This window comes from Phragmites australis, chromosome 23, assembly GCF_958298935.1.
Source record: "Phragmites australis chromosome 23, lpPhrAust1.1, whole genome shotgun sequence".
Lineage (NCBI taxonomy): Eukaryota > Viridiplantae > Streptophyta > Magnoliopsida > Poales > Poaceae > Phragmites > Phragmites australis.
The window spans coordinates 3,296,820-3,439,623 of NC_084943.1; the positions used below are offsets into that span (position 1 = coordinate 3,296,820).

A 142,804-nucleotide genomic window follows, 5' to 3' on the forward strand; every position below is an offset into this window, starting at 1 on the left:
CCGGAGAAGTGTGCCCGGGGCCGCGAGCGGTGGCTCCATAGGCGCCCAAGTACCCCGAGGACCCACGAAGGAAGTTCCGGGAGAGAGTGCTCGGGGCTGTGTGCAGCAGCCCCCGAGCACTCGGCCCCCCGAGGATCCGTACAAGTGTGCCCGGGAGAGAGTGCTCGGGGAGGTGAACAATACCCCCGAGCACTCGGTTCCCCGAGGATCAAGAAAGGGCATTCTCGAGAGAGAGTGCTCGGGGAGGTGTACAAGTGACCCCCGAGCACTCGGTTCCCCGACGACCCAGAAAGCCCCCTGATAGTGCCCCTCGAGGGGCCCACCGATGAGATGTCAGCTAGTCAAAGGCCCAAGACCGCATTTAAAGAGCGTGCGTGGCCTGTCACCTCCAACTGCTCCCGCTGCACTCGGTGTCAGTTCCTGCCACGTTCTGGTAGAAGGGCGTGGGGTCATTGAATGCACGGGTTCCATCCCGTGCCGTCCGGCCCATCTCGGGATAACGTCGTAAGGGCCGAGGTGTTCCGTCTGCCGCGCTGCTGTGGCAGAGGAACAAGACAGGGCGCGCACGCCAGGCCGCTCTGCGGCTGCCCAGTGGGCCCTCTCCACGGCGCCCGTTGCCAGTGCATTTATGGTGACGGGCGACCGGGCATGGGACGCATTTTCCACCCCCGGTCACTTCGCCCAGAGGAAATGATGACGCCCTTTCCATTTATGGTGTCTCGAAACTCATGCTCCCCCTCCCGTTCGGGGCACGCAGCTGCCGGTGGGTATTTAAGGCAACCGGCGGCACAGAAGAAAGAAGAAGAGGTGGAGAGGAAAAAGAGACAAGCCTCGGAAGAGGAAACAATTGCTCATAGACAGAGAAGAGAAGGTCACAAGCCGAAGAACAGAGAGCCCTAGGCTCTAAGATAGATAAACATTCTTGTAACCAGCAACATCCTTGAGGGACTTTCTCAGGGCATTTATAGTATTCATACAGGAGTAGGGTGTTACGCCCCCGTGCGGCCCGAACCTGTCTAAACACCAGCGTATTTACTCCTTTCCGCATTAGATCATTCCACCCCGTCGGCCATCACATTCATACCCATTTATTTCTCCGGCGAACATATTCAGGATCATCCCCCCGGCTGAATCTCGAAAAAGGGGTCCCCCAGGATCCCTGCGACAGGAGTTCACCCTCCGACAGCTGGCGCTAGGTAGGGGGGAAGCATCCCTAAATTTGTTCGTTTGTTTCCTTCTGCAGAAAAAATGGCCGGTGGTCATCGCCTCCAGCGTTCCGGCTACAGCTCCAGCGGGGAAATGCAGCCCCTCGCACAGGAGGCCCCAGTCGGTGCTGCGTCCCAGCAGCAGCCGCGATCTGCACGCGCGGCGTTCCCCTCCCAAGGGGACCAGGGCGCTGGGCCCAGTAGGGCCGCCGCTGCCGTCGCCGGTGCATCATCCGACCCCCAGCAGGTGGCCGAAACTCCTGCCGCCAGGTCCGCGTCTGGACAACGCCGGGCCCCTCTCCGGCGTAGACTCGCCTTGGCGAGGCCAGCCCTGGGAGCGCGCTGCTTGCGGTGCACGCTCTCCTCAGGCATCCGCCAGTCCAGGCGGCGGGGGAAACCCCGGAGGGCCGCTGGCTCCAGGAAGTCGTCGCCTTGGTCGGCACTGCCCACCGCCAAGTGCTGGCCGAGAGTTCCCACGCCACCACCCAGCGTGGCGCCGCTAAGACCGGCCCATCGTCAGGTGGCGTTCGCACTACCAGGGGGTCCTCCAGGCGGAGCACTGCCCCCCTGGCCGCTTCCGGAACTCCGGACCTCCGCTTACACCTTAATGAGCGGAGGGGCATCGAAGACGCGCGCGTCACTCTCGAGCGCCAGCGGGAGACCCGGCAGGAGGCTGAAGCTGAGGACCAGGCTTCCTCTTTGCTGGCCCATGATTGCCGGGTCTCCCCGGCTCACCGGTGTTCACCGCCAAAGGGCGCTGCCCGCGCCGCAGGGTACGGCACCGGCTGCCGTGCCTTTACCAGTGAGCTTCGTCGGGTCAAATGGCCCACCAAGTTCCGCCCTGAGCTGCCTGAGAAGTACGATGGGTCCATCGACCCCGTCGAGTTCCTCCAGATATACACCACCGCTGTCCAGACGGCTGGTGGCAGCGAAAAGGTGATGGCAAACTACTTTCACGTTGCCTTGAGGGGCTATGCCCGCTCTTGGCTTATGAACTTACCCCCAGGATCTATCAGCTCCTGGGATGATCTTTGCCACCAGTTCGTGGCTAATTTTCAGGGCACATTCACGTGCCCCGGCCTGGAGTGCGACCTCCATGCCGTCAAGCAGCAGGAGGGGGAGACTCTGCGGCGCTTTATTCAGCGCTTCAGCCAGGTCCGCAACACCATCCCGCGGATAACCCCCCACGCCATCATTGTCGCTTTCCGGCAGGGCGTCCGCGACGAGCGGATGCTCGAGAAGCTAGGAACGCACGAGGTCGAGACCACCGCGAAACTTTTCGCGTTGGCCGACAAGTGTGCTAATGCGGCGGAAGCTCGGGCTTGGCACATTTCGCGCCCTGAGCACCCCGCCGCCGATCAACCAGGTCCTTCCCACTCCGACAGGCGGGAAAAGAAAAAGAGAAGGAGGCGCGAGGCTGTCCCCATCGAGCCAGCCCAGGGCCCCGCCCGTGGGCCGGCCCAGGAGACCGACCGCCGGCAAGCACGCCGGGCGGCCGCCGACAGACGGCCTGCGCCCGCGAGAGCCCCGGCCCGAGCCCCTCCTAGGGCTCCGGCCCCCGCAAGGGTTCCGGTTCCCGCAAGGGCTCCGGCTCCCGCCAGGGCTCCCGCTCCGGCAAGGTCCCCCGCTCCTGCGGGGCCCGAGCCGGGGAAGTGGTGCCCGATCCACCAGACCAGATGGCATGACCTCACGGAGTGCCGCACGGTCAAGGGCCTCGTTGAGCAGTGCCAAAGGGACCGCGACGAGCTCCGTGGGGGTGGCGACGATGAAGCCGCCCCCAACAACACAGAACTCGGCTTCCAAGAGCCTGAGCACACCGTCGCCTTCATCGACGGAGGCGTGTACATGCCCTCCTCCCGCCGCAGTGTCAAAACCATGCGGCGTGAGGTGTGCTCGGCGACCTCGAGTGAAGAGGCCGCAAGGCCTCTGAAGTGGTCGGACGCACCGATCACGTTCAGCTTGGCTGACCACCCCGCCAGTACTGCAGGCGTGGGGCGACTACCCCTGGTAGTGTCCCCCACCATCTGCAACGTGAAGGTCAGCAGGGTGCTGATCGACGGGGGTGCAGGCCTTAACGTCCTCTCCAAGGAGGCTTTCGAGAAGCTGCAGGTGCCCTCAGGGCGCCTAAAGCCATCGCTCTCGTTTTACGGGGTGATGCCCGGGCACTCCCTGCCCCTCGGGCAGGTCGAGTTGCCCGTGACATTCGGGAGCCGGGACAACTTCCGAACAGAGAACGTCATCTTCGATGTCGTGGAGCTCCCCCTCCCCTACAACGCCATCCTCGGGCGCCCGGCGCTCACCCGATTTATGGTGGTTACGCACTACGCGTACCTCACGGTCAAGATGCTGGGTCCAGCGGGCCCCATATTCGTGTTCGCCGAGACCAGCAGCGCCGTCTCCTGCGCCTAGCAGTTATACTCGACCTTGGTCTTAGCCCGAGCCGAGGTCGAAGGTCGTCCAGGGGGCCCGAGACCCTCTTCATCCAAACCTCGACTCGCTGCCGACGCCTCCGTTCCTACGAAGGAGGTCGTGGTGGGCGAAGGCGCCTCCCAGGTCGTCCGAATCGGCGGTGACTTGGGCAGCAAATAGGAAAGCGCGCTCGTCGCCTTCCTCCGGGCTAACGTCGACGTGTTTGCGTGGCAGCCATCCGATATGCCCGGGATCCCTAGGGAGGTGATCGAGCACCACCTGGCTGTGCGCTCGAACGCACGCCCGGTGAAGCAGAAGGTCCGGCGGCAGGCGCCCGAGCGCCAGGAGTTCATCCGGGAGAAAGTCAGCAAGCTCCTTGACGTCGGATTTATCCAAGAGGTCCTCCACCCCGAGTGGCTGGCAAACCCAGTTATCGTCCCGAAGGCCAACGGCAAGCTCCGCATGTGCGTGGACTACACCGATCTAAACAAGGCTTGCCCCAAAGATCCTTTTCCTTTGCCCCCGCATAGATCAAATTGTAGATGCCACCGTGGGATGTGATCTTTTGTGTTTTTTAGATGCAAACTCTGGTTATCACCAGATTCGCATGGCCATAGAGGATGAAGAAAAAACTGCTTTTACCACTTCGGTGGTGACTTATTGCTATATGTCGATACCTTTTGGTTTGCGCAATGCTGGGTCTTCTTTCCAGCGCGCTATCCACATCACCCTTAATTCGCAGGTTGGCCGCAATGTTGAGGCCTACATCGACGATCTCGTGGTCAAATCCCGAGACCGCGCCACCCTGCTCGAAGATCTTGTCGAGACTTTCAATAGTCTCCGCACTACCCGCCTAAAGCTCAACCCCGAGAAATGCGTCTTTGGGGTGCCTGCGGGCAAGCTTCTCGGTTTCTTGGTTTCTAGCCGAGGGATCGAGGCTAATCCAGAGAAGATCCGGGCCATCGAGCAGATGCGACCCCCGACTCGACTCAAAGAGGTTCAGCGTCTCACCGGCTGCATGGCGGCCCTCGGGCGCTTCATCTCCAAACTCAGGGAGCGAGGACTCCCCCTTTTCAAGCTTCTGAAGAAGACCGGTCGTTTCGACTGGACGCCGGAGGCCGAGCAGGCCTTCCGTGATCTAAAGAAGTATCTCACCTCACCACCAGTGATAGTGGCCCCGTCTGAAGGCGAGCCACTACTGCTCTACGTGTCGCCACTCCTCAGGTCGTGAGCATGGTGCTGGTGGTAGAGCGCGATGAGTGCACGGGGTCAGGTGCTGGGTCCCAGCTCCCGGCCGCCCCCGAGCACTCCCCCGTCCACTTGGCTCCCCCCGAGCAGGGGGTCGAGCCCGAGCACTTGGCTCCTCCCGACTAGGGAATAGAGCCCAAGCACCCGGCCAGCCCCGACCATGTCGCCGAGCCTGGGGGCTATAGCGAGCCCTCGGGTGAAGCCGCAATCCGGGCCCGCCGGGTACAGCGACCGGTGTACTTCATCAGTGAAGTCCTCCGGGAGGCCAAGACAAGGTACCCCCAGGCTCAGAAGCTGCTCTACGCTGTGCTCATCGCTTCCCGGAAGCTGCGCCACTACTTTCAGGCGCACAAGGTCTCGGTGGTTACCACGTACCCACTGGGGCCCATCCTCCGGAACCGAGAAGGCACCGGGCGTGTAGTCAAGTGGGTGGTGGAACTGGCGGAGTTCGACCTGCACTTTGTCAGCCGCCAGGCGATCAAAAGCCAGGCGCTCTCTGACTTCGTGGCAGAGTGGACGCCCGTCCCTGAGGTTGTCCAAGAAGAAATCTCCACATATTCCGGGCACGATGCGCCCGGGTACTAGATTATTGTCGGAGGATTAACTCCAGTCGCAGGGATCTCGAGAGACCCCTTTTTAGAGATTCGGCCGGGGGGATGATCGTGAGTATGTTCGTCGGAGAAATAAATGGGAATGAATGCAACTACCGGTGGTGGTGGAACGACCTAGTGCAAAAAGAAGTAAATGCACCGAAATTTAGACAGGTTCGGGCCACACGGGGGCGTAACACCCTACTCCTGTATGGATACTATAAATGCCATGAGAAAGTCCCTCAAGGATGTTGCTGGTTACAAGAATGTTGGTCTATCTTAGAGCTTGGGGCTCTTTGTTCTTCAGCCTGTCTCGTGCTGCTCACTTCTCAGCCGTTGTTTCTCTTGTGCTGTGTTCTTGTCTGTGCTTGTGTGTCCTCTCTTTTTTCCATACATGCTTCCTTCTGTGCCGCCGACTGCTTTAAATACCCGCCGGCAGCAACGTGCCCCGAACGGGAGGGGGGCACGAGTTCCGAGACACCATAAATGGAAAGGGCGTCATCATTTCCTCTGGGCGAAGTGACCGGGGGTGGAAAATACGGCACACGCCCGGTCATCCGTCACCATAAATGCCTTGGCAACGGGCGCCGTGGAGAGGGACCACCGGGCAGCCGCAGAGCGACCCGGCGTGCCCGCCCTGTCTTGTTCCCCTACCACAGCAGCGCGACAGACGGAACACCTCGGCCCTTACGACGTTATCCTGAGACTGGCCGGATGGCACGGGACGGGACCCGTGCAATTAATAACCCCACGCCTCTCTGCCAGAACGTGGCAGGAACTGACGCTGAGCGCGGCGGGAGCAGTTGGAGGTGACAGGCCACGCACGCTCTTTAAATGCGACCTCGGGCCTTTGACTGGCTGACACCTCATCGGTGGGCCCCTCGGGGGCCTCTGCCAGGGGGCTTTCTGTGCCGTCGGGGAACCGAGTGCTCGGGGGTCACTGCTCACCTCCCCGAGCACTCTCTCCCGAGAATGCCCTTTCTTGTCCTCGAGGAACCGAGTGCTCGGGGGTACTGTTCACCTCCCCGAGCACTCTCTCCCGGGCACACTTGTACGGATCCTCGGGGAACCGAGTGCTCGGGGGCTGCTGCACGCAGCCCCGAGCACTCTCTCCTGGAACTTCCTTCGGTGGGTCCTCGGGATACTCGGGTGCCCAAGGGCCACCACCGGCGGCCCCGGGCACGTTTCTCCCGGTACTTAGCTCTCCTGGTCGTCGGGGGACTAGGGTGCTCGGGGGTCACCGTACACCCTCCCGAGCACTTTCTTCCCGGTACTTAGATTTCGTAGATCATCGGGGAACTGGGATACTCGGGGGCCACCGACTGTGGCCCCGAGCGCCCTCTCCCGGGACTCGATCTTTCTCACCTTGAGGGAGAGACTCCGCGGGATGGCGCCATGTGGCAGATGGCTGGCCTGGCCTCGGGATTCGGGGACCCCTGGTTCCTGATACACCGACAGCAGCCCCCAGGCCCATTGGCAGGCAATGGCCCAGAGACTGCGGATGGGCCCTTCGTCGCCAACGTGGCCGAAGCCGGCACTGACGCCACGTGGCGGGCTTTCAGATGGTGGTTCCTCCGGTCCGAGCCTTTGGTACGGCCCAACGGGGAGCCGAACGGACGCGCGTCCAAACGACTCCCGAGGCGTGTGACAACGGGACGGGCGGCGCGTGATAACGGGGCAGGCGGCACGCGTGGCAGCCGCGCAAATCGACCCGTGGGAGATTCGCCTGGCGGTTGCATTGATCGAGGAAACCGTCCCGCCGAGTGCGCCGTGGCAGGTGATGTTTGAATTCCCCTGGGGTATAAAAGGAGGAGGGGAGCGAACCGTCCCCCTCTTTACGCCATCTTGCGATCAAGCTCTTGCCCTCTTTGCGCTCCTGAGCCCTGGACTTTCCTTAGGCGATTAGAACACCTTCCTTTCCCCCACCGTCCAGATCATCCCCCACCCCGACGAGATGTCAAGAGCAGGAGGAAGCCGCCGCGACAGGACTCCCGACGGCGTGCTGCCGGAGTCCCACCTGGTGAATGAGGAGGCGGCGGACAGGGTTCGGAAGCTGATGGTCCCCGAGGGCCAGCGGGGGGCCTCGGTGGTGACGCCGGCGAGCTTCCCGCCGGTGACAAACCGTCCGGGGCGCATCGTCCTCTTCACTTCCTTCGTGGCGGTCGGGCTGGTGCCGCCATTCTCAGCGTTCTTTCTTCAGGTCCTGGAGACGTTCGGGCTCCAGTTGGTGCATCTCAGCCCCAACTCTGTCGTCATCCTGGCGGTCTTCGCCCACCTCTGTGAGATGTTCGTGGGGGTGCCACCGTCGGTGACGCTCTTCCGGCACTTCTTCATGCTGCGGTCGGCCGGGAAGAAGAGGGGCCTCTCCACCGCGGACGTCGCCGGCTGTTGCAACTTCCGGCTGCGGGACGGCCTGGGGGAGCAATACATTCCCCAGGTGCTGCGGAGCAAGTGGGAGGACTGGCGGCGTGACTGGTTCTATGTCGACGTCAGCCCCCACGACTGTCTGACTCTGCCGGAGATGGCGGCGGAACCCCAGAAGGCGACCTGGGAGGTGCCGCCGCAGATGGACGCGCGGATGGCGCCGGTCCTGGAGCGCATCGACTTCCTGCGCCAGGCCGGGCTTACTTCGGTGATGGTGGTGGCGGACTACCTGCGTCGCCGCCTGGCGCCCCTGCGGGAATGGGCCCGGCCCTGCTGGTTTTACACCGGCCCCCAGGACATCACCCGGACCTAGATCGGCGAGGAGTGGGACCTGGGTAGGCCGGCGCTGAGGGGCCTGCTCTGGGTGGTGATCGGGGTGGACGACCTGAGCATGGCGGAGCTCCCGTGGAAGGAGATGGCGCTCTGCGCCAATCCTGACCGCGTGGCGCTACAGGTGAAGCTGCCGGAGTTCGACGCCCAGGGGCTGGTCGACAGGCCAGGGCGCCGAAACCCCAGGACCATTCAGATCCCCGGGGCGGACGAGGCGGCCGGCGAGGAGGCTGCAAGCGATCCGGTGCAGACCGGTGGCCCGGGCGCCGCAAGCGACGAGCCGCAGGCCAGCGGTGGGGCTGCTGCGGGCAGCAGCCGCCAAGCCGGAGAAGGAGGCGCCACCGACAGCGGGGCGGCGATAGCGCCAGGGGACAGAGGGAAGCGCCCCCAGACTTTCGTTCCTGCGCCGGCGACCCCGCCGACGTCCCCGCCGTCGCCGTCGCCTGGCGAGGAGGGAGGCCGGGGCGGTCAGTCGTCCAGCGTGGGGCCGTCGGTGGGGGCGGCATCTGCGGTTTTGGAACCAGACTTTGATCTACTTGGGCCTGGTCTGGAGCCCAGAGACCGCACGGCGGCCCCGCAGAGCCCCCCACTGAAGAGGAGGAGGGAGGACTCCGGGCCCACGTCATCGGGCCCGGGGTACATGATCCCGGCATCGAGATGGCAATACAGAGGACCCAAATATGCGTAAGTTTTCCCCCCTTTCTTCGTGAGCATACTTCGCCCAGAGCGACTTTGGAGACTAACCTTCGTTTTTCTTCTGCAGGCCGCCAGCGGAGGCGCCGAGGCCGGCTCCAGCCCCTGAGCCGAGCGCGCCTAAGCCAAGCGCGCCAGCGGAGCCGGAGCCACCGAGTGCGCTGGCCGAGACGGAAACACAGGAGCCGCCCAGCCCCGAGCGGGCGGCAGCGGCCGTGCCCGAGCAGCCGGCGCCGGCCGAGTCTGCCCCAAACGCGTCGAGCGTGGGGCGGTCAACCTCATCGTGGGCGGTGCCTGCATGGCAATTTTCGGGGACCCCGAGCCCCTCGGAGGAGGCTCGCAGGGGACCCAGCGCCCAGCCGTCGCCCAGCCAGCCCGCCGATCCCCTCCCAGTCGTGCTGGGAAGCGCCCGGGAGGTGATCGGGTGGCTGGAGGCGGCCGTGGCGGGGGAGATGACGCAGCTTGAGGCGGACCGCGTCGCTCTTAATGCGGAGAGGGCGCGGCTTGTCACGGGCTGGCACCTTTTGGCGGCCCGCGTTGCCGCGGCGCGCGCCGCCAACGAGGGCGAGCGGTGCGCCCTGGAGGAGGAGTCGGTGATGATCCGGTTCGGGACACCGAATCGACTGGTGATGCCGCGGATAAACTGGAGCGCCGTGTTCTTGGTCACCTCGACGACTGGGACCGCCTCCGGCCATTTGGTGAACTTGTCGATGACGACGTAGAGGTACTCATAGCCCCCGACTGCTCGGGGGAATGGACCCAGAATGTCCAGCCCCCAGACCGCGAAAGGCCATGACAGGGGGATGGTGTGAAGAGCCTGAGCTGGCTGGTGAATCTGCTTTGCGTGGAACTGGCACGCCCTGCAGCGCCGAACCAGCTCGGAAGCATCCTGGAGAGCTGTAGGCCAGTAGAAACCTTGCCGGAAGGCCTTACCGACCAACGTGCGGAACGATGCATGGCCACCGCACTCGCCCTCATGGATCTCAGCGAGAAGCTCGCCGCCTTCTGCCCGGGTGATGCATTTCAGGAGGACGCCGCCTGCGCCGCGCCGGTAGAGATCCCCATCTACTATAGCGTAGCGTTTGGACTGCCGAGCAACCCTTTCGGCAGAGGCATCATCCCCGGGAAGAAACTTTTCCTTCAAGTACCCTTGGATCTCATCCATCCACAAGGCATCTTGAGAACTGTCAGCAAGTGCAGCGCACTCGCCGGATGACGGCACCCTGACGGGGCTTCCCACTGAGGGCGCCGCCGGGGTCCCCTGAATTGAGTTCGAGGTTTCCCCTTCGCCCTGTACTTAGCTCTCCTGGTCGTCGGGGGACTAGGGTGCTCGGGGGTCACCGTACACACTCCCGAGCACTTTCTTCCCGGTACTTAGATTTCGTGGATCATCGGGGAACTGGGGTACTCAGGGGCCACCGACTGTGGCCCCGAGCGCCCTCTCCCTGGACTCGATCTTTCTCACCTTGCGGGAGAGACTCCGCGGGATGGCACCATGTGGCGGATGGCTGGCATGGCCTCGGGATTCGGGGACCGTCGGTTCCTGATACACCGATAATTATGCATTTTGACGGTTCCCTCACGCTGAAAGGCGCGGGGGCCGGAGTGGTTCTCACCTCCCCAACGGGTGAAGAACTCCGGTACATCGTGCAGCTGCAGTTCCGCGCATCCAACAACATGACGGAATATGAGGGCCACATCGCCGGCCTCCGAGCCGCGGTGGGCCTCGGGATTCGTCGCCTCCAGGTTAAAGGAGACTCCCAACTGGTGGTCAACCAGGTATCAAAAGAGTACCAATGCACGGATCCCCAAATGGCGGCGTACGTGGCGGCAGTCAGGAAGCTGGAGAAGCGCTTCGATGGCCTGGAGCTGCGGTACATCCCTCGCCGCGACAACGCTCTGGCCGACGACCTCTCCCGCCTGATCTCCTCCCGTGCGCGCGTCCCTGCCGGAGTCTTTGAAGAAAGACTCACACGGCCTTTCGTCCTGCCTGCCGAACAGGACGAAGGGGAAACCTCGAGCTCAATCCAGGGGACCCCGGTGGTGCCCTCAGTAGGAAGCCCCGACATGGTGCCGCCATCCGGTGAGTGCACTGCGCTTGCTGATTGTTCTCAAGATGCCTCGTGGATGGACGAGATCCGGGGGTACTTGCAGGAAAAGTTCCTTCCCGGGGATGAGGCTTCTGCCGAAAGAGTTGCTCGGCAGTCCAAACGCTATGCCATAGTAGATGGGGATCTCTACCGGCGTAGCGCAGGCGGCATCCTCCTGAAATGCATCACCGGGGCAGAAGGCGGCGAGCTTCTCGCTGAGGTCCACGAGGGCGAGTGCGGTGGCCATGCATCGTTCCGCACGTTGGTCGGAAAGGCCTTCCGGCAAGGTTTCTACTGGCCTACAGCCCTTCAAGATGCTTCCGAGCTGGTTCGGCGCTGCAGGGCGTGCCAGTTCCATGCAAAGCAGATTCACCAGCCAACTCAGGCTCTTCAAACCATCCCCCTATCATGGCCTTTCGCGGTCTGGGGGCTGGACATTCTGGGTCCATTCCCCCGAGCAATCGGGGGCTATGAGTACCTCTACGTCGCCATCGATAAATTCACCAAGTGGCCGGAGGCGGTTCCAGTCGTCAAGGTGACTAAGAACATGGCACTCCAGTTTATCCGCGGTATCACCAGTCGCTTTGGTGTCCCGAACCGGATCATCACCGACAATAGCACTCAGTTCACAAGTGCCCTGTTCGGGGACTACTGCGAAGACCTCGGCATCAAGCTCTGCTTCGCCTCTGTCGCTCATCCTCGGAGCAATGGGCAAGTCGAGCGCGCCAACGCGGAGATACTGAAGGGGCTCAAAACCCGGACCTACAACGTGCTCGCAAAGCACAGGAAAGGGTGGATCAACGAGCTGCCTGCCGTGCTATGGGCCAACCGGACCACGCCAAGTCGCGCTACTGGGGAGACTCCTTTCTTCCTTGTGTATGGCGCTGAGGCGGTCCTCCCCTCTGAGCTCACTCTAGGCTCCTCTCGGGTGCATGCGTACTCTGAAGGTGAACAGGAGCAGCAAAGGCGCGACGACGTCGACTATTTGGAAGAGCGCTGGCGCCGTGCCGCCATCCGGGCAGCCCGCTACCAGCAAAGCTTGCGGCGCTACCATCAGCGCTACGTCTGGGCCCGGTCCTTCGAGGTGGGGGATCTAGTTCTCTGACACATCCAATCACACGAAGGAAGGAGTAAACTGTCCCCTATGTGGGAAGGCCCCTTTACCGTGATCGGTGTCCCGCGAGAAGGCTCCTTCCGGTTGGCTGCAGAAGATGGGCAACCGCTCCCCAAACTGTGGAACATCGAGCACCTGTGCAAGTTCTTCCCGTAGATGGCCATGTTGCAGGCTCAGGTCAACCAGGCCGGGGGCTTCCCCCCGCCCAAGTTGACCGGGGGCTACCACTAACTGGGTAAGTCACCCAACCTTGTAAAAAAAATTGTCAATACAATATGTATATCAATGTGCAATCCTTATGTCAAATTTCATTTTTTTTTCTGGATTCCATATGTTTAATCTGTCTGGTGAGATGCTCGATCGTGCGAGAAAAATTCGCTCTCTCTTTTTCCCCGTTGATAAAAGAATCCCGATCGGTATGTGCGCGGGCAGTTGCCGCTGACTTACGTCTATTGTGGTAGGCTATAGTGTTCGGTGTCGTGGCAGTCTCCCGGGTACTACCGAGCCCCTGGGGTTCCCGGGTAATCCTATCACTCGAGCCGCTCGAGTAGTCCGGAGCCTAGGCCCTAGGGGCGGGCTGTCGATGCTCGGTCTGGTCTGTCATACCCGGGCGCCACCGAACCATAGGACCTCTGGGTTATGCCTCTGCCTGCTCTTGTCCACCGGTCTGGGTATTCGAGAGGTCTCAGGTCGAAAACGAGAGCAGTCTATAATGAGTACCGCACTAACAGAGCGCACCAAGCAAAGAATTTCTCTATTTTTCTCAAGTAACAGATCAACAATCAAAAGTAAAAGCAGCTCGACCACGAGGGCCTCGGTGCCCAGGTCGCTGCTCGGCCATAAGGGTCCTCGGGTGGTCCTACTGCTCAAGTGTGAGTGGTCGGGATCACCTGATCCGGGCCCCCCTGCGCCCCCCACTGCTCGGGCGCCCCAGCCGTGGGAATCAAGCTTCTCGGGTGCCCCGAGCTCGGAGCGCATGCCTCTCCTGGATCGGTTGGCCGGAAAGCTGACAGCTGTCCGGTGAGTGGTTGAATTCAGATGAATTTACATTCAGTAATATATTGTTCCCGAGTCGTCCTCGGGGGCCCTCGTATTCTAATCTGTTCGGTGAGATGGTCTCCTCGCGCACAAAACCCTGCCTCGTGTCCACTTTTTCCTAGAACGACAGAATGGACAGTAGAAAGGTGTACCGTACGTACGGCAATGTCTGACCGAAGTCTTTCATGGTGGTCATGGTGTTCGGTCCGCTTAAAAGGCCCTGGGCACTACCGAGCCTCTGGGGTTCTCGGGTTTTCTCACGACTCGAGCTGCCCGAGCGGTCGGGAGCCTAGACCCTGGGGGCGGGCTGTTGGTGCTCGGTCCGGTCTGTCCTAGCCCGGGCACCCCCAAACCGTGGGGACTCTTGGTCGCATTCCCTCCCGTACGTGTCTCCAGCCTACTTGTTTGAGTGGTCGCAGTGTGGGAAAGTGTTCACTGGTCATGGCGTGCTCCGTGCTGGATCGATCTATCTCCCGAGCAAGGAAGTTCGTGCCTTTATTTTTTGACTTAGCCGTTGCGGACTCGCGAGGGCTCGGGGGCTGAACGCGCCAAGAAGGCATCACTGCTGGGGCGACGAGTGGTCGGGGCGACTTCGTTCTCGAGGAGGGAAAGGTTGGGCTCGGTCCGACTGAGTACTCCTCGGGGCATCAAGTGAAAACAGCAGAAACTTCATCAAGCACTCAGAAGAATACTGGAGCTGCGACCCCAAAGAAAGGCTTCCATTATATTCACAAAAAAGGACAGCTATTCTGAGGGATCACTCCCATATTTACATGAAGACAAAGAAAAAGAAAAACTACAAAAGTCTACTCTAAGTCGGAGCCCTCGCCGCTGCTCCCCGGGTCTGGAGTCGGCGGTGCCTCTCGCGCAAAGCAGGCCGCCACCTCGGTGGCGGCGCCACGAACCGCCTCCCAGGCCTCCTCCTCCCGCGCCTGCGCCTGCCTCTCCCTGGCGAGTGCCTCGGCAGCCCGCTGCTGCGATGCCTCGGCCAGGCGGGCGGCTTCTTCCCGTTCCCGCGCGGCCTCCGCGCGGGTGCCCTCTAGGGCCTTCCGCTCCTCTTCCAGAGCGCACCGCTCGCTCTCGTTGGCGGCGCGAGCCGCGGTGACGCGGGCCTCAAAAAGGCGCCAGCCCGCGACAAGCCGCTCCCTCTCCTCAGCAAGGGCGGCGCGGTTCGCCACAAGCTGCGTCATCTCCCCCGCCACGGCCGCCTCCAGCCGCCCGATTACCTCCCGGGCGCTTCCTAGCACGACTGGGAGGGGGTCGGCGGGCTGGCTGGGCGACGGCTGGGCGCTGGGTCCCCTACGAGCCTCCTCCGAGGGGCTCGGGGTCCCCGAAAATTGCCATGCAGGCACCACCCACGACGAGGTAGACCGCCCCACGCTCGACGCGCTTGGGGCGGACTCAGCCAGCGCCGGCTGCTCGGGCACGGCCGCTGCCACCCGCTCGGGGCTGGGCGGCGCCTGTGTTTCCATCTCGGCTGGCGCGCTCGGTGGCTCCAGCTCCACCGATGCGCTTGGCTCAGGCGTGCTCGGCTCGGGGGCTGGAGCCGGCCTCGGCGCCTCCGACCTTCCTTGGTCTCCGGCGGCGCCCGCCGGCGGCCTGCAGAAGAAAAAATGAGGGTCAGTCTCCAAAGCCGCTCCGGGCGAGGTATGCTCAGGAAGAGGGGGGGGGGAAACTTACGCAGATTTGGGTCCTCAGTATTGCCACCGCGATGCCGAAATCCTGTACCCCGGGCCCGATGGCGTTGGCCCGGAGTCCTCCCTCCTCCTCTTCCGCGGGGGGCTCTGCGGGGCCGCCGTGCGGTCTCCGGGCTCCAGACTAGGCCCAAGCAGATCAATGTCTGGTTCCAGAACCGCAGATGCTGCCCCCGCCACCGGCCCAGCGCTGGACGACTGACTGCCCGGGCCTCCCTCCTCGCCAGGCGACGGTGACGGCGGGGACACCGAAGCAGGAACGAAAGTCCGGGGGCGCTTCCCTCTGTCCCCCGGCGCTGTCGCCGCCCCGCTGTCGGTGGCGCCTCCTTCTCCGGCCTGGAGGCTGCTGCCCGCAGCAGCCCCACCGCTGGCCTGCGGCTCGCCGCCTGCGGCGCCCGGGCCACCGGTCTGCACCGGATCGCTTGCGGCCTCCTCGCCGGCCGCCTCGTCCACCCGGGGGATCTGGATGGTCCCGGGGTTTCGGCACCCTGGCCGGTCGACCAGCCCCTGGGCGTCAAACTCCGGCAGCTTCGCCTGCAGCGCCACCCGGTCAGGATCGGCGCAGAGCGCTAGCTCCTTCCACGGGAGCTCCGCCCGGCTCAGGTCGTCCACCCCGATCACCACCCGGAGCAGGCCCCTCAGCGCCGGCCTGCCCAGGTCCCACTCCTCGCCGATCTGGGTCCGGGTGATGTCCTGGGGGCCGGTGTAAAACTAGCAGGGCCGAGCCCGTAAGCTATCTATCTCTTTTGACATACGTTCAAGGGGAGTAAGTAGTGAGGATATCACTATTAGGGTCTGTGGCTGTCGGTGAATCAGGAACCGGGGGTCCCCGAATCCCGAGGTCAGGCCAGCAATCCATCAGATGGCGTCATCCTGCGGAGTCTCCACCGTAAGGTGAAAAAGATCGAGTCTCGGGAGAGGGCGCTCGGGGTCACAGTCGGTGGTCCCCGAGTACCCCAGTTCCCCGATGATCCACGAAGTCTAAGTGCTGGGAAGAAAGTGCTCGGGAAGGTGTATGGTGACCTCCGAGCACCCGAGTCCCCCGACGACCAGGAAGGCTAAGTGCCGGGAGAAGTGTGACTGGGGCCGCGAGCGGTGGCTCCATGGGCGCCCAAGTACCCCCGAGGACCCACGAAGGAAGTTCCGAGAGAGAGTGCTCGGGGCTGTGTGCAGCAGCCCCCGAGCACTCGGCCCCCCGAGGATCCGTACAAGTGTGCCTGGGAGAGAGTGCTCGGGGAGGTGAACAATACCCCCGAGCACTCGGTTCCCCAAGGATCAAGAAAGGGCATTCCCGGGAGAGAGTGCTCGGGGAGGTGTACAAGTGACCCCCGAGCACTCGGTTCCCCGACGACCCAGAAAGCCCCCTGATAGTGCCCCTCGAGGGGCCCACCGATGAGATGTCAGCCAGTCAAAGGCCCAAGGCCGCATTTAAAGAGCATGCGTGGCCTGTCACCTCCAACTGCTCCCGCTGTACTCGGTGTCAGTTCCTGCCACGTTCTGGCAGAAGGGCGTGGGGTCATTGAATGCACGGGTTCCATCCCGTGCCGTCCGGCCGATCTCAGGATAACGCCGTAAGGGCCGAGGCGTTCCGTCTGCCGCGCTGCTGTGGCAGAGGAACAAGACAGGGCGCGCACGCCGGGCCGCTCTGCGGCTGCCCGGTGGGCCCTCTCCACGGCGCCCGTTGCCAGTGCATTTATGGTGACGGGCGACCGGGCATGGGACGCATTTTCCACCCCCGGTCACTTCGCCCAGAGGAAATGATGACGCCCTTTCTATTTATGGTGTCTCGGAACTCGTGCTCCCCCTCCCGTTCGGGGCACGCAGCTGCCGGCGGGTATTTAAGGCAGCTGGCGGCACAGAAGAAAGAAGAAGAGGTGGAGAGGAAAAAGAGACAAGCCTCGGAAGAGGAAACAATTGCTCATAGACAGAGAAGAGAAGGTCACAGGCCGAAGAACAGAGAGCCCCAGGCTCTAAGATAGATAAACATTCTTGTAACCAACAACATCCTTGAGGGACTTTCTCAGGGCATTTATAGTGTCCAAACCGGAGTAGGGTGTTACGCCCCCGTGCGGCCCGAACCTGTCTAAACACCAGCGCATTTACTCCTTTCCGCATTAGATCATTCCACCCCACCGGCCATCGCATTCATACCCATTTATTTCTCCGACGAACATATTCAGGATCATCCCCCCGGCCGAATCTCTAAAAAGGGGTCCCCCAGGATCCCTGCGATAGGAGTTCACCCTCCGACAGCTGGCGCGCCAGGTAGGGGGGAAGCATCCCTAAATTTGTTCGTTTGTTTCCTTCTGCAGAAAAAATGGCCGGTGGTCATCGCCTCCAGCGTTCCGGCTCCAGCTCCAGCGGGGAAATGCAGCCCCTCGCACAGGAGGCCCCAGTCGCTGCTGCGTCCCAGCAGCAGCCGCGATCTGCACGCGCGGTGTTCCCCTCCTAAGGGGACCAGGGCGTTGGGCCCAGCAGGGCCGCCGCCGCTGTCGCCGGTGCAGCACGACCAGATAGTGTCTATCCGTCGCGGCTGCTCGGCAAAGGGGTGATTTTTTTTTGGTGATTCTGTTGAGGCCAAATCAAATCTCGGTGATTTGAAGTGGTGTTTGTCCATGGCCTTTGAAGGTTTGCCTCATCCCTCTCCTCCTCCTCTTGCTCATATATGCATGGTGGATTCTAGGGTTTGAGTTGGAATCAACAATTTTGCTCCTTCTCCCAGATCTTGATATATGTGGATTGTCCCCCTTAGTGTACATGCATGCGTAACCTACGTCTCCCATTCGGGAGTGTTTGATTATAAATATGACTTGGTAACTCGTCATATTTATAAGAAGATGCTCTTGAATTGTCCATGTACTTTGGACAGTTCGAGGATATGTGGCCTAAGTAGTATGTTTCTGTGCTCTTGTATGGTTCTAGAGAGAATTTCGGTGGCGTCTCCCTGTTATTCTTCGGATACACACCCTCTCGACTCATTGTCGAGACGTGTATTTGGAGAACAGCGGGGAGGTGCTGCCAAAATTTTCTCCAGAACCGTACAAGAGCCTGGAAACCTACTCGGGCCACATATCTTCGAATGGGATTAGGATCTATCTTTGCCCATTAGAAATTAGTTAGGATCCTTCGCTATAGGTAACATGTATCATACTTGGATGTTAATTGTTAGCTTGAATATCACTAGAACACACGTACATACTTAATTTAGTTAAATTGAGTTAGAATTTTTATATTTATTCTACCTTCTCTGTTGTTTCTATTTATAATTAATATTTTTTCAATTTATAGATGGTGGACCGAAGTTGGATGTACCGTGATCCCGTACTTGTAATGAGTACATAAGCGGGGTGAAGTCTTTCTTGATTGTCGCGGTGGCGGAATGGAAGGTCGGGGTAAAACAGCAATATGGTGTCCATGCTGTGATTGCAAGAATGAGAAGAAGTTCCCAAAACCTGACAATATGTACGATCACTTATTAAGGCATGGATTCAAAGAGAGATATCACGTTTGGAACAAATATGGCGAGGAAGGTCTTAACGAAGGGGAAATGGATCAGGTCCTCCCAGACGGTAGTACGGATAAAGAATACCGCCAGACGGTGATATGGATGATTATCTCAAGGACTCAGACATATTAGGATTCAATGATGACTACGTGGATTTCTTGGAGAATGTGGACCAAATGGTGCGTGATGCTAAGGGGAACGACGAGTATAGTGATAGTGAGTTTGCCAAATTGAGGGAACTCGTGCGAGACTCGAAGACACCATTTTATCCTAGCTGTAACGAGAAATACACGTTGTTGTTTGTGGTGCTTACGCTTCTGCAATTGAAGACGATCCATCGTTGGTCTGATAGGAGTTTCAAAGCATTGTTGCATCTGCTAAAGGACATGCTACCATAGGGGAACAAGGTGCCCAAGACCATCTACAACGTGAAGAAGATAATCTGTCCTTTGGGATTGGAGGTAGAAAAAATGCATGCATGTAAGGAGGATTGTGTCCTGTTTCGTGGAGAATATGCAGACCTGGATCAATGTCCTATTTGTGAAACCCATCGATACAAGCATAGAAATGACAGTGGCGACGTGGAGGAAGGCAGCAAGAGAAAAGGGTCTCCTAGAAAGGTGATGTGGTATTTCCCTGTAATTCCCCGTTTGAAGCATTTGTTCCAGAACAAAAAGGAGTCTCAATTGTTGCGGTGGCACAAGGAGGGTCGTAAGAACGACGCAATGATACGGCACCCCACTGATTCAGCTCAGTGGCGAACCATTGATTCCACATTTGGGTGGTTCACTGAATAATTAAGAAATATTATGTTTGCTTTGAGCAAAGATGGCATGAATCCATAGGTAACATGAGTACCTCACATAGAACCTGGCCTGTTGTATCGTCTATCTACAACCTTCCACCTTGGCTTTGTAAAAAGCAAAAAATACATTATGTTGTCGACCTTAATTCCTGGTTCGAGGCAGCCTGGCAATGACATCTATGTGTACCTCAAGCCTTTGGTACATGATCTTAAAGCACGCTGGTCTGAAGGTGTTGAGGTTTAGGATCATTACAAGCGAGAATACTTCACCCTACATGCCATGTTGTTCGTTACCATCAATGATCTACCAGCACTTCGTAACTTGTCAGGGCAGAGTAAAAGAAAAGGTGAAGCTTGCCCCCAATGCTTAGATGACACAGAGAGTATGTGGTTGAATGAGTCAAAGAAAAATAGTGTACATGCGGCATGGACGTTTCCTTCTAGGGAACCACCGGTACTGGAAAATAAAGTGTTAGTTTGATGGCACAAGGGAGAAAGCGTCACCTCCAAGGCATTTCAGTGGGCAAGATATCTATGATAAGGTTAAGGATATCAATGTTGTACTTGGCAAGCGAAAACGATCCTCCACAAGTGAAGAAAATGGAATGTGGAATAAGAAATCAATTCTCTAGGAGCTTGATTATTGGAAATACTTAGACGTTCGTCACTGTATTGACCTCATGCACGTAGAGAAGAATATCTGCGATAGTCTCCTCGGTACAATGCTCAACATGAAGGGGAAAACAAAAGATAATGAAAACACACGAGCTGACCTTGAAGAAATGGGCTTAAGGCTGGAGCTTCATGTCAAGGATACGGATAAAGGGAAATTCCTACCCCCATATTGCATCACCCTATCCAAGAAGGAGAAAAAAAGAATTTTGCGAGTTCTTACACGGTATGAAAGTTCCCTCCGATTACTCATCCAACATTAGAAGACTTGTTTCGATGAAAGAGCTAAAAATGGTTGCCAGCATGAAAACTCATGATTGCCATGTGATGTTGATGCAGATGATTGCGGGTGGAATTAGAAACATGTTACCAATTGGTGTTCGAGAGGCTATCATGAGCCTATGCTTTTTTTCAATACAATTGGTCAGAAGGTACTCGATTCGGAAGTGCTAGGCGAGCTAAAAAAAGATACTTTGAGACTCTATGTATTCTCAAGATGTATTTTGTACCATCCTTTTTCGATATTATGGTCCATCTCACAGCTCACCTTGTGAAGGAGATTTATTTTCTTGGCCTTGTGTTCTTACATCAGATGTATCCAAATTTGTAATATGTTAAGTCTCAATTTCAATGTATCTGGATGTCCGTACAATGTGATTATGCAATTTGTGGTTGCATATCTTCAAATGAATGGTGATTGTGGCATGAATGTATCTGAATGTGTCTTATTTGCAGGAGAAGACGGCTGCCAAATCCTGACTTTGCTTCACGATGCAGCCAGTATACAGGTAAAACCCTTAGAGTGATGAGCACATTAGTGACGGATGATAAGATCACGCGTCAGTAAAGATGTCATTAGTGACGGGTGAATTTACCACCCGTCACTAATTAACAAGTCCCAGTGATAGGGTGGAAAATCCACCCGTCACTGTGACCCGATCGTTAGTGATGGGTAGTAAGTTCACCCGTCACTATGATCCGAACATTAGTGACGGGTGGTAAGTTCACCCGTCACTGTAATCCTAACATTAGTGATGGGTGGTAAATTTACCCGTCACTAATGATATGTTTATAAATAGCGGGCCCGGAAACCCTAGCCTCCAATTTTTCCTAAGTCTCGCCATGCCCGCCGCCCATTCCTCCTCGCCTCCTTCTCCCGGTCATCCCCAAGGTCGCCGTTGTCTCCCTACCATCCCCATCCCTCTCCCCGGCGTCATCTTCCCCTGCAACCTCATCCCCAACTACCCCGGCGCCGAAGAGCCCACACCGCCGTCACCTCCTCCCCGACGAGCACCCCGACGCCGAGGAGCCCGCACCACCATGCTCTGGGCCACCATCATCCTCATCCGTCGAAGTAGGCCTCCCGCCGTCCCCTCCTCACCAACGCCTACCGCCATCGTTCTCATCCGCCATTGTGAGTTACTTCTGTGCATTGCCATACTTTGTGTGCCGGGGGTGAATACAAATGGTACATTGGATTATATTACTCGATCATGACAGTGGCTAAGTGAGGCTGTGTGTGACAGCGTAGTCTATATAGGTGCGATGTTATCTTACCCATTTAACACTCAGCATAGTCTACCTTGGTGAGTGTAAGTCCAAGTCCACCAACTTGTGTGGTTAGCAAAAATATTGGAGCTCCATGACCCTTTGGAAGTCCTGGAGAATGCAAATGCAGGTGGCTATACTTTATCCAAAAGGGTTCCTATTATTGTATAAATCCACTTCAGAAAACTGCTGCAGTCTAAAGACAAAAGGAATAGAAATTGAAATTGATTACTACTACTATTTTCTACTGTTTCAGTTAAGCTTAAGTTTCATTTAAGCTATTGTTTGCTACTATTTTAGTTAAGTTTAAATTTCAGTTAAGCTATTGTTTGCTTGTCCTTCTTTCATCTCTACCTATTTTTTAGCATACTTGAATGTTTTTTGGTCTGAAGTGATGCATATGCTTAAATGTAGTTGTAAGCAGCCAAACCAATATGATCAATTCATATGCTTCCAGTAGTAATCATATGCTACTTCTAGTCCTATTTACCTATATGCAAGTTGTAGTCATTTTATTCTTGTTTATATGTATGCATATTGCTTTGATGATGATATTTAGGAAATGAAAAATAAATTTGTAAGAAAATCCCAAAAATGAATTTAGGTTGCGTAACTTATTACGTCGTCTACCGTTCGGGAGTGTTTGATTATAATATGACTTAGCAAGTCGTCATATTTATAAGAAGATGCACTCGAATTGTCCATGTACTTTGGACAGTTCGAGGATATGTGGCCCGAGTAGTAGGTTTCTGTGCTCTTGTATGGTTCTAGAAAAAATTTCGGTGGTGTCTCCCTGTTTTTCTCCGGATACACACCCTCTCAGCTCGTTGTCGAGACGTGTATTTGGAGAACAGCGGGGAGGTGCTGCCCAAATTTTCTCCAGAATTGTACAAGATCATGGAAACCTACTCGAGCCACATATCCTCGAATAGGATTATGACCTATATTTGCCTATTAGAAATTAGCTAGGATCCTTCGCTTTAGATTAGAAATACATCATATTTTCATAAATTCATATAGAAGTGAATATAGTTACTAAGACTTATACAATTGTATCTACGTATTCATATCTACTAGATGTCTGCCAATGAGTCATCGGGATCCTCTGACGAAGCACAAGCTCCCAGTTAGAAGTCTACGCAACCAGGTCCCAATAGAGCAACAGTATGAAAGCTAAGGGCACAAGCAAAGTGGCCGACTGAAAAGATTACCATCACAGAAATCAATGATGACGGCGTGCCTATAGAGAAGAAGGCATTGCATATGTTGCGGAAGCTCGCAGGCCTTAATGCTCGGGAGAGGGTGCCATTGACCCTTCCAAAGTTCGATGACCTCACTGTGGATCAAAAGAATGCCTTGTTTAATGATGGTGTCAATACGTTTCTGGAGTTCCCGGAGAACATGAAAGCGAAGGCTTGCAGGGCTGCTATGAAAATGATTGCCAAACTTTGGAGAAACCACAAGAGCAAGCTTGTGAACGAGTATATGGCAAAAGAGTTAGAGCCCTTCAACAAGTACCCATATATTAAAAGAGAGGATTGGGAAGCTTTTGTGGCGTTGAAGAGCTCTGAGATGTTACAAAATGAGAGTTCAACAAAGAAGTAGCTTCGGGCAAAGAACAAGTAGAATCACAACCTGGGCACAGGTGGGTATGTGGAGAAAAGGGATAAATGGCAGGCGGAGGATGCAAAGTTAGCCAACGAAGGCTACGATAATCCTTGGTTGCAATTCCCAGGACGATCGCAATTATATTTGCGCGCGAGGGGTACGCTGTCAGATAGTGGAAAAATCACCTTCAAATCCAGCAAAACCAAGTCAGTTGCTCAAAAGGTGAAAGAAATAGCTACCCACTTCTCCGAAGGTTCATTCACTGTGGTAAGGGAACATGACGTGCTCTCCACTGCGCTGGGAAATCCTGAGCACCCATGTTGCGTTCGAGGCATGTCCAGTTCCCAGGGCTGGAAGTTAGGCTTCCCCGAACACGTCAGGATTTATAAGAAGAGGAAGAGGTTGGTCCCAATAGATGTGGAGGCATTGACCCAGTCAATCAGGAATATCGTTTATCAAGACGTCCTGCAAAGGTTTGCGACACAGGGAGTCGTAATTCCTAACGCACCAGCGGGTGGTAGCCCCATTGCTGGACACAAGAGTAGTCAAGCCTCTAGGGAGGTTGAACAACCTGCCTTTTCTCCATCTGTGGAGCCCGATACCATAGACCTTCTCGATGGGCCCACGCCGTGCTCGCTGGTCATAAGACCTAGAGATTATTATATTGAGGTTGCAAAGGGCCAGGTGCATCCAAATGCTCAGGTGTTACATACGGTCCCAATACGTCCTGGCTATGTCATGGTCTTCATGGATTTTGTACATGTCAATGCCGTGGACACAGATTTGCCCGTCCCCCCCCCCCCAATGATGAGATATAAAAGCTGAATCAAGCTCGTCTTCAAAGGATCTAATGGAAAAGGGGGAACATCGTGGTGCACACGGAACCATCTAGCACGCCCTCTTGGAAGTTCTTCTTTTGGGCATGTCTCTTTTATATTTGCTATATCCTTCATTCCTCATGAATTTCTTGAATTTTCTTACAAAGAAAGCTATTTCTTCATCATCGGAGCTTTCATCTTCACTTGAGCAAGATTCTTCAACTTGTTTTCTCTTGCTTGCCTTGAAAGCTATTTCTTTGTTCTTGGAAGAGGAGCTTTGCTTGGACATGTTCTTCACTTCATTTGCTTCTTCTTCCATTAGCTCATGAGCAAGTATTCTCCCAAGAACATTACTTGGGGTGAGCCTTTTGTAATCTCTTCTTTCCCAGATGAGAGTGACCAAGGTTGGATTTCTTGGATCAAAGGCTCTAAGTAACCTTCTCACAACCTTGTGGTCATCGAGTTCTTCACTCCCAAGTCCTCTTATCTTGTTCACAAGCACCATCATCCGATCATACATGACTTGTGGAGTCTCATCATCCTCCATGACAAACCTTCCCAATTTTCCTTCAAGTAATTCAATCTTGGATTCCCTCACACTAGTTGTCCCTTCGTGTGACACTTGAAGTGTGTCCTAAATTGATTTAGCCTCCTTAAGCCCATCCACCTTGTTGAACTCTTTGGGGCTTAAGGCGCTAAGTAGGACACTTGTTGCTTGGGCATTTCTATGTATGGCTTGTTCTTGTTCGGGTGTAAGCTCCATGTCTTCAGCCGGAAAATCAATACCTACACACACAATTCTCCAAATGCTCGGATGGAGCGATATTAAATGCATCTTCATCTTGTGCCTCCAAGAGACGTAGTGAATACCATCAAAAAATGGTGCACGCCCGGACGACACAGAGATGAAGTTGTTAGAAGGGGAATTTAATTTGCTATAATCGAAATTAATTTCAACTCCCTTTCTTTCTTTGGAGCCACCGGCGGTTGACGCATCTCCCGAATCCATTTGTCTTCTAGAACCACCACCCGAGGTTTCACCTTTGTGACTTCTCGGGCTTTTCTCTTCGGATGCCGACATCTCTAATTCCTCCAAGCAGTTAAGCCTTGTAGGAGGTTAGGCTCTGATACCGATTGAAAGTCCTTGATGTCGACTAGAGAGGGGTGAATAGTCGTTACTGAAAATTAAAACTTGGCAGAGGATTAAACAGTGTCCGGAGACTCCGGCCTGATCTGGATACTCTGAGTTCCGGAGTATTCGAGTTCACCTGGATTATCCGGACTATACAGGAACTCGAAAACAAAGTAAGCTTAGGAGAATCTACTAGAGACTATGAGCTATCACAGTATCTCTAAGATGGATATTTTCTACTTAACAATAAAGGTACATTTAAATACTCGCAAGCAATAAAATTGAGACAAATCCTCAAATAGCAATTTGAATGAATAACTTGCAAGAATTTAAATGAAGACAAGATTTAAATCGAAGTTCGGCTACCTCACAAGGAAGTGCCTACATCTCCGTTGAGGAGCTCACACAGAGCCGGGTCTTTTCCAACCATATTCTCACCCCAAGCGACCACAAAGATAGAGCTAGGGTTCTTACTCAAATCGTGGGTAATACAAACTCCCCGTGGCACTTCACAACGATTGGGTGCTCTACGGGTGACCTCTTGCCGTCTAGAAGCACAAAGCTTCAAGAGAAATGATTGCAATTCGCAGCTTGGCAAGAACTCAAAATGCTCAAAGAATTTCTTTTTGCTCTCTTGCTCCAAATCTCACTCCCTAAACCAAACTCTCAAATCTTAGCAAAGATTGGGCACCAGAGGGGTTTAGGAGGGCTATTGAATGCTCTAGAGATAGTAAATGAATTGGTGGTTCAACAAGCCTTGAATGAGAGGGGGTGAAGAGGTATTTATACTCTTTCCCCAAAAATTAGCCGTTATTGTGCTATTCAGATAGACTCTGAGTCTCCAGGTAGCACAGAAAATCACGCACCTAACCTGTCAGAACTAGCCGTTACACTGATCCGGAGTATCCAGGTTCACCCGGAGTCTCCAAGTAACACTTTGAGAAAAAACGGCTAGAATAGTTCGGAGGGTGCCCGAAAGATCCGAAAGCATCAAACCTCGAAGACTCCGGACCAACTCGGAGACTCCGGCTAAAAACCTTAGTTAACCGAGAGTCTTTCTCGGAGTCTCACTCGGAGACTCTGGAACTTTAACAGCATCCGGAGTATCCGAACTAACTCGGAGACTCCGGGCTTAAAAATAAATCGAAACCGAGAGCTCTTCTCGGAGACTCACTTGGAGGCTCTGGAACATTTGCATTGTCCGGAGTATCCGGGCTATCCCGGAGACTCCGAGCACAGAATTAACCTAACCGAGAGCTCTTCACGGAGTCTCACTCGGAGACTCTGGAACACCTACAGAGTCCGGAGTTTCCGGACCAACTCGGAAACTCCAGAACTAGACAAAAACTGCCTTTTGTTCCCGGTGTTCGTGAGTGATGGTGTCTCTCAAAAATTGGTTTTCATAAAATACTTTGAGCACTAAGACACTAACAAAACTACAAAAAGCAACCCTCTTAATAGAACGACATTCCTAAAACTTAAATTCAAATTAAAAACCAATTGGATTCTAAGAGTTTCTTCATGTCACTTCTCCTTTCTTTTTGAGGGTCATGGACTTCTTTTATCCTTTTTCAACGGGACTAAAACCTGTTCATACACTTTATAAAACCATTAGTCCCTTAATCATTTATCATCAATTATCCAAAACCCACAAGGGGCCTAGATGCACTTTCATGCTGCGGCATATCCACTTCGGCGGGCGGAACAACCTTGTGTTGAGTTGCATAATTTCTACCTACAAACTTGTAGAGAGAAGAAGATTTCTATTGTCTTATATTACCAAAATCGTCACTTCTTGACTGGGGACGGCTACTTCCTCGTGGGCTTCAACGACTTATACGACCTCTTCAACCTCGATGGCCTGGACGTGTGGTTATTACAATGCTTTACATTGCAAGCCCTTTCAAACTAGACGTTCATTAATTATTACCACTAAATTCTCCTATCTAACTAATTTTTTATCTGTAAACACTTGATATAAGAAATGAGGAAGAAGGAGCCCTTCGGATTCCTTGACCCTCGAAATATGTCGATTTCTATGATGCAACAACAAAGGCAATTTGTTGTGGAATATGTGGCTAGGGCAATGAGCCACTTTTCAAAGAAGGACTACCTAATGGCCGCCCACAACATGGGTGGCCATTGGATCTTACTGGTCACTGCCCCCAATTGGAACTTGGTCTGGTATCTCGATTCATCAAGAACAGTGGTGGGACCTAACGGCGAACTGGAACAACGTGACTATACTGTCGTCAAACAAATCATCAACGAGTAAGCTCTTTATGACTTAGGTTTCATATTGAACTTTTCAAACTTACACCAAATGTTGACTATTGGATCCCTCTTTGCATGTAGGGCTTTCGACATGTATATGTGTTGTTATCCAAAGTGCGATCCGAAGGAGCCCCGCACACTAACACATAAGACCGTCTTCACGGTAAGTACCAGCAGACATATTTATTTACAAATACTCTACTAATACATTTTTTCCTTTCGAACTGACAGTTTTTCCCTCTCCAGTGCCACCAACAACCATCGGGTAACTCCTGCAGATTCTACGTTACGCGTCACATGCTTCATGGCAGCAAAGGATATGAAATCCCCAGTTGTAAGAAAATTGCATAGTCTTTTCATTGCTTCTTTTTATTCATTACAAATATCCGATGATAAAATGATTTTTCTCAAGCTAATTGCATACTTTTTCCATAACTACTTTCATTAAGTAGTAATTCAGCGTACCAGACGGCAACATTGAGGAGTCTGCACTCTCCAACATTCAAGCACGGATCGCCTCGTTCTTAATGACCAAAGTCATCTCTTCGAAAGGCGAGTTCTATTATAGGGAGACAGGGCTCTGACTTATGTAATTTGTAGTTGCACTTTTGACTTATGTAATTTGTAACTAACTTGATGTGGACTTGCGCCGTTGTACATTTTGAGGACTTTTGATTATGTAATTTGTGGTTGCATATCTCGTGATTTTGTCCCTACAATGCGGGTCGTATCTGGATGTCCCTACAATGTGATTATGTAATTTGTGGTTGCATATCTTCAAATGAATGGTGATTATGGCATGAATGTATCTGGATGTGTCTTATTTGCAGGAGAAGATGGCTGTCAAATCCTGACATTGGTTCAGGATGCAGCCAGGAAACATGTAAATCCCTTCGAGGGATGGGAACATTACTGACGGGTGGTAAATTCACTTTTCACTAATGACTCATAACCAGTGATGGGTGGTAACACCCCGTCGTTGATGACTCAGTCACCAGTGACAGGTTGTAGCTACCCGTCACTGATTCTAGATAATTAGTGACGGGTGGTAAATACACCCGTCACTAATGACTCGGTCACCAGCGACGGGTTGTTGTTACCACCCGTCACTAATGATAGAGTCCCAGAGACGGGTTCGAAACCAAACCGTCACTAATGAATCGGTCACCAGTGACGGGTTATGGTTAGAACTCGTCACTAATTACCGAGTACCAGAGACGGGTTGGAAAGCTACCCGTCACTAGGGATCGATAATGAGTGACGGGTTGTACATACATCCGTCACTAATGATGGTCACAGTGATGGGCAACAGGCCTTCTCAGGCCATAGGAGACGCATTTTAGTGACGAACCTCAATTATGACCAGTCATTAGTGACGGGGCCCAATCCGTCACTAATGTTTTATCATTAGTGACGCAATAAGAGTGACGGGTGTGGTAACCGTCACTAATGACGGTTATCACCCATCACTAATGTGTTGTTCTGGCGTAGTGCACGTGCATTTTAAAGGTGTATAGATTAGTCCATGCTTGCAGACAAGAATCTTTACCTATTATGATTGGAGGAGACTTTAATATGATTAGAAGTCCCAATAAAAAGAGTAATGATAAATATGATAATAGATGGTCTTCCTTATTCAATGCTATTATAAATAGTTACGATTTACAGGAGCTAGAATTGTCAGGTCACAAGTACACATGGGCAAACTCCCTCGAGATACCAACTTATGAGAAGATAGATCTAAAGGAATGGCAAAAAACACATCTCCTTCTCCATTTGAGTGTTAAAGGTTGTGTTTTTTCCGTTCGTTTAGACTTACTATTGTCATTCTTGAGTAATAAATTCAGTTGGAACATCTAAAGAGCGTGCAAGATGTATACGGATGGGGCAGAGCTGTTGTATCAGGAGCTCTTTGATGTGGAACGTCCAAAGAGCTCTTAGTACATCAGCTTCACAATATCTGTTTCTATTTTTAGATTTAGGTATAAAATACTCTACCTCGAATATTTCGGTATGGGGTGTCTGTCTTAAGTTTAACATCAAACTTAAGAAAGATTCTCATGCTAAAGAGTTTACGGTAGAGTATTTTTACACATATGAAAAGATTATCACTATCAATTCATGCCTTGAACCGTTAGTGATAATGTTTATCACAACCGATTCATGTTATGAACCGATAGTGATAGTATGGTTATCACTACCGGTTTATAAGCCAGCAGTGATATCAATTTTGAACCAATAGTAATGACCTTTTCTGTAACAGTGTGGTTACAATAGTCTAAAACAACTAAGCTCTTAGAAGGTGATTGCAATTCTAAATATTTTCAATTAGTAGCAAACAAAAATCATAGGAAAACTAGAATTTTTCAGCTTGAACATGGAGAGCTAATAATTCATGGTGATGAAGCTCTCAAATTGTGCATAACTAAGTATTACAAAGGTTTATTTAGACCCTCAAAGAATAGTTCACCTAGATTATCCGGACTATACAGGAACTCAAAAATAAAGTAAGCTTAAGAGAATCTACTAGAGACTATAAGCTATCACAGTATCTCTAAGATGGATATTTTCTACTTAACAATAAAGGTACACTTAAATACTCGTAAACAATAAAATTGAGGCAAATCCTCAAATAGCAATTTGAATGAATAACTTGCAAGAATTTAAATGGAGACAAGATTTAAATCCGAAGTTCGGCCACCTCACAAAGAAGTGCCTACGTCTCCGTTCAGGAGCTCATAAAGAGTCGGATTTTTTCCAACCCTATCCTCACCCAAGCGACCACAAAGATCGAACTAAGGTTCTTACTTAAATCGTGCTTGGGCTGGCCCAGTAGGCACAGCCTATTTAAACAACATTAGTTTGGAGCTTCAAAAATATATTATGATTGGCGTTGATGCCCTATATTTGGTAATATGGCTTAGTAGGAATGATTAACAGGGATGTTTGGTTGCTGGTCACACTTTGCTACATGTTTGACAGCCAGATTTGACCAAATTTGGCAAGTGTTTATCTTGTTGCCACACATTTGGCATGCCACAAAATCTTATCCTAGTGCCACACCTGCCATAGGCATAATTTCTTAACAACTCTTGCCTAACTTATGGCGAAGAAATTATTTGCCACATAATATGTGGCGCGCCACAGTTTGGTATAGAAAGTTTGGTAATGTGTAGTTTACATCCAAACAAGCCCGTTGTTTTTAATAAAGCAAAAGTTGAATGTTATATGCAGGTAATCTTCAGAGACACGCGATGGATCCGCTTTTGGGCTTCATTCCAAAAGTTGAATAAGGGGATCCTATGTTGAATACATGCACGCTATTGATGACTACAATAATGAAGATCTTCACTAAGCATGAGCGGAGGTTTAGCAATAAATTTGTTCTTAATGTTATTCCTCCTATGTTATATTGGCAAATTTGGGTCATTTGTTGGATCACTTTTGGTTGTTTTTCGGTTTAAACTTTGTAATAAGTACAGTCTTCTGCGTACATCGGATGTAGAACTTCGGATATTTTATTACCTGAATGAAATAAAAATCCTTTTATCTTGCATATAAATAGCATATATATCACTGCTTTTTATCTAGACCACCTTCCAATACTAGCGACCCTTCGTGGCAACGTGTCGTGCAGGCGAGATCACTGGAACCTGAGGTTGAACCTGTCCGGAAAAGTGTGCCCGAGGCACTGGGCGCGTGTCTCGTTTTTGATCGAGCTTAGCTGAACAAATCCTCCACACGTGTCGCACGGCGCGCGCTCCGCTGTCGATACGCACCATCCATCGCAAGTCAGCGTGGGCTCCACAATTGTGCACGTGTGATATTTGCAACAGCACTTGGATTGCATGTGCAGCTAATATATGAGTGGGAAACAATAAACAGCGTTTCATTTTATCAGGGCAAGAATGGGATATCCTAACTCCACCGACTGATGAAGTCGGTGACTTCAAACTATCGTGAATAGTTGGATTTTAGCGAACTGATCAGATCTAATATCACATTAGCGTACAGTACTGTTGCTACAGTACCGCTGCAGTGTTTATATCCTCGTGCCTATTTATCCTCTCGCATTTTACTATTTATCCATGACTCACCGTGCTGAAGTCAGAGGATTTCAATCCAAGCAACATGTGCTATGCCTTGTTCAGTACAGTTTCAGCTCTAAGGTTCATTTTATCACGGCAAGCAACTTGTATTGGGATCTGTTTAGTAGAGTTTTGGCTTCAAAATTTTTAGAGTTAGGTATAGCTAGTACTAAAAATTTATGGAGTTATGACTATAGTTACACTGAGAGTATTTAAGTGAGACTTATTTCTATTTTAAACTAAAAATAATAATTTAATCATTTTATTATAACCTACAACCTCAAAAATAATAATTTAATCATCTGATATAGAGCTGAAAGTTGAAACTCTATCAAACAATGTCTAGGTATTTAATCTGGAAATGTAGCTAATTTTGAAACAATAATTGGGATGGTTTCCAGCTTAAAATATCACTATTTGGTAGATCTCCATACAAGGTGCATAAAATATTTATCATGCGTGAAAGTAAGGATGTTTCAGTTGAGCTATGCATCCTACCATATAATATAGATGGTAACTAAGTTGTTTGCCGACATAAAGAGGACAAGAAGACGCGAGAATGGTGTCCTTTTGTTTTGCTTTTCGAACAAATTTCATGGAATTTGGGGTTCCCATTCTTTTCTAGATGTTGATTTTTTACATACGACAAAAAAAAAAGCTTAACTGTTAAGGAACGGTGATCACTTTGTCGTGGAATAAATAGTCGAGACTTTATACATCTCACTTGGCAATGTTTTCAAGGACGACAGGATAAAGATGTGGTCGCACTCCATCTGGTCAAAGTAATGTTTGATAAGATTAGTATGGATAACAGTTGTTTGATTAGTTGGTGTGCGTGTATGCAAATATATATGTCTAGGTAATTCAATGCGTAATGGTGGTGGGAAAGGAACAAAACTTTCCGTTTTTACTTGTTCGTTTTTAGGGGCAACGAACTTGTATACATGTGTTGTGTCGTGCTGGACAAGTCTTGTGTTCTTATCATCTTATGTAGGTGCAGGCTTTCATCCTTGTGCCTTTCACATCAATTTGAAGGAAATGTGTGTAGATTAATTGTACGTTGAAGATGAGTTTCGGTTTCCAGCTGCCAGCTTGTCGAGATAGATTATGTACTACCTCTGTTCTTTTTTATTTGTCATTTAGGTATCAACACAATCTCCAATACATATATTTTAACATTACTTTTTATAATTTTTGGTGAAATTAATTTGTTAAACATATAAAGCTATGAAAGTATTTTTAATGGCGAATCCACTCATATACATGTGTCAAATCATACCAATTTTGTGTGTATTAATCAAAGTTTTTAAATTTAACTGCACACATCCTAAAACAACTATTTTTTAACAGGGTAATAATTATGCATAGAAATAGAAGTTTCAACCAGTTCTTTTCGGAGTTTGCCGCCACGTCTCTGGTGAATTTCAGAATCTGGACAGAAAGAAACCAGGAGAATTCGACATAAACACAGCTCCTTAATTATTGACCTCACTCTAGAAGAGCAGGGGAAATTTGAAGAAAGAACCTGACTTCTCTTAAAAAAGGGGAAATCATTCACTGCGAGAGGTGAATTCGGAGAGTTAAAGAAGATATATATTTACCATATCAAATAAAATATCGTCATTTTCTCGAGCAGCACACATAACAGAGAAATGGACTTAATAGCCTTTCTAGTTCACACAACAAAGTCTCCCCATCACAAATAATTATGCAGCCGGCAGTCTTACCAAAATGATGCAGCCTTATTTTGAAGAACTTCGACCATCACAATAAAGTACAGTGGAATTAAGGAAGTCAAAGCTCAAAATTAACCACGCAGATCAGCCTATGAGGCTCTGACAGTAACAATCATCAGAGACCAAAAGGAATTAAAACAAGTAGGACGGCAGGTTGAGTAACCCCGGTACTGCAAAGTACGGCAAAACCGCGACCAAAAAGTGCCGCCCAACCAGACCATGGAATGAACGAAAACGAGATGAAACTTGCAGAACAGTTTGGACTTCAGACTGAAAACTGCGAGCCAGAATTAACTCGAAAAGAAATCTCAACATCACGCAGGATTCTGGCACCGGCAGATGATCGAGCGCCTTGCAAGTGACATTCTTGACCGGTCAAATTAAGTTCGAGGCAAAACAAATGACATGAGAAGCTGTCGACTTCACCATGTCAAGGTCTCAGAAAGAAAAAATTTTATGGTGGTCTCCAAGAAACTTGAGCTATTTATTTTTTAATCGGATGGTTTAGATTGGTTAGAATACTACTTATTATTTAGAAGTAGTATGAGTAATATATGAGAGTAGTATATGTAGTATAAGGGTATTTAAAAAAAAAGAAATAGCATGGTAGTTATATCGTGCAAATTTATAGGTTTAATGTTTAGACTGGCCTGAATGCTAATTATTTGGTTGAACGATTATTTAGAGATTAGGTATAAAAAAAGATTACAGTGCCTTCAATGATATGGTGAGTAAATATTAACACTACTGTCACAATTACATAAATATATAATCACGTAGACGATCAGATTAAATTTATACTACCTCCTACCTATAAGTGGTATGAACTACCGTAAAAAGACTCCTCAGAAAGTTGCTCCAGCATGATAATTGACACCTGAAAATTGCATGCAATTCTGACGAATTTAGGTCAGGCACCTCACCAGGAGGCAGGATGCATGTTCTCATCTCTAACTACTACTACAGACAGCAAGCCTCATATTCATTTTTAATGAATCACTCATCTGGCTCGTGACTCAAAATCAAAGGAAATCGGAACCTGGATGCGGCATGAACATAAGATGATGGCTTCAGCGCAAGATCATCATCTGTAGCATCCAAAATCAATCAAGCAGAACAGGTCCCCCACCCCCCCTTAAAACCTCCTCTTAATCTGAGGCATAGATGTCAGCTCCACTGGAGTTGCCGATCGGATCGGTGGGCTTCCAATGGAGGATTCTACGTATTTCAGGGTTGGAAAAGGTCGGAGACTGGGTGAACCACCTCAGTTCCAGATGGCCCAGAAATTGGATCACATTGTACAGGAGAAGCTGCAAGTCTCTGGCCCGACCTTCTGATTGTGATGCTTGTGCCTGTCATCAATGTCTTGCGATTTGGCCTTCTAGTAGTATTTACCCTTCAATGTGACCCCGATGCACGTGCAATTCTCCGTCAGTGCCTAAGCTATTTCCAGTCTATGTTAATGGCAATGTCAGGGTGCAATTATATAATTCATCGTATGATATATATGTTATTAGCAAGTCATGTTAATGTTCAAGAAATTTTATGCTTATTTCTAGAAAGGGCAGTTTGCACAGGCCCTCAAACATATCAGTTTTCGTTCTTTACTTAGGTTCTTAGAACTTCAAATCTAGCTTCGTATTCAAAGCAGCAGCCAAATTCCAGTGGTATATCAGCATTAGACTACCCTATATGGCATACAAGGAATTTTCCCGAAAAGAAAAGTAATCCTTATCAAATGCTATAACATATTCATCTCATCAGCTATAAGTAACAAAAGATGGATGTTACATGAGAAACTGACTATGTCTCTGGTTGATTTCGTTTTAGATTATCACAATCTAGATTCTGTAGAGAAGCTCTTTCCTACTTACATTATGGATTATGAGATTTCGTAGTACAACTTAGCTTGTGGATTGTGAGAATCAGTTTTTAGAATGTGACTGTTTATTTTTGCTTTTGCTTTTGAAACTAGAACCCATAATCAGAATAAAAAACAGACAGAGCCTATATAATTACTAAACGGATAGCCTCAAAACAGATTAAAAAAAAATCAGTTTGATACATGGTGAAACAGAACGGCTTCCCTTAATGCTGTCAGATCACGGCTCGCACCACAAGAGCAAGTTATATGGCGAGGTCGACGTCTTTACTCTTTTGATGTTATGACCAGCAAGCCCAGAGCACCAATCAGCAGATACTGCAGCAAGACACAACATATATAAGCAGTCCTTTCAATAATATTGATCTACAATATTATTGTTCAATTTTAAAGCTCATGAAAGCTCCAGATTATCTAGAAAACAGATAAGCTATATACCTGCCTAATCTACACTAATAAGGAGAATGGGTGAAGAGTTCTGTTGACAATAAAAAAATATAATCTCTAGGGCATTTCAATATATAAAACAGTAGTTATGATCATACCTTAACAAATGGCTTCTCAGTCATGATAATTGTAACCCACCCGACATATGGAAGATAGCTGTTCACAGTAGAAAATATATTGTGATGTTGCTGGAGCCAAAGCTGCCCGTGTGCATATAAAAGTCGGTCATCCCCAAAATTATTGTCACCTGAAAGAAAGGCAGATTAACAGTAAAGAAAACATTGCAGAGACACGCACAGAAGATAATATATTGGTAGTTGTTGGTTATTATTGTCAGGATTACATAATACCATACAGTAGTTGAATCACCAAAAGAGAAAAAACTTTGGTCACCAAAAAAATGGTACCTTTCGTTAGGATGTCAACTTCTGCAGTGTCCTGACGTTCGTGGACCTATACAGAGAGAAGAGCAAACACAAACTGAGCCAGCAAAAAAAGCAGGCATGAAAAACCCAAGGTAAATATCATTGAGTGATGTGAACTGTGAAGACTTCAATATTTATTACCTTAATCACACAGTGAACAATTGGAATTTCACGGCCATGCACAGATAACAGCCAAATGACATTTCAATGACTCAGAGAGTTGTACAAGCACACATTACAGTGAGGTGTAGAGCAAACTGATGAATTCATGATTCAGCTGCTAATCCACGACTACGCAGTAGGACTTACATCGACATTAAAAACAACTATTTCTACTGTGCAAAAACAGAATATTTCTACTGCTCATGTGCAAAAACAGGATATCACCCTGCAAAGCAGATAATTAACCATTCAGGCATGCCAGTGTGAAAGATGCTGGCACTTCGTAAGAATACAGATAATGAACATTGGAGTTAAATCTAAGTAGTACATAGCAGATCATCAACTAGAGATGGCACAAGTCTTGAAAAGAAAAATCTAGGAAATAGTTGAGGCCAGAAGTTCAAAGCTTAAACTCTAAAAGCCAATGCAATCATGCAGCAGCAGCAGCAGCCTCCTCTCGTCCACCCCAGACACCACTAGTTCATGTCCCCTCCACGCCAACTCCCGCCCCCCACAAGTTCAAGTCTCCACAGCAACTGCCTCCTCCTCCTCTCCTCCACCTCTCACGCGTGTGTGGTGCCGCATCATCACCCTTAGCGAGGGCACTGGCAATGATTTGTAACGCGACAGAGGCGGCAATTTGTGATGGTGATAATTTCGATTAGCTCCCTCCTCCACCCTCCCTCTCGCCCTCCTCTCCTCGCACGTCCCAAGGAAGCGACCCTCAGCGTCGAACTTGAGTCCCTAACCCCGGTGACTATGGGTTGGACAAATACCTATGTCTGCATCCATTCATAAATACCATGAAAGCATATAACATCTAAGCTCATTCCCAATTTGCTTACGGAGATAACGAACCCTTTCAAATCCAGGCTCCATGCTACCAGAAAGAACCACTACCACCGGGGACCAAGGTTTACAATATCTTTTGACCCCAAAAACCGGTCCTGACAGTAACCAGAAATTCACGGTTGTTGCGAAAACCGCTCAAAATTCAGTGAAAATTCACTCAAAATTCACTCGATCAAATTTAAAAATCAGATAAAAAAATCGATCGAATCGACATTCGGTAACCCGTCAAATTGCACGAATAACCGAGCGAATTCATCAATTTATCGACCGGTTTTCCGTATTGACTGTATTTCTCGGTAACCATTCGGTTTTCAGTGAAATTCAAAAAAACTAAAAGTAGCTCAACCTTGTAAAATCAATAACTAATTTATCTGAGCTTCAAATCAATGGAACAAATTTTGTTAAATTCCTTGTAACATGATCTACATGATAAAAGCATTTATACTCATAAAAAAGTTGAATATTTTCTGTGAGAAAAACCGTTCGTATTATGAAATCAGTACGGACCGGTAAACTTGGTAACACGATAATCACTCGACGTTGCATTTTCAAACCCTGCCAACGACTCACTCGCCGTTACAACCATAAATCCCTTCTATATGATCAGTGCCGAACAATCATACCTGCCACGAGAAACAATTCAAGGTGAAAACTCCATCATGAGACTCCTGTTACAATCAACAATCAAAATACCTAATTGCAGCGATACCCCAACCACAACCAGCAGCTAACAAAGCCAGATAACGTTGTGAACAGTAGGTCCTCCTTTTCTCCCCTAAGTACAACAAATTCACCGTACAAAAATCTATTTGCAAGCAAGGATTAGTGTCAGGAGGAACAATCTATGGACACTAAATATCAAGAGAGCGTGTATGATTCACAATAACATTTAATGAGAGCAGGGAAGAGAAAAAAAACCAACAACCCCAAGAGTCCCCTCCCCCGATATTGCAGGCCAAAACCCTACCAAAACCTGAAAAGTATCGGTCTTGCCCACCAAAATCCTACTGGAATCAAATCACACGGTAAAGACCAAACCGTGACCCCAAGAACTATACGCCCGGCGCACTGATCTGAAGACCTCCGGAAAACAAAATCAGGGGAGGAGGAGGAGAAGGACCAGAAGAGAGATTGCGGCAGAGGAGCGCGTCACAGACCAAGGCTGATGATATGCACGAGCACGTGGTGGATCTGCATCGAGCGGATCGACTCCACCGTGTCTCCGAGGAACCCCATCTCTCTCTCTCTCGGCTCCCGGCGTAGGAAACAAGCGTGCAGGGAGGGGCTAATTAATTTTAGTTCACTCTAACAATAACACACTCTCAAAAGACATTTTTGTTACGATAACGCTACTATATAGACATCCGAGCAAATGCTTTCTATCAGATGCTATATGTATTATTTTCGTCCACATCTAAGTTGTATTACTATCAACTCCAGTCTCTGTCACCTCTCTGTCCTTCTAAACCTATAAAAAAAACAGACAGAAACAGCAATTGCCAATCTCCTTATAGTAGATCTCTACAGAGGGGTAAATTCTTCACCGCGCAAGTCTTAGCGTCGGTGCACGGTGTGGGAAGCCAGCCCACGGTGGCATGACGAGGTAGGCTAGCGCCCTGCCGTGTGGTCTGGGCGGTGAGGGCCGGCGACGCGGTGGCTCTCAACTACAAAGAGTGCGGTATTATCGTCAGGGAGCTTGTCGGAGGGTTCGTCTCATCTTCATTTAACGAATAATCATAACAAGTAGGGCACTTCCTGGCGTGCTTAAACAAGGACTGATAAGAATGATCGTGTCGAGGGAAACAACTAGCATCTGGGGCCATGATTGGTTTCCTAGACCAGGAAAATATTTTCAGCCGGTGGCAGCAAAAGCATCTGACCCTCCTATGTGGGTTTCAGAGTTTATCGACTCTTCTACTATGAGCTGGAGGGATGACATTCTTCAGACTTTCTTCTTTGATATGGACATTGAGGCTATCAAGAACATTCCCCTCAGTTCGGTCAGGCAACAAGACTTTTGGGCTTGGCATTTTGAGATGAGAGGAATATATTCGGTTCGATCCGCACAGGATGCTAGTGCATCGTAGAAATAGCCATGAAGATTGGTTGGAAAGCAGACCAGGAGTTTCAAACATTCCTGGAGATGGGAGGGAGGGAATGGAAGGCGCTGTGGAAAGCTGAAGTACTGACTAAGGTTCAAATTTTTGCCTGGAGACTTGCTCAAAATTCTCTTCCGGTTGCTGTTACACTTTGCAAAAGGAATAGGGAGAAATCAGCACAACCGATCAGGATACTTGTGACCATGCTCTGCTTGTTACATCTTAGGGCTTAAACTAATAGGATCTTAATTAGCCTAATGAACATGAACACCTAGAGATCATTACTGATCCGATTGGAAGATGCCCCAGTGGACTGCAAAGACCTTGTGCCTACTTAATGCAGGCGCGTGTTGTTGGTGTGGGATCATTTCTGAGCTTCTCCTCCTTGTAGCGCTATGGACAAGGAGGTCGCCAGCACAGACAGCTGGTGATCGGTTTGGCCTTCAAGCCACTGCCTGAGCTAACCTTGATCGGTAGGTTTAGGGCTAATTCTCCTTAATTGCATTACTTCGTTGAGGACGAGGTTGGCCCTTTTCTTATTGCTCGGGGTGGCTTGGGACCAAGCCTACAAGTCAGGGGCATGGCTGACCGATCATAGCCTCTCGGTCAATCGTGGCCCTATTTTTTGGGTGGCAGTTAGCTGAGATCACACCTAATATTCTTCCACTTGATCGAAAAGCTAACAACATAAGTTCCATGCTCAACCGAACAGCACACCAAGATACAGTGTTACAACAGTTAATAAGACACCACTGAAACCTCAGCATCTATAGTGTACTACTATATCTCGATAAGATAGTTACTTATACTTATTTGGAAGATGGCTTATACATTTATGGTTCTTTTGTGCAATTTATTTTCATTTGTCATCATGTGCACATTAACAAGGTGAAAACAAACTTTGCAGTTCTAGAATCGAAGTTTGAGATCTCATTTTATCTAGAAGTATATGATGTGAATAAGTCTTATGCGGTACTAATTTTGAGACAAGCCTTTAACAGGGAATCATCAAGCTAAATATTATGCATAACACTTATATGCTGAACATAATACTTAACTCTTATAGGTTGAACATTAATAATTTGATTCTGGATCCATCTTTCATAACGTCAGGTATTTGGCAGCACCACTTGATATGTTGTTACTCGAAACAAAATTGCACTTTAACATAAGAAGTTTCAGGATAGAACCTTAAGCCAAAAGAAAAAAAATCTTTTTCTTAAACCACAACATCCTAATGTGGATTTCTCATTATCCAATAGCTTTATAGCATGTCACAAAATAGCTTGCATCCTTAATAACGTCTTAAGAGATTGGTTAGAACCATTCCACAATATGACTCCTCCTGTAATGGTGAAGATTTAACTTGATGTGGATTTTTTAGTATTAACACCAATTGCATAATTGGCGTCTGAATAATGCACAACTTTATGGTTATGAGAATTCTCATATGTGAGCATGCAATCATTAGCAGCCTGCATATAACGCAAAGTTATCTTTAGTAATATTCCAGTGGTCCAATCCTAGATCAATATCTGCTAAGCATCCTATTTATAAACATTAAATGAGGGCGCATACAAACTTAAATATACGTAATGTTCATGACAACGGTAGCGTAAGAAAAACTTATATCACCTTTAATGATTGGAGTAAACTCCCTTAAAATTAGACCTATTGTGGTGAATCTTAATGGTCAAAACATAAGATGCATCATTGAGGCAATCTTAGTACCCAGAAGAGAAAAGAGTTCTTTAGGTCTTAAATATTAAGCAAAATTAGGTAGATACTATCGCAAAAATACTCATATAGATACTTAAACATTATGTTATCCTCATAACCGATGGTATTTTTCAATATAAACACTTTTATGATGCTATCTATCTAATTTTGTCTAATGTCTGTGTCTACAGATTTACAATCAATGAAACAACTTTTCCAAGTGAGGAAGGAGGGTCTAGCCCTATTGAAAACCTTTGAATTACGTTGCTTCCAGATTTCCCAAGCAGTGATAGAGAAAACTTCCATGAAAAAATAGTGCTGGAAATTCAGCCTTGCTTCTTGTATAATTTCTGAATATAAATGTTGATGCGGCAGTTTCTCGTTCAGGAAAGGCCAGAGCTGTTGGTGTTGTTTGCCCGGTAATCTCGGGCGTTTCGGATCCACCATCGCTAGAGGCGATTGCTTGTGGTGAAGGACTAACGCTAGCGTTAGACTGCAATATCCACAAGTGTCCTTGTTACCGCCTGCCTGAAAATGGTAAAGAATCTGCAGGAGCAGAATTTGTGCGTGTACAGCACAATCTATGCAGCGAAAAAAGTAATTAGAAAATATTTTCTCTTCGTATAATGCACGAACTTCACAGAAAAATGGATCGGGAGAGGTGTCATAGATTTAAGTGCCAACCCAACACAACCAAGCCAGACTCATGAAATGGAACGTAACGAAACTTGCAGCACAGTTTGGTCTCAAGACTGATTAGCTGTCGACTTCATGTCAAGATTGCAGAAAGGTGCTACAGCAAAACATCTGAAATTACATGCATGTTTTGGCCTGCGTTTGCATTGTTTTCTTTCCAAATTTCTACCTGCAAACTCCAAACAACACACCCATATTCATTTGCATGGACCATTCGTTGCACTCATCACTCAGAATAATAATAATATAACAACAATAATAATAATAGGGAAAAAAAGCACTTGGATGCAGCATGGTGTGATGATGGTGTGATCATCATCTGTACTATCCAGCATCAATCAAGAAACGAGAAGGAACAGCTTTTTTTTTTTTAAGGTTAAGATCCACAATCTCCTTTTGAATGCTGACGTGGAACTGGAGCAACGCTGCAACAAAGTTCCTGCTTCAGTTTCTAGAATGCCGAGTTACCAACCATCCACAAGATGGGATGAACTGAGAACGATTCTGACTCTGTAACACGCACAGGTAACTATACAAGTTAGTAGAACGAAATGCTGTATGCAAGCTTCCGCTTGTGCTGCTTCTCAAATGCAGTAATCAGGTCATCAATGATTTCTTCCCAGTCACCATCAACTCCTAGAAGCTGTGGGGAAAAAAACACATATACAAATTATTCTCTCGCTGCTCACCAATAACATGCATAACTTCATTGGTACATTCAGACTTATAAACAGTAACTCTACAGAAATACAGTAGCAGGATCTTTCGAACAAAAGCTTGATGAAAAAAAGATAGTAATACAGACATCAGATTCTACATTGCAATATTGTCAATAGTAGGTATTTTGATCTCATTCTAATCTACATATGTATATCACATTAGATAGCATATGAGGACAACAAGGCAAAAAGGCATTCTGTAACAACCACTGTTTTGGGGTAGTACATGAGGAATCAAAAGAAATACCTTAATATACATCAGTTTATCAAATAAGTTATGAAAAATGGAAACTTCATAACAATGAGGGTACTAGTTTCATACACGATTTCTCAGTGCAAAAAAGGTGTTTATAGAAGAAAAAAATCACACATTATTTTTCAAGGAACAAGAGTTCCCAATGTATGGTCTACTATATATTTGATTGATCGTCTATGTTTATGAGGAAACAGAGCTATGTCCATTTATTTCCAAATACTGGGTTTGGGGCATAGAACGAAAAAACAGACCGGTGATCGAACTGGTGGGCACACTGGTACAATGGTTCGCTGGTCGGACCACTGGTTTACCGGTTCAACCACTAGGTTCAATTAAAAATAATAAATAAGAGATTTGTTGTAACATAGAGAGAAAATAAGGTGTTAGATAAAATAAGATCCTGTTGAAGTCGCCAACTCCACATAAGCCCAATTGGTTGTTAGGCTGTGGAGTAGCGCATGTTGCTCTTCCTCAGGTCCAGAATTTGATCCCCTTCCATGCATAATTTTTTCTCATTTCCAGTAGAGTGACCGGTCCAACCGGTGCCGGTTTAGTAGTAAAACCGCCAGTTCAACCGGGTTTTGACCGGTTCTCACCAGTTTAATTGCATAGCCGATCTTTTCATTGAATCGAGTCAGTGAGGTCATCGGTTCCAAGTTTTTCAGGTTCAACTGGTGACCCGGGTCAGTTTTTCGTTCTACGGTTTGGAGTTACAGGTCTATGAATGTTGGCAATGAGTCAATGATATCAACATCCAAGCAGAAAATAAAAAAATGTGAATGTCACAAATTTGAGTTTATCAATCCTTGTATACCAATAAACATAACACCCATGAAACACAACTGTATGCACTAATCAGGATAAGTGGATTGCATGAGAATCCACCATTGATGAAAATAGCTTGCTATAAGCATAGCGGTGGTAGAGCCAGAAATGAACACAAGAGTTGGGTAACAAGTTACTTTTCATTACTGCAGTTTATGATCATGCTGGGCGAGGGGGCGAGCGCATCTATAATATTTCTTTTAACCATGGTATACATGTATGATTGGAAGGAAGAATTCGATTCGTGGTATTTGATACCATTCCATATAATTTCAACTTCACTCTCTGATACAAGCTTAAGCACGTGAGGAGGTGGCTAATGGAAGTATGATATGCTAGCGGTTTACAAATTGAGGACCCATTTCAAACATCATGAAAAGTTGTTTTTTCAAAAATATTGTGTTATCTCTTTTTTCATATATGTCAGAGAGAGAGAGGAGTGATGGTGGGCTGTTCCAGGTGTTTTAGACCCTTGCGGAGTTGGCCACATCTGCATGCCCGGGTAAGCTGGTGAGATGCAACAAAATGGAAGAACAAGAACTGCCCATTATTAAATTCCTGTTACAGAAGACCCTAATGTGCTGCCCATTTGGAAATGAAGGGGAGAAATTCGATTGGACAGAATATAAAATAGAGGATTTTTGTCTATTGGAGCGAATGAAATAGAGGAAACCAAATGTGTTCCCTTGTGTGTTTTTTATCTTCATGTTCACAGTAAGGAGTCATTATTGCATTTTCATTGCATATTTGTAGAAATGGATGACTCAATCATATTCATCTTTGCTGTGTCAAGTTCTTTGCCATCCTACCAGTTTGGCAGCCTCTCCTCTCTTCGTATTCCCTTTCTCCCTTCCTTTTCCCACTCTTTACCTCCCACCACCAACAGCAAATCCTTCCTCACCCCCTTCTCTTCACTATCAAGTTGAGGCTTGGCCTCCAATCAGTGTGAATGTGCATTGTGTGTATGGAGTTATTGATGGGCACAATGACTGGGTGCACGCTTGAAGAGATCAGTGGATGACAACAGTGACCCTCTAAGTAGAGTAGGAATGTGATGGATGGTTTTTGACTCATTGAACTAGCATGTATTTCGAGCTTTATCACTATTTCAGGTTTTCTTTACTTGAAGTCTTGAACTAACACGTAATTCTGCTGTTCAACCTAAGAGCACACGTGGCACTAGCGCCCCAAGTAGTTAGGGATGTTACTGATTACTTCATCATTATCATTAATAACAACATAGCCAGATTAATAGCTACCAAGTTAGTAGACGGAATAGATTATTAAGTAAATATGTTATGTTAGCTGTATACCTTCTGGCACAAATCTAAAGCAAGTTTTGCTCCAACACCAGCTTCTTCATGGTTATCTTTGACATCCATATTGACTATAAGCACGCTCTTCATCAGCCTCGGCTCGCGGTTATTCATATCTGGACACAAATGGATTTTGGCATCCGTTAGTGAATGCCCACACAACCATGCAATCTCACAACACAGGGTTCAAATGTAACTGCTAGATGAATCTCCTAGGCCGAAATCACTCTCGAGTTCAAAGGTGAATCAATTACCTTCAACGACCAAGTCGAAGACCCTCTCCTCGAAGGTGAGTATCATATCAAACACCCCATCACCGGCACTGTCCTGCCACCGTTGAGGCGCCAGCTTCACTGAGGTGTTCCTCTTCAGCATCGGCAGCAGACCGTTCCTCTTGTACCTGGATGGTTCACCACAATGAGCACAAGCATGCACCGTGAGCAGCAGGCCGATTCAAGTTTACAGGATGCCAAGAAGGCGAGAACGCGCAAAAACCAAACAGGGGAAAATAATGCTGCAACATTCCTGTCCAATTCGCCAAGGAGCATGTCTTGTTCAATTAATTTTTCGTCAGAATCGCCTAAACAGAGGACATTTTTTAAAAGAAAAAACTGCACAAGATTTAGATGACTGTCATCTGTTCCCATCAAAGCCCAGCCTAATCCTCACCCATCCAAAACACTCGAAATCTCCCACCGATCCCCAACCAAGCAAGAAAAGGAAACAAATCTGTCCAAGTGCAAAATGGCCAAGAACCAGAGACACAGAGAAGTACAAGAGGGAGCGAGTGACACTACGGACAGGTCGGGGTCCTTGCGGCGGAGGTCGTCGTATATGGCGCCGTAGGGGGTGCCGAAGTCGTAGACGTTGGGCTCGTGGAGGGAGGGGCCCGGCAGTTTGACGTGGGTGCCCGTGCCGTAGGAGGCCACGTCCAGCCCCGCGCGACCCAGCTGCGAGTGCGCCTCCATGCTCCGGTTCATGTTCGACGAGCACACCATCGCGAACCGCCACCTCTTGCCCTCCGCCGCCACCATCTCGGGTCTGCCGCCGCACGCCGCCGCCGCCGGCGAGCTAGGAGGGGTCTCTCTCTCTCTCTCTCTCTCCCGATCTCCCGACCTGCGGCTGCTGCTGTGCTGTGCTTTAGGAGTCGGGCGCAGGGTCTTGGACGGCAGGGATGGTTTGGAGTATGGGCATGGGAGTCTCGGGCTGGCGCATACCGACCCGGCCCAGAAATGAACCTATGATGGGCCGGGCCTAATCGGGCTTGTTTGCTCAAACCCCAAGCAAAGAGGTGTGGATTGCCGGGTTTTCATCCTCGTGCCAAGTCTCTTTTGCACCATCACCCTAAATACTGTTGATCTCTATTATATAAAACATGAGTTTTATGGTGTATCATCTCCGCTTCTCCACCTTCATCTAATAAAAAACCAAAAAAACCCATCAAATTAAAAGCCAAAAAAACCGAATTGTTCCGTGCTTCCTTCACTCACCCGCCTCACACCCATCTTTCCCCCACCGCACCCCTCTCCTTTGTCACCTCTCGATCCTTTTCTCCACCCACCCACCCCGTTCGTTCTAGTGCATTGTGCTATATATTTGCCTCCCTATCCGCTCCTTCCCACGCACGCACTTACACACGCACCTCGATGAGACCGGCAGTCATGCATGAAACGATGGTCGATTACCATAACAGTATGCAAACCTGGCAGTCAACCTTTTTTGTTTTGTGATGAACTATTGCATGCAAGCTTTTGCTTCTTTCGAGGATCATAGTCTCAAAATCGTCTTCATCTTTTTAAGCAGGATAATCGTCTCATTGCAAAAGATCTTGCGGAGACAATTGTGCATCATTTACAAGAGCATTGTTTTGCACGGGCATAAGCAGTAGAATTATTACAACAATGTTAAAACTTAAGACATGTCTAAGGAAAATAATTAAACACCTTTCTAATAAGCTTCTTAAATTTCAGAGGTTTCTGGTCAACCTCTGATCTGGAGCACCCACCCCAAATACGAGTGAGGACCCGGCTATCAGCTTCGATCACTAACCATTGCGTTGCGCACCAATTTGTATCCCAAAAAGAACACCATCCTGACACGCGATAGCTTCCACAACGAGCGTGTTCAGAGCATGCTCATACCAGATGGTAGATGCAAGGTCGATCCTGATATATCGGAGGCCCAAAGCGCAAAACAAAAGTGGAGACCCTCATCTAAATATGAATATAAAGTGAATGCCTAGTGTATTTATAGGTACATAGCAAAGACAATTTTCATCGGTGACTACTTCGAGCATCATTTAAAGACTTCAGGTCGGATGTACTTTTGAACAATGACTTCCTTATATCTATTTTCTCCATGTCAAACATAATTATAAGGTAATTAACTTTAAAATCATTCTCATCTAATAGATTTTCTCTGTCACCAGTTCCGTCGAAGTTTTTGGATTTGCTTCTTGGGAAGAATGAGAAGTAGGTGGTAGCATTGTTTCGGGAGGGGAACGATCGAACGAGATAACGATTGTAGGGATGGCTTCAACACTTGAAAGGAGAAAGCAAGTCACTTAGGCCCTGTTTGTTTAGGCTTCTGCTTCTGGAGAAGCCTGCTTCTGACTTCTGGAGAAGAGGGGTTGCTTCTCCAGAAGCTGCTTCTACAGAAGTAGTAACCTGTTTGGCAACCCTGCTTTTAGATGCTATGGATGATGGCTTTTGAGCTGAAATGTATCTTATGCCCCTGGCTATTTGAAATGGATTTGTTTAGGTTGTACAAACTGTTATTAAAAATTGATGGAAAACTCTTGAAATTTTTTCTATTCTTTTTTAGCATCATGTATTCACAGAGGCAACCATTTTCGGATCAAGAATTGTGTATGATATAACCATGGAACACATATATGAATGTCATGTCATCTAGTATATATATTTCAAGAGTGCACGATCCAATTAGCAAAAATACAAATCCAGATCAACAGAGAGTTTGATGTATGGGATGAAGGTAGTCAATAAACACTTGGATAAATGGGATGTTGATCGAAAGGACTGAGTACATGCTCCAGTTCGTACAAAATACAATTTCTGCTCGCTGAACACATGGAATCCATTAGCAAAATAAAGATCTATGCTTGAAGTAGAATTTCGATATGACCACAACCATTTACCACACAAAATGAAGCTTCTACTACTTCTTGACCTGAAAGGCACACGAAACCACATGATCAGTAAAAAGAGATCCATAACAATTCTTCCAAAATAAAATAAATAGACATAGAAGAACTACTAGGAAATAGATCAAGAGTAAGATAAAAAGAAATAAACAAAAGGTTACATGAGCATTATGAAAGTTCAAAAGTACAAAAGGATGACACAGATCATAATTTGTAGCCTATCCTCTCATGCTCATCAAAGCATCAGCAATATTGTCACGAAAGGTGTTCATGTCGCTCTCTTCGTGTCCTAGTGCACTAGTGGTATCATCATGTTGAGATGATGATGCTTGACCAACATTTGGAATGTAATCTTCTTCTTGATCGCATCTCTCAAATAGATTATCTTGCAAATGGCTTTCTCGAATGGAGTTGTGAAGGGCCATGCATGCAATGATAATTTTTTATTGCTTCCATATTGGATAACTTGGCAAGTGAAAAAGTATTCTCCATTTCATCTTGAGAACACCAAATGATCTCTCTATCACGTTGCGAAGGGATGAATGCAAATGGTTGAATACTTCTTTCTTACCCCGAGGGCCCGGGCCCTGTCGAAACTCTGCTAAATGGTACGTCTCGCCTTTGTATGGAGATAGGAAACCCTTCCGATTAGGATAGCCTGAATCAACAAGGTAATACTTACCTAAACATATAACACCTACGTCGGCAATATGAACTAGATGATGAAAATAAAAAATAATTTAGAGGTAATGTTGATACCTTCAGGCGGAAATGGAAACTTATCACCATAGTTGTTTAATGCTTCATTGAACACCCTTGTGTCATGCACAGAACCCGGCCATCCAGAAACAACAAAAGTGAATCTCATATCGAAGTCACATATAGCCAGCACATTCTGAGTAGTATATCGGTATCGTCCAACATGTGCAACCGTCTCAGTACAAGGCACAACAACGGGATATATGAGTACCATCTATTGCTCCAATACAATCATTAAAGTAAGGTGAGAAACAAGGATCTTTGAGCCTAGAATGCACTGCAACAAACTCAGAATCTCTTGGTTTGATAATATCCGCAGCTAGATTGTTCAAACAATTCAGCACATGTGTTAACTTTCTACTGATAGTCTCACTAGACCTCTCACACCGATTCTCAACTTGGCTAAAAGATTGTGGACCACCACAAATCCATAAAAACATGGCCAAACATTCGATAGAGGTCATACCTTTAGTTGACTTCAGTCTATAGTTTGACACCAATGTATCATGCAAACTATCAAACACTGCTCTGGTCATCCTAAACATCTTGTAACAAGCTCTAGGTTGATTCAAAGTTTTGATGACCCAATCATATCCAGTCACATCAGGTTGTCTCCTAGCTGCCTTCTTCAAGAAAGTTTCACCATAGTATAGCGCAAAAACATTTGTTGCATTTACAACCAACTTTCTCCTCTTCAATGCAATATCTAATTTTTTAGCATAGGCATCGTCACTTGAGTTGTCACAGTCACTTGAACTCATCTACAAAGCAATAGGTAGCATCAGATAATGGCCAAATTTTGAAGGAGTAATAAACAGGCAAGTCTCATACCACATTATTACAACTCTCAGGCAACATCACACATAAATATCCAAGTCTAATGCAACATAACACATAAATATCCAAGTATCATGCAACATCACACATAAATAGTCAAGTCTCATGTAACATCACACATACATATCCAAGTCTAATGCAACATAACACATAAATATCCAAGTCTCATGCAACATCACACATAAATAGTCAAGTCTCATGTCACATTATTACACAAAGTTGAAGTTCTAGAAAGAAGACATCAATATAAATAGGATACTTTAATAACAAGATAAACTACTTCTTCCTTTCCTCATAGCATCTCTTGAGCCAATTGAACCTCCCTTCATTTGTCTCAAAAGTGAGGAACATTTCACGATTTTCAGCTTTCACAAATAATTTTGTAGCCATAAAATGTTCATCACTCCCTTCAACTGCTCCAGCTTCTTTTGTCAAATTCATCACCTCTCTAATTGACTGACGAGTGTAGTCACCAATCAATGCTTTCGAGGTTACAGAGTTGGAGCTAATGACATCATCCACCATGCGTGTCATGACCCTAACCATAGGATTCTTCCCCTTCTTTAGACTATTCTTCCTTGGGATACTAGATTTTTCCTTCCGCTTCAACTGCTTTCTAGCAGCCATCATGGGTGTAAGATCTTCCTCCATGCCTTCTGCATCCTTGTCGTCATCATCATCGACATTTATGTGGCTACCAGTATTTCCCTCTATGCCTTCTTCACCAGGGATGCATGCAGACAGACCCGATACATGACTCCTCTCAAACATAAACTCCAATTCTCTGAGGTTATTTGGTGGACCAAAACACAACGCCTTCTTCTCTCTCTGATTTTGTCCCTGGACAATGAAAAATATTAGTACAATGTGATAGTATGATAAATTGAAATGTATACACACAATGTTGTCCAATATCTAACCTTAGTGGTCTCTTCCCAAAACTCTAGACTTGCTGATACTGTCCCTAATTCTGCATTCCACCCAAGCCCAGTCTTGTTCAAGAGTGATTTCCAAAATGTGTACAAGATCTTTAGGTTGTCCCAACGGTTTTTGAGTTGCTTTTGAGTGTAATTCCTCCCTGTTTGAGCCAAAAACTTCTGACCCAAGCTCTGATAACCTCTTGCATTCAACCCACCTAGAGGTCTATTGCCAGCATGGATCTCCTCAACAGCAAGCTTGCAAAAAATTGTGGTAACAAGGGGATCCCAATCTGCTTTTGCTACACCCTTCTCCTTCTTGTCCATCTAAATTTCTCAAATTAAATTAATTGTACCAAATAGAACATGGAACCAACCATCTCACGGAAATAAAAACATAATAGGAATTAAACAATGAGTCAATGCCAAGAATTAAACAATGAGTCAATCCATAGTAAAAAAGTAGGCATTAACTTCATAACGCTGATAAATATGTAGAGAAGAGGACACCCCTGATAAATCAAAAGACATGACAAAAATTGGGCAGGATCAATTTAACTGAAGCAATTATTTGAAAAGTAACAAGTATACCTAAAAGGAGCCTTTGTCATTCAATTAAATTCAGTTTTTTTCATACATCTCACAAATCCAACAAAAAATCAAGCTATTGCTCAAATTAATACACCGAAAATTTGACATGATTTTGCAACAAGACATTTTTCGAATGCAGCATTCACCTCTCACAAATTTTTACAACAGTATATGATCATTTAGCTCACAATGTGTTTGACAAGGAGTTCAGCCTAACCTAAACAGTCACATAGAACACCAATATCTTCTCAATTGCTGCAGGATCCACGTCCTGGAGGCATTACAACAAACACATGATAGGGGAGGTTCGGCTCACCGCTGCGTCAGGCACGTCGGGGTTGTCCTCGGGCTGGTGGAGCTCGACTGTCGTGGGGCGGTAGGTAGCGGAGGGCCTCCGAGGCCAGCGGTGGAGCGAGGGCAGCGAGGGGAACTAGCTTCGAGGGCGGCGGTGGAGACCTCCGAGGGCGGCGGTGGAGACCTCCGAGGCCAGCGGTGGAGAGCTTCGAGGGCGGCGAGGGGAACAAGCTTCGAGGGCGGCGAGAGCAACTAGCTTCGAGGGCGGCGGCGGCGGCGGCGGCGGTGCCGGCGGGTGCAAAACCCTAGTTGCCTGGTCAGTCGCCTGGAAAGCTCGGGATGAATCGATTTGGAGGAGGCGACTCAAATGGCCAGTTTCAGAACTGGCGGATGTATTTATGTGATGGCAAAGGCGGGTAATTTCTTGTGAACTCTTGGGGTACTCTTGTTTCCTCAGCCCGCAGAAGCAAGTTCCACCCGCCAGAAGCATGTTCCACCCCGGCTTGTTGGCTTCTAGCTTCTGTAGTGTTAGCGGGAGGATATGGCTTTTGAGAAGCTCGGTCCAGAAGCGAGATCTTTGTTTGAGCTTCTCGCTTTTGAACGTGAGAAGCTGTTCAGAAGCTCAAACAAACACGGCCTTAGTTTTTTTTACTGTTGTATACTTGTGACTAGGCATTAGGAATTGTCGATTAGCATATGGTTTCAATCCTTAATTGGCAGTTGGCCTATGTATATATACATGCTTCATGTAGATTTTAGCTGGACTACGCCTCCTGACTTTTGGGGGCCTGGGGCAGTCGCCCCTATGTCTCATCCCCAGGATTGGTCCTAGGTGGATGCAACATGAAAATTAGCTTGGTTATCGCACACCACCACACCCGTAGCTCCTTGATATTCAGCGTGATAAAAAAATCTCCTATTAATCAAGAATTTCAAGACGTTTATCGTCTCAAGTACTTGGTGGTAGCAAGTTGTTCATCAATGATTTGCAATGTAAAAAAAAAAAAACTCAGACAGTTATGTACTTCAAACTTGTATTATTATTGATATATGAATCAAAGGGTTTTCTCTTAAAAAGAAAAGGAGGAGAGAATTCAACTCTGCGAAAAAGGAAAATTAAAAAAGATGGCTAGATAAATACCATCAGAAAAGACTAAATGTCCGTATGAAAAGCATCAAAACCAAACTTTGGTTTGGTTGGAGAGCTACAATGCCATCCAGTGGCTACGCCATCGCGTTTGGAGTTAGGATCGGAGTGAGAGCACCTCGTTTGGAGGTGTCGTCATTCGAGAGGCAAGTGCCTTATATGTATCACTGATGAGAGGTGAACTACCGCCACTACCACCACTAGTGTTAGTGTCAGTTTGAAACAGTTTGGAGCGGTGAGTGGATGTGGAGCGAAGGTGTGTAGTGTTTGTTTGATTAAGTTAGGTTATAGAACAGAGTGTATTAATAGAACATAATGAAAACCAATGGTGTATAGGGTATTTTAGTCTTTTTGGTGTTTTTATCTGAGAAATATGAAAAAACGAAACATGAGAAAAATGGCATACCTAATAAAGTATGCAATATTTCAAACAATATTCTAAAATAATTAGTTACAGTTGCGCTATAGCTCAGCTTTTACTACTTTCAAATATTACGGTAAAGTCGTAAAAGCCAAACACACCACACCAAGATTCCAAATAGCTAGATATAGCCGCATTATAGATTTTTTTTAAAATTTTATTATAAGACCACAAAAACCTCGATTAATAACCTTAATTTCAAGTATATCTTGTACATAAGGTTCTCAGGTAGTATTTCGCTAAGTTTTTTCTGTTGTGGTAATTTATGAAAATTTCCGAAATCGAAACCTAAAACCCTTCCCCCAATTCTTTCCTGCGGTTTAACAACCTCCATCAACCTTCTGCACAAAGTAGGGTTCTCCCCCTGTCCCCACCACCCGCCTCCGCCCCCATGGCGCGCGCCGCCGCCTCCAGACTCGCCGCCGCGGCGACCTCCTCCTCAGCGGTGAGCTCCCTCCCCATCCCGCTTCTCCTTCATCCAACCCCGAGCCTGCACGGCTAACCCCTGTACCTCCTTGCCAGCGCGAGCTGTTCGCCCGCCACCTCGCCGCCGCCTCGGCGTGGGCCGGTCCGTCGCGGCTGCCCGGTCCAGGTGAGCCGTTTCGCTCCAAAAATTTGATGCTTTTCGAATGAATTGTTCGAGGGAGGCTGTGCACGTGTGTTGCTGACCCAGTGAATTGGGCAGGGCGGGAGAGGCGGAGCGCGAGCTGGTGGTGCCCGAGCAGATCGTTCCATGGTGCGTGCTCCAGTCAATTCGACATGATCTTTGATGTAATTTCATATTTTTCGCTTTGTCATACACAGCAGTTCATCTTGTGAAATGGTCATGGCGTGATTCACTGTTGTAGCTGATCTCGTAGTGGTTGAAACCTAAAATCTGATGTTATCATAATGACAATTGAAACCAAGGCGTCGTCTTCTGGTTAAGATTAGCTCTGTCTTTCTGCTTTCAGTCCGGGCAGCCAGCACTTTTATTGTTTCTAATTTAGGTTTCTTAGGGATTTAATAGTAAAGGTCCGTGGTTGCGTGGGTGTGGCTAACTAACTTCCCTATGTGTAAATTGGTAGAAAGCACAGTTCTGTAGCAGCTATCTAATCACTCATATCATAGCCATGCTAAGTGCCGCTTTAGCACTCGACCTGAGCCCCTGCTTCTAAAAGACTTTACAATAGTTTTTTGGTGTTGTTTAAAAAGAATACTATACAATAGAGTCGTACAAGGCTATTAATATTGACACCATTGCATGTCTCTTACTTGAAATGGTATGGATAGGTATTATAAATAAAACAACATAGTGATTACACATTAGTGGGAAAAGGAACAGCTGTAATATATTTCCAAGTGCCTGTGATAAAACTTATATATTTCTATGTTGTTAGCCACAAGGAGGGTGAATGCAAGGGATTACTATGATGTGCTTGGAGTGAGCAAGGATGCTTCTGCGCCAGATATAAAGAAGTCATATTATGCGGTATGCATTTTTACTGGTATTAGTTAGGATATGCACCTCCTTTCAGAAAAAAAGCTAGGATATGCTCTATTAATTGGACATTGTTAGACTTCTGGAGGATCATATTCCTTAATTCCTCAATGTTACTGTACTCTGTTGAGCAGGGGGCCAGGGACTGTTACCCTAATGAATTTGGCGTGTTGTTTGACTTACCATCATACGCTTTTGTTAGTTCTACTGTGTGAATAATACATAACAATGCTTGTTTTTAGTTGCTCCATATGATTGGTCTATTCTACACTAAACCTTAAGGTCCATAACATGTTCCATTGCTGGCCATTGTTTGGCATCTTTGGCATTCCTGATTTTCTATTACCTGATAACTGAACAGGGGAAAACTCCATTTGAACCCCAAGGCCTCAACTCTCACATATTTCATCCTCAATGCCTCAACTATGAAACCCATTTGAACTACAGGTTTAATCATCAAAATCAGTACAAATCATCCCCTTATCCTAAAGTAACCATTTGTGTGCATATTTCTTCTTATTTATAATGCCACCTAGTTCCTCCTAGGTTGGTCGAGTATTTTTTTTATCCTAAAGTAACCTGACATTGCGATGGCTTGATATCCTAGTAGGCAAGTATAAGCTGGTGTAGCGTTTCAGTCATCAACATCTATTCCGTCCTTCCTATTTTCCTCCCTTCTATTTCTCCCCTCTCTTCTCTAGTCTGTACTCCACACGACCGGGGGAGGGCTCAGGCTGTCCAGGTGCCAAACTAAGGCTATCCAGGTGCCGAGCTTGGGCTGTCAGCTTCCTCCATCGGATGGCCTGGGCCTCCTCTTTAGCTCTCTACCTCCTTTTTGTCCATCTCAACCTCTTTGCCTTGAGGGCTGGATGTCCCATCATCTCCAGCTGACAGGTGCCCGTAGCTTGCTGTCACTGTCCTCTCTCCAGACTCAGGGCACTTCACCCACTTCTCTTCTCCCCTATTGCTTTTTTTACCTCCTGTGATCTGTTCAGTTTGCTCGTGATTTGCTTGGCTACACTCCTCTCTTCTTCTCTGTGCTGCAATTATGCTACTTTTGATTTTTTTTCTTCGCTGCTATTTCTTGTCTTTTTTTTTCTTCTCTGTTCCGCACCTCTTCTGCTCTCTTACACTCTTTGCTTTGCCTCTGACAGTACCTATTCTACTCTCCCCTCTATGCTTCAGCTGTTTAGTCTCATACTGATTAACCTCTCTGATGTGCAACTATCATAACACCTACCTGATTACCTTTTCAGTCATGCCATTTTTTGCTCACCTTATTGTTACCTGGGCGATGCCTAGGGGCCCACCTAGTTGGTTAAGCGTTTAGGCCGCTGGGATGTGCCTTTGTTGCCTAGTCCGCATGCCAATAATTTTTTGGTTACAAAAACTCATGTAGAAAAACACTAACTAAAAAGCCGTAGAACTTTGTCAAGAGTCAAGACTTAGATAATCTGCTTCCATGTATGGATAAACAGAAACCAAGTTACAATGTAAAATATATGACATTGGGCAGACAATATGAACAGATAACTCTAGAATTGGGTAGAATAAGCCAGAGTAGCCAACTGGGATTCTAATGGATTCTACAATTAGGAACGTGCTTCCACCCAACCCAGATTGGGTCTTGGGATCGATTTCGGTTGCGTGTCCAGTTATGTATTTAACTATTTCTTGCATGCTTACTGCACCATCCTCTCCATAATTGTATATTCTTCTGTTTGTACTCCCATTAATTTGTTTCTTCTCCTTCCTCGTCTAATCTGTTGATTAATCTGGTTTTAACTAAATTTATCATGCTTCTCCAGCTTGCAAAGAAGTTCCATCCGGATACTAATAAAGATGATGTTGATGCAGAGAAAAAATTTCAAGAAGTTAACCGTGCCTACGAGGTATGGGGTTCTTGTAGACAATTTAGTTACCTTTCATGAATTATGGTTCATGTTTATTCTAAATGCTGATGTTATCTATGCATGTCTGTCAGGTTTTGAAGGATGATGATAAGCGTGAAACATATGATCAGGTTATTAATGTTTCTCTTTTTATGAAACAAGAATAATGATGATATAAGAATAGTCACATATAGGCAGATTATTCCTATTGTTAATAATGGAACAAGCTTTTACCATGTTGTGTTTATCTTGGTTTGCTTACCCTGTGGTATCATTAATTTCCATGACTCGCGAAACCTTCTTTAGCTATAATAGTGCAAAATTTATTGCCTATGCCTTGTATTATAATATACGTTGTAATTGGCAGCTTGGACCAGAAGCATATGAGCGTCAAGCGACAGGTGGTGGGCCAGATGGTTTCCCTGGAGGGCAGGGTTTTCCTCACGGTAACCCATTTGGTGATATCTTTACCGATGTAAGAGCCATTGTCCTTGGGGTTATATTTATGTATCAGAAATTTGCTTAAGGCTCATCTGTACTTGTTATTTTGAATTCACCCTTCTTTTGTTTAAGTTACGCGTGAGACCTATGATTTACAACTTAAGTATGTGATATATCTGCTCAGTTGTCTTGTATGCTGGGACTTTAAAAACATGATTGTGGGAAATAAATATAAATTGCAGGATTGTGTCCTTGAAAAATCATTTTACAGGTTGTGAAACTTTATATCTGGTGCTATTATTTTGTTTCTTCAGTGTAAGGCCTTTGTTTATGTTGTAACATGTAATGAACTACACCTTTTCAATATTTAGCAAATTCCGCTGCTCAATTTTCAGCTCACTTATGTGTATATTTTCAATTTTTGTTATCTACATTCGAACTATATATGAACTGTTGTAGGGTACCTGATATATTTTTTATTTTATTTTTTCATGTCAACCAGATCTTTGATAATGCGTTCAAAGGAGGCCAAGATGTCAAGGTTTAATTAGTTTTCATTACAACTGTTTGCTTTAAATCAAGCATGGCGATGCAATGCTTATTTTCTTTATCCCCATGACTGTAGGTTTCTGTTGAACTATCATTCATGGAAGCTGTCCAAGGCTGCAGAAAAACCATTACATATGAAGCTGATACTTTCTGTAGAACTTGCAGTATGTGTTGTTGTTTGTATATTCTTCTGTTGACAATCCTCCCTCTCCCTTCTCTTTTGTTGTTTTTGTGTCCTGAACTTCTATATGTTTGTTGCAGATGGAAGTGGTGTCCCCCCTGGAACTGTACCTAAAACATGTAAAGCATGTTCAGGTGCCGGTGTGGTATGTATCCTTTGACAAAATACTTTTGCATAGCATGTTTCTTACAGATAACTACCTCCAGTAAAAAAATAGATGACGTTTTAGCAAGTTGATTTTATTTGCAAATACATGTTTTGGTTATTCAAAGAAAGATTTTTGACCAAATGCCCGAAGGAGACTCTGACCTTCAAAATGCTGTCTCATGAATGCAGATATACATGCAGAGGGGTATATTTACTCTTGAATCTACTTGCTCCCAGTGCAGTGGGAGCGGAAAAATTGTGAAGGTGCATATTTTTCTGTTTCAATGTCATATTCCTGTCAATTTGTTTTTTCTGATGTTTAGGTTCTACAGTATTTTGAAAATTGTAAGAGGAATCGTTAGTTCTTTAGGGGGGGGGGGGGGTCTGTCTAGCATTTTATAAAATACTTATGCTTTGTGGACTATTTGAGATGGTAATTTCTAAAATTGTTCATGATTGCAATGAAGTCTATGGTGCAAATCGATCAATGTGATTCTACAGTAAATAGTAATTGCTGAATTTCTATGGCTTATCTCTTGTGATGATATTTTTCGTTCTTGGTGGCTTAACTTGTTTTGCTTTTCAAAATCTACTTGAAGAATTTTTGCAAGACTTGCAAAGGCGAACAGGTAGTGAAGGGGAAAATGACATTTAAGCTAGACATAATGGCAGGTAAGGAAGAGTTGCCCTTACCGATATGTTTATATGCTCGACATGTAAATTTTAACTTTCACTATTGAATTTTCCTATTCCATATGCAAAACACTAAGTCATATCTTTCTTGTTTACTACTAGCTTTGCATGCTATGAAGGGTAAAATTATGGTATTACCAGTAAGACGATAACTTGCTAAGTATGGTTCTACTGAATCATTCTGCATTTCTGTCTTTTCTGTCAGTATTGGACTCTTTCCTACAAGTATGCAATTGTGACCATTTATTGTGGAGTGGACATTGCAATATTTGCATTTTGGGTATATTATAACTGAGACACTTTTTCAGGAATTGATGATAATGACACCATGAAGGTTTTTGGTAAGGGTGGTGCTGATGTTGAGCGCAATAAGCCTGGCGACCTTTATGTTACCATCAAGGTTCCATTTCTTTTTTCTGTGAATGCTCCTCAGTTTAATCAGTACTTTGCAAGGTCTCAAAAAAGTAAAAAGTGAACTTAATATTCACTTTCCTATTACAGGTCAGAGATGATCCTATCTTTCGTAGAGAAGGCAACCATGTGCATGTTGATGCTGTTCTAAGCATTGCCCAGGTCACTTTCTTTCTAATAACTCTTTTTGTTGGTTGGTGTTCTTATCAAGGTCCATGTCCACACAATTTTTTTTCTTTCAATAAAATGCAAATTACATCTTACTAGCAGCTTGTAATAAGCAATCCTGCTTTTCTTTTGTGTCATCACTTGATGTATAATGGGAGTATCCTTATTTGAGCTAAGATTTAATTGACTCATGTATGATTTTTGGAGATAAAAAATTGACCAAAGGTATACAGTCAGAAGTAACAACTAACAAGTGCTTGGACACCTCTTGCCCATCTGATCCTACCCATCGAATGCTCAAAATTGCCCCCCTCACACAAGAGATTTCCTTTGACACATCTGTTTGGTTTCGTCCTTCTCCATCCATCCCCTCACTTTCCCTCAATTTCAGTTCTCAGGCCCTAACTGGCGACAGCTGGCTAGATCTGTCATCTGACCTACTGCCCTCTATTATCACTGGTGTGTCCACCTGCTCCTCTCAAGCCTCCTCCAAACACTAGATCACACCATCACCTCTTGATCTGTACTAGTCTCTGTAGATCTTATAGCCAGTAGATGGGGCTTTGCTGGGATCTTGTTGGGGCTAATGGCAGCGAAGGGAGGAGCCAAGCAACTTACAAGTAGGATAATTCGGTGGCAAGTGCAAGCGGGCAAGGTCAGGTCTGCAAGAGCAGGGTGCAGGCAGCTGTCATGGAAACCCGCGAACGCCAGGCATGGTAGTGGCGAATGTGCACAACCCCAAAGCGTGTATGCCTGTTGGGTGCAGGTGTAGATGCATGCAGGGGCAATGTGTGACAGTGGTAGGTGGGGGCGTGGGTGTGAGCCCAGAGTGTAACGATGGTGAGCATACTGATTTTGTGTGGGGAGGCATGCATGATCACAGTCACGAGTGCAGAGTTTGGAGCTCCAGACAGAATACTATTGTCTAATACAGATATTTTTTCCTGGATGAGGAGAAGCTCTAAAAGTGTTTCATCTACAGGCTGTCCTAGGTGGAACTGTCTCGGTACCAACCCTCACTGGAAATGTTTCAGTCAAGGTATGTGCTGATTCTTATTAAAGTTTCACTTTCTTCCTGCATGATGCTTGCCAACCACTGCAGATTAGCTTTACTGGATGTCATAGGGCTTACCTTGGTTGTGGCATTCTGTGTCCAGGTTCGGCAAGGCACCCAACCGGGAGAGAAGGTTGTCCTGCGTGGCAAAGGTTGGTTACTGGAGTTACCATAAAAGTCCTTTTTAATGAATTACCAGATGAGTTCAGGAATCACTTTGACCTTTTGCCCTTTGACAATTGGTGAAAGAGATGTCTGATGATGGATATAGTTTTCAATTCTTTTTGTCAGATTGATAGTGTTGTAATTAACATACTTCTTTCTTCAGGAATAAAAGCGAGAAATTCCTCGACGTTTGGAAATCAGTATATCCACTTCAATATCAGAGTCCCAACGTAGGCATCGCCTCCCAGCAATTTCTCATCTATATTTCAATCAGTTCAATTTAAGCCTTTCCTCCCTCCCTTTCACACGAAGCATAGCAGAAACATAATTGCAAAAACCTTCCTATTTGTTTGCAGGGAGCTGACACAACGGCAACGGGAGTTGATACAGGAGTTCGATAAAGAGGAGTGCAATGACGGGGAGGGAGTTGCAGCTGCCTCCGGTTGAAAGTTTTGGTGGCGCCATTCATTGATGACCACAGCCCCAGTATACGTGCTGTAGGCACCAAAAATTATTTAAACATTTTTGACCCTTATATAGCGGCAATCCAACGTGTAATTTAAATACATTATACGCTACCGGTAACTCTTGAGCTTAAGTTATTGTAACCTTATGCACCTCGTTATATGGCAGCTATCCATTGTAAGATGAACTAGGGACAGAGCAAAGCTAGTGAAGCAGTTTTCCATTTTGGGCTGGCTTTAATCATCTTTTGATGTATGCCGAGTGTTAAGAGTGTATGCTGGATATTATCACCAGAAATGTTAGTATATTCCCATAGAATGCAAGCTTATCACCACGTCATAACGTCATACATCAGCTCCTACATTTTGTTCTATTTATCTACTCTCTTCAGTCACAAATACTTAATGTTTTGATCAAGATTTAGTCAAACTTTTATTAGATCATCAATAACTTTTAAAATATTTAGTTTAAAAATATAAAAATTATATATGTAGATTTATCTTGAAGAATACTTTTATAATCTTATAAATTTATTAGATTTTATAAATATATATTAGTAAAAGATAGTGATCAAAGTTACATATTGGAGATTGTGTTATATTTAAAATGTCAAGTATTTTTTACTGGAGGAAGTATATACTTTTTTAAGATGATATATTATTGGTATTAATCTTTTTTTTAACTGTTGTGTCATTAATCTTAACGACAACTCAACATTGGGAAGAGTGGCAAAAAATTTTGTGCAAATGTTTCATTCGGTGCAACCGTGCAAATGTTTACTGAAGGCCGTCTTATCCACATCCAACGGTAGCTAAGGAGCTCCCCATCCCACCACGCATGTTTCGCACAAAACCCCTTGCGCTATTTTAGTTTCTCTCGATTTGGTCCCTCGTCTTGCCCGCTTGCACGGCCCAAATTCCCCGCATCGATCAGCTAGATTTGGAGCGCCGCCACCCTCCCCTGCACGCCTCTCCTCTACTTTGCCCAAAATCCCCTGGAGCCGATTTGCTTCTCTGTGCCTCTCCTCTACCTCTCTTGTCGTTTCAAGACGGGAAGCGGGAGGAGGATCGGGAACGTGGCGGCGACGTGATCGGGAGAGGTCAACATCGCAGAGCCCGAGCATATTTGAAGCGAGCCCGAGCATATTTGAAGCCGCGAGGCAAAGCAGCATCTCTGAATAAACTACAAGCTAAAGCTATTGATCAGACTGTGCCATCTCTTTGCACTTGGTTTCTGTTTGCTTTTTCGCCGAAGTGCTTGAACCTAGCTAGAAACAAAATTGTAAATAGGAAGTTTGTTTCATCTCTACTAACCAGAAGCTTGTTTCATCTTAAAAGTGCATCTAGGCCTTTTATATAGGTTTTGGATAATTAATGACAAACGATCAAAGGACTAATGAAGTTTAATGAGTTTATAAACATGTATTGGTCCCATGAAGAAGTTAAAAAACGCTAGGATCCTTAAAAAAGGAAAAAAAATCAACATGTGGCTATTCAATATATTTAAATTCATTTTATTTTTGAAGTTCCGGATTGGAAACAACATTGGTGATATGTGGTAACACTTAGATTCAAGTAGTTTTGCATAAGTGTAGTTTAATCCTAGTTTCGAGCTCTGTGACTGGAATATCCAGACTGAGCCCAGAACTTCTGGATAAGGCCAAAAGTTCCTGATTGAATCTGAAGGTTCCGGATTCTGTTTAATCCGTTGCGAAGTTTTAATTTTTTAGGAACGTCTATTCATCCCACCCCCTCTAGGTAACATCTCGATCCTTCACATCTTTTGGTTTCTATTTGCTTGTCAGAGTGTCAGAACAGGAGCAAGAAGAAGCTTTTTTCATCTCATGTAATTTGGCATGGTTAAACTGAGAACCAGTGTTCAACGGAGTGGTTTGGAATTTGCACCTTTGCCATGCATGAGCACTGAATGCACCAATGCTTCGGAGGAGAAAGAGGAGAATTCTGTTGTAAATTCAGAATGCAACAATGCTGTTGTAAATTCAGAATGCACCAATGCTTCAGAGAAGAAAAGGGAGAATTATTTTGTAAAGAGGAGATGCACCAATGCTGTTGTAGATTCAGAATACACAATTTGTAAAGAGGAGAAGCAAGGAGGAGATGTATCAGTGTGTATCATTTTGACAGGAAAGTTGTATCAGTTTGACAGGAAAGCTGTATCAGTTTGTATCAATTTGTATCAGTTCGAATTTTGTAATGAATATAAAATATGCTGTCCATTTGAGTGACTCTGATTTTGTCCATTTGGTAATGAATAAAAAGCTGTTGTCCATCTGTTTATCTGAGATGTCAATACAAATTGTGTTGTCAATATATATTCCAGTTTACAGCAGATTAGTTCAGCTGAGATGTTGAAGTGCATCCTCTTCTAGATTCGTGTAAACAAACTTAGAATTCTGTTGTAAATTCATCCAGATTCATGTAAACATCTTAGCTGATAAAAATCAGAGTCACCAACATGATAACATTCGGTGTAACTTTACATCAACATTTCCAATCAGAATTTCTGCCACAATTTACCATAACTTGCTACACTTTACAACTTGACAATCTTAAACACTAAACCAGCCTGACAGCATTCTGTTTGACCTACAACAACATTCCCAATCAGGATTTCTGCCACAATTTCCCAATCAGGTTTTGGCAGCTTTCTGTTTGACTGTCTCCTCTCCTACTCCTAGCTTTCTATGCTGTTGTTCCCAATCAGGATTTCTATGTTGTTGTATGCACAGAATAAACAATAAAAGGGTTGTGATCAGGAGTGAAGTGGGGAAGAACAACTGACCTGAGAAGCAACCAGTTTGAAATATACTAATGGAAAGGAAATATAATCAGATGTTGATTTCTTGCGATGGACAACAATCAAGTGAGCAGTTCATGTAAAGGAACACCAAGTGAGCAGTTAGCTGTAAATAAAGGCAGTTTGTGTTGACCAAAAAAGCCTTGAACTGATCAAATCCATAACAACATTATTATTAGATCAAATTGTGATCAGTAGTGCCATCCTGCTTTGAAGAAACATTACTAGATGTAGTTCTATGATCCATTTTTTTTTCATAAATGGGAAAAATTGAAAGGATCAGAACAGGGTCTCGCCAGCCAGCTAGGGAATAGAACGCCATCTCTCACGGACTTCTCCGCCCAAAATCCCAACTAATTCGCTGAAGGAGGAGTCGAGTTCCGGGCCGGGAAAGTACGAACCGACCTGGGCGCGGCTCTCGGCGCCCGACGCGCTGGAGACGTGGAGCTGCAGCACGAACCTGCCCGGCGGGGGAGCCACGCAATGGAGAAGGGGATCGACGGGCGAGCCACGCCGCTGAGGCGGAGAAGGATGCCTACTGGGGAGCCAGGCCGCCGCGGAGGAGGCCCACGGCGGAGCTAGGCCGCCGCGGAGGAGGTCGACGACGGAGTTTCAAACCCCAGCGGAATGGGGATCGGAGGATGTGAGATTTTTAATTCTCGCAGGGGGTTATTCTGCGAAATCTCCAAGGTGGGATGGTGGGATGCGTTCGAGTCGTTGGATGCGGATCGGACGACCGACGGTCGTTGTTTGCACCAAAATTTTCGAACATGTCCTTGCCAAAAAAAAAAAGAGAGGAAAAGTGCCAAGAATAATTGCAAGAATAATTTTCGAGCATGTCCTTGCAAAAAAAAAGGAAAAGTGCCAAAAATAATTGCAAGGAAACTACCAAGCCCATCTGCTTGGCCCAAATCAGTGGGCCCAAGGAAGCGAGGAAAGAGATTGGTGGGACCAGGCCGCAGGCGAGAAGAGACGCAAGTGGCGAGAGCCGAAGCGAAACCCCCTCGCTCCACCGCCTGCGCCGCAATCGCGAGGCACCTACGCGCCCCTGCACCGCCGCCGTCGGGAAGGTACGCGCCCTTGCGCCGGTCGGTCAACCCTCCCTGCCTCTCTCTCATTGTTGTAGTCGCCGTTTCAAATGTATTCCCAATGGTGACGCGGGATGGGGTGGGCTGGGGTGGAACCATTTGGGACTCGAGGAAGAGAAGAACTCTCGCGAGACTCCATGGGGTCTAGGAATTGTTCTTGCGCGAGTGTTTGTGGATTATGGTTATGCAATCCTTGCTGAAGCATCTGTCTGCCGGGATGCGACGCGTGCGATGACAGGCAGAAAAAAAAAAGATAGCCGAAGAACGAAGTAGAGAGAAACAATCATGCATGCACCGCTGTCGCGTCAGTAGCCCTTGTAATCCACCGAAAGAAGCTTGTGCCGCTGCAATCGCTGTAGTTTTAGAGTGTTCACCATTTTCCATTACTGCCCGGAAACTTTTCCGAAAGCAAGCAGGAGGCTCGCTTGTATTCTTCAGGTGAGGTGAGGGGAGCATAGAACTATAGAAGCATTGTTCATATAATTAGGATTGGGATATTAGATACATACTGTGCAATCTACGTATGCATACCATACAAGTGCATCTTCCGTGGAAGATTGTGCTGGAGGTTGATAAGTTAACAGATGAAGTTACTTTACCTGGCCGGCTAGATAAGTGGAGTTGTCGCACAATGGTCCAGAACAGATACAAGGATAAACCATTAAGTTAGTTTATTGTATATAATCTCCTTTGGACCTGAATGGTTGGAAAACTTTCGCCTCATGAAACTACTTTTCTGCAGGCTTCTTACTTCAGGGCATTTGTGGATCTATTAGTTCACCTCCTATAAGCTAGTGTAGCTACAAGATTACTCGTACAGAAGTATGAATCCTTATTTTGTTGGCTTTCTTGTCCCTGTCGCTGTCTCCCTGCTGCTCCGCAAAAGGAGAAATGTTGAGAGGAAGAGGGGAGTGCCAGTTGAGGTTGGCGGAGAGCCTGGATATGCAGTCCGTAACTATCGGTTTGAACAGCCTGTCAAAACACACTGGGAAGGGGTCACCACGCTTGCTGAGCTGTTCGAGCAGTCTTGCAAGGAGTATGTATACATGCCCCTCCTTGGCACCAGGAAGCTCATTTCAAGGGAAACCGAACTAGCGCCTAATGGGAGATCATTTGAGAAGCTTCATCTGGGTGAGTATGAGTGGAAATGTTACGCTGAGGCCTTCAAGAGTGTTTGCAACTTTTCATCTGGACTAATACGATTAGGCCACCAGAAGAATGAGCGTGTTGCTATTTTTGCTGAGACACGAGCTGAGTGGCAGATTGCATTGCAGGTAGTCTTTTCTCTTTCAACCTATCGATGAATTAATGTTGTGCATTTTGGTTCTCTTCATGTGCAATTTGCGATACTCTTACTGTTCAACTTCTTAAGTAAACTTAGGGTACTGGCCACTTTATATCTATTATGCATCCAATGAAAGAAGTACATGGTTAGTATCTTACAGCATAGCAGTGTGAGCCATACAAAAACTGTGCAATCAAAATGAGTACCCCAGACAAGTTTACCCCGTAGATCATTCGGTTAGTGCAGGTGATATGCACTGCTAAGACTCGTATTAAAATATTTAACATGTTGGACAATCATTATCCAAGTGGTACAACGATATCCTTTCACCATCTATTCTTTCCTTTAGCATGATCATGTAAAGTCAGGAAGGACATGGTGACATGCAAATGAATGTTTTGCTATTTTTATTCATGACAAACTTATAGTAGGAGCTTTGATGGCAATACAGCCATACAGGAATGGTGTTAGACTGTTAGTGTTAGGCTGTTATCAATCCTGTATATTTGTACCTCTGTCCTGTAATGGTGTGCATGATGTATTTTTTGTTAATTCATTATTGATTTCTTTGAACACACTTCCACTCTTCTTCCTCTTTTTGTAGCTCCGCTTCGTTTTATCTTCTTAAAAATGTGTTACACTGAGCCCTGGCACCCTCAAGTTCTGAGTTATAATTTTTGTATTTGCAAGGCATGCTTCAGACAAAATATTACTGTTGTCACCATCTATGCCTCCCTGGGGGAGGAAGCATTGTGTCACTCGCTAAATGAGGTCAGTACAGTCACTTGTGTCTCATGTTTTCTGTACAGCCAGTACTTATTAAGTTTTTGTGCGGTCTGCTTTTCATGATTTATCAAGAAAAATCAGTATGTACTTTGCAGCAGTTGTATTTAACCATTCCTGATACCATTGCTAAAAGTAATCAATACCTATCTGCTATTAGTGGCTAATTTCCCCTTTTGCTCTCCAGACTGAGGTCACTACTGTAGTTTGTGGTCAGAAAGAACTAAAAAAGTTGATTGACATAAGTGGGCAACTTGACACTGTCAAGCGCGTTGTCTATATCAATGAGGAAGGCATCTCAGCTGAAGTTTCTTTAGCTCGAAACAGCACTAGCTGGATAATTGAGTCAGTCGAGGAAGTGGATAAATTAGGAAATGAAACACCTGTTGATGCAAACATGCCTCTCCCATCTGATGTTGCTGTGATAATGTATACGAGTGGTAGCACTGGATTGCCCAAGGTTTGCCTAACCCATCCTAGTTGTTCTTTTCGCTGCATTTGTCCTTTCTTACTTGCTAGAACTCATCTCAGCAATTACTTAATGATGTGCATGACTCAAAAAGTGATGTTTCTTTAGTTACATCGTCTGCCAATGAACTTACATGTATCTCAAATATTTGTAGGGAGTTATGATGACCCACCGCAACATCCTGGCTACACTCTCAGCAGTTATGACCATCGTGCCTGCACTTGGCAGAAAGGATATATACTTGGCCTTCCTCCCACTTGCGCACATACTTGAGTTGGCAGCTGAGGTAGCTCTCAGGTGGCATCTGCATCTGAATCTAGTCACACTGTTGGTTTATTAATCTTTATTCATTATATGCAAAAATATTGTTTTTAGGCACTTATGGCTGCTGTCGGAGCCTCCATAGGATATGGATCACCTTTGACTCTGACTGATACATCAAACAAAATAAAAAAGGGTACTCTAGGTGATGCTTCTGCATTGAAACCAACACTGATGACTGCTGTACCTGCTATACTTGACCGTGTTCGTGGTGGTGTGAGGAAAAAGGTAAGGCCCTTGATACTGTTTTGGTCCAGAGTTATTTATTGGTTACTGACTGCTACTTTTCACGTTGAGATGGCGCTAGGTGGATACGAAGGGTGGTGCAGAAAAGAAATTATTTGACATTGCCTATAACCGCCGGCTTGCTGCAATAAATGGAAGTTGGCTTGGTGCCTGGGGATTGGAGAAACTCTTGTGGGATACACTTGTGTTTGGAAAGGTGCGTGCAATTTTGGGAGGAAAGATTCGCTTTGTACTTTCAGGTGGAGCACCTCTATCTGGAGATACTCAGAGGTTTATCAATATATGCCTTGGGTAAGATTATGTACATCTTCATTTCGTGTTCTTTGATGGCAATTGCCTAGATCATCCTAATTTACCATTCCATACATTTGATAATAATAAATTATATGTCTGTTTCACTGTGTTTACTGTCCGGAATTGACAGAATTATGCAATTTCAGGGCTCCAATAGGGCAAGGGTATGGTCTGACTGAAACTTGTGCTGGAGGGACATTTTCCGAGTATGATGACACATCTGTTGGGCGTGTTGGTGCTCCACTACCTTGTTCCTATATTAAGGTCAGCTTCATTGTCTTCGCCATTTTCTATTTTGGGGTTGATTCATTTTTTGTAGCAAAGATGTTTTTATCCCATTAATTGTTGGTCGTTCTTATTTTCAAGATTACTTACAATATCATGCTTTGCATTTCTGACTTGTTGATTTTTTTTTTCTCAGTGGGTCAGTGGGGTATCTGATTAGTTCTTGTGATAGTATTGTCAGTATTTCATGCTGACCTCTCGCAATTCCTGACATACTGGCAACTGTATTTTCAGTTGATTGACTGGCCTGAAGGTGGATACTTAACCACTGATTCTCCCATGCCTCGGGGAGAAATAGTCATTGGGGGTCCCAATGTAACTAAAGGCTATTTCAAGAATGAAGCTAAAACAAATGAAGTCTACAAGGTATGCAGTCCTGTTACTAATATGTTCGCAGACTACTTCATTAATTGCATAGTAACTTTTCTTCCACAATTTGTGTAACCATGTGCCTTGTATATCTTGTGAAGGATGATGAAAAAAGTATGCGATGGTTCTATTCTGGTGACATTGGACGTTTCCATCCAGATGGCTGCCTTGAAATCATTGACCGTAAAAAAGATATTGTGAAGCTTCAACATGGCGAATATGTATCTCTTGGGAAGGTAAGCGGTATTATTGTTCTGGTCAGACTGACTGATTGCACTTCTTAGATGTAACTGATTTGACAATCACAGGTGGAGGCTGCTTTGATTGTGAGCCCGTACGTGGAGAACATCATGGTTCATGCTGATCCTTTCCACAATTATTGTGTTGCTCTTGTTATACCTGCGCACAATGAGCTGGAAAACTGGGCTTCACGGCAAGGAGTTACACACAGTGATTTCTCAGATCTGTGCCAGAAGCAAGAGGCTGTTAAAGAAGTGCTTGGATCTTTAGCAAAGGTTTGTGTTCTATCACCTTGGTCACCATCCGGTTGTTTTACTGTGTTGGATCACTACACATACTTCATACTTGATTCAATACTTTTGCAAGTGCATTTATATTATATGGAATACAAAAGGATCTTGCATCCATGGACCATGGTCTCTCATAGAAGAATTGCTTCTAAGTTTAACTCTACAGGTATGGCTATAAGAAAGGATTTGCACGAGTCTTTGAAAGAAAAGAAACAGGAGTATCAATAGACACAGAGCATACAGCACATTCATCATAGTGTGCTTGTTATAATTTCTCAATAAGACCGTGCACGTTACTGAGTGTTTTACCGAATCAGCTTGGTATTTATCTCTTTTAAGCAAAAAGTAGTGAAGGCATATACGATGTCCTTGGGAACACTTGTTACCTGAAGGCAACAATGATATCCTTGAGAAGTTTTCCCTTCTTTTTCCTTGTGTGTGTGATGAGAAGCAAGCCGAATGTTGCAAGCATGTTATGCAAGACAAATCATATGTACTATTAGTCTATTACGACAGCAAATTTTTTGACGCAATTATGACAACAATTTGATTGCACTGACAAGCACTTGCTATTCTTCAGGCTGCAAAGCAAGCACGACTTGAGAAGTTTGAGATCCCAGCCAAAATCAAATTGATATCAGAGCAATGGACCCCCGAATCGGGCCTAGTCACTGCTGCCCTCAAGCTCAAGAGGGAGGTGATCAGGAAGACGTATGAGAATGATCTTGCTCAGTTGTACGCCTGACGATTCAGCTACGCTTCTCGATAGATTCAGCTGTGGAGATGATAATAAGATAGAGCTCGATGTGTCGATGATGACAATAGTGTTGATTTGCTATTGCGGCACTTCGACCTTGAGGGGCCGGTTTCTTTTTTTGTACGTCTGGGCCGGATGTAACCTGGAAATTTGGAGTCGGGCTTCTCTTGATGCTGAGAAGCAATTTTGCTCTTTGGGAACACTTCGATGTAGACTCATTTGATGCTACCTACATGTCTTCAGCATAATCACATCGGGTTCTTATTGCATTGTTCATCTCAATCCGAAGATGATTGTCGGTATCATATCTAATGGTGCCTCTGTTCTTCAGTACTTTTACATTGAGTTGTTAAATACTATTCAACCGAATCTTATGGAAAAATTGTCGGATTCCTCACTATATGATGCTGCTTAGGGTTCGTCCTTTAGAGACCTGTGATCTGGCCCTGTCAAGACTTCGGCTTTGATTAGTGTTCAGTGACTGACTGCTTGAAACGTAAGTTTTTTTTTTTTTTTTTTTGAGGGAAAAAAGAGAGAGGTCCACATGAATTTTGCAGTAAACAGTTCGATCCTTGTGAAATGTAGCAAAATTATCGCTTTCTAGACTTGACCTGATGGGATGTACATGGGTTGCAATTGGTACTCTAATAACTGCATTCTTATTTCCCAATGGGCGATTTGCAAATATGCAATTATTTCAAGAATTCTTTGGCAGCAAGTATCAAACTATCAAATAGCTTAGAACCAAAGCATTGGTTTGGATGGTTAGTGAAGATATACCTCTGTCCATCAAATATCAAACTCTAGATTTGCTTCTTATATATCTCATAAATATATAATTTTCTTTCAATGGTAGTCGATGTATCTGTCGATAAGCGAAACATGTTATGTGACTTCATCAATTTTTAAGTTCTGTATCTTCAGTCTTCAGTAGAGTTTGTATAAGTACGTATGTGGTCTACGAATTATACTGATATTTCTTTTAAAAAATATCAATAGCTTAATTGGTATCGGATGAAACGTGGAAATCGGAAGAAGAATATAAAACTGAAATAAGAATAAGAATTTCATCGTCTACTTTGCATGAAGTTTGGAAAGACATTACATGAACACTGTAGAATTTATGTGCAATTAACATGAAATAAACGAGATGGCAACTTTCTGCCGCCGGCTCACGGCTCAATTGTGCGATAAATTAGATGAAGCATAGACACGCACTTATGCTTTAATAGTTGTCATAATTTCGATAATGATTCTCTACTCCTGTCATGAAAATTGACTTCTTTTTAGTTGGACCTGCGTCTTTACTGTGTACACTTTCACACCCGGAAGCGATCCAAATTAAATTCGAAATCCAGCATATCTTTGCGTCATTAACATTTTCGATTTTGTATTTACGTTAGAAAATATAGGTCAGAGCACAGAAAGATCTCATTTTTTCTCAAGAAATATAAGTTTATAAGGACTGTTGATATATCATATATCTCAGTTATGTATCTATCTTATTTAATATCTATTCATCACTTAAATTTTCTTATCTACTATATAATTTTTTTCATATCTCTCATACGAATATTAATACAAATGAAAAATCTTAATAAGCTACCTGTGCGCATGGCTTAGTGAAAATTTCGCATTCTGTTTCCTCACCCCGACTGAACCAGGGTTCACAAATGCGTCAGTAACCGCCCAAAAATCACGGTTACCGACCTTCTCGATCCGGTCCGGTTTCAGAAACCGAACGGTAAACGAAATTTGAATTCAAAAAATTCGAAAAAATAAAAAAACAAAAACAAATCTTTAAAAAAACTAGACACAATTCTAAAACCTTCTGTGAATTTTTTTTTTCAAAAATAATGTCGTTTGCATCATATTCTATACGGAGAAAGTTTGAAAAAAATGAAAAAAATTGCAGTTATTAACTCACGTTAAGGAAAAGTGTAACATACAAAAACATATTTTTCTTGTGTAAAACGTATTTTAAAAGAATCTTTAAAATTGATTTCACTTTATTTAGAGTTTTATTAAATTCTCTATGATTTTTACAAAGTTCACAAGTATAAAATGAATATGTTACACATATTTTAAAAGAATCTTTAAAATTGATTTCACTTTATTTAGAGTTTTATTAAATTCTCTATGATTTTTACAAAGTTCACAAGTATAAAATGAATATGTTAAGAAACAGCACTGTAATTAACTTTTTCATGTCTACTATTATTTTTCCTACATAAATCATAGTATAAATAAGCTAATGAAAGTGGTTTCATTAATTTTTGAGTGTGATGGGTCAGTTATGAATTAATCTAGTCGCAACACATTTACACAATCATGCATGTTACAATAAGTAATTCATGATTTCATGTATTTTTAAAATACATAGGATCATGTAAGAAGGCTAACAAAATTATTTTTATGATTTTTGGATTAGCAAAGAGTAAACTATGCATTTAACTTGGTTTAACAAATACAATTTCTCAAAAAAAAATTGAACTTTTTTATGAGTATAAATATTTTTATCATGTAGATCATGTTACAAGGAAACCAACAAAATTTGTTTCACTTGATTGATTTGAAGATCAGATGAATTAGCTATTGATTTGCCTTTTTTGGGTTTTTTTTGAACTGCGCTGAAATTCGATAAAACCGCTCGATAAATTGAGAAAACCGAGCGGTTACCGACCCAAACCGCTCGGTAACCGACCAATTCAAAAATACGAGAAAATCGCTCGGTAACCGACCCAAACCGCTCAGTAACCGATCAAAACCGAGCGGTTACCGAACGACTAAAATCGCGATTTTTTTTGCAAAATTCAAATTTTGCCAAATAAATTTTCTCTGAATTTTTTGAATTTTTAACCGATTACCGTGATTATCGTGTATTTTCGATTACCGTCGGAGCTCGGTCGGTAACTTAAACCCTGGGCAGAACACGCTGGAATTCGTGAAAAAAATTGCGGTTTCCGTGACAGTCGAGGCAACCAAAAAAAAAGAGAGGCATGACTCGTCTGATTTCTGAACACATTCTTTCCTTCCTCTGCTGCTGACACGCCCGCCGGCCGCCGCTTGTCCGCTCGGCTCACCCGTCGTCGCCGACGCCGTCTTCCCGTCGCAGATCGCCAGATCGCCGTCCATGGCGACGGCGGAGGCAGGGGACGGACGAGAGGTGCACGTATCCATCCATTAATCTCTCTGTACTTTAGGTGGTTAGGAGGATCGGTTCACATCTCATCTAGCTCGGGAGGCTGCTAAAGATAGCATTTTTATCTCGCTGCGCAGCCGCCTGGATTAGGCCCAAGAATCCGGCGATCTAAGGCGACCCCGCCGACCTGCGACATGACCGGCGGCGGCGGGGAGGACGAGCGGAAGGGCCCCCTCGTCTACGTCCTCTCGCTCACGGCAGCAGCGCTGCCCCTGCCCGTCGCCATCTCCTGCCTGGACGCCGCCGTCCCGCGCAAGGCGCGCAGCCGCCGCTGCCTCCCCCGCACCAAGGCATCCGCCTGGTGCGCCTTCCGGCTCCCCGTCCCCTCGCCGGAGGAGGCGACGTTCCCCGTCCTGCCGCCGTCGGCAGCCGAGAACCCGCCGAAGGAGGCGAAGCCTCCCCGCCCCCATCGTCTGCGCGTGCCTCCGCCCCCCGATCTCGACGCCCCCACGCCGGCTACGAAGAGGCCGGCAAAAAGGGCGAGGAGGTGCCTGCACTGCGGCGCGGCCGAGACGCCGAAGTGGAGGTCGGGACCGATGGGGCAGAGCACGCTCTGCAACGCCTGCGGGGTCCGGCTCAAGGCGGCGGGGGCGTTGCGGGAGCACCGCCCTCCGCCGGCGACGGCGAGGACGGTCGCCGAGCCGCCGCCGCCGGCGGAGAGCCCGGTCTCGGTCTCCCCGCCGAACAGCCCTATTTGGGAGCCCCAGGTGCGGCTCCCGGACGTCTACCTGGTGAGGAGGCAACCCTCGACGCGACACAGGCATCCGCCTCAGAGGAAGGAAGCCGCACCGGCGCCGGCAATCTACCTGGTCAAGAAGAAGAAGCCGTCGAAGAAGCCATGGAGACCTCGGACGACGGGGAAGAGGTGCCTGCACTGCGGCTCGTCGTCGACGCCGCAGTGGAGGGAGGGGCCGATGGGTCGCGGCACGCTGTGCAACGCATGCGGCGTGCGGTACAGGCAGGGGAGGCTGCTGCCGGAATACCGGCCGGTGGGGAGCCCCACCTTCGTGCCGTCGGAGCACGCCAACAGACACTGCGAAGTGCTCCAGCTGCGCCGGCAGCGGCAGGACAAGAACCACCATCCTCCGCCACCGGAGCAGCCACAAACCGTGGACGACAACCTCCCCGACCCCCGCGTCGGCGGTAACGGCGACTCGGCTGACGCGCCAGGGTGCGGCGGCGATGACATGGCGGACGTGCTCCAGCAGCGGCAGGTCATGGACCCGTACCCGCCAACGCCGCTGCATCAACCGCTGTCGGTGGACAGCATCGCCGACCCGGGCGTCGGCAGCAACGACAAACTGATCAACGCGCCGAGCTCGCTGGACTCTCTGCTGCTCGACGGACCGTCGGCGCCGCTCATCGTGGACGGCGACGAGTTCTTGATCAGCTAATAGCTAGCCTAGAATAATCCAGCTGAGATACCATGAGAGTACTAATCTTTTTCTCGACTTCTTTCCGATAATTTTTACACGCTTCCTAATTATCAGGCAACTGAAGACTCAAACATTTCAGTCGACAGTGTTCATGAACACGCACTGAAGAAGAATATGCGATGGTGAGATAAGGGAGGGGGTTAGGGTTCAGGGTGGGTTCACCAGGTGCTAGGTTTAGAGGGATGCTTGGGGAGACGGCCAAATCGGTGGTGGGTGGCAATGTGGTGGTGCGGTGAGGCAGCGGTGGCATCATCGGAGCCGCAGATGGCCCGAGGGTGGTGGGTAGTGCCGGTGGTAGGGGAGTGCGAAAATAGATTGGTTAATGTGGTGGCGTGTGGCAGCGGTGGATCTGGCACCGGGAGAGTAGTAGGGGATAGCAGAAAGGTGGTCATGGCGGGGTGAGCGTTGGGACGAAAGAAGAAACTCGTGCGGAAAGAAAAAATATCAGGAGGAAGAAGAAGATCCCGCGACCGTTGGATTCTGATTCGATGGATGAGATTCGTCAACTGAAAAGATGCAAAAAAGGCACTTAGAAGGATAACAACACCCTAATTTTTATCGACTTTCTTTATGCATATCTGTTTAATGTTTGAAATTTTTCGCTACTTTTACTATTGCAGGATTTGTACTAGTGTTCCAGCCAATTTTAGGAATTATATAGTCATTTAGGTCGTCTGCAAAAGAGGTGATGATGCACGCCGCGATGAGATGCAGTGGTTGCTCCTGCCTATCTGAAATTCTGCATCAGGAGAGTACTAATCTTTTTTCGATTTCATTTTTTGATATTTCAATCGACTTTCTTTGTGAATATCCGTTTCACGTCGAAAATTTTCAGTGTGAAATTAGGCAAATTTTCGCATAGCATGATTTGCAATAGTGGTCTAACAAATCCTAGGGATTAATAGGTGATGAGTGAGCATGACAATACGCAGCAGTTGCTTCTGCTGCAGCTCTGCATCAGAAGTCCTGCACAGATCATACTCCTGTCTTGTCCTTGTAAAGGTGAAGTACCATGCAATCTTCTTGCACTGACCACTGAGCAAGGTACAAATTGGGCAATATTATGTGTAGTTAGATTCCTCTACCTGAGGCTGTGACCTACCTATTCCTTGAGTTCCAGATTGCCCATGGTGATGCTTCCACTGCTCTACACACAAAAGCAAAAGATCTGTCACCCACCTAGAATGAACAATCCTGCCATGTTTCACTGAATCAGGAAACTGCCTCCCTGTTTTCAGCTCCATCTAGTGCCTTTTCCCTCTTGCCATACTTGGCCTGTTGGCCACACTTGCCATGTTATTTCTTGGCATATTTTTGCCAAACTGAACTCATGAAAGTTTGAGTTTCGTGGCATTGAAGTGTGGGTTTTTCAGCACTCGATTGTAGTACTTATCACAGGTACTACTGACTGATTTGGTTGCTACAAAGTGTTGCCATGACATGCTTGGCAGAGTGCTGTATAGCCAAGCAAACTGTATTCAAATCATTAACAGTACGTGTAAGTTTCGAAATCATACAAATTTAATTGTGCAAGAGCAAACTTCTTCAAAACGAGTGCTACGATAGCAAATCTGCCTAGAGTTTCGTTTCGTTTATTTCTTGCATTGAGTTGTGGGCGCTGGGATTTGTACAGTGTTTTCCTTCCGACATTGTTGTGTCTCCAAACTACAATGATAGACTGCATATACTGAAAATCCCCCTTTCTTAAATCAAGAAATTTCAACGCATGCAGTACAAACACTCCAAAATTCCTACCAAAAATCTCCAATACAGGGATTAATGTCGCAAATGCACAAGAAACAAGAATTCACACTACCTCATGAACAATTGAACAATGCATAATTTTCCCACGAGAACGAACAATAACGGAACAAAAGGATGAGCAGAAAGTGTCATGAACATCCATTGCATTGCATGTCCTTGCTTATTCACCAGATACATCACCGTCCAGCCAGACCCCCCCCCCCCCCCCCAAAAAAAACTGTGCACAAATAAGCATCAACCACAGCCCACCGCCACGACGGGAAAAAGAATGGCACGACAAGGGTAAGTCCTCCCTTGGCTACAGTTGTTTTTTCTCGGCCCAACAGAAGAACAAAAACTAGATAGAATAATAATATCTAAAGAGCTCCAGTTTCTTGTCTCAAGAATATAAAACAAGACCCAGCAAGGGCCACGTAACGGTCGACACAGTATCGAAATCTGAGACGTGCCTAATCTGCACGGGATTGGCCGGCACGGGATGACAAGATGATGCCGACGATGAGGCCGTAGAGGGCAAGTGCTTCCGCAAAGATGAGGATGAGGATCATGCCCACGAATAGCTTCGGCTGCTGCGCATTCGCCCTGCAAAAAACGGCAAGGATTAGGAACAGGGTTCTTACATTCTAGGCAACTTTCAGCTGATTTCCGAATTCAAGAAGTACTGTTAGAATGACATGTGTGAAACACTGTAATGACTTCAACATCAAGCCACGCAAAAGTATCAAGTAAATACTTTGTTGATTTACAGAAAACATTTTAGTCGTGAAATAACACTTACCAGTACTCAAACCCAAGAAACAATTACTAGAATGAAAACACCTTTTTGATACAGATAAACATTTAAAGTATTAGTTCTTAAATAAACCTACCTATTCCAATCGATCCTTAAAAGAAAGAATTTTATACTGAATACAAGTATCTATTAGTTACAAAGTTCATACATTCTTTCCATAAACCACACCAGATCTGCTTAAGCTCTTTAGGTGATCAACTACAAACACAGAGAGCAATTAGCCACTGGCCTTCTCTTGGGTTAAACATTCTAAAAAAGAAATTGGCATAGAGTAACTCACAAACATGATATGGTGTCAGAAATGAAGTAATGTACAGATAGGACATCCTACTGATTAGGAAACTACAAGGCCCAAGACAAACATAAAGCATAACATTGAAGGTGTGCCGTAGATTAAAAAATGCAACCCTTTTTCTCCACTAAACTGTGTTTTGTAAGTTGAACAAGATATCAACGTAAAGCCAGGAATAATTGTGTTCGGACTATGAACTGCATTTCTAGAAGAATACAATGATTGGCAAGAAGTGGCCCCATTGACATTTTCCTATAATTAGGGTAACTTCCTAAGATAGTTGCTATAATAGTCATGACATTAGCAGAGAACCATTATGGATATTAAGGAGAGTTGGCATAGGTTCACCTTCAGCACATCAATGAACTAGTTATAAATACCTCATGTAAGTGGATTTGTGACGATGGTGTGACTGTTATTTACTATTTTAAAGATGGCATCCTCCTTTAGAAACCAAAAATATAATTTTGACGTTATCAATGTTAACTGGAAAGTCATCGCTAGGCAAGTCTAAACAGGTCAAGTAATAGATTGAAGCATGCAAAATTGGTCATAACTAGTACAGGAACCAACATACAATTTCAGATGAAATGTAAAATTCACCTCAGGCTTAATTGTAATATTCAAATAGTGGAGAAATTTATCTAGAAACAGGTATTGACAACATGGAATTTTACCAGCGCCTGCCATAACTACTTCATCGACAAGCAAATTAGCTGCCAAACCATCACGCATGCGCAATTGTGCATAGCATAGCAAGCTAAGATGAAGCAAGTGTCTTTACCTGACACCAGCATCACCAACAATGCCGATGGCCATGCCGGCAGCGAGCCCAGCGAGACCACAGGCAAGGCCCGAAGAGAGGTGAGCATAGCCGTCGAAGAGGAAGTATGGCTTGGCCTTGGGGTTGATCCCAGTGCTGATGATGACGGCGATGATGAGGCCGTAGATACCGAGCACACCAGCCATGACGACGGGCACGATGGACTTCATGACGAGCTCGGGGCGCATGACACCCATGGACGCCACGCCGACGCCGCTCTTGGCCGTCCCGTACGCCGCCCCCATGCCTGCGAGGCCAACACACACAGAAAGAGGAAGATCTCGTCAGGTCATCAGAATCGCCTCCACACATGGATCCACCCAAAATCCTCTCCTTTTCTTCCCCCTCTTTCGAAGATCAGATCAAAGCGCCCAAATGCGACAGATCGGAGCAAGTAGGAGCATCAGCAGGTCATGGATCGAACGAACAGCGCACCGGAAGGCAGAACCCCCATCGACCCGAACGGATTGGAGAACGAATGAACGCCGCGCAAGCTTCAAACAAAATCGTAAAAAGTGTGGGCGGAGGTAATAGATGGGAGGACGTTACATGAGAAGACGAGCGCGGCGGCGGCGCCGAGGAAGCCGAAGAAGGGGGCCGTCTCATCGCCGCTGAACACCGACGACATCTTCCTCCTTTCCCTCCTGCCGCGAGCCGGAACCCTGGGGCGCTCTCGTGCCGCGGCCTCCTCCTCCTCGCCGCCGCCGCCGCCGCGAGCGCTCGAGATTTCGCTCCTAAGCTAGGGACGCGGGCTCCGATCTGATCTGGGGAGCTCGCGGGTGGGGTGGGGAAGGGAAGAAGACGAGAGGGCCACGGCGCGGCGATGTGGCATTTTTTTCTCACTGGACGATTTTACCCCTTCGACCGCGGGAGGGACACCATCGTTCGTTAGCACGTGTTGTGGCTGATTTCATTTCATCAGTGATAAAATGGACGAGAATGGTCGGAAAACTCTTAACTATATTTATTTTTATATATTTTTAAAAATAGGAAAGGTAGAAACAGGTATAAACATGAGAATGTCAGGATATAAAAAATGAACCAATTTAAATAGAAACATATCGGTATCGATCGAAAATTGATAATTCAAAATGGGACATCGACAGATAGAACCATGTATAAGAGCATCATGAGATAAATCCGTAGAAAAAGAATGGCTCGACAGCACATTCCAATTTAGAGATTCTATCCAAAATGTCTCTTTTTATCAAAAGCAATATAGACAAATCTGATATTTTGTGAACATATATGAAAAAGCAAACGAGCATAGAGAGTGACGAATTATTACTATAAGCCAATGCTCTCATTGTATTGTACAAATTGCATAGACGTAAAAGGCATTATGCAGATATGTAAGTCCAGCGCTGCGTGACAAATACTAGCCCTTCTCAATCTTCCCATGAACTGTTTACTCCCTTCTCGATCTATTTGTGTTCTGCAAAGAAACATAAGACATGTATTATCATAAACACAAAATTGTTCACATATTTAATAATAAAATGAACAAAACTAATTTAAAACATATCTTGAAACATCTTCTAAGTACTTCTTATGCTCATAATCAGTAAACTAGCTAGATCTAATAGATACAAGTGGCCAATGTTGTGGGATACAAAATTCTTTCATAGCCAACAAATAGATGTTTTAGGCATATCATGGATTGAACAGAGCTAACATTCATCACTTTCCATACCAATAGATTGAGCTAACATTCATCCTTGCACTGACGAGAGATCGGATGCGCCATTATTATGGATAACACAAATGCATTGATAAATAGAAGCATGCAACCAACAAAGATTGATTATGGTAATGAAAGAAGCATATATTTCATACTACACGGCAGAGGCATATGTTCTAGTAAGCATATCTCTCTAATTATGTATTTTGCCTATTGTACTAAATTATAAATAGTAAACACCAATAATGAAAGTGACCACAACAACAAAATTATAATGCAGTGTGCATACATCTCCTATTTAATAATCCATAATTTCACACTTTCTCATAAGTCAAGAAATGGAAGAACAGAGAGAAAGATAAAAAATTCCACCTTAGGCTTCACAATCTTCCACTCAGTCTACAGCTCATCAGCATCATTCATCATGTCTAGATCATTTTTTGTTTCTTCTTTCTCCTTGTGCATAGTTATTACCAAGTAAAATTTCTTTACACTAGCTTCTTGATCATACCTATAAACTTGAAAGTAATGTCATTTCAATGGTCCTTTTCAACTTTGAGCTGTTGTTAATCTTTTACTATCGCTGACTTCAGATTATTCTTAAATTCAGTTGTTCTATGGTTGCTCTCAACTTTATATTTAGTCTTGCAATTTGAGAAATTAAAATATCCCCACAACAGCTCAAACTTCTGCCTGTTCACCTCTCCTATCTCTTTTTTCTTGGTAAAGTACTCCTAATTTCATATGTGCACTTCTTATGCCTCTTTCTAATAAGGTGAGGTTGCTCTTGCTCTTGCTCATCAATATGAGCAACTTCTAGAGTTGCAACTACATCACCAACGCCACTACCAACAGTTATATGCGTATTTTCACTTGACACAAAACCCCTTTCACCCTTAGGTGCTGCAGGAGTTGAGCTAGCAATAACACTTGAACTTACAGTACTCTTAGATCCTACAATTTATCATTGACATCAATTCAACTTTAACACAGCGGATATTAAAAAAGAACATTAAAGAAATATGAGAAGGAACTATTCATGCTTCTAAATTCCTGATTTTAATTTGTAGCAAACAATTTACAGTGCCATGTATGTCTATGGTAGAATTCGAAAGCAAATCATGGCTGTGCATGACCACAACTGCTAATTTCTGTAAGGAGACTATGAGCTTGATATAGTTATTGATAACTTTATAATTTGCGATCCACATTAATAGAAAGACTCAGTCAACCAATTTATAATAAATCCAAACCCCATGCTTTAGTGAATAAGATATAAATCATTCTACAACACTTATAGATAGGTCCAAAAAAAAAAGACCAAACACACACGAGAGGACATGACATCTAAAGACCACACATGTTCTTGCAATGAAATTAGAACCAGATTGACTCCCGGTCCCAGGGGAAGTGGAAAATTCACATCACCTTAGACATCAACTTCCAGATCTATATTTGATATGGCATGACCAATGGCATGATGGAAGAATAGAAAACAAATGCAGGTAGAAACACGTGGTCCTACTCTACACAGATACATTTTCTTTGTCATACAAAACCTTGTCTCAAAAGAAAATATAAATTATCTCAAATAAGAAATAATACACATACAACTAAAGCTAGATATCTAACCCCTAGCAAATCCAAGCTCTAACTTAAATGTTATTCCTTGTGAACTGATCAAGAATGAACAGTAGTGTAGTAAAACTAAGCACTAGTTATCTAAATTCTCAAGGTCAATAGTGAATTCTCGAGCATTTTCCAATACCAGTGATTCTTGATGAAGCAAGTCAAATAAACTAGTTGGCACAACATGAGTAAGAGGGAGTTAGTAGCTTGCAATTGTTACTTGCATCCTACTCATAAGCAACGAAAATGAACTATGACATATGGTTTCATGATCTAAAGAGCACCAAAATCTTTGCATCACTTTGGCATCAACAAAAATTGAACCAAAATTAAGCAAATGAGCAAGCAGGAACCAAGAAGCACATGTGTTGGTATTGATAGCAGCAAATGGCGGCTCAGTAGATAGGGATGCACAGACTTGGATCTAAAAGGTGCATCTCCGGTGGACGACATCATGGATTTGTGGGCGGGCGTATGGCTGGACTAGGCAGACAAGGTGGGGGCGACACGGGCAACAGTGAGAGCACAAGCTTAGGCTCCTCAGTAGCGTCTGACAGGGGTAGCACGCAGGACGGGGGCGACAGTCGGCTCTCAACAGCTAGGGTTGAAGTCGGAATTTGGGTGAAGAGATGGGCATGTGGGTGATCGGGTGGAGAGGTGAAGTAGGCCAGTGGACTTTGCCACTTTGGATTGTGGCTGGTGGGCTCAAATGAAAAATGTGAATCCCACAGGAAATTTTCGATTGAAAACCAGATTTCAAAATACAATCAGAAAAATAGCTAAACTACTTTTATTCCATTTTTGAATTAAAATTTTCGTTTTCTTCCTATTCCCGCGTACACGAAGATAAAAAATGGTCGGGACAAATATAGAAAAAAGGACGGGACTGAATCTTGAATAATATTTTTCTGGGACGAAATGTATTGCACACATAATACTGCTTACAGTCACAGCAATGAGCCAGATCATCTGCAGCCTGCGCCTAATTTTACTGCTACTGCACTCGAGCAATTCTGATCTCTTTCTTTCCTTCTGATCCTGTACGCTACACAAGAACAATTTGCTAAAACTCTTCACTTGGCGCGTAATTCAGCCGACTCATTTCACTACTCTCGCTTTCGAGCTGAAGGCGCAACACCTCGGCGTCCATCTCGACGGCAGACACTCTAGTACAAGGGGCACAAGACCAGAACGGACAGAGCTGAAGATCTCTCTTGCAGACGGCTCCAAGTCACTCTTTCTTGAGGAGATCGTAGAACACCGCCGGCTTCTTGTAGTTCTTGGCGCACGCTTCCTGCAGCCAAGCAATATCGCAATTCGTCAGGTTAGTTTCAGTGGTCAGTGGTGCAGCCACAGCTTCAGATTCCAGCTGAAAGTTTAGACGGATCGGTTTGTCTCCTTTCCACTTGCCTGCATTGCAAATGCTATGTGGAGCAGAGTCGCCTCCGACCACGGCCTGCCGATGAACTGAAGCCCGATGGGAAGCCCGCCCTTGTCATGCCCAACCTGACAAATTCATCACCGGATTTTCCCATCCGTGTTACAGCATTTGTCTGGGTCTTATCTCTGCAGATATGGGGTCAGTTCAGGTGTCCGTTACCATGACGGTGATGGCCGGCAATCCCAGGAAGTTCCCTGCTATGGAGTACCGGACCAGCGCGGCTATCGTTGGAACAAAGAATGAACACCCAGTTAGGATGCATGGTGGTAAAATGTGGAGTGGAGCCAGGTGGAAAAATTCGGCCGAAAACTGATGATAAACCCAGTTTACCGGGTCTATCGGTGAATCCCGATAGAATTTTTTTTTACCATATTTACCGGAATTTTATTTTAATTTCATCTAGTATATCCGATAAATCGTGTTTACCGGTGACCTTCGATAAAGTTTAGTTACCGGTAAAAAAAACCTTAAGTGGAGCCACTGAAAACGTTACTGAATTCTTTCTTGCGCATGATTACCTCCGTTTATGTAGTCGAGTTCCCCGGTGCTCAGCGCATCGTCTTGCAGCGTGTAGGCGGTCACACTGCAAGGAGGAGTTGGCAATGGAGGAGCAGGAAGGATGAACGAGGAGTTGCATGTGAAATGACTGTTCGAAAGCTAATCAGACAAGTGATGAGAACTGAATTTACCCTGTCATCGGTGAGACGATCACGTCTGCTGTCTTGAAGATCTCCTTGTGGAAGTGCATCTGACGGTTCCTGGATACACGTTTTATTTACAGTTTCATATCAGGTTACATGAACCATCAAGGAAAACAAAAACCACAGCACTCAATCTTACTATTTTTAGGATATAAACTGCAGTATCGTTAGCATAAAATTGGTTCATTAGCTTAAATGGCTCGATCAGACAAAGAAAAACTCACCGAAGCCGTTGCGAGTTCAGGTAAGCTCTGCTGCTGAATGAACCGTAGACGCTCAGCGCGACCCTTGCGTCCCAACCAATTTCAGACCTCTTCCTGGCACAACTCACATTACACGGTTTGTCAGTTGAGCCGCCATAAGCTTGCTTGCATCAAATATGCACATGACATCGTTCATTCAAACTGCCTTACAGCTTGTCAAGGTATTTAGCGAGCGAGGTAGTGCATTCTGAACCGATAGTCACGTAGTGCGCAAGCCGCATCTCCTCGATCTCAGGAACCGTCACATCCACAGTCTTGCAGTGTGAAAAAAAAATTTGATGTCACAAGAAGAAATGAGACCTCTTTTCTGCTGGATTCCACGAGTTCTCATGGAGTTCTTGACAGACTTTGCATGAACATTTCTCTCTGGCAAAATCTACTTTAACTACTAAGGCTACTTGTATCCTCGGACACAGGCCGGGATAGTGCTATTCCTTTATCTAAAAAAGGGGTTATTTAGATTCATCATATTATAAATATCGCGGTTTTGAAATATACCATCACAAATCCAGTATTTGAAAACATGCCATTATAAATCTCTTGAAATTAGATCAATGCTATTACAAATCTTCTGAATATTTTCTCCTGAATTTTGAATTCATGTCATTGCAAGAATGGCATGGATCTAATTTTAAGAGATTTATAATAGCATGTTTCCAAATATCGGATTTATAATGATATATTTCAAAACTGCGATATTTATAATGGCATGAATCTAAATAACCCAAAATCTAAAAAATCTCTAACTACTGAATCTTGCTCACCTGCCAGCCATAGTGTGCATGCAGCGTCTGGAGAGCTTTGTCACAGCAGCTTCTGATATCCTCTGCGCTGTCATTGAACCACTGTTTTCACCACAACGTTAGCACAATGTTCAGAGTCCCTTGGCTACTTTGGGTGCTCGATTGCAGTCGTACTGACCTTTGCGTATTTCGCTAGCTTGATGTTGCTGATGGACAGTGTGGACCTGAGCAGAGGCAGGTTCAGCTCAGGCTGCAGATAGAAACTTGTCAGACTAATTCAAGTTCATCGGATAGCAAAAACAGTAGGTAACTTCAGAAATAGCAGGTCTTTTTAAATACCCGCAGGTAGGATGGTTGAGACTGATCAACGATCGCTGAATATCTGAAAGAACCAAAACATAAGAAATTTTTTCACATTTCAGGTCATGCTATGCAGTTAATGGCAATGAGATCCACAAATGTTTCTGAAAGAAATGAAGTGTGGTGACTCACGCGATGGCAGCATCCTCGACCGTCCCTGCCAAGATCCCCGGCATCCCGACCGTCCAATTCAGCGGAAGGACCCTGCAGCACCAGTAGCAGCAGTTGAGACTGACACGAAGGCCAAGCCGGCGGCCGGCGGCCGGCGGATTAGGGGACGACGGCGTAAAGTACGACGGCAGAGGACGACGGCGTAAAGTACGTACCCGGCGTTGGAGAGGCGTCCGGCGGTGGGCTTGAAGCCCACGACGCCGCACAGCGCCGCCGGCATCCGGACGGAGCCTGGAACCACAGCCATCAGCGGCATTCATGCAGCGCTCAGTACAAGCACGCACGTGGAAGTCTGGATGCATGCAACAGGAGGACATGCATGCTTGTGGTGATGGATGTCACGTACGTACCGCCTCCGTCGACGCCGAGGGCGACGGGGCAGAGGCCGGCGCAGACGACGGCGGCGGAGCCGCTGGAGGAGCCCCCGGCGACCTTGCTGACGTTGTACGGGTTCCTCGTGGACCTGCATGCAGACAGCAGTACACAATGAACGCAACGGGCTAGGAGCACTACCTAGACTGTGGTCCAGTCCCGGTCGCAGTACAGTTTCAGTTGATGGCCATTTCTGCATCCAGCTAGGATGCCAATTTTGTTTTACAATTTCTTTTTCACCGACGAAACATGTTATTGCACTTTTGTAACCTTGCCTCGATTGTTCATTCGATTGCAAATTTCAACGGTTGAAGTGGGCTTTCATCGAGCAAGTAAACAAGTGGCACTCCTTGTTTGCTGGAGGGTCGTACTAAGTAATGCGAGTTTGTGATGGATTGGATTAACCGGATCGGGCAGTAAACAAGTGATGCGTGCAAGGAGACAACAGCAACTGGTAGATCGATCAGCTCACTCTCAACTGAGGCCAGGCCAGGCTGGACCTGTACGTTCCTTCTGTCCGAACCTGGTGCTGGGTACCAGGCTAGCTATAGCTAGTGCTAATGACTGACAGCAGATCAGATCACACACTGATCAGTGAACACTGTACAGCGAGTGAATGATCAGTACTAGCTAGTACAGTAGTGGTAGTAACTAACCCTGCGTTGTGGTTAGCTAGGTGGTTGCGCAGGTAATAATACGAGGAAATGCAATTTTTGTGTAGGTATGATTAATCCTCTTCGTCCATTCTTTCATCTAATATCTACCTATTTGTTAATTTTCATGTCACATGATTTTTTTCACTATTTATTTAATATGATTCTTAATACAAATGAATAATTTTGATAGTCCATAGGAACGCAAGAGCTAATAGAATTTTTCACTCGAATGATAAGATAGATGCATGGGTACGTACCCGTGATGCGGGTTGATGCCGCTGGTGCCGGCGCCGAGCTCGTGCATGTTGGTCTTCCCGGCCAGGATGGCGCCGCACGCCCGCAGCTGCGCCACGCACGCCGCGTCCGCCGAGCACCGCCGCGCCGCCCCCAGCCACCGCGTCCCGCCTGCATTGCAACCATCGAACAAACGATCTCATCAACCATGCCACTGGCATGCAGATCGATGGATCCACAGCTCGGCAGAAGCACCATCGACCATTTTGCCAGGCCGGCTACCGGTACCGGACTAGTACGGCGAGCGTACAGCAGTGAGCTGCATGCATGCATGGTCCACAAATTTACCCTGATCGATCACTAACTAACCAATGCCACCACCCTGCAGCTAGCCTTTACTTCATGTTTCGCAGTTTAATGCTATCATGCATAATTGCGGAGCCATGCATGGCTCTGGATCGTCAACTGACGATTACCGAAACCCGATGTATATATGTAACATCTCATACCTGTGGTGGGATAGGGTAGGCAGTCTATCTCGTCTTTCACCGCCACCAGCACGCCATCCATCGCTGACAGAGGCGTCCCTGCAGTCAAATGCGCACAGCGATTCAGATTCAGGTGATTTCCACATGCATGTATGCACGCGTGATCATAGCGTCCACTCTGCTGTCTGTCTGTCTGTCCTCTCCTCTGCTCATCTCAACCGGAGTGCAGCCACTGCTGTACTGAGCATGCAGAACGACCTAAAAAGATGTGTACCATGTTCTACCTCTCCTAGTTACTCACTATGTAAAATAAATAAATTCTTCACCTGAACGTGACAAATCCCAAACTGGCTGTTGCCTCTCCTTTGATCATCTCTCACTCTCGAGTCTTGACGACAACATGTAACCAGCAGGATTCCGTTTTTCCGATTTCATTCTCTTTTTTTTTTTGTCTCCTACCATTTCATTTCTTTTTAGGGAATTGGTGCTTTCAGATGTCAGAGCAAAATATTCAGGAGGTTTCTCTTTTGGACAGCTTGTGGTTGCAAGTTACTACTGGATTGATGGATGCATGTTACTCTTGGTTGGTAGCAAGTGGGTACAAACTACAAAAGTTTGGTGGACTATATGTCAAAACTAAAAGAGGATAAGAGGCAGACAAAAGGCTTGTTGTTGGTTGAGAGGAAAAGAAATGACATTTTCCTCTGTACTACCATCAGTTGTCACTGTTTCTGTTAGTGTGCAGCATCAACCTTGAAGCCAATTAACTATTTCTTCACTTGTTTTTAATAATTTATTTTACCTTTCTGGTATCTGAGTGTGGACTGCTCAGCCTGCTTCATGATGTCCTCAGGGCTGCAGCTGATGAAGAAGGCCATGTTGAGGCCAAGGCCTGAACACTCTTTCACTGCAGCCAGAAACCTCTTTGCAACCTGCATGCAGCAGCAGTGTAACAGTGAGAAATATGTAAAAATATTTCTTGTCACTTACAGTTTACAGTTTCACAACATCATATAATTAATTGTCAGTAAAAATATATAATTTTACCGAGCTTAAACTTTGCTGTGTCAGTAAAAATATGTAACAATTATGAGAGACAGAGCTATACCCAGTACGGTAACAGTGAGAAATTACCGTGCAATCCTTAGAGCTGCTGTCAAGAACAAACGCAAACTGAAACTCACCTGAACAGGTGTGGTCTCTCCCGAGCTGTAAGCGTTGGAGAAGTCCCTGATCGTCCAGCGCTTGAGGCCCAGCGCTGGCGCGGCGAGCGTGGACTCGAGGCGCGCCGGGAGGCAGCTGACGGCCTCCTGAACTCGCTCGGCCGGCGACAGGTCGGGCTTCGTCAGGCTCACATTCTGCTCCGGAATGTCTGCAGCAGCAAGCAACAGTGTGTTTCGTCGGTTGAGCTGAAGTTCAGAGCTTTGCATTGTCAGATGCAGCAGAAAGAGATTCAGAACCTTCCCAGCTGTGGGTTGCGGTGAACAGCGGCGGCTCCGGGATTTCGGCATCGGAGACGAGCTGCAGATAGTGGACTCAGAAGTCAAAGAACTGTGGATTTTTAGGAACTGACTGATCCCAGAAAGTGCATGGGAAACTTCAGTTGTCACTAATCTTTACATGCATGCATGGCAACTTCTCTATATTGGTCTGAAGCATTATCTACCATTGTCAGGAAAGTTTTTTTTCCAGTGAAGATAATTTTGTGTTTGAAGGAGAGATGGAATTTCAGGGGAGTTGAAGCTCTGCTGTACCTTATTGATGAGATTATCCTTCTTCAAGAAGTAGAGCACGATCTGCCCGATGATCGGCATCTCGAGGATCCACACGAAGATCTTCACCAGAAGCCCAGCAACCCGAGGAGCTGATCAAAGACCAAGAAAAAAGTTTCTGAAACAAGAACCAGAAGAATTCTTCTACTCCAAGATCTGAATTCAGAACACCAAATTCCGAACAGAATTGGGAATGAGCAGCAAGGGAGAAGACCTTTGACATTAGGGCTGATGTAGAATTCGTCGCTGCCGGGGCCGAGATCGACGTCGGCGGCCGGCTTGTAGACCTTCGGAGGCGAGCTGAAGAGGCCCATGGACGATGAGAGCAGCAGGCAGGCAGGCAGGCAGTCAGGCACCCTGAAAGCGTGGACAAGGACTGCTTCTAGCTGTGTGATTAAGCCGAGAATTGGTGCTTATATACGCCGATGATGGAGAAGAAGAACGATAAGAACAAGGACAAGAGGTGATTGATTTCTTGGTAAAGAGTTAATTGGAGGGGAGCGGACAAAAGGCTAGTCTCTCTCTCTCTCTCTCTCTCTCTCTCTCCCCCCTAGCATTTCTTGTTGCAAATTTGGCGGGGGGATCAGGGAGACGGTTGCTTAGTTTCCAACGGTATCTTCCAGCTTGGGGTTGTTTTGCCTTGTGTGTTACTAGTTGCTACCACACCGATGCCAATAATCTAATCGACGTCATTTCATCTGTCCTTGAAGCACATCGCTTGAATATATTCTGTTCTTGCGTATACAAGTTGAGTGTTGCAAGATAATGTGGCTGAAAAAACACTAACTGGAAAACTGAACTTGCAGGCAGTAAATATGTTTTCAGAAACTGAGGTGTCAGTAGTAAATTACTAAACTTAATTTAAATAAGTTATAAAATTATAGTTAGCCATTTCAACAAAATAAACCTCTGCTGCAACTGAAATAATCTAGTCAAATCTGACCAAAAAGGTGGAGAAAGAAAATCAATAATTAATGCCATGAGACTACATTGACGAAAACGTCGTGTATGGAAGAAATATGTACTTTAAGGATCTGGTTGCATTAGTGTCGATTTGAAAACGATGTCCAATTTTTATTTGGAGTGCATCTTATTGTCAAATCAAAGATTCGTACCTGACGACATTTCCCTTTCAGTTACATTTGAGATAAGGAGCAAAGACAAAAAAGACAATGAAAACTCTAAAAAAAATTCTCCCGTTCCACTGACAGTTTGACACTAGTACTGAAATAAGAAGCCTGTACTTTTTCTAGAAAAGAAGGATCGAGACAATGGAGGATTCAATCAGCCGGATAAGACGTATTGTTGGGTGTGAGCCAAATTCATTAGCCATCAAAATGACGAGGCTTTTGAATTGTGATCTTGCTCCTACCCGCACCATTCTTGATCTTTCGATTCTGTTATTTTCAGAGTTTATGTGCACTATAGATGTTCAAAGTATATTGCACACCCTTCTTTAACAATTTAAGCTCTACCATGACTTAGTTCGTGCAACCTCAATATAGTATCAGACCCAATGGTCTTGAGTATAAGACCTGACAAAATTAATTAAAAGAACTAATAATTATGAACCACTTTAATTTTTACATATTAGGATTGATGGATCTTTACATGAGGGTGAGCGTTACAGTATATTGTACTCCTTTTCTAAACACGTTAACATTTTGAGTCAACCGATCAATAATGAACCTCAACAATAAGGAAACAAAAAACTTAAATGAGAATCAAACTAATTTGAAGTAAGAAATAAAGTATTTAAAGAAAAATACCATTAAAGAAAACACTAGAAGTCGTTATCCACCCTCAACGTGTGCTTAGAGCAATTTAACAACCTTTCTCCCACCAAACTCATTCCAATTAATCACTTCACCAAAAATGTGTACATTCAAGCCAGGACCTCTCACACTCTACATGAATCAACCGTCACCAATAAATGTCACCAATTTTTCCATACCCAGAAATCCTATCCAAAATCACAAGCATACAAAAAAAAGGCTTCTAGAAGCTAGACCAATTGAAAAAGGAAGAACAAAAGATAAAGGATTAGAGAAGAAATCAGCAACCAACTATTCCAGCAATTGATTGGGCTTGGTTGCATGCATCCCCATTCAATTCTCCCAACCCCATCAACACTTGCAAGATGGGTTAACCCAAAACCACTCCAGTCCTCAACCATTAACTTGCCTCCTATGATTGATTAAACCCTGTGCAATGCTCAACCAAAAGGGAGGCCAATTTACTCTTTGTGATTATGAGCTTCCTCTTTCTCTTGTTTGTGATGTGGTTATGCTGTTGAGTGCTCATTGACCATTGATTGCACACAGATCTAAGGCCTGATGCCACAAGAGTGGCTCTTCAATTGGATGCATCCATGTCTGCATATAGCTCCCACGAGGCATGCACTAACCCATCGTGTGTTATGGTATGGAGTGGCACTGTACAGCCTACATCAGGAGCAGTTTGCATCTTATGGTGTAAGGCCACAGTTGGGGAACATTACACATTCCAGTTGAGAATGTTGTTAGTATGAAATATGCAAAAGTACATGATCGAACCATTGTAGTAATTGTCTTTCTAGATGAACCCACGGTAGAAGTAAATTCCCTATCAAATTATTACAAGGCATATACCATGTCTATGCGGGAAAAAAGAGATGGTCAAATGTAAATAAAGCTTAAAATTAATAGCAGCAAATCATATAGAAAAATCTAAAAGCGATAACGTGCCGCACCGTTGAGTTATGCAACGATGAGTCTTTTTTTAAAAAATAAATGCAACAATGGGTCTAAACTAAGAATGGTTAAAATATGAATTGAAAAATGTGGTAGAACGGCACACCACCACCCCTCAAATGAAATAAGAAATTGCACTGATTCCGTGACAGGGTGGAGACCAACTAGGGCAATATATATATATATATATATATATATATATATATATATATATATATATATATATATATATATATATATATATATATATATATAGACACACACACACGACGAGTCTATTATGCACCTAGACGCACTATAGGTTACCACTTCCCACATCTCAGTTACAACTTAAAAAACTATCAGTTACAATTAATATATATAAAGACCGAAGTTACGTTTTAGATTTACCGTAATTACAATCGTGTTTCTTAGATTGTACATCATTAAACAAAGAATTCGTTAGGAGTTACGTTCATTCATAATGCAATTACAACTCAAATTTGTTTTATTTACGTCTGGTTGTAACTCCCTGTCTCGCAGATTATAACTCTGATATATATACACAAACATGGCGAGTTTATTTTGTGCCTAAACGCATTGTAGTTTACTGTTGCGACAACCCCTAATTACAAATCAGAAAACTGTCAATTACAATCCACTAGGTAGAACAGTTACAACCGCACATACAGAAATACGTAATTGCAGTATGGGTTACATTTATCCATAACGCAATTGCAACTTAATTTTTTTTTATATATGTCTAGTTGTAACTCCTCATCTCACGGATTGTAACTGACAGTTTTTTAAGTTATAATTGGGAGATGATATAACAGTAAACTATAGTGTCACTAGACATATAATTAATTTATATCAATCGTTCAACACCCACCTCATATCTCATTTCTCCGATCGAATACTAAAGTTCTGTGGCTTGTAGTTAACAATTACACAAGTGAATTGTTCCAATCTCTTAATAAATTATCCCATGCGCTGCAATGGAACAAGACGGTAATTGTTGTGTAGTGCCACTTAACCTAAAAAGCACTTTTCAAGACAAATCTATATAGTACAATTGTTTGTCATCCAGCTAGACATCCATGTGGAATGATGACACTGAAAATTCCTTTCTTTAAGCTTGAATTCAGGCCGACATATTTGTTGTTGGTGAGAGCGTATACTATGTTATAGGAATTTTCGTCAGGAAGTCGTGCACCACTACTCCATTTGTTTTTACCCTGTTTATATGGTACAATATTGACTACTCCATCACTTTCACTGACGGTTTTCATATATGTCCTTTCGATGATTCTGAGGCTGCCAAATTGTTAGTTCAGAAAATGTCGCCATACTCCATTTTTCAACTTGTAACCGCATCAGCAGCAGTCATACTCCATATACCCAAACGTTTCCTTCCCAAAGAACCAAGAAAAAAAAAACCAGCATGGAGATGGATTATGGGCTGGAGACCATGCTTCATCATTGTGCTAGTTGCTACAGCCATTCTCATAGCCTCTGAAAGAACACATCAGTTATTGAATCTGCACATGGCACAAATAAGCATTCCTTGTAGCTGGAATCACACATTGACATTGATACTCGGATTACATTTTGCAGCAAACAGTAATCACTGACACAGTGAGACCTCATCAAGCAGGCTATAAAAACTGAGCTTGCTGGACCGGGATTCAGCACACAAATCTAACAATCAGTTTCTGTGAATGTACATGGATCTACCTACATATGAGAGCATCCATGAACTGTTTGTTAGTAAGGCATCTGGGCAATCTTTTCATCACCTTCTACTTCCTCGTCTGCTCCTGTAACTGTTAAGAGTCGAAAGTCCCCCAGCAAACACTGACATCCCTGAGGGCGGGGACGAGGGTGGTTGAATTGATGGGAGCGGTGAAAAGCAACTCCCGTTGCCTTTTGGGAGGTCAAAGTCATATAAATCATCGGCAAAGACCGCGAATTCAGCATCACCATTTCTGAAGTCCAGCGGCAATGGCATACCCCTGGATTCCAGGCTTTCAGGCTCCAAAACCACACTGTCGAGGTCTGTCAGTGATTTCAATTGACGTCCCAGAGAAGCAATGGTCTTTTGGCACTCTGCGAGCTTCCCAGCTGCGTTAGCGAGCTCCTTTTCCTATAACAAACATAACAATTCGAAATTGGATTCAGTATGCTGACTAATTGGTGATTGAGGTATGCTGTCTAAGCAACCTTAAGCTGCAATAACTGTGGTAGTCCTATTTGTCTTCTGATATGATGCTTAAAGTACTACATGTTCATAAGGATGTATTGGATCAGTTCGAAAAATGTAAGGATGTTTTGGGCTCCGGACCTTGGGTGTTAGCCATGAACAAAATGCTATCAGAGTACCTAGAACCTAACAGACCAATGTTATGTTCAGGATCAAGTACCGTCGGCAAAGAGGAAAGGGTGCACAAGGAAAGAAGGAAGCAGCAGAAGATTGAGTTAAGTTTGGTAGGAGATGAGTTAGAGATTGAGTCCAGATTTAGTTGAGATTTGTTAGGGCCGGGCTCTATATATAGCAGTCGGCATCCATTGACAGGCAGGTAATGAATCAATCTATTTCCACACCTCTCTCTGTTCCTCACCCCACTGCTGCGTTCGGCCCTTCCCCGGCGTCACAACGGGCAGGAAACCGGCCAAGGAGCGGCTGGAGACCTCCCACATCTATCCAATCCGATCACTTCCACACAGACATGACAACCAACTAACCAAGTATGAAGAGAAATTTACCTTCTTGACCTTCAGCTCTCCGTTTGAGTTTGCAAGCCGCCAGTGTTTCGCGTCCCGACTATCCCTTGAGAGCTGAGCCTCCAGCTTTCGGCATTTCTGTTCATACTCTTCTGACAGCAATCTCTCCTGCCCAATCTCCCTATGGAGCAAGCTCACCTTGTTTGTCAGTTTGATGAGCTCCCTCTCCGCTGTTTCAAGTTGATGCTCCATAACCATTCTCTCTGACTGCACAGCCTCTGCCTTGGCAGTGAATTCTTCAGCTGACGATACCTGTTCCTCAAGTTTTGCTTCTAGTGACTCCACCTTCTGGTTGAGATTTCTGGCATCCTGATGTGCAGAATGAAGCTCTGACTCCAACACCTTTTTTATGGCCTCTAGAGCTTCTAGCTGCATCTGGAGCTCTGCAGAAAATACCTTCTCCTTTTCCACATCGTGCTCAAGTGCAGTCACCATGACACGCAGTTTTACAGCTTCTGAGTTTGCTAACTGGAGTTGTTCCTCTAATGTTTCTTTATCAGACTCCACAGAAAGAGTTTTCTCTGCTTCAATCTTCATCTCTAATTGTGCTGAGAGTTCTTCATGAAGCGCCTTCTCTTTTTCTACCTCATTCTCTAGTGCTTTGGTGATCTCACGCAGTTTCTGTATTTCAGCGTTTGCTGAACACAGCTGTGCCTCCAAGGATTCTTTAACAGCCTCAACAGAAAGAGTTCTCGCTTCTTCAATTTTCAACTCTACTTGTGCTGCTAGTTTGTAATGCAATGCCTTCTCTTTTTCTACCTCAACCTCTAGAGCTTTGATAATGCCTCGCAGCTTCCCTGCTTCAGTATTTGCTGAGCACAGCTGCACCTCCAATGATTCTTTAACTGCATCAACAGCTTCTTCGATCTTCACCTGTAACTGTGCTGTTAGTTCTTTATGCAGCGCCTTATCCTTTTCAACCTCATTCTCTAGTGCTTTGACAATGTCACGCAGTTTCTCTGTTTCAGTGTTTGCTGAACACAGCTGTGCCTCCATTTCTTCTTTAGCATTCCGCGCAGCCTCTCCATTTGCTTTCTGCTGTTCACAAAGAACCCTCCCGGCCTGAAGCCTCTCTTCCAATGATGCCACAGTTTGGTGAAGCTCTGCGGCTTGTGCTGACATCAGTTCCAACTGCGACTCCAACTCTTTCTGCCCTGCATTTTCCTCCAATGACGTTACAACCATAAGTAGCTCCTCAACTTCTAGAGATTTGGACTCCAACTGCAACTCCAAAGCCTTCCTTTCTGAGTCCAATCGCTCCATGTCTTCCAAAGCAGCAAATTTGGAGTTATTTGCCGAGTCCAACTGCATTTGCATTTCAACCAGCCTGTTCTTCGCCGCCACTAGAGCATCGCAGGAAATGTCAAGCTGATTTCTAACCTCCATCAGGGCCATCTCAAGCTCCCTTTTCTCGCTTGCAATTGCTTCGAACTTCTCTTGCAAATCTGTGACCTGATTGTGCAATTCTTCAGTTTTGACTTTTGAGGAGTTGTTTCTTGCCACAGCCTTGTCAGAATCTGTTTCCATTTCAGAGTTAGAGCTTGTGCGGTCTGATTCAGGCAATGCAGCTAACCTTTCCATTTCAAGGAAATCATCCATTATGTCAATCTCAACAGGATTGTTCACAAGATTTCTTGAACCATCCTTGCCATTCTTAAATTGATCCAGCTCAGCAATCAAAGCTGATGCCCACAAGTCGGAATTTCGCAGCTCATTATCAACAACAACCATATGCTCCCCATTGTCGGACTGGCTGTCAGTCAGTGATTCCTTGCAAACATTGTTTTGTACAGGCCTAGAATCATTGACCAATGTTGTTGTGCGAGTTAGATGCCGTAACCTGCGGCATTCTGCCTCAACCCTTGCAATCTTTTTAACACTTTCCAAGTGCTGCTTACTCGCTGTCTCCGCTGCTTGGTTGCTCAGGTCTCTTTCCAACAGTAGTATCTTCAGATCCTTAGACTGTACAAGAAGCTTGGTCTTAAGGTTCATGTTCTCTTTCTCAATTGCCTGAAGCTTTTCTTGTAGATCATTCTGTAATAACATGGAAGATGCTTCTAATCTGGTCACTTCCAACCGCTTCTTCAGCTCAGCAATATGGTTTTGGAGCTCAGCGTTTTCAGACTCCAGCACTTGAGACTTCTTGGCAACTATGTCACGGATTTTCTCCTCTTGTTCTTGCCGTGCCAGCCGCAGCTGCCTGACACATTCCTTGAGGGCCTCGTCTAGGTGGCTGACTTGATCCTCGAGAGAAGCATTCTTCTGAGAAGAAGCTTCAAGTAGCCCCTTCAAAACTGTAGCTTCAGCTTCAGCTTGTTCCCAACCTACAAAAGAGTTATCAACAAGAAGATTAAGGACACTGTAACATAGAAGGAACAATGCAAACTTCTCACACGTGCAAATTTAAGATTATCATTTAGTACTGGAAGAATAAATGAAATGGATCAATTTGTTCTCTCACTTACAGAACTTTAAAGGTGCAATTCTAAAAACAAAACGATTAAGTAAGTTAATGAACTGAATAACTCAATTCACACATAATGTTCACTATGGAGCAAATTTTACCTGCGACAGCCTCTTCTGCGACTTTAGCATGCTGCTTCACCAAGTCCTCTTTTGCTCTGATAGTCAAAAGTGCAGCAGAAAGTTTGTCATTCAAACCCTTCATGGTCTCCTTGACCTCTTCATCTCTGATATTGGAGAATACATGTGGTTCTACTGATTGGCCATGCTGCGGGGTAGGATCATTTAAATTAACCCCCGCTGCTAGCTTGCTACTCAAGGATTTTGTGACTCCATCTTCTTGGCTGTCATCAAGTTTACTTCTTGAAGAGGCTTTGGGAGATTGGTCATGACATGGCGAAGCATTATTTGAGATAGGCCTCAGAATCTCCTGGTTCAACATGAGTGAAAAAAATATAAATAAACTATTTTCATAGAATGAACAGAGCATTCGCTGCAATTCAAATTGTGTCCAGAGCTGCCACTAGAAGTTATCTATGTCTAGACAACGATAAAAAAATCATTAGTCTCCATTTGAGTAGTCAAATCAGTCACCTTTCTTCCAAGGAATGTGCAAAGATGTTGATTGTTGACAAAAGGTACATTTTTATGTGATTGTTCTTGCGGAACTTAATATCCTCAGAGGATAACACTAATGCATATAAATTCCAAGGGCTAAAATCAATTTGTCTAATAATACATTTTTGCTTTACCAGAGCTAGCAGGTTAAATCATGCGGCTAAAGGAAAATAATAAATATAACAAATTCCATTCAATAAAAAAAGGTAGCGATCTTGTTTGGTGATCGAAGAACTTTTGAAGCTGAAGGGAGGAAATGATCTACTCAAAAACTAGATTGGCTCAAAACTACATCAGTATCTTAATGTCTCCCTTGCCTACAACATTGGAAAAAAAGAGAGTAAAGAGCAATATCTGAGAAGAAGATCCAGATCTATAGCTTCTCATTTCAAGCCGGAGTAGCAAAATATGAATTTGTTATGGTTAGAAAACACAGGACTTGACCGAACAGTGTATCAATCAACCAAACATCAAGGGATAAAACTAGCAGGTGAAGTTTACTTAACTCCCACTTGAGTTATGTTAAGTACCAACCGACCACTAGTAATTTTTTAGCATCAATAGGACTCAAGTTTTGAGTTTGCTTGAAAAAGAATACATGATTCTGGGGGGAAATTCTAAATAGATCACAGGCCGAAGAAATAGCAAACTTCATTCTAAGAAATTTCAGTGTCCTAAAACCTCAAAGAACACTACAATTTTCTAATTTTATGGTAAACTCAGATTGCATCTATCAGAAAGTAAAAACGGTTATGATTAGAACATGTAACTGCAATCAACTCGTGCTGATGAAATGAAAAGATCTACAGGGTACAAAATTAAGGCATGGGGCTAAACCTGATCGTCAGAGCACTGCTCGGAGTGCGATGACACAGACATAGAGCTGTCGCTACCACCGGGGCTCTTATCGGACGACTTGCGCCTCCAGAGCCAACCCGCATGGTCCATAACCATCAACCACTCAAAAGATCAAGAGTGGTTATGCTGCTCTCTGGGCTACCACCATATGCAGGTTTCAGAAATCAACATTGGCACATGAAGCATTGGATTTGAAGAGAAATCTCTGCACCATAAGCAGAGTTGTAGTTTACTAGTCTGAATTAAACAGCATGCAGTAGAGATTATCACTCCAGAATGGTAACAACAGTCGTGAAAAATGCAGTAACATCTAAAGTACAAAGGAGAAGCCTACTTATCATCACAAGAAAGGTGGAGACCAATTTGTCGATATCATTCTCCATCACACTATTACACAACTGAACTAATGTTATTAGCATGTCAGTCCACGGGTAGAGACCAGTTGAGCTTTCTCTGTCACACTATTTCCCATAAAACAAAAGGCATTCACAGGCATAGCACATTAGCATCCAAATCCCTCTGCCCTAATAAAATGAGGTCAAACAAATACTAGCATCCGTGTTCCACACATCTGTTGACAAAGGAAAGGACATCTTGCCCAGGATGATACAACTTGGCAAAAGGAAAAAGGCAAAAAAATTGGTCCCTGCCACAGCTCTAACAGCATGCGCTGCAAAACTACCGTTTCTTTTCTTTAGCACAACTTGGCAACAGTTAAACGATATACTTATCATCAACACCAAATCTGACCACGATAGAGTAGAATCCCAGGAAAAACAGGCAACGCCCTAACAAATGGCAAAGCGCAGAACCCCCCAAGGCCAAAATTTATCAGCATGAAATCCAACCAGGAACTCTTCAGAAATCCAGCAGCCAAGAACACCCAAGAAAACAAGGTGAAGCATTGTTGCAAAAGAAGCACTACAAAGACAATCTTTTTCAAGGAGAAATCCAATCAGGTACCTCCTTCCCGCATCAGAAGAAATGGATGGATAGTTCCAAAAAGAAGTTACGATAAATAGTACTCTAACAGAGATAAACCAGGCATTTTCTTTTTTACTTTTGAAGTCCCAAGAATAAAAATTGTAGCCACCGACTGCTCCCAGCTCCCCAAGAGAAGAGAAACAACCCACACGAGAAATCAAAATCGTTGGGGGGGGGGGGGGGGAAACAAGAGGCACAAAAGCGAAATCCGTGAACATGGAAGCGTGAAGCCCAATCTGGTTTCCTCCTTACTAATTACCTAAATCATTGCGCGAAATCCACCACCAAAATCTCCTCAAAATCCCATCTTGCGCGCCCTCAGATGCAGTCCGAGAGGTTTCAGCAGAAAAGGAAGGAACAAGAAAGAGGGGAAAATAAACACAGAGCGATTGAACAAACTCCATGGTGTAGTAGTACCAAGAAGCACGAGGGGGGAAGAAGCGATTAATGGCGGGCATTGATACCTGGAGTTAAACCTGTGCACGGAGAATGCCGCGCATCGCAAGAACAGAAGGACTCCGTGAACACAGCCAACACTCTCCCTCGTTTCTCTTTCCCCTCCTCTTCTACTACCTCCAGAGGACAGCGAAGTCTAGCTGCGAAAAAGCGAGAAGCGTCACATTGCCCGGCTCACCCGAGCGCAGATGGGAGCAAGGAGACACAGACAACCGCGCAAGAACGCGAGCTGCGAAAAGGCAAGGAAAAGCGAAAGGGGGCTAGCGGGCGCCACCTGCGGCTCTCGCTCGCCATGTGAGGGGGAGGCCACAAGCCACAGGCACAGGCCTGCAAGTACGGGCACTCGGATCTCCTCCCTCGTATGCTTTCGGGTCTCGAGGCGAGGCGAATGGGGATGATAGAAGGGAAGCCGCCCAGGGTGTGCGTGCATCGGAAGAAGCGATATATGCCAGAATCCAAAGCTTCTCTTTTCTCCTTCCGATATTGAAAAAAACAAAAAACGAAACGGAGTAGCAGTATACATATACATACAGTAGAAGCACTAGTCCGCCATTGGCGTCATTCTCCTCGTTCGTCGTCCTCCCTCCGCTCCTTGTTTCTTCTTCCCGCTCAGGGGGCTCAAATCAAGAAACCAGGCTGCAGGCCTTTTCCTCGACTTTTTCCACTCCTCTTGGTCCTGTCCTCTCTCTCTTCTCTCTCCTCTCACTCTCGCTCAACCTCAAGTGCATTAAGCACCGTAGTAGACTAGTGAGTACTAGGATTAGTACAGTGCGGTGTTCGATATGATATTGTACTAACCACCGGATTACTAGCGATTAGTGGACGATGATTCCGGCCTGGACGCTTGATTGCGAGATCCCAGCGACGGACCAGGGAGCCGGGGATTTGTTTAGCCGAGTCCTGGAGTGAAGGTCGGGGGTAGCTGATGGAGCTCTGGCTGTTTCGTGCACCTCACGACGGTTCGCGCCTGTCCGTTTGTCTGACGAGAGACCTCCACCGCTTGGCTGCTTTTTCCTTTCTCCTCCGCCGCATGTGGCGGGTGGGGCCCGCAGGGTGTCAGTCGTCGGTCGGCACGGGCGGGGCGAGGCGGCCGTCCGTCGGCTACTCGGTTCGGGAGCACGCGTACTCATCGGCATGCAGGGGTCTTGATCAGGGTTCAAAAAACCGTCGGTAACCGCTCAAAAATCGCGGTTACCGACCTTCCCGTTCCGGTCCGATTTCAAAAACCGCTCGGTAACCGAAATTTGAATTCAAAAAATTCGAAAAAATAAAAAAATTCAAAAAAAAATCAAACAAAATCTTAAAAAAAAACTAGACACAATTCTAAGAACTTCTGTGAAAAAAAATTTCAAAAATAATGTCGTTTGCATCATATTCTATAGGGAGAAAGTTTGAAAAAAATGAAAAAAATTGAAGCGTGCGGCTCAATTATTAACTCACGTTAAGGAAAAGTGTAACATGCAAACACATATTTTTCTTGTATAAAACGTATTTTAAGAGAACCTTTAAAATTGATTTCACTTTATTTAGAGTTTTATTAAATTCTCTATGATTTTTACAAAGTTCACAAGCATAAAGTGAATATGTTAAGAAAAATCACTGTAATTAATTTTTTCATGTCTACTATTATTTTTTCTACGTAAATCATAATATAAATAAGCTAATGAAAGTGGTTTCACTAATTTTTAAGGTGTGATGGGTCAGTTATGAATTAATCTAGTCGCAACACATTTACACAATCATGCATGTTACAATAACTAATTCATGAGTTCATATATTTTTAAAAGATATAGGATCATGTAAGAAGACTAACAAAATTAGTTTCATGATTTTTGGATTAGCAAAGAGTAAACTATGCATTTACCTTGGTTTAATAAATAAAATTTCTCACAGAAAATTTTGAACTTTTTTATGAGTATAAATACTTTTATCATGTAGATCATGTTACAAGGAATCCAACAAAATTTGTTTCACTTGATTTGAAGCTCGGATGAATTAGTTATTGATTTTACAAGATTGAACCCTTTTTTAGATTTTTTGTTGAACTGCGCTGAAATTCGATAAAACCGCTCGATAAATCGAGAAAACCGAGCGGTTACCGAGCCAAACCGCTCGGTAACCGACCGAATCGAAAATGCGAGAAAATCGCTCGGTAACCGACCCAAACCGCTCGGTTACCGAGAGGGCAAAAACATGATTTTTTCGCAAAAATTTAAAATTTGCCGAATGAATTTTCTCCGAATTTTTTTGAATTTTTGACCGGTAATCGCGGTTACCGCAGTTTTTCGGTTACCACCGGAGGTCGGTAATGCGAACCTTGGTCTTGATGGGATAGGAACGGGATGCTCTTGGTGACCGCCCCCACCGGAAAATAATTCTATAAAACCCATGCTGATGTATATGGAGTCTGATCTAATTCAGACAGCGACCATTTATTTTCTTTATTATTTTATTATATTTATATTTATATTTATATAAAGTGGTAATAAATTAGGCCTAAACACACTCGACCTAATGTCATAAGATTATTTTCCCCTACCACCTGAACTGGTACTAAGATTCCTAAGGGCGGATCCGCAGTCCCTACTGGTTGAAACGCCATTAAAAAAAAGTGGATGAGAAGAAGAAAAAATTCTCTTTACGCTTCCTCTTGTGTTTAAGAACAATTTGATTTGATGGATGTGTATAATCTCAGAAGGAAATGTGTTTGGTTATTCATATGTACTGTTCTAGTTTAACTCGATGAATACAAATATACGTTTGTAGCTCGACGGATGCAGGTTCCTACATCCGTTTATGCAGACGAGTCTATTCATCAGTATCATAATCATCTTCATACGAGAAACTAATTACAATTTCAACTCTTACATCCACTCATACAATACTGCATACACATTCATAGGTGCAACCGATCACTTAAACTGCTTCACTCGAACTGTATACACGATTCATACATGCAACCGATCACATAGCGTTGCAGGAGCGCAACAATGACGACATAGTCGCATGACGTGCCCACCCACAAACGTCGTTATATCGATTTTCCATGGGAATGCATTACTCGGCGAGAGTTCTCGCAGGATGATGTGTTTTGATGCGGGGACTAAAGCAAGCTATCCATCTCAAACTGTGCTGATATATACTACCTTTGTTCTTTTTTATTCTCATTTGCTCTTGGCACATAGAACAGAGTCACAGTTAATTCTTTCACCATGACATATTTAACCCTCTTAATTACTCTCACATTTAATTAATAGCACCTAATTCACCAGGGGCACGAGGCTCCAGTCCCTCTTCAACAATTTTTTGTTTTTTTATGAACGAGGGAGAGGAAGAGAGAGCTTTTACCTGATTCCTCAGCATCCGCCATAATCACACTCATTCAACTCAAACTCATTTTCCAATATTTTTTAATTAGAGCTCTTTAGTAAAAGATCATTAAAAAACCTAAAACGACATCTATTTAAAAATAAAATCAAATTACTAAATTAACATTTATTTTATGAAGTAAAACCTGCAAGGTTTTCAAAGAATCAAAACACCTTTTGGGCTCGTTTCGAACGTAGGAACTTTGGAGAGAGTCCCGCAGAATTAAGCCACTTCAACTATCGCATGAATGAATGGAACCAAAATACATATATAGTTTCATGTGTCACAGCACGTAGATTGCTGTCGATACAAACCCAGTTATTTTCTCCTCTTGAATTGTTCGATAAAATACAAAGTTTATAATTTATAGTCGATCTAGTGACGTAGGAGCACCTCCAGCCTGCTGGCTATAGCCAAATTTGGTGATTTCGTGAAAAAATCGGCTCTAGCCGGCTCGGTATCGAGCTTGCTACTTTTAGGAGCTCGCTATCCAACTGGTGTCGCTCGCCATATCTAAGTGAGCGGAAGAGGCTCGCTATCAAGTAACCACAACATAGAGAAGGCACGCATGTTGGAGATGTGACGATATCCTCCTGATCTGGTCAGCTCATGGCGATGGAGATCTGCGCCTTTTGTGTGCGACACAACGGACGAAGGAAGGAGACGATGAACATTACTCGACGGCCCTAATTTCTCTTCCTATCTTCTCTATTTAAAACAGTAGTTTTCTGTTGTTCTAAAAATTCAAGAACTTTTTTATGTGTTTTATAATCTATGTGCAACCCATTTTAATTGATTCACCAAAAAAAACATGTGTAAAATTTAAACTAAAATTTTGTAAAACTATACATACTTTGACAAAATTATCGCAAAACTACAAAGTTAAGCAATAATTTCACAAAAATACAGATTTAGCGCCGATTTTATCGTAAGAATATAGATATTTTGGTAAAATTATCGCAAAACTACAAATTTAAGCAATAATTTTACAAAACTACATATTCAGCGTGATTTTATCTCAAAACTACAGATTCTAGAGGAGTTATTTTCAGCCCCGTTAACATGATAATCGGGCACTGCTTGCAGTTTCACAATAGCTGTCAGCTCATGAAACGGAATATTCGGGAGTTCATGTGACTGCAAGCGGGGCCCATTTATCAGGTTAACAGACATACGATAAAATCTATAGTTTTACGATAAAATTGGTTCTAAATTTATAGTTTTATGAAACTGTTGGTTAAATATATAATTTTACGATTTACGATAATTTTACCGAAGTATCTATGGTTTCATGAGCTCCCGGATGGTCTGTTTCATGAGCTAACAGCTGTTGTGAGAGTGCAAGCAGGGCTCGGTCGTTATGGTGATAGGATTGGGAATAACTCCTATAGAATCTATAATTTTATGATAAAATCAGTGTAGAATCTGTAATTTTGTAAAATTATTGCTTAAATCTGTAGTTTTGCGATAATTTTATCAAAGATCTGTAGTTTTGTGATAAAATTATCACTAAATCTATAGTTTTGTGAAAATATTGCTTAAATCTGTAGTTTTGCGATAATTTTGTCAAAACATCTGTAGTTTGTGAAATTTACTCAATTAAAATTCTCCGAAAAAGCTACTTAGGGCCTCAAATAAATTCCTAAAAATATGAAAAAATTCACTAATATTCTTCTTATATGATAAAATAAATTTTAAAATTATTTCCAGCCCTAGGTTGTATGGTGAAAAAGTGAGTTCCTTTGTAATGCTCTATTTATATGCATTTTTATCATTTCATGTGATATTCTTCTTTTAATTCAATTTGAATTCAAACATATACAAAATTGCATACATTATCATGGAATATTAAAATGAGATACATCACCATACAATATTAAAATTACATACATTGTCATACAATATTAAAATTGCATGCATTATCATACATTATTAAAACACTAGATCCCTCCATTATGTTGTCATAGGTGTTCGATAAGATCATCTTGAAGCCAGGAGTGAGTTTTCATGTTCCTAATCCCATTATGAGTTTGAATAACTGCCACAATTCAAGCGTATACTCATGGAAAGGTTCCACCTTTTCTCCTACTTGATCGTAATTGATGTCTTCTGGTCCTTCTCTCGCTCATATTCAATTATCATGTTATGCATGATGATACACGCTGTCATGATTTATCGGAGTATGTCTTGATCTTAAAATCGAGCTGGTCCACGAACAATGGCAAAACGTGCTTGTAGAATTCCAAAGGCTCGTTCCATATCCTTCCTACGTGCTTCTTGAGCTTTGGCAAAATGTTTCTTCTTATTGAGTTGTGAAGATTGTATGGTCTTCACAAATGTGGCCCACGAAGGATATATGCCATCTACAAAGTAATACCTTATTGTATAATTATAACCATTGATGGTATAATTCACCTCTGGAGCTTACCCTTCGACTAGCTTTGCAAAGAGAGGTGAACGGTGAAGAACATTAATATCATTGTGAGACCCTGGTAAACCAAAAAACTCATGCCAAATCCAAAGATCTTTTGAAGCAATGGCTTCTAGAATAATTTTTGGCTCTTGCACATGACCGGTATACATACCTTGTCATGCTGTAGGGTAATTTTATCACTTACAATGTATGCAATCTATACTCCCTAGCATTTCTATAAAACATCTTGCCTCTCCAATTGCAAGTAATCTAGTTGTATCATTTTCAATAGGAGATCTCAGATACTCATCTCCAATAACTTTAATAATAACTTTGACAAACCTTTTAAAACTCTCTATAACAATATTTTCTCTAATCCGAATGTAATTATCTATAGCATCTGCGGATACTCTATAAGTTGGCATTCAAAATGCGACGGTAATCTTCTGCAAAGGAGATAACCCAAGACGCCCAGCTCTATCTCTCTTCTGCATAAAATAGTGATCATGGTCTTCTATAGCTCGCGCTATGTAAACAAATAGAGAACTAACCATTCTAAACCTTTACAAAAAGAAGAATGAGCCATAAACAAGAGGATAAACAAAAAAGGAGAACAAAAACATGTGGACTAACTGCAAACCTACGCCTAAAGATAGTTGTGCCGTAGATAGGTGTCCTAAAAAGTAGTCTTAGTATAGCTTACAATGCTGAGCTTCTCTATTGTAATGAATTACCTGATGTTAAGGCACAGAACTGCCATATCGCGGAGTATTTATTAGCTTGTATCGATTGTGTGCTAGGTGTAGTGCTTCTAGAATGAGTTCATCATAATCATCCGAGAATGATGATGACGACGAATCCAAGAGAGATTGAGACTCATTTTGCTATGGTAGAGGAGAAACAACACGATGAATGGCTTGGAGAAACAACCAGGTAAATGACCTTACATTTATAGATTCAAAAAATATAGCTATTGCAAATATTTTTTATTTATACGATATTAATAAAATATAAGTGAGTGAAATATAGGAGCGAGATTTAGAGAATCGGTTGGAGTGCGTAGAGAAATAAAGATATAATTTTTTAGAGAGACTCTCCATATAAAAATATAGGGAGCAAGATTTAAAAAATTGACTGTAGATGCTCTAAGCTAGCTTGTGCCACAAGTCTAGCATATTTGGTACGCTGAAGTTACAAATCATATTGAAGCATAGAGTGCATAAATATATGGGCCTAGCTAGCAATGTGATCTCTCAGCTAAGATGGGCCCCATACATGATAGAATATATAGGGTAAGACGTGCTTGTCACTTTAAGCTAGCTCACTCAATTACACTTGCAGCATCTGGTTTAAGATGGTCCTACCTTGCAAGTGTCAACCTATAATGTAACTAACTCATTCCTTAACCAATATCCGAACTTTAGTGTACCGATGTGATATGCCATCACAATCTAATGTAGCAGCAACTGCATTATTTCTGTAAGTCGTTGTCACACCAACTACAAACATGTTAGTATATAGCCTAGTACGACCTTATTCTTCATCACTAAATGCCTAATATGCCAGTTATGCATGCAAAAAATCACGTGCCATTGCCCCATAAAAGCAGGTATGCATCAATTCAACATTTACACATATATTGCCATTCTATCTATCTAATATAATAGTGAACTTAAAATGATGCTATCCCATCCACTATTAGACCATCTCCAGCAGAATCTGTATTTTTGAAGATCCGGTTGCTACAGTGATTTGCGTGGTACTGTAGCAGCTCCAGCAGAGTCGGTATCCGGTGCTACAGTGTTGCTACAGTACTGCGGAGAGAGGAAGCAGCACAGCAACTCTGCGGACATACTGTACCACCCCGTAACACTGTAGCAGTACTGTAGCGACACTGTAGCAGCAGTGCTAAAAGAGCCTGGCAGTGGGCCCGAAGGGAGAAAACAAATGTTTGTTACTGTTGCCGAACTGTAGCAACACTGTAGTAGTACTGTTCACAGAGGCTGACAGCGGGTCCGAAGAGAGAAAAAGAGGAGTAGAAGGTAGAAAATAAGGTAACTGCTGGAGATGAAAAAATAAGGGATGCTGTAATAGTGATATGGGATGCTGTAATAGTGTTTTAGAGGATAAAAATTTAAAGTAGCTGCTGGAGATGGTCTTAGTATGTATCAGCAGCACTCCTGTCGATTCGTTAAAGACCAACTCCAACGAAGACGTATATTCTCTCCCGCATCACTGTACTTTAAGTTTGCCGTTTCTTGCTGCCGCATAGCTAATCCAACGGAGACCGTATTCAGAGGAATAGTATTGCGAGAGAAAAAACGGTTCAACCTCGGCAGCGGCATATTTGCCGGAGAAAAAGTCTCCCGTATCACTGTAGCAAGAGTATGCTCATGGAGGAGGAGAGTAATGGAACGTAGGAAATAAGGTGGCTGTTGGAGATGAAAAAAATAGAGAATGTTGTAATAATGTTATAGAGGTGAATTTTTAGAGTTTCTATTGGAGGTGGTCTGAGGAGAAAAAAAAGATATTGCGACTCGTAGTAGGTGCAACATATTTATGCAATATGGAAAAGTTTAGCATCATTGCAATATCCAAGAATTGCCTTTCAAGCCACAGAAGTTGATGGTTGGGAGAGAAAAGTAACTGGCTCGGCAAGAGAAGCGCAAGATTCCAATCCAAGTCTGCCAACGAGGAAGTTAAACGAGCTAACCACCCAAAAAAAGCTCACCAAAAGCTCCACTAAGCATGTGACCATAACTTGAACCGCACACTATTTCCTTCTAAGTTATCAATCATGACTTCATTATCAAGCCAACGCACAAGGGATTAGGGCACAATATACTCTACTGGGGAAAGTGATGGACACGCCTCTAAATTTTAGGTGGGACAGACGAAATTAAACTTAAACCTGTTTGCCAAAACTTGTCACACTACACTACATACGCGCCCTTAACCAATAGCAAAAGCAAACCGCATGCATTCAATATTTTTATTGGATAATTAGAATCACACAACTTAGGGTTAGTTGACATGTCGAAGTAATTTTAAACAGAGATATATGAAAAATACAATACCTTCATAAAATACTACAATACTATATATGATGTGTTTGGTTATCGCGGTATTAATACCGTAACAATTACTTCTAAAAAATCTGTGTTGGTTAGAAGCTAAGGTTCACGTAAGAATGTGGAGAGAAGGAGATCAGTAATCACATGGCTGAGAATTATATGTGATGCTCCAACATACCCCTTCGTCTTCCTCAAGGCTGAAGGCCTGAAGGCGCTTGAGCGATGACTCCGACGCAGGCGGTGACGGCAATAATGCCTAGGGTTGTCAGAGATCTTGGAGGGAAAGGGGTGGGGGTTTCACCGGCCGTCGGTAGCCGCCCCACCATGCAAATAGGTACGATCCCCTGACTGAGGGACAATAACAGTTTCGGAAAGAAGAAAATGATGTGCTAGATAAAGGGTCCATTCGAAAAAAATATAATTTTTAGAGGAAATTTATAGGGTTGAAATCCTAAAGGAAAATTCCTATGGTTACCCTTTAAACTGTAAACATGTTGTCAAAGTAAAGATACTCTTTGGGAGAATTTTATATCCTCCATGTCTTCGGAGGATTAGAGACATGAGTCAAGCACCTCATGTTGACATTCATTTTAGAAATTTAAGGCAATTTCATTGCCAGGATTTGATCGATGGGAGTGCCCGTTAGAAATTTTCGAATTCAATATATAAGTATAAAATTTACTAAAAATATAATATAAATATATTAAAAGTTCTCGACCTCGTAAATTCAATAAATAAGTTTGAAATTTGCAAAAACTACAATATAAATAGTTAAAATATGAAATAAAGTCTTACGTAGATTCTCTTGTGATACTTTCACAAGAATACTATCAATTGATTTACCTTGCACAAATGAGTTGTATTTCTTTTGAGCTATATTACGAGCACTACTCATACCCCCGTATGTCTGTCTAGTGTATCACTTTTGTTCCAATTTCTCCAACCAACATTAACAAATTTACCACTTCCAAGTTTAGCATAGTTTACAATGTCAGATTAACATACCCCAGCTATTTAATTAAAATTTCTCTGTAATTGGTTGTGTAGCATTAGAAGATACAACTACAGCACACATGTCATACAGTAAAAGGAGAAGAACACTAAAGCTACCTTTTTTTTTTCTCTATCTCTTTTTCATTTACAGAAAGCGTTGTGAGCTGGTGACATTTGGTCTACAGATCCTAAAATCCTCAAAGAAAAGGTCCCCATGTCTTCAGATCCTAAAATCCTAAGATCCTACTGCTACGTTCGCACATGGAGAGAATTAAACAAATTCGCATTCCAAATCCAATGTGACTCACTTGTGACAGATAAATTAAGCTAACTGAAGTGCGGCGCCATTTGGACCGACAAATGCCAAAAACAAATAAACAACAAAAGAACCATCATTTGGACCGGCGTCTCGGCTACTGCTGCAGTCGTCAACAGGGAACCCCCTCACCTTGGTCACAATGTCGTTCGAGTTCACATTTAGAAGCTAACATGTTTCAATTTTGAAGCCCCTTCCCCTCGCTGGGGTTTCGGTCCGGTCGACAGTCGCCGGTCGATGCCACGCCGTGGCCCGTGGGTGTGATCGTGTGAGGAATATGCAAATTGAATTTTAATTAATCATTAAGTCGATTATTTATATAACTATGACTATAATAATTAATCATAATACAATCTCGGTATGTGTTTTGTGTTCAAGATCGGAACACACGTCTTCGCCACATATGTCATCACAATAAAGAAGAGCGAGTAATGAAATTATATTGCAAGTCTTTAGAAGATTATTATTTACAACAATTTACAACAACACTAAAAGGATAAAAGAACAGTCTCACCTTCTAGCCACCTAGAGATACTATGCAGCGGAAAACAAAATCTATGAACAATAAAAGATGGTGAAGCAATTTGTCCTGAGGCACCACCCCAAAATCTCGCCACTTGAGTAGTTTACACTACTCCTACCCGTCACCTATATCGGCGAGCGTGAAGTAAACAAACACTAGCTCCTCCTTACCTATAGCACCTATAAAAACAGCGTGAGTACAAAGGTACTCGCAAGACTTAATCTATAATAAGTGCATATAATAGCATGACTCTAAGGATTATACATTTGAATGAGTTAGCAAGAAATCGACCACAATGTTAAGTAGATTCATATGCAAAAGTAATTTTTGACACAAAGGTGTGAGCATCTACACTTAATCACATATACCATTCTATCCTGAAATCAACATCATGAACATATCTGGAACAGAACCATCCTATCTCAACAATAGTCATCACCAACTATTTCCCAACATACCATATCATCATCCCACATCGGACTCTATGACTGCTGCAATTGGATAGAAGCATGCTCATGACCGAGAGCTCATCAATTCGAATTATTCTTACACCCTGCAGGGGTACATCTTCACCCACACGACTCGATGACCATTTAGCTTGCGTGATCACAAAGACCCACATAAGGAGGTTCTCGTGTCAACCTTTCTTGAGTAAACCCCAACCGTTTGAACATGCGTCTCTAGGTACAGGAGTCATCTAGAACTACACACAGAGTAAACTAGATACTTATATAAGCCTATTATGCCAATGACACCCGAGACGTGCAAGCCAAAGGATCACAACTGCACGAGATATTCGACTCATCATTCCCATAATCAGATATGTGGTTAGTGCGAAAAGTGCTAGAGCCAACTGCAACCACTCTTGATGCTTAAACAATGGCATCTGGGTTCCTCTCCCGATCTACCCCTAGCACCGCCCATATCTCGGCTCATTCTCACAACTCATACTTCACAATATCATAATTATCTCGGTAAATAATAAAAATAAGTCCTAAGCTTGCGAATAATAGTTGAACCACTGCTCGACTTCTACCTACGTATTGCTAAACATTTCAGTTAACTGAAGGGAATCGAGGACGTCCTAAGAGGGGGGGGGGGATTAGGACACTTAAAACTATTAGCTCCAAAACTTTCACAAGATAAGCCTATCTCAATTTCTATCTAAATGTGTTCTAGGCTTATCTAGTGTGTCTACTTCTACCGCTTATAAGGATTGCAAGGTAAATTGCAAGAATGTAAATGTGGAAACGTAAATGAGGTAGAGAGACAAACTTGGCATGAGGGATTTTTATCCCATGATATCAATGGCACACAAGCCACCCCTAGTCCACTTTAGAGCTCCACAAAGGATATGCTCCCGGTTGCTAAGTCTCTTCCGATCATGGCTCTTGAGATACTAAGTCACCAAGACAAGGCCTCAAGCACGATAAGCCACCAAGCCACCAAGGCGAGGTCTCACCACTAACCTCTCTTCCGGTCACTTGTACGTCGTCTTCACTTCGGAGCTTTAGTCACAAAAACAAGGGCTTCCGCGTCCCCGCACAATTCTCTTGTCACCGCTCCACACCAAGTCAGAGGGTCAACAAGTTACCAATGAGTCATAAAGACTCCAAGACGCCGACGTATCTCTCGGTACACTTTTGGATCACTCCTTGATCCACACTCTAGGTTGCAGCACCTAGCAACTCTTCTCTCTAGGCCTATAAGCACTAATCACCCACTAATGGTGTGCTTAATCACCTTGGATGAACACTTTATGCTCTTAGATGGCTTGAATGTCTTCTTAGGTGTACAAGGGTTTCTCTAGACTCCAGCTACTTCAAATGACTGAGTGGAGGGGTATAAATAGGCTCAACTTTGTGAACTAGTCGTTGCTCCAACGGTCACTGTCGGTGTTTCAGGAACCGGGGGTCCCCGAATCCCGAGGCCAAGCCAATAATCCACCACGTGGCACCATTCCGCGAAGTCTCTCCCCAGGGGTGAAAGAGATTGAGTCCCGGGGAGAGAGTGCTCGGGGAGGTGTACGGCGACCCCCGAGCACCCTAGTCCCCGGCGACCAGGAGAGCTAAGTGCCAGGAGGAGCGAGCCTGGGGTTGCTAGCGGTGACCCCTGGGCACCCAGGAACCCCAAGGACCCGTCGAAGGAAATTCCGGGAGAGAGTGCTCGGGGCTGCGGGCAACGGTCCCCGAGCACTCGGTTTCCAAGGATCCGTTCAGGAGCGCCCGGGAGAGAGTGCTCGGGGAGGTGAACAGTACCTCCGAGCCCTCGGTACCCCGACGACTCAAAAAAGCCCCCGAGAGGCCCACCGATAAGGTGTTAGCCAGTCAAAGGCCCGAGGCCGCATTTAAAGAGCAGGCGTGGCACGTCACCTCCAACTGCTCCCACCGCGCTCAGCGTCAGTTCCTGCCACGTTTTGGCGGGGAAGCGTGGGGTTATTAATTGCACAAGTCCCGTCCTGTGACATCCGGCCCGTCTCAGGATGGCGCCGCAGGGGTCGAGGCTTTCCGTCTGCCGCGCTGCTGTGGCAGGGGAACGTGGCAGGGCAGGCACGCCGAGTTGTTCTGAGGCTGCCCGGCGGGCCCGCTCCACGGTGTCCGTTGCCAGATATTAATGGCGACGGGTGACCGGGCGTGGGACGCATTTTCCACCCCTGGTCACATCGCCCAGAGGAAATGATGACGCCCATTCCATTTGTGGTGCCTTGGAGTTCGCGCCCTCCTGTGCGGGGCGTATCGCCGTTGGCAGGTATTTGAAGGGGCCGGTGGCACAGCAGAAAAAGGGAGGAAAAGAAAGGAAAGAAGAGGCAACGGATAGAAAAAACAAGAGAAGGGAAGACCAGAGAAGGCTGAGCCCAATCCCAGCCGAAGAACAAGGAGCCCCAGGCTTTAGAATAGGAGACCCTCCTTGTAACCAGCAACATCCTTGAGGGACTTCCTTGAGACATTCATAGAGTTCATACAGGAGTAGGGTGTTACGCCCCCGTGCGGCTCGAACCTGTCTAAATTTCGGTGCATTTACTTCTTCTTGCACTAGGTCACTCCACCACCACTAGCAGTCGCATTCATTTTCATTTATTTCTCCGACGAACATATTCAGGATCATCCCCCCGACCGAATCTCTAAAAAGGGGTCTCTCGGGATCCCTGTGACTGGAGTTAATCCTCCGACAGTCACATTCTTTTTTACTCACCGGATGGTCCGGTGTGTGCAACATTACAAGCACCGGACTATCCGGTGTGTATTCTATAAAAACTAGCCGTTGAACTCCACTCATAGTTCTTCTAAACACCGGATTGTCCGGTGTAATCTTCAATCTATCACTGGACTATCCGGTGAGTTTTCCTGAGCCAGACCACGCCAAACTTCTTCTCTGCACAAAATACTCCGGTGTGCACTGTCTTCATCACCGGACCTTCCGGTGTGTAGAACTTCTTCTTTTCTGGGTTTTTCACACACTCTGTTAAATGCTCTGGTGAAGCCTCTGGTGTGCATCACTTCTGGTCACCGGACCATCCGGTGGCTTATAATATGTTTCCTTCGATAATCCCAAGCTTCTGTTAAATAATCCGGTGAGTACAATTTCCTTAACACCGGATCATCTGGTGAGAACAAATCTCCTAGAACTTCTCCAATTCACTCAAACTTTGTCCCGACTGCAGTGACTTCTTCATATATTGCATCCATGAGACATACTAACATATATTCTTGACAAAATATGTTAGTCCCATTGACTATATTGTTATTAATCACCAAAATCACAATCATAGTCTAAAATGGCCATTTTCGCTACATCAACCTTTAAGTTAGACATCAATAATATTCTACCTATGTTATAAGGATAAGGATCATCAACAAGATCAAGATAGAATTAATGCAACAATATAGGTTCTACCCATATAACCCAATATTGGAACGCTAACGTGCATAACTTACATAAGCAATAACTTATCAATTTAGACTCCACATGATCTAAATTATAAGTTAAAATATGCTTAGATGCTTGTCTTGCTGCTCCGACGCATATCTGACATTTCCTGTGCAACACTTACAAACTCTGGTGGTTCGGTATCACCTTCGATCACTTGAACCATTGTATGTCGCTCTCTAAATAAGTTGAGAATGCATCGAATAAGAAAATGATGATGAAAATGTATACTTATGATGCATGAACCGCAATTGGTATTAAAAAGCGTCGTATTTCAAAAGCATTTGCAAAAGTTTGGCAAACGAATGGGGTTACAAAAAGGTTTAAACTTCAAATTGGACAACTAAAGACTACAGTGCACTATGTAGCTGGCAGACAGACCGGAAGAAGTGACGGTCAGACCGTCGACGTGTAGAGAGTTTCATACTCTGACGGTCAGATCAGACCCCTGGACAGCTAGATCGTGTGGTCTGGTGGTCAGACCGGCCCTAGTGGCGGTCCGACTCCTGACTATAGAGTTTGACTGATATTTTGACCTACAACCAGTGGTAAAACCGTGAATCCCTATTGGCAGCACCTTGGTGAGGTCGCTGGCTCGGGGTGAATGAACGCGTGTAGAAACTCCTCCGGTGAAGAGGAGGAAGGGGATGAGCTCGGGGAAGCTCAGAGGAGCCTCTCCCGTCGATCTTCGGTCGTTGGGGCCGTCCTCTCCCTTCTCTCCCTTGATTCGTGTGAATAGAGTGAGTGAGAAGGAAGTGAGAGAGAGATCGATCGATCGATCGATGGCTTAAGTGGAAAGCCGCTGCGCGCTGGCGGTCAGACTGTGGGCTCGGGCGATCAGACTGTACGAACGGTCTTTTTCCTTTTTCTTCCTTCTACTATTCTTCTTCTCCAACGTCCTTAGGGTTTTTTTTAAATAGCTCTAAACCATTTCCACTCAAAAATACTTACATTTAGGGTGAGGAAAACACATAAAAGGTTCCAAACTTAAAACCTTCGAAATCCGATTGAACGTTGTAACACATAATACCATAATGATTATACATACTTAATTGCGTAATTAACGACTTAGGATATGGAAGTGGTTCTCTGAGGGACCGGCGAGCGCCGACCGTCAAGCGCAGGTCGATGGGTGCAGGTCAGTAGGTGGTGAGTCGGCGGGCGGCGGCATCCTGAGAAGCCGGGATGGGGATCGGCCGACTGATTGGAACTGGATCGCTGTGCGTATGAGGTGCAACAATGTGGCATGCAACCAGGCCAGGAGTTAGAGCATCTCTAAGCGACTCCCTAAATTTCGCTCCCTATTTCCCTATATAGAGAGCCTCTCCAAAAGATGCCCTCTCTATTTCTCCACGCGCTCCAACCGACTTCCTAAATCTCGCTCTCTAAATTTTACTCACCTATATTTTATTAGTCCTATAAAAAAATATTTGCAATGGTTATATTTTCAATGGCTGAATTTTGTATATGTTTGAATTCAAATTGAATTAAAAGAAGAATATCACATGAAATGATAAAAATGCATATAAATAGAGTATTACTCCCTCCGTTTCGCAATGTTTGTCCACGCCCACCATTACGTACAAACCAAGGAATACTGAAATCGAGTGAAAAAATACATAGAGATGACCATGCTACCCCTAATCAATGTAAGGATGAGAGCAAATAACTCACCAGCGTTGGAGTAAATGCATGCATGCACTCAAGGGCATAACAGGAAAATGGATCATAAAACACTCTTAGTTACCGCAATGGACAAACAATTTGAGACAGATACTCCCGAGGCCATGGACAAACATTGCGAAACGGAGGGAGTATAAAGGAACTCACTTTTTCACCATATAACCTAGGGCTAGAAATAATTTTAGAAATTAGTCCATCACATAAGAAGAATATTAGTAAATTTTTCCATATTTTTCAGAATTTATTTGAGACACTAACAATTGTTACAAGTTATAAAAGTAGTCTTCTTTGAAGCATTTTAATTTAAATTCTACATAGGCTGTTTAGGTGAATACAATTAAAATGGGTTGCACATGTATTATGCAACACGTATAAAAAATTCATGGATTTTTAGAGCAATAGAAGTCCAATATTTTGAATAGAGCATATGAGAAAGAATAGTAGAGCTGATGAGTACTCTACACACGGGTCCACAGGTCATCCGCTCAGTTCGGGAGATAGCAAGTCTCTCCTGGCTCCCCAACGAAGGTGAGAGAACCGGGCCAGATAGCTAGCATCAAAATAGCTAGGCTCATTTGGAGAGCCAGTTGGAGGTGGATTTTTTTGCCAACTTGTCAATTGTGATGATATCGAGCCGGATAGCGACTCCTTTTAGGCTGTTGGAGGAAAATGTGGGTCTTTTCTTGTCTAATTGGCTGTAGGCTGGGAACTACTTAAAGAAAAAGCAAAATCACTGAACTACTTAAAAAAGGTTAAAATCATAGGATAGTCCTAGTCTCCGGACTACCATGTAGCTTCACCAATGCTGCTCTTTCCATCTTCCTCCATTTAAGGATATTTTGATTCAAAATTCGTACGGAGCATCCAGGCATCACTTTGGTATGACTTTTGTGTTTCCAGATCTTGTGGAGCCTGCACTAGATGTGATTGCGTAACATCCGATTCCTACACCTTATCTTGAATCTCCGTTTTTTGCATTCCAACAAAGAGACCCCAAAAAGGGTAATCATTAATTAAAAATAATAGGTACATATGCATATATAAATATAAACAACGGTGGAGATCGCGGGCATGCACATATAAAAACTACATGGATAATCAAATAGACAATTGATGTGATTAAAAATATAATACCATCGGTGCTTCAAGAGGTAGCTAAAAATTCCCACAATAATTGAAACAATATTAAAATACCTTATAATTTCTCTACTTCTTGTGGCGACAAGTAGGCATCTTGGGGGAACAATTTCACCATATTGTAGTGTGTAAATTGATCGAATTTAAATATCGCAGCTATCACCGTTGTACATCAAATGCAGCTAATGTATGTTTAATCATATAATTAGATCTGTACGTATAGCAAAGTACAGCTGTATTTAGTTCTCGAATATATTCTTAGCACAAGAAAACTATGTAAGATCCGCATGATGCTTAATTACCCTGTAGCTAGCACTGACGCTTAGCACGTGCTTGCACATGTAACTGCCGTGAATTAATAGATCATGCAACCAATTAGAGAGGAGTGCTTTTCTGTGTTTGCTTAACAATGTCGCAACATCCTCTTAAGCACTCATGTGTAAGCACATTGCCTTAGAGATGCCACGTACGAATGAGCAAGTCCGGGAGTTTGTAGAAACATCAATTCAATTTGTCGACGTAGTACACACATCATCATACATACTCACTCACATAATATCTACTAAAGATCCAATATGCGAAACTTGTAGATTAACGAAGAGTTGTCTTTACATTCTCAGGAAAAAGAGTTGTCACATACCAATTCGGAGTCTCAGGAAAAAGAGTTGTCACATACCCTCCAAAAAGATTTCTCATACACCCTTGTATTTATGAAGTGAATGCATGCATGTTTGACATCTTTCAAGATCTCTCTCTTTTTTGTCAAGGTCAACATTGTACAGAACTCGTTCGATCGTGCCATGCCATCGTGGAACCGAACCCACCTTGCATGACAGCAGATGAATGGCGAAGGAAATGGTCCGGCGGCCGGCCGCCACGATCTGCATGCATGAAGCCTGCTACGTCCTCACACGCACGGCATGCATGCCAGGTGTTGGTCCGCCATCGAAGTCCGCATGGAACCCGGACAAATCAGTCGCGGTGACAAGAGCCTTAGAAGCTTGGCTTCGCCGCGGGTGCTCATGAAGCTCGCCACCACGTACGGCCGATGCCCCGCCGTCGCTCATGGAGCCCGGCCAAGCCGTCGTGCTCAGTCAAGCTAGCAACCAACCGCCCGCGCGCGCCGCATGCATCAAAGCCTGAACCTTTGCATCCATGCATGCATCGTCTTCCGCTCCCCAGGCAGGCTATAAATTCGGCGGCTCAGAGACGAAGCAAGGCACCTATACCGCCGCAGGAAGACGAGCGTATGGAGCTCACGTAGCCGGCCCGACCGAGCCTCCGTGCTCGATCGGCCAGGAGCGAGCAAGACGAAGCCGTCCACCGTCCACGGCGAGGACAGCTCAGGAGGACACGGCGCCTCCCTCCTCGGTCCCGGGTGGGAGGCAAGGCCGGGACACCGCTCGTCTCGCGGCTCAACGCCATGGGGTTCCGAGCAATGGAACTCCGTGGCCCTGTCGTCGGCAGGCAACCGACGCTTATCCAAGTCTCTCTCCGCTCGCGGAAGAACGGAAGAGAGCATCCTTCCCCCTGCTTATCCTCCACTGCTTCTTCTTCTGCTTCTCCTAGAAAAAAAATAGATAGATGTCTCGTGTCAGTTATCTGTTTGTGTCATTTTGAATTTTTTCTTTTCCTCTCTAAATTCGATCTGGAACAAAGTGTGTCAGCTCTGCGTGCTTACACTCATCGCCATTCCAGATCACTCCCTAGTACAATATTTCATTTACGATTTTTTGTGCGAATAAAGGGACATTATATTCTGAATTTCTGATACTACTTGCCAGTGCAGTGAGCCAGTGACTAACTGTCTAAGAAGTACTATTGCTCGAACAACTGAACATTATTAGTTTCTCCCAAGTGATCCCCTTGCAAGAACTACCTTAACTGAACCTGATAGGAGAGGAGGGGGAGGATCCACTCATTGTTGTCCTCTGAAAATGAGTTTCAGTTCATGCATCCTCTGTTTGTCTGTAAACAATTACAGAAGTATGAGCTAGGAAAGTATCTGATGTTTGTACTTTATACATCTCAGCATAGTTGTGAAAGTATCGGTGGTTCGAGCAAAATGCAGAGAGGAAACACACAGATGGGCAGCTGCTTGACCTGCCTGGTGTCAAAAATTCAGTTACTGATCATCAGTCTCTCTGGATCTTCAGTTCTTGACATGTGCCCTTGTTTCCCCTCCCTTGTTCCATTTCCTGGCACGCAGTGAGCGAAGGCAAATCCTTCGGATAATGGTCCGTAGGTGCTGGAATATGGTAGTCTGCAAAAGTTATTGATCTCTCGGAAAGTCACACTTACAGTTGGTTTCAGGTAGACCATGACTGCTGGGTTCTCAAGTTATCTAGAGCTGGTTGTCACCGAGTTAGGCTATGCAGATTTACCTAACTCAATATGAATGCCTGATGCGAGAAAGATCGACTCACTCAGTGCTTTCCTCTGAAATGAGTTCACTTCAGCATTTTATCTACAAACAAGTACATAATTACGAACAGTGTGCATATGTAATATTTATACATTTCACTGTAGTCATGAAATTGTTCATGTTCGTGGAGAATGAAGAGAGAAAACAAAGATAGGCAGGCCCTTCTGTGCAGTGTCAGAAATTCACCTATTCAAAAAGCTCCTGTAACCTGTATGAATCTTCAGTTCATCAGGTGTGACCTTGGCTTCTGTCCATTCCTTCGGTTCTTAGAATGCAATGATACCAAGTGAATGCGAAATTCTTCAGCATTTGTTAGCTGCAGGCAATGCTAGTTCGGCGAGCCATCGACCTCACTCTTCAAAATGAAAAAATAAAGAAAGAAAGCCATCGATCCCTCTTGATTTCGGAAATCACAGCTGGGATCGTTTCAAGTAAACCATGACTGCTGCGCCACTGAGCGCAACTACACCAGCCATCAACCCAACATGAACCGGCGACAGCCCACTCCTGCGGGGAGGTGGCGCCAGCTCCTGTGATGGTTTCGATGTCACTTCTGTGTTCAAACCGGGATCTTCGACATGCAACTTCAAAACCTGACAAGTGGAACATTTGCTTCTGTCAGGTGGATCAAGCAAACAACACGTAGCCCTACAACTTGCAATAGAATGAATAATATCTGAAGGCAAGAAAAAGGATTACCTTCAGCCCAGATGATTTGGCATGGAGCACTGCACTAGCAAGATCGGCATCTGTCGTCAGCAGCACTCGGTCACCTTCATCATCTTCATACTACACAGAACAACACAATCGAGTTTAAGTTAGTTACTAGTCTGTGCAGGCAAACACGGACTATCTTGTAGTTGATGGAATGATGACTAAAATCCATATGTAGCATCGCTGGATGAGGTACAGATGATGGTGCAAATAACATGGATAACATTACATACTCTTGAAGTACATAACCCAGTGAACTTTTGCTGTAAGATGTCGGACACCTAATCCACATGCCAAATGCTCTACAAGCCTATTAATCCATAGGAGTACTCTCATGCCAAATTACTCAATCTTACCAAGAGCTGCACGCTGTCCTTCTCATCAGCTATACTTAATCTTTGCCTTACAGAGGATACAAGCTCGTCTAAGCTCTCAGAGCCTGCAGTAAAGAATTATGACAAGTTAAGAACCAATTATGTTTGTGGAATTGCAATGATACGTTACATATTCAGGTAAACTATCAAACAAGTACTTACCACAAGTGAATCTATGCACGGCCCTTTCGGTCTTGAAGCTTAAAGGCAAATGAATTGCCAATCACAGGGGGATAAATACTACTCTTTCCATCTCCAGCCTCTGACGCCATGAGTAAGGATACTTCGCTGAGCAATAAAGGAACATTTGTACTATAGGAAAACAAAAGGAAAACATAATCCGCAAATGAACCACCAACAAACCTATGGCTATCGAATTCCTCATCTGGAGGCTCCGAAGCAAGAGCAGAGTCCCAGAACCTCTGCATTACTGAGTTTGCGACATCATTTACAGTTCCATTCCCCCCTTCAACCAACAAGTAATGAATTAGATCGACAAATTCAGCATAAGAATCAGAAGAGATCAGAAGAAAGGTGTAGGAAGGAGTTAGGGATCACCAATTGAATGGTTGCATGGGTAAGTTGCAGGGCATCCAGGCAAGCGGCAATTTGTCGATCTGTTCAGGAAAAATGAAGACATTTAATAGATAAAAGTACCAGTAAGGTATTCACAGGCTGAGCCAGAAATCAGGTTGCACCTCTGTCAATAACGGGAATATGCAAGAATTTGCCATCATGCATTATATGTAATGCATCGAGAATTGTTGTATCTAAGGTGGCACAATCTGGGTTGGCAGTCATCACCTGAAAAAGTTATAACTAACACATTCAGTTTACAAGCAATCAGACAAAACTTAGATCATGTGAATAAAGAGAAAAGTAAATCTGGTGAAACCTTTTCTACTAGGGTCAACTCAGGGGAAATATTTTGTGCGACAACACGCATAAGTACATCTTTTGAGCTGCATGTCACAATCATATATCCATCAAAAACTAGAAAGAGAAATAAAAATGAAAAGCATAGGCAATACTATTTTATTAATATAGAATGCTTACGTAAAGATCCCCTGCAGTGTTTCCTGTAGCGACAACCACCGAATTAACTCGGAACTCTCTCATTTTCTGTGTTGCTACACACACAGGATCTGTAGGTGAAACAATTGCTACTCTGGAAGTTAACAGCATAGTAAGTCTTGATGTCCAAAGTTTTATTGCTAGCAATTGAAAGGAAATAGTCAGAGAAAATAGATGCTATACTTTGTGTTCTCCGTGACAATGGTTGACAAAGAAGGTTTGAACATCCGCTCTCTCAGAGTTTCTATGAGAACAGAAGGAGCTGTAACCACAGAAAATAAATACCTTTAAATGATTGGTAAGATAATAGAACATAGAAGAATAGTTTTGACAACGTAGCTAGGAAAATCAAGATATATAATATCAGTGCAACGGAGAGAGTACTTGTACAGTACAAGCACTCTCTCCATTCTCCAATAGATGTTTAAACATACGTGCAGTCAAACTTTAGAAACTTTGACCATTAATACGCATGAAATTATTAAGGTTTGTCGCATAAAAAATTGTATTAGACCGTATTGGTGTCACAACAAGTAAAAAAAGAATCGAGCGAGTATATAACAGTACAGCAGAATACGATATACATAATAAGTTGGCATGATACTAATTTTCGTTTCACTTGGTTTAGAGAGATACGATGCAGCATGTTTATTATTCATAAAATATACCATACAGATTACACATCAGTGCACTTGCAGGAACAAAATCGTGAATTAATTGACAATATATGTAGTGCTATGCAACACCTGAAAAGTTGCCTCCCAATTGACGCTCAACCCCTTCTACAGCAGCTGCTATTGCACTCCCTTGTTCTGCTGCTTTTTCCAGTCTCGCTATTGCATCATAAAGGCACTTTGCTATATCCAGCATAGCAATAACCTCACCATTTTCTACAACAGGGAGGTGTCTGAATTTCCCTAAAATATGAAAGAACATATTGGAAAAACGAATGTTAGTGAAGAAGGAAGCAAGTATCTATTTAATGAAGGTCTATATGCAAGGACATGAAAACAAATAGCCTACATATACATGTATATTGTCACTGAAATTATGATGTCAGAAACTTGGCAACATGCCAAAGGAATCCTAGATATCTAACCATATACCAATCCAGAAATATTCATTTGTTACTGAGATATGGAGATACAATACAGCTAAAGACGCCTAACCATCTAACTAAAATGTGTTTTCATTGCACTTACAAATTGAGCTGGTATGATAGCCGATAGTGACTCATGAAAAAGTGTACATCATATGATACAATACAAGGCAGTAAATATTTCAATTAAAGATTGTGTTTGAGACACAGAAAAATCGCATATTGGAATTAGCAAATATGTTGAGTTGCACAAGAACTTCAGGATGTAGCCAATACTGTTGCAAAAATTAAACGCAAATGGATAGTCTATTATAATTACATGTATCAAAGAACAGCCCATAGCACAGTTTACTGAAAATCACAAGTTTGTTCAACTCGATCTACTTTGCTGTCAAATTGTCCGTACAAAAATTTTATCCAGTGAACTACACCAACGTGAATGCTAGAATCACTAGATATACCTTGAACCATCTTGTGCAATGCCTCAGTGGCAAGTGTGTCAGACATAATATAAATAGGGTTCCGTGTCATGATCTTGGACATGATGGTTTGCTCAACCCTAAGTCCCTCAGCAATCACCCTTGTAGCTATATCCTGCACCCCAAATTGAATTCCAAAGTAAATGAACAAAAATTGTGGTCAGCTTGAAAGCAGTAAAATTAGGCCATAAGCTGCTTAGTTAAAAAGCTACCTACAAGGCTGTTTAGTTAAAAGTGCAGAAAAAAGCACAAGAACCCAGGATTTGATGCCTAACAAAAGTCAAATGTAAACCGTACCCATTTTACTTCAAAGTTTGGTCAACAAAATGAGTTGATCAAAAGCTCCAAACAAAAAAAGAACTTTGTTCTAACAGACAAGGCCACTTGCTAAGCTCCAAACCAAGAATCTAATCCAAACAAAGATCTTTTTCCCAAAAGTGAGAAGATATGTAGCATCTCCGACTCATGTTACATCAAATTAAAAAAATCTCACCTTTTTCGCTGCTTCCAATCACTATAGAAGCACGCCGGAACACATTGTAGCCATCAAATTCCACCAGAAAATTAAGAAAAGAAAAGAAATCTCACCTTATCGGTGACAATGCCGGAGAGGAGGCCTTGGACAGCCTCAGCTTCTTCACTGTCCTCTCCCCACTGCCCAAACCCAAACGGCCAAACCCAATGAAAATCCAATCTTTGGCGATCCCGGTCCAAGCCGAGGCAAAGAAAGAAGAATGCCGAGGCTGGACAAGCTCACGTTAGTTGCTTGGGGGAGGCCCTCCCGTTCCCGTTGGCGGCGGCGGCTGAGGGGTCGTCGGACTTGCGGGAGGAGGCCGACGGCGGCCGGCTGCGGGTGCGGCGGCTAGGTGGCGCCGCGGATGTGGCTGCGCTCATGGCGATGGCTGCGGCGAGAGCTCGAGGCAGTTGGGAGGTGGCGGCGGCCAGCAATGCTTAGCATGATAGTTCACAACGAGCTGAAATCACCTGTAAATCCTGCTGTCAAGTCAGAGGATCCCGATTCCCTGACCTTTTACAAAGTTTACTTCATGGCTTTGGATTTTTCAGACGTTGAATTTGCTTTGCTACTTCCATTTGATTTAATTTAGCTTTACTCCACAGAAAAGAACTAGAAAACCTCAGCCGATTAATCAGATTTTCCTGAAGAGGTGGAGGAGCGAGTGGGAAAACGTGGCACTGCCAACGGTCTCATCTCGTTAGCCACGGTTGATTTTCCTGAAGAGGTATTTTCTACGACAATGTTATGATTAATTCTAATTTAATATAGTTAAAAAGCATCTTTACTCCATTCCTCTTAAAAGTTTGTTGTGCAAACTGCAAAGTTAGTTTTTTTTTTTTTTGTTTAGAAAATGTTGGGACTAGTGACAAGCTGAGCTAGTGAGCTATATGTAAGTTTGTATTTTTCATACAAAAGTCCACTCATACTTTGTAAAGAACTAGTAATCTAGATATGTCTAAAGCCACAAATGAACTTGTCGGAGTAGGGTCATCACTCTTCTAAGACTCCAAATGCAGGATATTATAATCTAGTTTAGCACTAACAACGTGACAAATGCAGGGCCTCACCGAAAATCCAGCAATTAGCAAAATACTGTATTGTAAATACACCCATAGCCCATTAACTCAGTCAGCATTGACCCTCCAACGCCTGAACCACGTGCACACGGTCCATGCTCCCGTATCTCACCGTCCCTTGCGGCGGACGCAGCCAAGGGCGGATCAAGGGGCTGTCTACTGCTTCGCAGTTCATGGAAGTTCTCTTGAGCCGTCCTAATAATTTATATGCAGCGTGATAAAATAGATGAAAATAGTAATTTACTTTTTCATTATATAGCTTAGGACTAAAAATAATTTTAAAAAGTAGTACATAGCATAATAAAATATTAGTGAATTTTTTCAGATTTTTGAGATTTTATTTAAGGCACAAACAATTGCTAGAGGTTATAAAGGTAGCATTTTTTGAGAATTTTAATTTAAATTTTACATAGGATTTTTATGTGAATCCAAATAAAATGGGTTGCACATGGATTATACAACACGTACTAAAAGTTATAGGATTTTTTGAAAGATGAAAAACCACTAATTTTTAGAGAAACAGAAGACCGTCGTGCCTATAAACAGTACTATTTGTAAATAGTAAATTTCGAACGGAAGAATAATCGCAGAAATGGTAGTTTTATGAGAAGAAACTCCCAGATAGTGGTAGTTTTGTGAAATAGCCATAAAAAGTGATAGCTTTGTGACTATTAAATTAAGAAAGTGGTGAGTTTGTGAAATTAACTTATTTTTTATGGATGATGGAAAGGGAGAAAAGGAGAACAGAAAGAGAAAGAAGAGGAGATTTGGATGAGCATCTCTGTTGAGCTCTTCTGCATTCACCATTGGACATAGCGAAGTTATGGAGGAAAGATTATCTTCATCCTCCATCTTATCTCTCTTCTCTTTATTCTTAAAAAAATAGAGCTTATGAGGTATAAGGGGAGTGCCAGCCGGTAAGAGGGCTTGAGCTCCTCCTGTCTGCTAGAGTGTGATTGTTTATTCATATGGATCGTATATATGGGTTAAGTGAGTTATATTTGTTGAGAAAAAGAGTATTTAGTTGGTTATATCTGTCTGAAAAGGTTGAGTTAAAATTCTATTTGGTTGATCAAATCTGAGACCACATGAGTGGATATCAGAATTGAGATTGTGATTGATTGTGCGTATATAAATTTATGATACTAACAAGTGAACCTGTCAGTATTAACGGATGCAAGCTCTATATCCACCAAAGCAAACTGATATAGAAACTAGCTACGAACATACATTTGCATCTACTCGAACTAAGTCCCTTCTAAACCAAACTAGAGACGAGCATTTACATCTACTCAACAGATTAAAATTATACAGACAACCAAAATATTTTTTTAAGTTGCGACGCGCGGGACGAGCAACAGGTCCCACACTTTGGAAATATTGCGGCGGTCTCGAACAAGGGCACGTGGTTGTCCAGGCGGAAGGCTGCTGCGGTGCCACGTCATGGGAGGAACACAAACGGACGGACGGAGGAGACGGGCCAGACGAATTTGGCGGTGCTGATGCCTCCGCATGTTATGTCAGTCAGGGAGTGACACAAGTGGATGGACGAATCTTGAGGGCCAAAGCGACGCAACGAGGACGACACGAGGAAATCCACTTGCATGGACGAAGAAAATCTAGAGCAACATCACACTTGTCATATGTACTGTTGTTGTGCTAAATTTAGGATACAAGTTTGTATTTTTTAATTATTAAGTTGATCCAATTTTTTTTAAAAAGTAAAGACTTACTCTGCCTATATATAAGCTAAAGAAAAAATAAACTAAGTAGTGATTAAAACTATTTATTAGGCACTTACATCTCTAACTATTACACAAGCATATGAAAACGCTCAAATTACAATCAATCGTCTAAACCATCCATCCAAAACAAGTAGTTATCGTGCTTCTTCTTCCTCTCACCAAACCTACTACCTACAGATATTGTTTTTCCTCCCATGCTTGCCTCCGCCTTACCGGCCTCCCCGTGTCTTTGGCCATCCACCGGCGCATTAACCTGGCTTTGATATAAGACTTGCTCCCGCCATAATCCTTCCTAACTGGCACAACCTCACCCGGCAGTGTCCCTGTCGTCCTGCCCCAGCGTCTGCCAATAGTGTCGGCCGGCCTACTACCCTGGGCCTTCCTCTAAGCTCAGAACACCTCACAACCCTGAAAAACCCCTCCTACAATTTGAAATCATGCAAGGCCACATAAGAGAAGGAATGAGGCAAACATCAATTGTAAAAAATAAGATAATTAAAGTATTGAAGCCTATTGAAGTTGTCGAGGGTTAGTCCCCGACAATGATTCTAGGGTATACCGGTCGATGAACGCGTGAACAACGCTTACGATGTGTGTATTTGTGATGAACTCAAGAACATATGGATTATCCAGGTTCAGACCTCCTGAAGGATAACAGTCCTACGTCCTATCACTACTACAAAACTGGGCTTATATACCGGCCTTTCACTGCTGCTTCCTCATGGGCCGACAGCCCTATGGATTGAATCAGCCATCGTGGCTTATGAACCGGCAATAATAAGGGTCATCACTATCGGCTGATGGATTGAGCCGGCAGTGATACCCAGCACCCTCATCACTGCCGGCTGAATCCACTGACCGACAGTGATATATGTACATCACTGCCGATGGATTATATGAGCCAGCAATGATGTCCTCCTCTTCTCCACCTTCTTCTACCTTGAGCTAACAGAGCCATTTCAGAACCATAAGAATAAATTTAGAAGTCTACAATATAGAAACTTTAGGTATGAGCATATTTATTTTTGATTTTTAATGAATTAGAAAAATTAGCCGTGATATTTAGGTATGTAGCAAGATTTAGTTGTATTTTTTATATTTTATTTAATTAGCAACCTCCAATATTAAAACTTTAGGTATGAGCGTATTTATTTTTAATTTTTCAGGGTTGAATAATAAAGAAATTTTTTAGGGATGGTACAAAAAATACTCATCGGAAGTGGACGTGGTTTTACTTGGAGCAAGTCGTAGGTTCAAGTCCCGGCGCGCGCGTAGCCAAATCAAATTTTTTTTGCTCCCCGCACCTGTAGTGAAAGGGGTTTCACTACCGGTGGACTTTGGGCCGACAGTGAAACCCCTTTCACTGCCGGTTGTCCTATTGAGCCGGCAGTGAAGGTCCACTTTCACTACCCGTGGACTTCTTCAGCTGGTAGTGAATGCCCCCCTATAAAACTGCTCGACGCGTCGCGCCCTCTGACACTTAGAAAATTTTCCCCCTTCGTCGCAGCCCCCCCTACGGCCCCCACCCTAGCCTCCCCTTCTCGGAGTCTTGCCATCCCTGGAGCCCGTCGTCCCCGTCCCGGAGCCCCGCCGTCCCAAGGTTATTGACGACATCTCCCGCCACCCTCCTCCTCTCCTCTCCTTTTGGGAGTTCCTTAAGTTATGGCGGTATTTTCCACTCTAACCTGTTGTTGAACATCCAACAGTATTGGTCTATGTATGCCTTTGGTATTGCTGAAATGATATTGGAGTATTAAGAAATTTAGCTCGAGGAATGATGGCCAATGGTACACATTTGCTGTAAATTTAGCTCCAGTTTGGGGTGTAATGTTGGAACAAGCAAAATGTATGTTCTTGTAGGAGTGAAAGTATTGGTGTCTGTTTGCACATTTAGCTGCAAATCCTTGGCTTATGCAGTTCTGCAATCGTCAAGGGGGGGAAGGTCTAGAATGGAAGTTTTATGGTGTAGTTTGAAACTTTGAATGAGGAATGCTTATCACTGTAATGCAATGCACATTATCATTTATCTGGATGAGAATTCCTCTTGGATAGTGTCATGTTTTGATTGCTGGGGTGATAGCCATAAAATGGTAAACACTGGTATGAGTTGGGAGGGTGCTAATCGTTGGATAGAAATGTTGGTATAAATGTTAAGGTTATGTCAAGTGCTTGTGTGAACAGAACAAGGATCGAACATCTGATGCGATGAAGATCATGGAGCCTTGTTAATGACCTTTTCTGCATATCAAATTTATATCAAAGTTGTATCTCTTGTTTATGCATATCTTAACTGCACTGTTTTCTTACTTGTTTTAGTTTGTTGCAAATGATGAAATTGGAGAACTATTTACCATACATATGACTGCAAAGCTAGACTGGGATGGTTATTACACATGCACCTTGCAGCTTGCAGTCGTATATAATTATCTCCATAATCTGATGCGGATCAATGAAATAATAGACTCTTTGTTGGGTTTTCTTCTTTTGAAATACAATAAAATAGTGGCGATGATGATATGGCTCGAGGCTGTATTTATTTATTATTTTTAGGACTTTAGTACTTATTACATGTTTGGAGAGGAAGCATTTTTCTCAAGGTAGCATTTATGTGCCAGTCCTACTAGTTCATAGAGCACCTTCTCTCAAGACAATACTTTCTCTCTGAACATGTAATCCGTATTGAAGTTCTAATAAGGCCATTTGCTAGAGCCACTATGCCTAATAGTTTCTTATAAGAACATTCTTTGTGTTACTGTGGTTTGTAGTATATCATTTTTGCATATTATTTAAAATTTAGGACAGCTATGACATAATATGTTGTTTATCATGGTCGACAAAGTAGAGTGTTTTACAGTTGGGAGGAATGCCACGCACAAGTTAATGGATTTAAATGAGCATGTTACAAAGGATACAAGTCCAAATATGAAGCTATTGCGGCATACAACAGTCAAGTCATCCAAGCCGAGCTAAAATTGGCTAACTTCAAAAATAAGAAGTGTGATTTCACGTATAAAGATGTCATAATCCTAGTTCTGGTAGTAATCATTATCATTTTGCTATATAAGATGATGTGGCTTGTAAAATCAATGTGTTAACTATCAGTACCTTTAGGCCTATTTTGCTATGTGAGATGTGACTTTTTTTTTGTTAAATGTGGTCGTAACATACTCATTACAATATTATATGTGTATGCATTCTATCTATCGACTCCTTCATGGTTATCTCACTCTTTCGACAACCTCCCTCCCTCCCTCGTTGGCATAAAGGTATTGAATTACATTACATGTCTCATTGTATGCATGTATTGAGTGGGAGAGAGACAGAGAGATCAAGGACGGAGAGATCGAGGACAGGGCCAGAGTAGAAAAGGGGAGGCACAACACTGCCAGCTGAAACTACCAACCGACAGTGATACCCAGTGAATCACTGCTGGTCGTATCCTTTAGTCGGCAGTGATAACCCCTTTCACTAAGGCCTAATGGATATCATCATTACCATAGGATATCGTCAACATAAGCGGCCGGGCAGGGTTAGGGCTTGTGAGAAAAAGTTCATGAGTGTGCTTTTTACATATATCGAGAACTTGTACTAAAATTTGAAATTCCATTTTATATATACCAGGTCACCCCCTTGTGTCTCGCCATGGTCTCACTTCTTTATTGAAGAAATTCCTCTCCTCTCATGCTACTATAGCAAAAGCTTTACCAACATAAAAAATACACAAGGTTGTTTTACTCAGCACATGATGGAAGATATAAATAGTCCTCACAATCCAAAAAGGTGGAAGATCTAATTTGCCACTTCTACGTGGTGCATCGGTTCATGCATTTTGAGTGTGTTTGGTTGTCCGTATAGATTTTTATAGAGCTACGGTGTATATTCTGGATAAGTGGAAGTAGGCTGAGCGAATGTAGTGACTCTAAAAAGAAAAGTGTTTGGTTGCTTTTATGAGCGGATATAGTGACCCTGTACCTGTAGATGCAATAACCATGTGAAGGTGTTTGGTTGCTTGTATGGGTAGATGCAGTGACCCTGCACCTGAGGCTGACGAGTGGGCTCGTTGCAACACTGTATCAGATGCAATGCATCCACCGGGCCAGGCTCCAGAGTGAAGCTCGATTCGGATGTATCCACCAGGTCAGGCTCTAACTATATAATTGCATCCGCGGACGCGGGGAGGAACAATGCATGCAGTCAACAAAACAACCTTCTCTACGAGAATATACGCACAGGCAAAGCCAGGATGCCTCTAATGTAGGCAACCAAACACAGCCTTTGCATTCCAAGCGTGACCAGTCATAGTGACAACACTACTATAAAAAGGGTCATCCATGCCCTATCATTATTTCCGTTTTGGTTATAACTGGCAGTGATAAACCATCATTGTCGATTCATAAGCTCAACTAGCACATAAAAAGCTGAGTCATCAAAAACCGACAGTGATAATCGCTATCACTACCGGTTCGTAACACTGTTAGTTTGTAACATTGCCGGTTTGGATGAAGAGAAGGACGAGGAGGAGGAGAAGGACGACGATGAGGAGGATGACGAGGAGGAGGAGGAGGCCGCCGCCGCCGTCGATGCCGATGACTAGTTCTTCGTCGTGAATGATTCCAACTGGTCGTGGTAGGTGTAGTCACGACGGGTGTAGTGATTCTTTTGTGATGACAGCGACCATAAGGTTTTAGGGTTTTTTTTGCGTGCGCGGCCGCATCATTTGTTTTGGTTGTACAATGACGACTGTTTGCCGTGATTAGGGTTTAGTTAGTAGTGTCATGAAAAATAATGATTCTGGTTTAGTATTATAAAGCTTAATTAATATGGCATGTTGGTTTCAGTTTCATTTTTTTTATCAGGATTGTGTATCACTACCGGTTCGTAGCTGGAATTGATAGTGCTAGTGAATATCAGTGTTGGCTCTTAAGCCGACAATGATAATCATGGATTATCACTACCGGTTCAAAAACCGACAGTAATATGGTTTTTGAACTGGTAGTGATGATCCTTTCTGTAATAGTGGAAACATGTCATATAAGGATAGGTTATGTAGATATGTGCACTAACTAATTAAGATGAAACAGCTATGTACCAAGCATTTCACTCTCTAATAGATCGCAGGCAATGATGCATAATTACTGTGTTTAGAGACCAAATCTGCATCTCTGTCAACACATATGTTGGAGTTGGTAAACATGTCCAATTTCCTGAACCCCTAATTCACTTTAGATATGCAACTTCCAGCAAGTAGCATCAATTCTAGAACTGTAAGATGAAACCCACTCTTACATCGCCAATTACTCTCAGTAGCAATCAGCCACTCATCACCGCATAAGGGCCGCAAGCTTGTAAATGATTTCTGAATACCCACCCAAACAGTTGCTTTTGAACTCTAAAATTTCAGGAACACGTCAAAATATGCTTTGTGCAAGTTAATTTATGTACTAGTGTCTTCCTTAATGTTTCAAAAAGCGATAGGCGCTAGGCAGGCATAAGGCTCCGCCTAATGTAGGTGATTGTACTTTGGTATATTGACATAAAAATAGAGAAAATAGGGAAAATATTGTAGGAACCGTGTGATTTTTTTTTTCACGATCCCAGTTAGAAGCCATATGAGATAAGCTATATGGCTGAAATCATGAGAGATAGCAAATATCTACAATGGTTTTGGTTTCAACCCGTCCCAAATAATAATTTCAAATGGGCTCATTGTGCAACCGTGTGAATTACTCTAGCTAGAATCGTGGGGGACATGAAGGGGCCAGGCTTCTCTCACACGGTTCGTCCAAACACTAGTTAGAAATAAATGTGCTTCTTCTCACGCGCCGAAGGCTTTTAAGCTCCCATCGGCCAGCCACCTCTCTCTCTCTCTCAACAAAAAAACCCAATGGCATCCCATTTCTCCTCTCTCCTCCCAATCTCGGCCTCGTGAGCTCCTTCACCTCTCCAACAGCCGCCACAACCTCCTCCGCCATGCCTCCTATGGCCGCTGCTCTTTGGTCGCTAATTAGTTGGCCCTTCTCATAGTCGGAGGAGGCAATGGAGGTATCGTTGGAGCAGATGAGCTCTAAGCTCTCCATCGAGTTGGAGGAGGCCGATGACGATGAAGACATCGACATTTGGTGGGAGGGCCCTCCACCGCTGCTGCCCTCAGACGAGGATGACACGCTGTTGGGATTTGACGAGGAGGAGGAAGATGAGGAGAAGGGCAACGTGAACGAGGAAGATGAATAAGAGGAAGAGTCAGAGGAGGGTAGTGACGATGAGAAAGAGGAAGACCCTGAGGAGGATGGCGCCGGTGTGGAAGAGGAAGAGCCAGAGGAGGGTGACCCCAGTGAGAAAGAGGAAGATCCGGAGGAGGACGGCGCTAGCGATGAAGAGGAGGACGTCAGCTGGAACTCTGATCCAGAGGAGGCTAGTGGTGAGGTTGAGGAAGAGGACAATGCCTCTGAGGAAGAAAAGGATGAATGGTAGCGAGGTGGTGGACGTCGAGGCTCTACCGACACCAACGCCATGGGCCACATCGCTGACTTCTACGATGACGATGATGACTCTGACGACAACGACGAAGACTTCGATGACGATGGTCCCCCTAGGCTTCTACGCCATCAGCCACTCTGCCGCCTTCGGTGTCTGGTCGACGAAGCGTCATAGGCTAGGTTAGGCTAGATTAGTGTCATTGTAGGTCATGCATGCTAATCCAAAATTTGCAGTTTGGAATTAGCTTCCTTTTGTAATCTGGATGCGGGATTTTATGTTAATCCGGATCTTTTGTGTAACTATGTTACCACGAAGAAGAACTCTTGTGTTTCCAAAGAAACAATGACCACTTTCGCATTATTACCAACCACCTTTTGGTCGTTACTAATGTTGTGGTGGTCAACTTTGGAGCATTAACGACTACCATTTAGTATCAACAACCACATCATTTAGTACAAACAGTGGAAAGCAAAGAACGGATAAAGCTAGTTCACACCGCACTCATTGATGACTAATGAAAAGGGTCGCTAGTGAAATCCAACGCGCAATCAGTCACTGATATGAGTTTTAGCAACTAAGTCGGTTACATTGATTTGCTTCGATCTGTACCTCTGAATCAAAAGAACTGTGTATAGATCACAGACTGTTATGCCTGTAATTAACCACGGGCAACCTCTTGAACGTCGGGGAGTTGTTTGTTGCATCAGTTTGAAGGTGAGATTGAGCCAAAAGATGACCGACGGCCATTGTAGGAGGATTAACTCCTGTCGCAGGGATCCCGAGAGACCCCTTTTTAGAGATTCGGCCGAGGGATGATCCTGAATAAGTTCGTCGGAGAAATAAATGGAAGTGGATGTAAATGCAATGGCCGGTGGTTGGAGGACGATCGACCTAGTGCAAAGGGAAGTAAATGCACCGGGGTTTAGACAGGTTCGGGCCGCGCAGAGGTGTAATACCCTACTCTTGTATGGATGTAATAACTGTCCTTGAGGAAATCTCTCAAGGATGTTGCTGGTTACAAGAATATTTCTCTAACTAAGAGCGTGAGGCTCCTTGTTCTTGGGGCTTCTGTGTTCGATGCTTGCGGTCTCTAGCTCGATTGCTTGTTGTTCATTCGGTCCTTATCCTTCGTTTCTCTTGGGTCGGGCCGCCTTTTCCTCCTGTGTGCCGACTCTTTTATGCACTCACCGGCTGTGACATGCCCCAAACGGGAAGGAGGGGGGCACAAGTTTCAAGACGCCATGACTGGGAAAGGCGTCATCATTTCTTCTGGGTGAAGTGACCGGGGGGTGGAAAACGCGGCGCACGCCTGGTCACCTGTCACCATAAACGCCCTGGCAACGGGCGTCGTAGGGAGGGCCCACCGGGCAGCCGCAGAGCAACCCGGCATGCCCGCCCTGTCTTGTTCCTTTGCCACAACAGGGCGGCAGACGGAATGCCTTGATCCTGGCGATGTTATCCCGAGATACGCCGGATGATACGGGACGGGACCCGTGCAATTAATAGCCCCACGCCTCCCTGCCAAAACATGGCAGGAAACTGACACTGCGGCGGGAGCAGTTGGGGATGTCAGGCCACGCACGCTCATTAAATGCGGCTTCGGACCTCTGACTGATTGACACATCATCGGTGGGCCCCTCGGGGGCCTTTCTGGGTCGTCGGGGTACCGAGTGCTCGGGGGTACTGTTCACCTCCCTGAGCACTCTTATATGAACCTTCGGGGAACCAGGTGCTCGAGGGCTGCCGCGCGCAGCCCCGAGCACTCTTTGTGTGGATCCTCGGGGAACCGAGTGCTCGAGGACTACTGCCTGCAACCCCGAGCACTCTCTCCCGGAACTTTTAGCTCTTCTGACCATCAGGGGACGAGGGTGCTCGGGGGTGACCAGGCACCGGCCCGAGCACTTTCTTCCCGGTACTTAGACTCCGTGAGTCATCGGGGAACTGGGGTGCCCGGGGACCAGTGACTGTGGCCCCGAGCACCTTCTCCCGAAACTTGGACTTTCCTCACCTCGCAGGAAGGACCTCGCGGGATGGTGACACATGGCGGACGGCTGGCCTGGCCTCGGGACTCAGGGACCCCCGGTTCCTGATACACCGATAGTAGCCCCCGAGCCTATTGGCAGGCGGTGGCACAGAGACTGCGGATGGGCCCTTCGTCGCGAACGAGACTGAGGCTGGCGTGGACGCCACATGGCAAGCTTTCAAGAGGTGACCCTTCAGATCCGGGCCTCTGGTACGGCCCAACGGGGAGACGAGTGGACGCGCGTCCATACAACTCCCGAAGGGCATGACAACGGGACGGATGGCACGCGCGGCCGCTGCGCAGATCGAGGAAAATACGCCTAGCAGCCGCTGACGCCGCACGACCAGCGGGAGATTCGCCTGGCGGTTGCGTCGACCGAGGAAACCGTCCCGCCGAGTGCACCGTTGGCAGGAGATGTTTGAATTCTCTGAGATATAAAAGGAGGAGGGGATCGATCCGCCCCCCTCTTTACGCCATCTTGCGATCTTGCTCTCATTTCCTTCGCGCTCCTGAGCCCCTAGAATCCCTTAGGCGATCGGAGCGCTTCCCTTTCTTCCTTTCCACCACCCAGACAACCTCCCATCCGACGAGATGCCGAGAGCCAGGGGAAGCCACCGCGACAGGACCCCGGACAGTGTGGTGCCGGAGTCTCGCTTGAAGAATGAGGAGGTGGCGGAGAAAGTCAGGAAGCTACTGGTCCCCGAGGGCCAGCAAGGAGCCTCGGTGGTGACGCCGGTGAACTTCCCGCCGGCGACGACCATTCCCGGGCGCATTGTCTTGTTCACGTCCTTCGTGGTGGTGGGACTGGTGCCGCCATTCTCAACGTTCTTCCTCCAAGTCCTCAACACCTACGGCCTCCAGTTGGTGCACCTGAGCCCCAACTCCGTCGTCGTGCTGGCGGTGTTCGCGCATCTGTGCGAGATATTCGTGGGAGTGGCACCTTCGGTGACGCTTCTTCGACATTTCTTCGTCCTGCGATCGGCCGAGAAGAAGAGGGGGTACTCCACGATGGACGTCGCGGGGTGTTGCAATCTTCGGCTGCGAGACGGCCTGGGGGAGCGGTACATCCCCCAGGTGCTGCGAAGCAAATGGGAGGAGTGGCGGCGGGACTGGTTTTTCGTCAACGTTGACCCCTATGACCGTCTTGCCCTACCGGAAGTGGCGAAGGAGCCCCAGAAGTCGACGTGGGAGGCGTCGCCGCCGGAGGACGCGAGGTTGGAGCCGGTGTTCGAGCGCATCAGATTCCTGCGCGACGCCGGGCTGACCTCGGTGATGGTGGTGGCGGACTTCCTGCACCGCCGCCTGCCGCCCCTGCGGGAGCGGGCCCGACCATGCTGGCTCTACACCGGGCCCGAAGACATCACCAGGACCCAAATCGGCGCAAGCTGGGACTTAGGCCCGGCGGAGCTGAGGGGCATGATCCGGGTGGTGACCGGCGTGGAGGACACGAGCCGGGCGGAGCTCCCATGGCCGGAAATGGCGCTCTGCGCCAACCCTGAGCGCGCGACGATCCTGGCAAAGCTGCTGGAGTTCGACGCCCAGGGGCTCTTCGAACGGCCGAGGAGCCGGAGCCCCGAGGCCCCCGAGCTCCCTGGGTTGGACGAGGTGGCCAGCGAGGGGGCCGCGAGCAGCCCGGTGCGGGCCGGTGGCCCGGCGCCACGAGCAGTGAGTCGCAGGCCAGTGGTGGAGCCGCTGTAGGCAGCAGCCGCCGCACCGGAGAAGAGGGCGCCGCCGACAGCGCAGTGGCGGCGGTGCCGGGGGACCGGGGGAAGCACCCCCGAGTCTACATTCCCGCACCGGAGTCCCCGTTGTCGCCATCGGCAGCGACGGCATTCCCGGTTCTGGAGCCGCGCCTCGAAAGGATGGGGCCGGCCCCGGCGCCCGGAGACCGCGCAGCGGCCCCACCGAGCCCCCGACGGAAGAGGAGAAGGGAGGACTCCGGGCTGGCACTGTCGGGCCCAGAGTTCAGGCTCCCGGCGGCCAAATGGCAGTACCGGGGGACTACGACCTCGGCCTGGGCTGAGACCAAGACCATGTACGACTGCTCGGCGCAGGAGACGGCGCCGCCGGAGTCGGCAGTCACGGAGATGGGGCCTGTTGGGCCTGCCATCTTAACCGTGAGATACGCATAGTGCGCGGCCATCATGAATTTGGCGAGCACCGAACGCCCGAGAATGGCGTTGTAGGGGAGAGGGAGCTCCGCGACGTCGAAGAGGACGTTTTCCGTGCGGAAGTTGTCCCGACTCCCGAAGGTCACGGGTAACTCGACCTGCCCGAGGGGCAGGGAGTGCCTGGGCGTCACTCCGCAGAATGGGAGCGACGGCTTTATGCGCATGGAGGACACCTGCAGCTTTTCAAAGGCCTCCTTGGAGAGGAGGTTGAGGTCTGCACCCCCATCGATCAGCACTCTGCCGACCTTGACATTGCAGATGGTGGGGGACACCACCAGGGGTAGTCGCCCCATGGCGCAGGTCGAACCTACCCCGGGCGTGCCGAGCCCGGGGCGGATGATGGTGTTGCAACCCTCGGGGACCCCGAACCCCCCGGAGGAGGGTCGCAGGGAAGCCAGCGCCCAACCGGCACCCGGCCGGCCTGCCGACCCTTTCCTGGCCGCGATCGAGTGCGTCGAGGTGGCGGTCGAGCGGCTGGGCGCGGCGGTGGACGCGAAGGAGGATCAGCTTGGGGCGGAGCGCGCCAGGCTGGACTCAGAAAGGGCGCAGCTTGCGACCGCCCGGCGCGCCTTCGAATCTCGCCTCGCCGCACAGCGCGCTGCCAACGAGGAGGAATGAAGCGCCGTGAAAGAGGCCCGCGCGGCGGCCGCGGAGGAGCAGAAGCTTTTGGAGGATACCCGCACGGAGATCGCGCGGGAGCAGGAGGTTTTGGGGAGCGCCCGCGCAGAAGCTGCGCGGGAGCGAGAAGACGCCGCCCGCCTGGCTGAGGCATCGCGGCAGCAGGCTGCCGAGGCCCTTGCCAGGGAGAGGCGGGCGCAGGAGCGGGTGGAGGCGGTCGCGAGCCGCGAGTGGGCGGCGGAGGCCCATGAAGCTAACCTGACCCTTCGGGAGAGCGAGGTCGACCGGGCGCACACCGACTTCCAGCGCTGGGCAGCGGAGCTCCAGAACACCGAAGGGGACCTCCGATGCTGGGAGGAGGACGTTGCCATCCGGGAGTTCGACGCCGAGATTGCGGCGGCGGACCTGGGCGCCTGGGAGGACTTGCTGTCCCGCTGGGAGGGTGAGGCTGCCGAGGCGGCGGCGGCCGTTGCTGCCAGGGAGGAGCAGAACGCTAAGCACGAGGTGGAGCTGACCGCCCGCGAGCGGGCTCTGTCCGAACTGGTGGCGCAGGCGAAGCAAGCCGCCAGCCCTGCATCCGACGGTGGCTCTTCTGGCGCGGCTGGGGGCCAGAGTCTCGAGGAGCAGCTGCGGGCCGCAAAGGAGAAGCTCGAGGCTGCCTTTGTCGCGTGGGTCAACCTGCAGCAGATGTTGGAGGACGTACTCTGGCGGATGCGGCGGGCCGTGGCGAGGGCCGGCCTTGGGCGACTCATCGTGGACGAGAAAGGCGACGCCCCCAGACGGCACGTCCTGGGGCTCCAGCAAGTTTGTGAGCGCCTCGAGGCGCTGCCCTGGGCTGTCCAGGAGCTTGCCGCCCGGGAAGGACGTGGCTTGGGCCAAGCGGTGGCCGAGCACGTTCTGGCCTGCTACCGGAGCAGAGACTCGAACTTCCCGCTGGAGCCAGCGCGGGAAGGAGTAGTCGAAGCCGAGGGAGAGGCCGCCCGGGAAGCGGTTCGGAGCACCGCTGCCGAGGTGGCGGCCGGCTTCAGGCGGGAAGTGCCACCGCCGCCAGCCCCCGGGGATGGCCAAGACGCCTCCGACGCCGACTCTGCCTCCGATTAGGCTTTTGTAGTAGTTTCCTTTTCTTTTATTTTTGACTTGATGTAAATACGGGAGTGATCTCTCAGAAATGCTTGTATTCCCCTTGTAAATATAATGGAAGCTTTTCTTTGGGCTCGCAACTCCGATATTCTTGAGTACTTAGCGTTTCTTCTGAGTGTTTTGACGTTGTTTCTGATGTTCTGCCTTGATGCCCCGAGGAGTACTTAGTCGGTTTGATTCCGACCTTTCCATCCCCGAGAACGAAGTCGTCCCGACCGTCCTTCTTGGTGTGTTGAGCCCCCGAGCCCTCGCGAGTCCGCATCGGCTAAGTCAAAAGACAAAGACACGAACTTCCTTGCTCGGGAGATAGGTCGATCCAGCACGGAGCACGCCATAACCGGTGAACACTTTTCCACCTTGCGACCACTCAGTCGACAGACCAGAGACACGCGCGAGCGGAAATGTGACCAAAAGTCCCCATGGTTCGGTGGTGCCCGGGCTTAAGACGGACCGGACCGAGCACCGACAGCCCGCCCCTGAGGCCTAGGCTCCGGACTACTCGAGTGGCTCGAGCGATAGGATTACCCAGAGCACCCAGGGACTCGGTAGTGCTCGGGGCCCTTAAAAGCGGACCGAACACCACGACCACCATGAGAGACTTCGATCAGACATTACCGCACGCACGGTGCACCTTTCTGCGGACCGTTCTGTCGTTCTAGGAAAAAGTAGACACACGGTAGGTTTTTGTGCGCGAGGAAACCATCTCACCGGGCAGATTAGAATGCGTGGGCCCCCGAGGACGACTCGGGAACAAAATATTATTGAACGTAAATTCGTCCGAATTTAACCACTCACCGGACAGCTGTCGGACTTTCGGCCAATCCGACCTAGGAGGGGCGTGCGCTCCGAGCTCGGGGTGCCCGGGGACTTGGGTCCCGCAGCCGGGGCGCCCGAGCATCAAGGGGCACGCGAGGAGCCCGGGGTCGGGTGATCTCGACCACTCATACTTAAGCGGTAGGACCACCCGCGGACCCTTGTGGCCGAGCAGCGACCTAGGCATTGAGGCCCTCACGGTCGAGCTGCCTTTGCTTTGATTTGTCGATCTGTGACTTAAGAGAGAGAGAAGAAAATCCTTGTTTGGTGCGCTCTGTTAGTGCGGTACTTGTTATAGACTGCTCTCGTTTTCGACCTGAAACCTCTCGAATACCCAGGCCGGCGGACAAGAGCAGGCAGAGGCATAACCCAGAGGTCCTATGGTTCGGTGGCGCCCGGGTATGACAGACCAGACTGGGCACCGACAGCCCGCCCCTGGGGCCTGAGCTCCGGACTACTCGAGTGGCTCGAGCGATAGGATTACCCAGAGCACCCAGGGACTCGGTAGTGCCCGGAGATCCGCCACGACACCGAACACCACAGCCTACCACATCGGACGTAAGTCAGCGGCAGCTGCCCGCGTGCATACCGATCGGGATTCTTTTATCAGCGGGGAAAATGAGAGAGCGAACTTTTCTCGCACAGTCGAGCATCTCACCAGACAGATTAAACATATGGAAACCAGAAAAATGAAATTGACACATGATTGTACATTAACATTTATACTGAATTGACAATTTTTTTACAAGGTTGGGTGACTTACCCAGCTAGTGGTAGCCCCCGGTCAACTTGGGCGGGGGGAAGCCCCCGGCCTAGTTGACCTGAGCCGCGAGCATGGCCATCTACGGGTAGAACCTGCGCAGGTGCTCGATGTTCTACGGGTTGGGGAGCGGTTGCCCGTCTTCTGCCGCCAACCTGAAAGAACCTTCTCGTGGGACCCCGATCACGGTGAAGGGACCCTCCCACATAGGGGACAGCTTATTCTTTCCTTCACGCGACTGGACGCGTCGGAGAACTAGGTCCCCCACCTCAAAGGACTGTGCCCGGACGTGGCGCTGGTGATAGCGCCACAAACTTTGCTGGTACCGAGCTGCCCGAACGGCGGTACGCCACCGGCGCTCTTCCAAGTAGTCAACGTCGTCGCATCTCTGCTGCTCTTGCTCACCCTCAGAGTATGCATGCACCTGAGGGGAGCCTAGAGTGAGCTTGGAGGGGAGGACCGTCTCAGCGCCGTACACGAGGAAGAATGGAGTCTCCCCGGTAGCGCAGCTTGGTGTGGTCCGGTTGGCCCATAGCACAGCAGGCAGCTCGTCGACCCATCCCTTCCCGTGCTTTGCGAGCACGTCATAGGTCCGGGTTTTGAGGCCCTTCAGTATCTCCGCGTTGGCGCGCTCAACTTGCCCATTACTCCGAGGATGAGTGACGGAGGCGAAGCAGAGCTTGATGCCGAGGTCTTCGCAGTAGTCCCCGAACAGGGCACTCGTGAACTGGGTGCCGTTGTCGGTGATGATCCGGTTCGGGACACCAAAACGACTGGTGATGCCACGGATAAATTGGAGCGTCGTGTTCTTGGTCACCTTGATGACTGGGACCGCCTCCGGCCACTTGGTGAACTTGTCGATAGCGACGTAGAGGTATTCATAGCCCCCGATTGCTCGGGGGAATGGACCCAGAATATCCAGCCCCCAGACCGCGAAAGGCCATGACAGGGGGATGGTGTGAAGAGACTGAGCTGGCTGGTGAATCTGCTTTGCGTGGAACTGGGGGGAGCCAAGTGCTCAGTCTCGACCCCCTGTTCGCGGGGAGCCAAGTGCTCGGGATCAACCCCCTGCTCGGGGGGAGCCAAGTGCTCGGGCTCAACCCCCTGCTCGAGGGGAGTCGCGAGGACGGGGGAGTGCCCGGGGGCGGCCGGGAGCTGGGACCCAGCACCTGGCCCCGCGCACTCATCGCGCTCCACCACCAGCACCATGCTTACGACCTGAGGAGTGGCTGATACGTAGAGTAGTAGTGGCTCGCCTTCGGATGGGGCCACTAGCACGGGCGATGAGGTGAGGTATTTTTTCAGATCGCGGAAGGCCTGCTCGGCCTCCGGCGTCCAGTCGAAACGACCGGTCTTCTTCAGGAGCTTGAAGAGGGGGAGCCCCCGCTCTTCAAGTTTGGAGATGAAGCGCCCGAGGGCCGCCATGCAGCCGGTGAGACGCTGGACCTCCTTGAGTCGAGCCGGGGGTCACATCTGCTCTATGGCCCGGATCTTCTCTAGATTGGCCTCGATCCCTCGGCTGGAAACCAAGAAACTGAGGAGCTTGCCCGCAGGTACCCCGAAGACACACTTCTCGGGGTTGAGCTTGAGGCGGGTAGTGCGGAGACTGTTGAAAGTCTCGGCAAGGTCGTCGAGCAGGGTGGCGCGGTCTCGGGATTTGACCACAAGATCGTCGATGTAGGCCTCGACGTTGCGGCCAACCTGCGAACCAAGGGTGATACGAATGGCGCGTTGGAAAGAAGACCCAGCATTGCGCAAACCAAAAGGCATTGAGATATAGCAATAAGTCCCCACCGAGGTGGTAAAGGCAGTTTTTTCCTCATCCTCTACGGCCATGCGAATCTGGTGATACCCAGAGTTTGCATCCAAAAAGCACAAAAGATCACATCCCGCGGTTGCATCTACAATTTGATCTATGCAGGGCAAGGGAAAAGGATCCTTAGGGCAAGCCTTATTTAGGTCGGTGTAGTCCACACACATGCGGAGCTTGCCATTGACATTCAGGACGATAACTGGATTTACCAGCCAGTCGGGGTGGAGGACCTCTCGGATGAATCCGGCGTCAAGGAGCTTGCTGACCTACTCCCGGATGAATTCCTGGCGCTCAGGTGCCTGCCGCCGGACCTTTTGCTTCACCGAGCGTGTGTCCAGTTGCACAGCCAAGTGATGCTCGATCACCTCCCTAGGGATCCCGGGCATGTCGGACGGTTGCCATGCAAACACGTCTGCGTTAGCCCGGAGGAAGGTGACGAGCACGCTTTCCTATTTGCTGCCCAGGTCACCGCCGATTCGGACGACCTGGGAAGCGCCTTCGCCCACCACGACCTCCTTCGTCGGAACAGAGGCGTCGGCGGCGAGTCGGGGTTTGGATGAAGAGGGTCCCGGGCCCCCTCTGCAGCCTTCGACCTCGGCCTGGGCTGAGACCAAGACCATGTACGACTGCTCGGCGCAGGAGACGGCGCCGCCGGAGTCGGCAGTCACGGAGATGGGGCCTGTTGGGCCTGCCATCTTAACCGTGAGATACGCATAGTGCGCGGCCATCATGAATTTGGCGAGCACCGAACGCCCGAGAATGGCGTTGTAGGGGAGAGGGAGCTCCGCGACGTCGAAGAGGACGTTTTCCGTGCGGAAGTTGTCCCGACTCCCGAAGGTCACGGGTAACTCGACCTGCCCGAGGGGCAGGGAGTGCCTGGGCGTCACTCCGCAGAATGGGAGCGACGGCTTTATGCGC

At 45.8% G+C, this 142,804-nt stretch overlaps 7 protein-coding genes and 2 pseudogenes across 9 annotated transcripts; 3 read left to right on the top strand and 6 right to left on the bottom strand.

The window, feature by feature from the left end:
* Window positions 1-35,170: 35,170 nt before the first annotated feature.
* Window positions 35,171-38,025, bottom strand: LOC133906630 (uncharacterized; annotated as a pseudogene).
* Window positions 38,026-41,499: 3,474 nt separating this feature from the next.
* On the bottom strand, window positions 41,500-45,564 carry LOC133906743 (uncharacterized). Its single transcript, XM_062348728.1, has 4 exons — window positions 45,221-45,564; window positions 44,674-44,819; window positions 44,417-44,535; window positions 41,500-41,946 (listed from the first exon to the last, which is right to left on the bottom strand). The coding sequence occupies exons 1-4, from the start codon at window positions 45,451-45,453 to the stop codon at window positions 41,842-41,844; spliced, it is 603 nt and encodes a 200-aa protein (XP_062204712.1). The 5' UTR covers window positions 45,454-45,564; the 3' UTR covers window positions 41,500-41,841.
* A 3,890-nt stretch (window positions 45,565-49,454) lies between these two features.
* Window positions 49,455-50,422, bottom strand: LOC133905671 (L10-interacting MYB domain-containing protein-like). The gene is made up of 2 exons (XM_062347435.1): window positions 50,099-50,422; window positions 49,455-50,018 (listed from the first exon to the last, which is right to left on the bottom strand). Exons 1-2 carry the CDS (start codon window positions 50,420-50,422, stop codon window positions 49,455-49,457), a joined length of 888 nt encoding a protein of 295 aa, XP_062203419.1.
* A 2,418-nt stretch (window positions 50,423-52,840) lies between these two features.
* On the top strand, window positions 52,841-60,536 carry LOC133906472 (chaperone protein dnaJ GFA2, mitochondrial-like). Of its 2 annotated transcripts, none has more exons than XM_062348396.1 (18): window positions 52,841-52,993; window positions 53,071-53,140; window positions 53,222-53,284; window positions 53,928-54,019; window positions 55,837-55,920; window positions 56,013-56,051; window positions 56,288-56,395; window positions 56,864-56,902; window positions 56,987-57,074; window positions 57,172-57,236; window positions 57,428-57,502; window positions 57,838-57,910; window positions 58,240-58,331; window positions 58,433-58,504; window positions 59,493-59,549; window positions 59,668-59,716; window positions 59,893-59,959; window positions 60,086-60,536. In XM_062348396.1, the coding sequence occupies exons 1-18, from the start codon at window positions 52,940-52,942 to the stop codon at window positions 60,174-60,176; spliced, it is 1,278 nt and encodes a 425-aa protein (XP_062204380.1). In that variant the 5' UTR covers window positions 52,841-52,939; the 3' UTR covers window positions 60,177-60,536. The 2 variants fall into 2 exon arrangements, with proteins under 2 accessions (XP_062204380.1, XP_062204381.1); XM_062348397.1 differs by having other exon boundaries at window positions 53,234-53,284.
* A 3,377-nt stretch (window positions 60,537-63,913) lies between these two features.
* On the top strand, window positions 63,914-69,707 carry LOC133906464 (long chain acyl-CoA synthetase 9, chloroplastic-like). 2 transcript variants are annotated; one of them, XM_062348377.1, is made up of 13 exons: window positions 63,914-64,032; window positions 64,065-64,081; window positions 64,842-65,373; window positions 66,075-66,155; window positions 66,355-66,627; window positions 66,791-66,922; window positions 67,012-67,185; window positions 67,265-67,494; window positions 67,644-67,761; window positions 68,017-68,148; window positions 68,253-68,387; window positions 68,460-68,666; window positions 69,262-69,707. In XM_062348377.1, exons 3-13 carry the CDS (start codon window positions 64,924-64,926, stop codon window positions 69,424-69,426), a joined length of 2,097 nt encoding a protein of 698 aa, XP_062204361.1. In that variant the 5' UTR covers window positions 63,914-64,032; window positions 64,065-64,081; window positions 64,842-64,923; the 3' UTR covers window positions 69,427-69,707. The 2 variants fall into 2 exon arrangements, with proteins under 2 accessions (XP_062204361.1, XP_062204362.1); XM_062348378.1 differs by having other exon boundaries at window positions 63,925-64,099.
* A 2,727-nt stretch (window positions 69,708-72,434) lies between these two features.
* LOC133905872 (pollen-specific leucine-rich repeat extensin-like protein 2) lies at window positions 72,435-74,687 on the top strand. The gene is made up of 2 exons (XM_062347656.1): window positions 72,435-72,604; window positions 72,718-74,687. The coding sequence occupies exons 1-2, from the start codon at window positions 72,572-72,574 to the stop codon at window positions 74,032-74,034; spliced, it is 1,350 nt and encodes a 449-aa protein (XP_062203640.1). The 5' UTR covers window positions 72,435-72,571; the 3' UTR covers window positions 74,035-74,687.
* Window positions 74,688-75,955: 1,268 nt separating this feature from the next.
* Window positions 75,956-78,571, bottom strand: LOC133905873 (V-type proton ATPase 16 kDa proteolipid subunit). Its single transcript, XM_062347657.1, has 3 exons — window positions 78,298-78,571; window positions 77,710-77,995; window positions 75,956-76,422 (listed from the first exon to the last, which is right to left on the bottom strand). The coding sequence occupies exons 1-3, from the start codon at window positions 78,374-78,376 to the stop codon at window positions 76,290-76,292; spliced, it is 498 nt and encodes a 165-aa protein (XP_062203641.1). The 5' UTR covers window positions 78,377-78,571; the 3' UTR covers window positions 75,956-76,289.
* Window positions 78,572-81,930: 3,359 nt separating this feature from the next.
* Window positions 81,931-100,123, bottom strand: LOC133905673 (filament-like plant protein 6). Its single transcript, XM_062347437.1, has 26 exons — window positions 99,665-100,123; window positions 99,142-99,273; window positions 97,673-97,898; window positions 96,320-96,647; window positions 93,737-96,078; window positions 92,768-93,116; window positions 88,474-88,671; window positions 88,242-88,351; window positions 87,948-88,008; window positions 87,672-87,859; window positions 87,290-87,419; window positions 86,509-86,586; window positions 86,023-86,170; window positions 85,088-85,200; window positions 84,893-84,968; window positions 84,699-84,770; window positions 84,546-84,588; window positions 84,385-84,456; window positions 84,228-84,308; window positions 83,614-83,717; window positions 83,425-83,517; window positions 83,189-83,257; window positions 83,018-83,082; window positions 82,659-82,720; window positions 82,469-82,564; window positions 81,931-82,352 (listed from the first exon to the last, which is right to left on the bottom strand). The coding sequence occupies exons 3-26, from the start codon at window positions 97,787-97,789 to the stop codon at window positions 82,290-82,292; spliced, it is 5,058 nt and encodes a 1,685-aa protein (XP_062203421.1). The 5' UTR covers window positions 97,790-97,898; window positions 99,142-99,273; window positions 99,665-100,123; the 3' UTR covers window positions 81,931-82,289.
* Window positions 100,124-119,035: 18,912 nt separating this feature from the next.
* LOC133906351 (CBS domain-containing protein CBSCBSPB3-like) lies at window positions 119,036-122,874 on the bottom strand (annotated as a pseudogene).
* Window positions 122,875-142,804: the final 19,930 nt, after the last annotated feature.

Excerpts from the sequence above, each read along its gene's own strand:
- LOC133905671 (XM_062347435.1), bottom strand. The coding sequence starts at position 50,422 with ATGGACAAGAAGGAGAAGGGTGTAGCAAAAGCAGATTGGGATCCCCTT. Across the intron at positions 50,019-50,098 it reads TTTGGGAAGAGACCACTAAG|GGACAAAATCAGAGAGAGAA; the intron begins GTTAGATATTGG and ends TTCATTGTCCAG.
- LOC133905872 (XM_062347656.1), top strand. The coding sequence starts at position 72,572 with ATGGCGACGGCGGAGGCAGGGGACGGACGAGAG. Across the intron at positions 72,605-72,717 it reads AGGCAGGGGACGGACGAGAG|CCGCCTGGATTAGGCCCAAG; the intron begins GTGCACGTATCC and ends CTCGCTGCGCAG.
- LOC133906464 (XM_062348377.1), top strand. The coding sequence starts at position 64,924 with ATGAATCCTTATTTTGTTGGCTTTCTTGTCCCTGTCGCTGTCTCCCTG. Across the intron at positions 65,374-66,074 it reads AGTGGCAGATTGCATTGCAG|GCATGCTTCAGACAAAATAT; the intron begins GTAGTCTTTTCT and ends TGTATTTGCAAG. Across the intron at positions 67,762-68,016 it reads TACCTTGTTCCTATATTAAG|TTGATTGACTGGCCTGAAGG; the intron begins GTCAGCTTCATT and ends CTGTATTTTCAG.
- LOC133905873 (XM_062347657.1), bottom strand. The coding sequence starts at position 78,376 with ATGTCGTCGGTGTTCAGCGGCGATGAGACGGCCCCCTTCTTCGGCTTC. Across the intron at positions 77,996-78,297 it reads CGCCGCGCTCGTCTTCTCAT|GCATGGGGGCGGCGTACGGG; the intron begins GTAACGTCCTCC and ends TTGGCCTCGCAG. Across the intron at positions 76,423-77,709 it reads GTTGGTGATGCTGGTGTCAG|GGCGAATGCGCAGCAGCCGA; the intron begins GTAAAGACACTT and ends CGTTTTTTGCAG.
- LOC133906743 (XM_062348728.1), bottom strand. The coding sequence starts at position 45,453 with ATGGTGGCGGCGGAGGGCAAGAGGTGGCGGTTCGCGATGGTGTGCTCG. Across the intron at positions 44,820-45,220 it reads CGCCGCAAGGACCCCGACCT|GTACAAGAGGAACGGTCTGC; the intron begins GTCCGTAGTGTC and ends TGAACCATCCAG. Across the intron at positions 41,947-44,416 it reads CTTTAGATTTGTGCCAGAAG|CTTCTAGGAGTTGATGGTGA; the intron begins GTATACAGCTAA and ends TTTTCCCCACAG.
- LOC133906472 (XM_062348396.1), top strand. The coding sequence starts at position 52,940 with ATGGCGCGCGCCGCCGCCTCCAGACTCGCCGCCGCGGCGACCTCCTCC. Across the intron at positions 52,994-53,070 it reads CGGCGACCTCCTCCTCAGCG|CGCGAGCTGTTCGCCCGCCA; the intron begins GTGAGCTCCCTC and ends CCTCCTTGCCAG. Across the intron at positions 59,550-59,667 it reads CTGGAAATGTTTCAGTCAAG|GTTCGGCAAGGCACCCAACC; the intron begins GTATGTGCTGAT and ends TTCTGTGTCCAG.
- LOC133905673 (XM_062347437.1), bottom strand. The coding sequence starts at position 97,789 with ATGGTTATGGACCATGCGGGTTGGCTCTGGAGGCGCAAGTCGTCCGAT. Across the intron at positions 88,672-92,767 it reads CAGACGAGGAAGTAGAAGGT|CACCAATTCTCGGCTTAATC; the intron begins GATGAAAAGATT and ends GGCGTATATAAG. Across the intron at positions 84,771-84,892 it reads GGACGCCTCTCCAACGCCGG|GGTCCTTCCGCTGAATTGGA; the intron begins GTACGTACTTTA and ends CTGGTGCTGCAG.